The sequence below is a fragment of the Natrix helvetica genome (genome assembly GCF_964273705.1).
Source record: "Natrix helvetica genome assembly, chromosome: 9".
Taxonomy (NCBI): Eukaryota; Metazoa; Chordata; class Lepidosauria; order Squamata; family Natricidae; genus Natrix; species Natrix helvetica.
This window is the reverse complement of record NC_138560.1, coordinates 1,330,961-1,442,219: the sequence shown is the minus strand read 5'-3', so window position 1 is coordinate 1,442,219 and position 111,259 is coordinate 1,330,961. Positions and strand designations below refer to the sequence as shown.

Genomic DNA, 111,259 nt, shown 5'->3' with positions numbered 1-111,259 from the left:
CTGGAACAGCCTGGGCCGCTTACGGCAAGGAGCAAACCTGAGATTAAAAAAAACACCCATCAGCAACCGACGGCAATAATGTAGAATGCGGATGGATCATAGGGTAAAAGGCAGGATGTGGCAGAGTTCTCGATCCAGCTCCAGGTGGAAGGGAGGGTCAGGTCGGCAGCGTGTGGAAGTGTAACCCCTGAGCATGCGCAAAGTGGGCCCATAGCAGTAGTGGTGGTGGTGGTAGCAGTACTACTACTACTACTACTTCTTCCTTCTTCTCCTCCTCCTCCTTTCTTCCTCCTCTCCTCCTCCCCTTTCCCGCTTCCCTCCTCTCCTCCTCCTTCCCTTCCTCCTCTCCTCCTCCCCTTCCCCTCCCTTCCCCTCCTGCCCTCCTTCACCTCTTTTCCACTCCTCCCCCCCCTGCCCACCCCACCCCTCCCCTGCCCCTCCTCTCAACCAAGCACACTGCCCTTTTGGTCTTTTACATCCATACAGCCAAAAGCAACAAATAAATGAAAGCTCAGGAGAGGGATAATTGCCGGGGGCATTCTTCTTTTAAAAATTGTGTATATGGTAGAGAGGGCACCACTAGGAAATGCCCTTCTCTGCCCCGGAGTGCCCTCTGCAGCCCCAGAAGAGATGGCTGGGCCCCTCAGAAGAGACAGGGAAGCTGCCTCGGCTCTTCTGAGCCCCAGACCCTCCCAGAGGACAAAGAAGAGCCTTTCGCTTCCTTCTTCACTTGGACCTCACCTGGGCACCTTTCTCACCTGAGGGCATCGCTAAAGGTCAGCGCCTGGCAGAGAACAGGCTGTGCCACGTCCTCCTTGCATCACCCCACCGGCTCCTTTGCCCGCAGAAAAGGTATTTGCTACCTGAGCTTGGCCTCCAGGTGCCTCTCCCCCTCCCCCTCCCATGTTCCAGAGAGTGACCGGCTCTGGGTCAGGTTTGCAGAATGCCCGGCCAGTTGGTCAAGTGGTGTACCAGCCTCGGAACGCTCCAGACATCTGGTCCTGCAATTATCGCTTAGTGACCCACCAGTTTGGGGCAGAATGAATTGTTCGGGGTTACCACTGCATCAACTCATGACTAACGCCCCCCCCCCCTCCTTGCTGACTGGGGGGAAGTTTTGGGAGATGCTGATTCCTCCATCTGGCTCCTCCATCAGTCTTTTCGTTGCCCAAGTTGGTTGTTTTTTTAAAAATATATATATTTTTAATGAATTAAAAGCAAAGAAAAAAAGACACAAAATTCTAAAGGAAGGAGAGGAAAATTGAAAAAAAAAGAGAGGAAGGAACAGAAATATTCCGAAAGAATGCTTACAGACGAATAGAAGAGAATATTTGCAGCTCAGGATTGAACTGAGGGGTCCTTGTTGCTCTCTGAGCTTTGGTGGTTTCCTTGCAGACATTTCAGGACCCAACTAGGTAACATCATCAGTGCTAGAAGGGAGTGGGGTTTGCGGAAAGCAGGAGGAGGAGGAGGAAAGGAAATACTGTGTGATCCTCAGTGCTCTGTCAGCTGTCTTCTAGACATTTCATTACCCAACTCGGTAACGTGGTCAATGCTAGAAGGGAGTGAAGTTTGCAAGGAAGAGGGGAAATACTTTGGGTTCCTTGGTGGTCTCTGAGCTTCCTTCTAAAAAGGTTCCTGTTTGGGGCAAGCCCCTTGCGTATAAACAGAGAGCAAACCCCACACTCACCAGCACGGATGATGTTCCCTAGCTGGGTCATGAAACACCTGCAAGTTGTTTGGGGTCAGTTCCCCCTTTGCCTGCCTCCCCTTCTTGGGCTTCCAAAGACCCCTCATAACGCCCAGCCCTCAGGCTGCTGTAGGCGGTGCGGATTTAAGCAGAGGCACCCAGTGAAGCTCAGCCTTTGCTCCAGTTTGGAAGACCTTAGGATGATAAACAACATCCCAATAAAAGTTTATTGCACACATTTCATCCTTGCTTTCCTAAGTGCGGTAGAGCAAGGATGCCCAACTGTGGCAACTTTAGGACTTGGGGATTTCAACACCCAGAATTCCACAGGTCTTAAAGCGGCCAAGGTTGGACGCAATTGCTAAAGAAGAGGGGTGTCAAACTTGGTTTCATTGAGGGCTGCATCAGGGCTGTGTTTGACCTGGGGGGGGAGCATATATGTGGCCGGGGTGAATGTGGCCAGCTTGACATCACTTGTGTCGGGGGCGCCTCTGTTGGCCCGAGTGCTCTGCCGGAGAAAATGGGCTCCCGGGTTCCGTTTTCAGCTCCAACGGCCTCCTGCAACCCTCTGCTGGAGAAAATGGAGCTCCGTTTTTGCTGGCAAAGGAATGGCAGACCAGTCCTTCACTGCTTCCAGGGTGGCCTTGTAGGGCAGATCAAAGCACCCCACAGGTCATATCTGGCCCACGGGCATTGAGTTTGACACCCCTGCTGTGGAGTCACACCGCACAAAAAAGAGGCAACTCGGACAACAGCCACTATTCTCCCCCCTCCGCCAAGAAAAGGGTCTCCCCAGCGGACAGTTTTCCTTTGGGGTGCTCCCAGGAGGGGCAATGCCCAGAGCAGCTGCCAAACTTTCCCCTCAAGGAATGAACGCTCATTCAATTCCGCCCCCCCCATGGAAACTGGTTCTTAGCCATGCCCGTTAGCATGGAGGTTGTGGCTGATGGTTAGGGGCCTCCCTCCTTTTTTTTCATGATTGCACAGGTGCAGATGTGGGCTTCCCTTTTCTCTTCTGCTGCTGCGGCTGCTGTTATTTTTGTCTGTGGTTGCATCAGCCAGCGGAGGAAGCGGGAGAGCTGCTCACTCAGGGCCAACAGAGTCCTCCCTGCTTGCATCACCAGCCTGCAGAAATCGTGGCCCCAAAACAGAACACAGGATTGTCGGGCTGGAAGGGACCCTGGAGGTCTTCTAGTCCAGCCCCCTGCTCAAAGCAGGGCACCTTACATCCTTCCGGACCAGCGGATGTCCAATCTCTTCCTGAAAACCTCCAGTGATGAAGCACCTGCAACTTCTGGAGACAAACCGTTCCCCATGTTAATCATTCTCACTGTCGGCAAAAATTCTCCTTAATTCTAGGTTGACAAAATCAGAGTTGGAAGGGACCTCAGAGGTCTTCTAGTCCAACCCCCTGCTCAAGGAGGAGAACCTGTTCCAATTGGCTGGCCTGGCCCAATCACAATCATGATCTAATCCCTCAACTCTCCTGGCCGGTTATTTTAAATTTTGGGGTATTTTAATTTGGTTTTAATCACTAATTAATTTTTGCACTATTGTACAGACTTGTGTTTAATTTGCTTTTATGGGGTTTTGTAATTGTTGTATATAATGTTTTTTATTCTGTCTGTACACTGCCCCGAGTCCCCTTGGGGAGAGGGAGCGGTTGACAAATCCAATAAATGAAATGAAATGAAATGACCCTATGCCCTTTCAGACAAATGTTTGTCCAATCTCTTTTTGGAAACCCCATGACTTCCGATCTCTTCTTAAAAACTTCCAGTAGTTGATTGTCCGTCGTCGTCGTCGTCGTCGTCCTCCCCCCCCCCCCCCCCCCCGGTCAGGAAATTCCTCTTGAATTTCAGGTTGCTTTTCTCTCCTTGATTCTTTTCCATCCGTCGCTTCTTCTCTTGCCTTTGGATCACAGGTGGGTTCCTACTGGTACGGTACAGTTCAGCCGAATAGGTATTAACTCCAGTGGACACGTGACCGTACCGGTTCTATCCTCGGCGGTGCTATCTTGATTTTCTGTTCTGCACATGCGCAGAAGAACCTTCATTGAAAAAAAATGTAATTCCCCCACCCCCTTTTTAATGTTGTGCGCATGCGCAGACTGTTTTAAGTGCAAATGCATATGGGTGCGGAGTGCAAAAAATGGTGCAAATTTTTTCGGGTGCTTTGGGTGCCATCGGGGGGTTTGCAAAGTCTCCCGTGCAGTGCCTGCAAGGGTGCAGGCGTAAACGTAACGGAGCTTCGTGATCAGGAGCCCAGGACAGCAGCCTGATTGTGTTCTGCTTGGCAAGTTGTGTAAACCGGTGCAGGCAGCGAAGCAAATGTGCACCCCCAGACGGTTGTGGCTTGACCAGCCACAGTTTTGAAGGCTGGACGATTTCAAAGAGCAGTTCCATGTGTAGCATTGTCGAGGGGGGGGGTTGGGGGGGTCAGGACATGGTTTGCCCATTTCTTGGCGGCTGCCCCTGGGATCCTGGCCTGTTGTCCCACATCACCTGCTTGCTTTGCCAAGAAAAGGCCGCGTCTGTTTTCAGGTAAAACCGGCTGATCAACAAACATTGCTGCCTGCGACGTGGCCCTTGCCAAGGAACCAGGATTAAAGGGGGCAGTGCGGTCTGCCCCTCCCTTGTTAGGGGCATCCTTGGGGGAATCTTCCCTAGACGTGCGGGGAGCCTTTGAAAAAGGTGTTGAAGAAACAGGCTGGATCCCAGGCAAGGCTGAAGAAGAGTCACCCAGGTAGGCATCTGTTATCCGTCCGTCTGTCTCTGATCTATCTCCTATATCTGTTTGTCTGCCAATCATTTTACCTTTTTCTCTCGGTGCTAGGGTATCATCTATATCAGGGTTTTCCAACCTTTGAGACTTGCAGACTTCAACTCCCAGAATTCCTCAGCCAACCTTGGCAACTTGAATGTCTCAGCCAGGAATTTGGGAGTTGAAGTCCACAAGTCTTCAAGTTGCCCAGGTTGGAGAACCCCTGATCTAGATCAGTGTTTCCCAACCTTGGCGACTTTAAGTCCTGTGGACTTCAACTCCCAGAATTCCCCAGCCAGCTATGCTGGCTGGGGGATTCTGGGCGTTGAAGTCCACAGGACTTAAAGTCGCCAAGGTTGGGAAACACTGATCTAGATCACCAATTTTCCATCTCTCTCTCTCATCTGTTTCTACCTATCATCTATTTATCAATAATTTATCTCATTTTGGTGTCATCTATCCGGTGTTATCTCTCTCTCTCTCTCTCTTCCTCTCTCTCATCTATTTATACTTTAAAATTGCCCATTTCCTTCACAGAGAATAAAAATGCTGCATCTGAAGATATTTCTAAAGATAAGCATGACAGCCGGGACTGGTTCTTTAAAGTGGGCATTTCCCCCTGCTGATGAATGAAAGGCGGCCTTGTCTTCTGCCCAGCTGCCTCCTCCTAGGAAGGCACATGGCTGGCCCCAATTCGTTGGCCTTGCAGAGAGTTTGGCCTGCTGCCTGGAGAGCGGCATCACTCAGTGACTTTAAGATGCATGGACTTCCGTTCCCAGAATTCCCCAGGCAGCAGGAGACGGTGAGTTCTAGCCCTGCCTTAGGCACAAAAGCTGGCTCTGTAATTTTCAGCCAATCACGAAGAGACTGTGAGTTCTAGTCCCGCCTTAGACATGAAAGCCCACTGGGTGACTTTGGGCCAATCACCAGGAGACTGAGTTCTAGTCCCACCTTAACAAAATGATTACTTACTAATTAATAACGGCAGGATAAAAATGGAATAAATACAATAGAACAATGCACCAAACCAAGAGAAAATGCAGCTCTGCTTCACCCTGTCATTTATTTATTTTTAAAAAAGGAACTGTTATTGTTTCTAAAGTAAATGCTGAACATCGGCCCTAAATGGAAAATTATAAGCTGTTTTAACACTAGGTAAGCAGCTAACAGAGATAAAAGAGAGCTCAGGCTAGCAAAAACTAGGTTATGGTTAAACTGGTGACGTCACACAGGTGAACCGTACAAGGTGAATGTCTGTGAGAGGAAGCTGTGTCATCCCTTGTGCATAAAGGGATAAAAAGCTTTGTAAACATGTGAATACATTTTTTCCTGCTTCCAAGTTATAGTCTCGAGTAGTTCCACCTGCGAACCTCTAGTTTCTAACAGCCCTGAACTTACACCTAGCCTACTCCTGGGATGGGCAACCTATGGCACACGTGCTGGAAGTGGCATGCAGAGCCATCTCTCCGGGCACGCTAGCCGCCACCCGTTGCTCTTCGGCTTCGCATGCGCACCTGGCCTTCGCAGCCACGGGAACGCTGGAAACCGGAAAAGCAGCTCCCTGGTGCGCCCGTGCGCTGGGAAGCTGAGCCACTGGCACGCATGCGCACTGGCCACCTGGTCTTCACACGTGCATGCACACCAGAAAACGGAAGAGCAGGTGACCAGCATACGTGCGCACACCGGGAACAGGAAGACCAGCTCCCCAGCGCATGCATGCACCCCGGGGAACTGCTCGTCTTGTTTTTGCCGCTCCCGTTTCAGCATTCGGTGCCGAAAAGGTTTGCCAACACTGCCCTAGACCCTTGATAGTGAACCTATGGCACACGTGCCAGAGGTGGCACGCAGAGCACTCTCTGTGGGCACGTGTGCTGTTGCCAGCTGCTCTTCAGTGCCAGCCAGTTGGTCTTCACAGCCTGAAAACAGCCACAAAAACTGACGTTTTCCGGGAGCCTATTTCAGGCCGTTTTCAGGCTGATTTTGGGGCTATTTTTGGCCCCCAAAAACAGCCCAAAACTGCCTGAGAAACACCCCAAAATGGCCTGAAAACAGCCTGAAAACGGCCAAAAAACAAGCATGCACACACCAACCAGCTGGTCTTCGGGTTTCTGGCATTCTGGTGTGGGCACATGCACGCCCGTTCCGGTTTGGCCACATGGTGCCGGAAAGGTTCGCCATCAGTGGCCTCGTCCATCTTGGCTTGTTCAAATCCTGGGGATTGGGAGGGATGCATGAGCAGGCTCAGGAAAACTCCACCCGCAGGGTAGGCAAAGTATTAAAAAGCGCCCCCTGGTGGCCCCCAATCCTCCACCCGAGCAAACCTGGTGGCCGGTTGCAAGGTAGAAGGACGGAGCTGATCGACAGCCAGAGGACACCTTTGGTTTGCCCACCCTCCGTCCTACTGCAGGGGTAACACGGAAGGCAAGTGGCCCCCCCAGGCAGGCATTTTACAGCCGACTGAGCCTCCGGAGGAACAATTTCGGAGAGGCAAAAGTCCGGTCATTGCGACCTCGGCAGAGTTCTACGCTTGCTGCGTTGGCAGGCAGAGACGGGAGACGCCCGTCTGGTCTGTGGCACACATCATTATATTAGTATGAGCAATATAAGGATGGCAGGTTCCTCCTCAGGTGGCAGGCCGAGGCTTCTGCTATCGAGGGCGAAGGTTAATTCTATTTAGGAATTTCGAATTCATTCTATTTATTGACTCTGGGAAAAGATCACTGTCTTGCCAGGAGAAAGCCAGGTGTCTGCATGGCCCACCTAACCATGGTTAACTGGTTGGGATTTCGCCCGCCTCATTTCCTTTTCTTTTTAAAAAACATGTTTCTTATTTTCATCTTCTATAATATTCTTTTCCCCATGACAGGGTTGCATGACAGGGAGATGGGTGGAAAATCAATGTAATATTTTTATGGAACTCTTATGCTAAGAAATCAGCTGGTATTTGAAATAGACGACTTGTAGCTCTGGTTTTAGATTTTGGCCGTGGTTTTCTCTCCAAGCTTGTTTCGATTTAGTTTCCGAACATTTCGTTGCCAGCCTGGGTAATGTCATCAGCTGCCAGACCTCTAGTATCTCAGAGCAAGGGTGCCCCGCATTGCCAACTTTTAAGGCTTGTGTCCCAAAGGTGCTTTTTCAAGAGGCAACTGGACTTTATTTTTCCTTGAAGTTGTTTCACTTCTCATCCAAGAAGCTTCTTCAGTTCTTCAACTCCCAGAATTCCCCAGCCAGCTTGCCTCATGCTGGTTGGGGAATTCTGGGAGTCGAAGTCCACACATCCTCAAACATGCTATTGGGAGACTACTGGGAGCTGAAGGCCATACAGGTTAAAAGTTCCTGACATTTTGGTCCTTTATTTCCTTATTAAATTTAATTTTGGTTGAGAAACTCGGCCTTGGACTAATTTATTTTTCCCCTTTCAGGTCCAGCAAGGAGAAAGAGGCATAAAAGGAGTGGAAGACTGCCAAATTTTACAGAAAGGGTTCATAAATTTTGGCAACATGGTGCTCCCTTTTGTCTAGCAGTTCTCGGTCTGGCACATAGAAAACACCGAAACAAAAACGTAATTAATTGGATCTGTTCGATTCATGGAGGTGAACGTGGGCTGGGGAGGGGGCGCTGCATTGTCCCCCCCAGAAATAGGCCAGGATTTAAATGAGCAACTTCTCTCTTTTCAGTGTTGGATGGATGATTTATTTCAAGACACCGCTTTACTGGCAGTTGAATCGCTCAAATCCATTTATTACAGGTGCCTGTAGTCACACACAGACACACACACACACAGACAGACATGGTCCCTCTTCTGCAGATGCAGCACAACACATTGACATGGATGGCCAGAAGGGGAGGGGGCAGCAGACCAGCAACAGGGAGAGTGGAGAGCAGTGGGAGATCAAATGGCAAGGATAGGTGGGTGGGTGGCAGGGAGGATAGGAGTTCCCTCCTCTCCAAATCCTCCCCTCCCCCCCTTGACCAAAGAGGCGAGCCAGCCCCAATATGCCAGCTCTCTCTCTTCCACAGGCACCCCACTTCCCAGGCAGGGAGGGGGACCAACGGAAGAGACACCCCAACGGAGCCCCTTCCCCAAACGCTTCCTCCCTGCCAGCCTTCAGCTCTGGGTTACGGAGCGAGCAAATCTGTGATTCGGGTTGCTGGAGGGGAAGAGAGGAAGGGCTGGCAGGAAGCAGCTGGGTCGGTGGAAGAAGAGGACCCCAAAGAGGCAGCGGATGAGACACCCACCCACCCAAATCATTCCAACGACTGCAGCATCAGCAGCTGCTTCAACACCTTTGTCTGGCTCGTTTCCCGGATTTCCCCAGCAAGGAACATCTCGTCCACCACCGTGTAGACCTGCAAAGGAGCAGAGGGGGATGCTGAAATGGGGAAGGGGGCAAAGGGTCCCACGCAGAAGGCCCCCACCGAGAATGGTCGCCGGCCTGAGAGCAGCTTATCGGGAGTCTGTCCAGCTGAGTGGCCTTGAATGAGCGGCAAATAAGCAAATTTGATAAATTTGCATCTTTTGCATCCTGTTCGCTGAAGAATTTCAGCTTTTCCTGCTGTGGCCCCCGCCCTCTGGAAAACAGGCCATCCTCCACTTACAACCACAAGGGAGTCCCCAAATTCCATGCTAAGCGAGACGGATGTTGAGTTTTACCCGGCTATCCGACCTTGCTTTTCACCGTTGTTAAGTGACTCACTGCATGGATTAAGTTAGTAACAAGGTTCTTAAGCAAATCTGCTTTTCCTGCTTGTTAAAAGGTCGCAAATGGGGATCACGTGACCCTGGGATATGCCATCGCCATAAATACGAGTCAGTTTTCAAAACATCTTGCGGAGCTCTAGTTGGCTGGAAACGGACTGGTCACGGGGGTGGGGAGAAGGGATGGGGTGGGGGTGGGGGGTCAAACCTACACCTTATTTTTGTATCCACCAAGCTGGTTTGACTTTCCTGCAGCCAACATCCTTAGTAAAAGAGCCCTTTGCCTTAACCCAACGGAGTCAAGGGTTTCTCTTTGCTGAAGGATCAGATTGGGGCAGGTCTGACACCAAACGGTTGCCTTCAAAACAAGTCAAGTCATGAACTCCCACCTTGTAGAAGTTGAAGACCAGGTCGAGCTCGCAGACGTTGTGAAAGTACTCGTTCAAAACCTGAGGAGAGAGAAGAGGGAGGTTGGAGGGGATACCTCAGCCCTGCGCAAGAGATCCCACTTGAAACCCTGAGGAGGAGGAGGAAGTGGGATGCAACCCCGGTGGCCAAGAACACCTTGCCAGGTACATTGTTGGCAGGGAGAGGACATGCTGTTCCTGCGAGAGGCACCAGGAACACGGTGAGCCCGTTTTATGGACTAGTTCTTTTCTGCGGGGATCAAAGGCGAAGAGAAGATGGGGAGGAGAAACTGGTCGGGGTCACAAGTAATGGAAAAAGCTCTGCACAGTCTCAGCGTCAGAAGAGGAGCAATAGCCCTTAGACTTATATCCCGCTTCACAGGGCTTTCCAGCCCTCTAAGCAGTTTACAGAGTCAGCCTCTTTCCCCCCAACAATCTGGGTCCTCATTTGACGCACCTCGGAAGGACGGAAGGCTGAGTCAACCTTCAGCTGGTCAGGATTGAACTCTAGACTGTGGGCAGAGCTTGCCTGCAATTCTGCATTCTAACCACTGTGCAGGAAGGAAGGAAGGAAGGAAGGAAGGAAGGAAGGAAGGAAGGAAGGAAGGAAGGAAGGAAGGAAGGAAGGAAGGAAAATAGCCCTTAGACTTATATCTCACTTCATAGGGCTTTCCAGCCTTCTAAGTGGTTTACAGAGACAGCCTCTGGCCCCCAACAATCTGGGTCCTCAGTTTACCAACCTTGGAAGGACGGAAGGCTGAGTCAACCTTGAGCTGGTCAGGATCGAACTCCTGGCAGTGGGCAGAGTTAGCCTACAATCCTGCATTCTAACCTCTGTGCCACCGCAGCTCTTCTAGCAACAAGGAGTGAGAAGCTGCCACCTTATTTCTATTACTATACTATTACTATAACCCATGCCCTGTCAGGTCGTTTCAGAGATTCAAGTAGCCCTCAACTTACAACTTGAGCCCAACATTTCTGTCGCTAAGCGAAGCAGCTGTTCAATGAGTTTTATCCCCCATTTACAACCTTTCTGGTCACCATCGTTAAGTGAATCACTGCGGTTTAGTGACACGGTTATTAAGTGAATCTGGCTTCCCCGTTAACTTTGCTCGTCAGAAGGTCGCAAAAGAAGATCACGCAATCCTGGGACATTATAATCATCATAAACACGAGTCAGTCTGTCATTTTGATCACGTAACGCTGGGAATGCTGCAATGGTCATAAGTATGAAAAGCACATTCTAACTTCGAATGGTCACTAAGCAAACTGTTGTAATTTGAGGACTGCCTGCGTCATTCTTTTATCCACTCATCCAGAAGGGTAGTATTTCAGACACGGCTTCGAAGCCAAGACAGATGTTGACAGGGCTGCCGGGGTGTGTGTGTGTGTGTGACACAGGCCTGCTTTGCAGCTGGACAGGCCCACACTCACCTCCACAAAGTTGTGAATGGCCTCGAGATAAGCTAAATTGTTGTCGTTCACGTCCACGCAGATGCAGAAGTAGAGCCCCGCGTAACGTCGGTAGATGATCTTGAAGTTTCGGAACTGGAGAGAGGAAAGCAAACCACCATCAGGGGAGAGGAAACCAACATTGGCGCTCGTTTGCTGGTCAAGGATGGGGGAAGGCTGGCCTTATCTGGTGGGTCCACCATCAAACCAGGATCCCCTTCCCAACACACATACACACACAAATATCTTGATGGAATCAGCCCTTTGGTTAAATGGCTCACAGGCAACCGTGGGCTTCACCAGCCTTATCCTTCCGTCTCTCGGCTTTTATTGATGGTATGTCACATTTCATATTTCAGTGAAAAAGGAGCCCGGGAGTAAAATTCAACGCATAGAATATCGAAATCTTCACAGGAAGATTACAAATGTGTGCCTAAGCCGTAAATATAATTCTTTTTACTTCATTTATCGCAGCTGGGAAATCAGCGAAATAAATCTCCATTGTAGGCACATTTTGACACAGACACTAAGTGTTGGGGAGTGGGATTGTTGACCCCACCGTCACAATTCGGGGCTGGCATTTTGTCATGATGGAGGACATGGTGTCCACAAGTATCTGCTGGCTTGAGAAGGTTTGATGAGGTCTTCTAAAGCAGGAGTCGACAACCTTGGCAACTTTAATACTTATGGAAGTAGAACTCCCAGAATTCCTCTGGGAGTTCTACTACTTGACTTTGGCCAATGGAGGGAGGTGGGGAGTTTGAAAGGTAAAGGTTCCCCTCGCACGTATGTGCTAGTCATTCCCGACTCCAGGGGGCGCTGCTCATCTCCGTTTCGAAGCCGAAGAGCCAGCGCTGTCCGAAGACGTCTCCGTGGTCATGTGGCCGGCATGACTAAATGCCAAAGGCGCACGGAACGCTGTTCCCTTCCCACCAAAGGTGGTGCCTATTTTTCTACTCGCATTTTTTACGTGCTTTCGAACGGCTAGGTTGGCAGAAGCTGGGACAAGTCACAGAAGCTCACTCCGTTACGCGGCACTAGGGATTTGAACCACTGAACTGCTGACCTTTCTGATTGATAAGCTCAGCATTTTAGCCACTGAGCCACCACGTCCCCTTGAGTTCCAGTTTCATCTTAAGCATGAAAGCCGGATGGGGGGCTTTGGGCCAGTCATGCTCTCTCTCAGCCCAACCTACCTCACAGGGTTGTTGTTGTAGGGAAAACAGGAGGAAGGATTATGATGTATATTCATTGCCTTGAGTTATTTGGATAAACAACAAAGGCAGGATAAAAAAAAAACCTAATCAATAAATAAGGCCAGAAAGGTACTACCTCCACAAAATTTGTGTGCTTGGCATCTCGGACGGTAACCACTGCGTGCACCTCCTCAATCAGCTTTTGCTTCTCGTCATCGTCAAACTGCATGTACCACTTGGCCAGACGAGTTTTGCCGGCCCGGTTCTGAATCAGGATGAAGCGGATCTGTAAAAGAGGATCAACAAACATGCCCTGAATCCAAACATCGTTTATCTGCCAGCAGTGAGAGGCTCCCACTTGCAACACAGAACTCCTGAGGGTGCAGGGATCCTCTAGCTCACATCAGGGGTGTTTTTTCTCTCTGGTGGGAGCAGTCTATTAGGACAACCTGGTCTACCCAATAATGGGACGGAGGAGCATACGGGGCTTCAGCTTTTGCCTTTCAGCCTCAATCCAGGGGCTTTCGCGACAAAACCATTTTTTTGTGTTAAAATGTATGTTTTTAACTGACAAAAGAAATAAAGGGAGAGTAGTATAGATCTATTTCAAGCTGTTTAGCTCTCATCTTTAGCTCTCATACTTGTATTTTTAGACTTATATTGTTTTTATTTGTTTCCTAGCATGATTTGATAGCTTATTGGTAACCTTGACTATCACTAAATCTTGTGTCTTATGAGTCTTGATGAATGTGTTTTATTTTTCTTTATGTACGAGAGCATCTGCACCAAAGACAAATTCCTTGTGTGTCCAATCACACTTGGCCAATAAAGAATTCTATTCTATTCTATCCATTCTATTCTAATTCTATTTCCATTCCATTCCCTATTCTATTCTGTTATGTTCCTATTCCTATTCTAATTCTATTTCCATTCCCTATTCTATTCTATTCTATTCTATTCTATTCTATTCTATATAAAGCAGGGGTCTCCAACCTTGGCAACTTTAAGACTTGAATTCTGAGAGTTAAAGTCCACAAGTCTTAAAGTTGCTGATCTAAAGGGTGGGACTAGCTGATGAGAGCTAAATAGCTTGAAATAGATCTATGCTAGTCTCTATTTCTTTTGTCGGTAAAACCTAAATTTAACACTAACATCAGGCGCCTGCAATAAAACCATTTGTTTCCTCTTTGGTCTCCATTTAGCAGATCTAATTACTGCCTGCTTTCTTTTGCCACCTTTTGCTGCATGAATTGTATACTGGAGAAAGGGGCATTTCCCCATCCCACCCCTCAAAAGGATTGCAAAAACCTTGCTAGCCTGACCCCATTTTTTTTTGCTTAGCTCCGTTTTCCAACTGTGGAGCTTAGATAGGGAAGTGACCCACCCTAAACAAGAAAGCCAGCCCAGCACAAACAGCAAAAAGGCCAACAGTTTGTGATCTCTTACAACACCACAAAATACATGTTTTCTTTTGATTCCAGGAATAAGGCAAGCAGATTTATGTCCTGGTTAATCAGGAAACAGCCACTTTGCAAGAAAGTAGCACAGCAACGACTTCTTTGCCAAATTTTAAAAAAGGTGTTTTTTTGCAGGGATGTGGGTGTTAAGATCAAGGGAATTTTCCCAATATAGGTAGTCCTTGACTTACAACAATTCATTTAGCGACCGTTCAAAGATACAGCGGCCCGGAACAAAAGTGACCTATGAACGATTTTCACACTTACGACCATTGCAACATCCCCATAGTCATGTGATCAAGATTCAGACGCTTGGCCACTGACTCATATTTATGACGGTCGCAGTATCCCGGGGTTACATGGACCCCTCTTTTGCGACCTTCTGGCAAGCAAAACTCCACGGGGAAGCCAGATTCAATTAACAAACTAACTTAGAAACAGCATTGATTCATTTAACCACTGGGGCAAGAATGGTCGTAAAATGGAGCAAAACTCAAGCCAACAAATGTCCTGCTTAACCACAAAAATTTGGGCCGAATTGTGGTCCTAAGTCAAGGACTTCCTTTAGGTTGGATTTCACTGCTTCTACATTTTTTATCATGTTGGCTGGGGAAGAGGGGGGGACGGGACATCCCTAGCAAAATATCATTAGCCTACCTTTCAGGGCTGTTGTACAGATCCAGGACAGGAGGGGGGGTTGCCCCTAGCCCCCTTTCTGAGCCTCATTTACCCCAGGGATTCCACCCCAACCCCCAGAGTCTCTGCTGGTTGACAGATTTTGTGATAAATGGGAATAAAGTTTATTATTTTGGCTGCTGGAAACTGGGGGGGGGGGAGACGCAGGGAAGGGGGAGGATTGGGGAATCTACGCTTGGGTGGCCCCTAGAAATATGACATGGCCTGAGGGGGCTTATGGCCACGCTGAGCCCCCCCCAGTCGCTCCGCCCGACCAAAATAAAGGCATTATTAGGGTTTATTACGACCCCAAGCAAGAATCCCCCCCACGTTTCTTTCCCTCCCCCACTGCTCCAGTGACCCCCCCCGCCTCCTTTAAAGAGACTCCCGCCCCTCCTTACCATGATGGCCCCCGAGTCTCCCTCCTACCGCTGCTGCCCGCAGAGCCCCCGGGAAGCTGCTTCAGCCCCCCGACTCTATTCTGCCTTCCTACGGGATATCCGACAGGGCGGCTGCCAAGCGCTCAGCCCGCCGGGAATTGTAGTCTAAAGGAGGGAAGGAACCGGAAGAGCGCCTAGGAATGGAGGAACTCCCGTCAGGCTTTGCGCAGGCAAGGAGCCTATAGGGTTGTTTTCCCGGCCGTGCGGACCACGCGACGGCTGCGCTGCATGCCGGAAGCTGTAATTTCTTTGGTTTGTTGGGGGGAAGGTGCCGGTTGCCTCCAGTAGGGGGAGCCCGTGTTCCGCGAGGTTCACGCGAAGCCGGGGACTCGTGTGGCAGAAGAAAGCTGAGCGAATGATGCCCCTGGCGCTGCCCGGCCCGGACTTGAGCCCCAGGCTCAGTCGGGCCTTGTAGGCCCAAGGTTTCGGAGCCCTAACGCAAGAGGGTGCTGTGGTCTAGAGGGAATAAGAGAAATGTCACAGTGATGGATTTCTAGCTTGAGAACTTCATAAACTTTTAACATCCCATGCATAGGAACAAGATAACAATAAACTCAAATAATGGAGGTGGGCCGTTGTTGAGCATCTCCTGCCCCAAAGGGTATTTCTTTTGTCAGCCTCAAGAACAATTTGGTTCCCCAGGGCTTCAGCAAGTCCAAAACTGCTGTTACTTCCATTTGAATGTAGACTCCTGGTATTGTGTACTACAGGTAGTCCTTGACTTACAACTGCTTGTTTAGTGGCCGTTCAAAGCTACAACGGCACTGAAAACAGTGACTTATGACCATTTTCACACTTACGACCCTTGAAGCGTCCTCATCACAGAACTATTTGGACACTTGGCAATTGACACATATTTATGACAGTTGCAGTGCCCTGGGGTCAACCCCTTTTGTGACTTTCTGACAAGCAAAGACAATGGGGAAGCCGGATTCTGTGCGACTAACTTTGTAGGGATACACTTAACAACTGTGGCAAATAAAGTTGTAAAATGAGGCAAAACACATTTAACAACTCTCTTGCTTAGCAATGGAAATTTTGGACTCCATTGTGGCCATAAGTCGAGGATTACCTGTAGCCACTTCTGGGCACCATCCCACAATTCCCTCCTTACCTTCATTAGAGGGTGGGTTTGCAAATCATCAGGAAGGAATGGCCTATATATCTATATTAATTTGCCTTGTAATGAATATTTTAATCATAAGTAGTCCTCTGCTTATGTCTATAACGGAACCTGCCCATCATGGTTGTAAATCATCACATTTGTCACATCTATATGACTGATGCAATTTTACGATTTTTTTTAGCAACTTTAACAAATCAATGAGCTGGTTTTGCTATAAACTGGAAATGAGTGTTGGTTTCCTGCAAAACCATCGTAGAACGCAGTCATCTGAACACAGGATACTGCAAATGACTGTAAATGTAGGCCAGTGGCTGACACTTAAAACAAATGGCCATAAGTCCAGGATTGCCTGAATTAAGCATTCTGAGAAACATGGGAGTGCAGCTTCCTGAAACGTTGTGGTAAGTACGAAGCTAGGTGGATGGGAGTGGGCATCATAACCGCTTTGCCAAGATTGTGATTCTTGGCATCACCTGGGGAATTCTGGGAGATTTGGGGCCCTGTTCTGAAATGAGTTTGGAAGAGACCACACTTCATGGCAGAACACAAAGTCCTCATCATCTGCCATTAAAAAGACCAAGGAAAGACTGTGTGAAATCCCATTCCAGAGCTGAAGTCCATCTCTTTTGGAGGGCAGCTGGGAGAGGCAGAGTCTCAGGTCCCAGCCACAACTTTGTGCCATCTGGAATGTCACTTGCCCTCCATAGAATGCCCATGGGGACAACCATATTTGCTTTGCTTGTTTATTTTAAAGATTTCTGGGCAAAGCTCAGGTTTGTGACAAGGTAGGTTTCTAATCCAGCTATCTGCAAGTCGGAGTAAGAAGAATTGTTTTAAATCCTGAAAAGTCACATCTAAACCATGGACTTTGGCTGAAAAGTAGTTGATCTTTTTGGTTGATTTTTCTTTTGCTGTGGAAAACTTGTCTGTAGGTCATCCTGCATGACATGGTAGCAGTACTCCAGCATTTGAGCGGTTGCCCCAAAGAAAGGGGGGGGGTGTCAACCTATTTTCCAAAACCACAGAAGGCAGGCAAGAAACAATGGATGGAAACTATTCATGGAGAGAAGCAACCTGGAATTAAATGAGGACAATCAACTAGTGGAACAGCTTGCCACCAGAAGCTGCTCCATCCCTGGAGGTCTTTAAGAAGAGACTGGACAGCCACCTGTCTGAAATGGTAGAGGGTTGATCAGGGGTTGGACTAGAAGACCTCCAAGGCCCCTTCCAGCTCTATTCTGATCGATTGACTGATCTAACATAGATAATATATGTGAAATTGGTTGTGAGTTAACACTCTGGATCAACTCTGCTGTTATTCTTTTATTTAATCAATTCTGATTTAAGCAAACCAGTTTACCATAAAATATAAACCAGGTGTCTGGTTGTGATGGGACCCCCAAACATTGTAGATTCCCAGCCTGAATCAGGCAGGGACGAATCATGCAGCCTTCCTGTGTGTGTATGATGGGTTCCCTGTTCTATCCGACTTGGTTTTGCAAAGGTTTTTAATTAACATGAAATATGAAATGAGAAACTGGTTCACTGCAGAGCAAAGCATCGCTTCCCACCACTGTCTTAATTCATAAAAAATGCCTCTGGGCCTCATTGAAGCTTAGAGAAATTTATAGAAAATAAAAATGGTGTTGGCGAGGGTGCAGCCCAGGTTTCTATCCAGGAGGGTATCTATTTGCCCAGAAGCAGTGCCAAGTTGGCACCTTGGAAAACGGAGAACGACGACTATGATGCTCCCTGAGCTGGGTGGTTTTCTTGCGGACATTTCATGACCCAACTAGGGAACATCATCAGTGCTAAAAGAGGGGGATTGCTCTGTTTAATTACCAAGAAAAAAACATCACCCCATCCACACTTACAAGGCAAAGCTACTACTAGTATATAAACAGAGGGCAAACCCCCTCCCTTCTAACCCTGATGATGTCCCCTAGTTGGGTCATGAAACGTCTGCAAGAAAGCCGGCAAGCTCAGAGGGCAACCTACTCGTCCTCCTCCGTTTTCGGAGACACCAGGGACCCCTCCGTCCTTGCCCTTCCACAGCATCGGAGCCTCCTCCAGAGCCAGGGCTTGGCTCGGGGGTCCCAAGGCACTAGAGACCCCTGGGGCTGCCCACCAAAGGCTGGAAATCAGTCCCGGCTGGGAGGACGAATCAGCCCAGAACGGCCGGGCGGAGGAAGAGCGCCGTGGCCGGCGAGGCGCTCCCGGAACAAAAGCCCAGCGGCGGCGGCAATAATACCCCTTTTTTCTCCAGGGAGGCGCCCGGAGGACCCTCCACGGGGGTGGCGCGGTGGCTGGGCCGGGGTGCGTGGACCACTCCTTCCAGAAGATAGAGCGATCCCGCCCAGGAGCGAGCGAGCGAGCGAGAGCGCGCCACCGCCACCGCCGCGCAGCCGACTCCGGCTGCGCCCCTCCGGCCCGCGCGAGGCCACGGACAGACGGCGCGCGCATCCTTCTTCCCCGCCCCCTCCCTTCACCGCGCGCGCCTCCGTGCGCGCACTCGCCCCCTCCCCACATAGGGAGCCCCGCACCCCCCTCCCCCGGCGCAGACGGTGGGAGGCGGGGCTACCCGGGCGCAGGCGCTTTTCTCTCTGTTCCGGGGACGCGCCCGCGTCCTCGCCTGCTGCTGCTGCTGCTTGGCCCGTAGCGTCGGCCCCGCCCCCCTTTCTGCCCCGCCCCCTCCCTGCTCGCTCTCAGGCTCTGCCGGCGGCGCGAGCCGCGGCTCCTGCGCAAAGGCTCGGCCTGCTTTGGGCGCGCGTGCGCGTTAGCGTCTCGGAGCGCGCGCGGCTGCCCCCCGCCCCGCTGGAGACGCACGCGGCCCCGCGCCCTGTCGCTTCTCCCTCAGTCGATGGTGCCGCCGCCGCCGCCGCCTCCTCTCAGCCTGAGGCGCCTCCTCGGCCTCCCCCGCCGCCTCTCCCCGACGGCCTCCGCCGCCGCCCGGCCTCCCCCTTCCTCCCTCGCGGCGGCCGGTTGAAGGGAGGCAGGAAGGGCGGGCGGGCGAGCGAGGAGGGAGGGAGGGAGGGAGGAATATGGCGCCGCCTCCTCCGCCCTCGCCGCCGCCGCCGCCGCCGCTTCGGGTCCTCGTCCGCCCCGCCCCGAGAGCCCGGCCTGGCCCGGCCCCGCCGCCCACGACCCGGTGAGTCGCCTCGCCTGTCGCCGCCGCCGCCGCCTCGGCCCGGCCCCGCGCAGGAACAATGGGGGAGGGGAGGGGGAGAAGGCGGGGATCTCCGGGGGAGACCCCTCCCCACGGCGCCCCCCCCGGAGCGCTGCCAGCGGGCGGGGGTGGGGAAAGGGAGGCGCCCCTCTGCGGGAGGGGGCGCGGCGCGGGAGGGAGGAGAGCCTTCCCCGCCTTGGGGAGGGCCAGGTGGGTCGTCCCCCCCCACTTCGGGAGATGCAGCATCGAGTGAGGGAGCGGGAGGGAAGGAGGAAATGGGTCGCCCCTCCCGACCGCCCCGGGCTCTGAAGGGGGCATCCCTGCTGGGGGGGGGGCGTCCGTCTGGCTGCTCCCTCGTGGGGGGAGGAGAAGAGCCCCCCCCCCAGTCTTATACCGCCCTCCCTGCAAAGGTAGCGCCGGTGCCTGAATTCCGAGGCCGGCTTGGATGTGCTGGGCGGACCCAGACAATGAGGGGCCTGGAGTTCCCAGGGTGCTCTGACTGGAGGGAGGGGGTCGGGTGTGTGTGTCGGTTTTGGCATAATGGGGGGGAGGCTGGAGTTGAGGTAAAAGGGGAGAAGAGCCAGATAAAGTGTGAGGGACAAAAGGCCTATTAGGGGTGGGGGGGGGGCTGGGAAGGAGGGACCATTTGCTGGAAAGGGGGTGGGGGGAGGCTCGACTAACCTCTGTCAACCATCAGAAAGCAGCCAGATCCGTTTGGAGCAGCAGAGAGAGGCTGGGAAGGCTCCCACTTGTGTCCGTCTTGCTCTGGGAATGCTGGGCAGGAACTGGGAACCCGCAATTGGGGGGTTCCTGGATCCCCCAGACGGACAGCTGGAATTCCAAGTGGCCCTACTTTGGCACTGGGAAGGGGGGACTTCTCCCAGCCCTGCTCTCCAAGGGAGGTGGAAATTCCTCTCTCCTAAAGTTGAAGATGTTGGAATACAGGTAGCCTTAAATCTTACGACCGTTTGTTTTGTGATATTTCGAAGTTACGACGGTGCTGAAAAAAGTTGACTTATAACTGTTTTTCACACTTACAACCGTTGCAGGATCCCCATGTGGTCGAAATTCGGACAGTTGGCAACTGGCAAGTAGGTACGACAGTTGTCCCGTCCTGGGGTCGCCATTCGCAATCTTCCCGGCTGGTGTTCAACAAGCAAAATCAATGGGGGAAGTCAGATTTGCTTTAATGACCGCACAATTCACTTAACATCTGTAGTGTTCACTTAACAACCATGGCTAAAAGGTCCCAAAATGGGGCATGACTCGCTTAACAAATTCCTTGCTTAGCATTGAAAATGTTGGGCTTGATTGAGGTCACAAGTCAAGGAGTTTCCTGTACGTTGAGCTCGTGTTGCTGCAGAACTGAAATGAATGTTGGGATTCATGTCAGTTTCAGAACTGAGGGTGCATTTGGGGGGACAGGGTCCATACCTTTCCATTGTGAGTATGTTGTTTCCCCCACCTACATTTCCTGTTTCCAAAAATGGCCGGACCAATATTGGTTTCACACTTTTCTGCCTAGGTTTATTATAATGCTCAAAATAAGCCTTCGTTAGGGCCCACCTGTGTGTGAGCGATAAAATTGTTGGAGAAATGAGGTGCTGTTTTCTGCGTGTCTCATTTTTTGCTTCCATCTGGCTCTCCTGGGAACAACATCTCCAAACTCTCTGCAGAATAGCAACCTTTGGCTATTTGTAGTCGTCATCTCTGCAAGTCAGTAATGCTTAGGAAGCGAAAAGAGGCTTTCCTTGTGGCTGCAAATGTAAATGGGATATTTGTTCGATGCGGTAGAATTTATCAGGCTGATGTTACTTTAACAAAACACTTGGGGAAATGTCGTGACACAAGTCATGCTCAACTTCTGGTGACTTTGTGGATGTATTCATCTAATTCTTTTGGCCACACTACAGAAGCAGTTATGCTTCTCCAAAATGTTATTTTTTCAATTTCCCAATCCTGGAAAATCTGCGATACTGTGCTCCATCATCCAAGTCAAACTGGACTGGATATCCCCTTGCTTCCAAGCCTAGACAAAATGGCCCATTATTGTAATAGCCACCCAAAGCACAGCAAAAAAGAAGAAGACCTATTGCATTAAGGCACATGCTCTTTACATTCTTCTTCTAAATTCTCTTCATCTCTCTACAGTGGACTGTTGAGGTGCGTGAAGGCTCCGCTTGCCTCCTTAGGCTTATTCTTCCAGATCACACGTGCTCTCGCTATTACGTCTTCCCCAAGGATGGATCGCCTTTTTCTTTAGAATCTCTTGATTGTTCTGTTTGAATAATTTAATTGGAGGAATGTAGCCTTTGTAGTGGACATGACATGAATATTCAGGTTCCTTCTTTTGGAAAATTAGAATCACTTTTACTTTAGGAGGCTTTGAACTTATCCTAAAAGACAGGAACAGAATTTTCCAATGATGTATATCTGAGATTATAACAGTATTTCAGCAATTTTCCTTTGTTTCCCCCTTGTTGTCTTTGTCAAGAAATCATCAAAACATCATTCTTACATAGCAAATGAATTAGAATATGCAAATGACAAATAATGAGCATTCTGTTTACTCTGTCTACAAGGGCAAAGACTCTGCCACTCACTTAAAATGAATCCACATTTTCATTTATATAAATGGGTTTTTGAGAGATTAGTAATCATCAGGTGTCTTAAATAGCATTTATAGGATGGGAAATATATATTTTTATGAAAGTTGGTTCAAATGTTCATTGATATTTATAAGCTTCTAGTCTAATTTCTGAGGTTTTTGTTTTACCATGTTTGATATCAGTTCTTATTATTGATATGGATTCCAAAACCATTGTTTTTTGGGGATGGTTGCTAACCTTTTATACAAAATAATATATTTTATCAGACTATGTACAACCACAATCTAAACGATGAGTCTTTTGCAGAACTAATTCTGCCAATGATCATAATTTCTGTCACTGAGGTAGTCATGAATTTTTAATTCTAAATGATGTTGGAGAAATCATAGCTTTACTATTTGCAGAGTCTTGATACTTAAGAATGATATTTTTTTGGGGGGGGTAAAACTGATTAAATAAATAATTTTAATCCTAAAAGGCCATTGTAGATTTATTTGCATCTGAGCATATTCTCTGTCTCTCTCTCTCTCTCTCTCTCTCTCTCTCTGGTAAGGTCTGAACATACTGCCAACAGCAGATTTTCAGGATGTGGCAGTAAATAGTTTCCTTTTTTTCCATTCCTTCACACAGGATGGACTGAAGCCTTAGACCTTGCTTTTAACTACCATTCACATTCTTGCAGGGAAATGTTAGTGTGTTCTTTTGCAAGAACATTTTATATACATTAAGTAGGCAGCTTCACCCATGGCTTATTTTCCTTATGGTTCCCACGTGGTTGTAGGAACTCACTTTCCATGCTGAAAGTTGAGAGGGAGAAAATGCAAGACGAGTGATATTTTTATATGTTTTTAGTTTTTGATGGCTGTAAGATCCTTAGTGGCAAGATTTTCAAAAGTTGTTATGTATACTTGTTTCTAAGGTTCTTTGTGTATTCTGTAGAGGTGCAGATTTTTCCTTTTCTTTTTTGTTTGGTTTCTGGAGGAAAAAAATGGGGTGCTGAAGAGAGAAGGATATAAGGAAGAGACATATAACCCACTAATTTTCAGTTAAATATAGTTTAGGGTTTGAACTGAAACCTGAGGAGATTTGATCAGTTTCATGTTTGTCTTGTAAAATGAACTGTGGTATTCTGATGAAATTTCATTGCATTTTGTTCAATCAAGTTTGAGTAGTGTGAACGAGTTTATATTTTTATATTATAGCTCAGTCAATCTGTGCCTAACTTTATTTTTGTAATTGTTGCCTTATTTTTTAAATAATATATTTACTTGGAAGTAAGTGCATTTGTAAAAATATTACTAATATTTTAGGATGCAGCTTAAAACCCGTCTAAAAAGGCATACAGTGCCAGCATTTCTTATGGAGTCATTTTGACCTTGTCCTCAAATAGCAATTGAATGAATAGTTTGAATTGTGTTTCAGGAACAAACTAACACTTTGGTGTAAGTGTTTCTAACTATTTTTAACTATAGAACTGGCTACTTGCAGACTCATCATAGCAGATAAATTTTCACGTGCAGCCTAATCCCAATATTAATTTCCTACTTTTGATGGAGATGGAATGCACAACTGAGCCATTTTAATGTGGTCGAAGAATCTGCTGGGATAAGCAGCGAATTTCAAACCGAAAAAGAAAAGTCCAGTTGCCATGACTCAGATTCCAGTTATCCTAGGTCCTAGGCAATCTCCCTACCTTTCCTTTTGGTCAAATTGAATTCCTTCCTTATAAGCTTATCAAGAAACCACTTGTCTTTTAGCTGGCCTTCTCTTTTCTGAAACAACTCAGTCATTGTGTGCTGACAGATAACTTACAAAGTTTTTGTTTGGTCTTATGCATTTCAAAGCAAACCAGCTCTCTTTGTTACTGCTTCAAGTTGGTGCAATTTGCTGCTAAATATAAACATGAAGTTTAAATTGTATAATTTATATGTTCTGCAAAGGTGCTATAATTACTAAAACCTACCTTGTCCTTGGAGAAACACACACATTTAGTGTAAAAAAATGGAACGATGCTAGCAAATTGCATATCAAGTTGCATAGCATAAATGGAACAAAATAGGGATGCTGCTGTAATGAATAAGTATTTTGTAGCATATTGCCTCATTAGTCAAACCAAAAACATTGGCCCTGCGACTTCCATGCATGTGGTTTGCAGTGTAATCCACTAAATTCAAGCATCCCAATAAAGTTTTGGGTTGCTGACTAAATATTTCAAAGAAGTGAGGCTACTTTGGTTTGGTATGATGTGCCCAAGCTCCTTGGTAGTGTACAATGTAGGTTCATGCTAATTATTATTAAATTTATTTGCCACCTATCTTGTGGTTCGAGGCGACCCTAAGTGGCTTTGCACCTAGCCACAATGTGATTTGTAGGGATTTGCCCCAATATTTTAACAATTCAATAAACCATCGATAAAAGAAAAGATAGTTTAGCTTGATATGTGAATCTAGCTACTTTGTTGAAGAAACAGATATTTGTAAATTGTATTTTTAAAATCTCATTTCTGATTTAGTGAGAAATCTAATGTGCTGCGCCTTTCAGAGAGGTATACTCTATTTTGCTGTAAAACTTATCAAGTTTATATAGTAGTTCTCTGGAATTTCTGGCCAGTTCGTGCCTTAAAATGCAATAAAATCCCTTAAAGATCCAATAATAGCCACACTGGGCTGATTTTTTTTTTGTTCTGGACGAGAATAGTAATTTATAAGACAAATGCTTGAGAAAATTGCAGACTTCTAAGAATCCAATTTTTCTATTTTCAAAATATGTTTCTGCCATGCTGAGATTTTTTTTTCAAGACAAAATGATTTAAATCAAGTGTTCACTTTCCAAGTCAATTATTTTCTGAACAAATGCTGTACACTTGCCAATTAGTTGCTATATTAGTGAAACCATTTCTATTGCTGATAATTGGAGCCTATACATTTTCCAGGCATAATGCAGGAGATCTCACCATCTATCCCACATGCCTTCTGAACAACATAAATGTATATGGTTCCCAGAAGCAAGGAGCAGTTATTTCTTAATATAGCTATTTCTCCTGTTCAGCCTGCATTTTACCACTAATCATAATTGGAAGAATCTTAATTTTTTCAACAGACTAAATTTTTTTGATAGCAATTTCATGGCAATTTTTAAAAAATTAATTTACATCTGATAGGAAAATCCACATTTTTGTCTCAGTTAATTCTTGTTAAAACTAACAAAAGTGAGTAAGTTAGTGGATTTGCCTAAGATTTAGTTAGATGTCTACAGAGATTCTCGAATCAACCAGGTCAAGGTTGTCCCAAAGGTGCTTTTTCAAGAGGCAACTGGGCTTTCTGGTTTTCTTTGAAGATGTTTTGCTTACCATCCAAAAAGCTTCTTCAGCTTTGTTGAATGCGAGCATTTTGGCTTCAGTAAGGTGTACATTGATCAACCGATTGTGTGCCATCAAGTTGGCCTTAACTCTCAATGACCAGATATTTTTCCATAAGGAACTATCTTTAACCGAATCCTTCAGGTCAGTATTTCTCAACGTTGGCAACTTGAGGTGTGGACTTCAACTCCCAGAATTCTCCTGGGAATTGAAGTCCAAACATTTTCCAGTTGCCACGGTTGAAAAACACTGCTTTAGATCTTTCATCGTGTATCATTCATCACTGTAATTGAGTCCATCCAGCCTGCTGCTAGTCATCCATTTCTTTTCGTCTTCTTTTTTCGTCTTTTTCTGACATCTTTGCCAGCATTATAAATGTTCAAGGGAGCTAGGTCTTCTGCGTTAGATGTCCAAAATATAACCTGAACCTGGTCATTTGTGCCTCAAGTGAGAAGTTTGGATTGATTGATTCATTTGTTTTCTTGGCTGTTCTTGTATATTCTCCAGAGACTTCCAACACCAAAGTTCAAAAGCCTCAGTACTCTTTCAATCCTGGTTCTTCCGAATTGAACTTTAATTTCCATTGCATGTCGCAGGGGAAAACATTGTCTGAAATGATGCTGATCTTTGTAAGTATAGGCACATCACAGCGTCTCAATATCTTTCCCAAGGCTTTTCGGTGTTTTTCTACCAAATGCTAAGTCTGTGGCATATTGCTCAACTGCTGGTTCCTTAATTATTAACAATGGATTTCCACTCTGCCTAGAATACAGAATGTAATGTTAGAATTCAGTTCAAAAGCTTCTATCTGCAGCTGCCTTGCGACCCTGGGAAAAGACGCAGCTGCTTTAAAGGGTTGCCAAAAATGTTAACATTTGGTTCACCATATATTCCAATCCACATTTTTTGCAATTAAATTTGAAGGGTTGCATAGTGTTTCAGTACTGTAGCTTTAAATTTTAATACGTTTTAATATGTTTCTCTACAAAAATATATCCAAATTATTTTAAGGGGAACTTTGAAATAATCAACTTTTTTAAAAAATTAGACCTGATTATATATATATATATATAAATGCATCAATTTTTATCTCTCTTGCTTTCTCTTAAGAGTATAAAAGGAATTTTGGCAGTTTGGTGATGAAGGTTGAGAATCCAGGCACAGGAAAAGAAACTATTGCTTGTGCACTTCAATTCCCAGAATTCCCAGCCAGCATGGTTGGCTAGGGAATTCTGGGAGTTGAAGTCCACAGGTCTTAAAAGTTGCCAAGGTTGGACACCCTTGCTAAATGAATTGGGTTGTAGGTGCTGAATAGGCTGTCCAGACGCTGATGCTTTTATTTCTCGACAATGGTTTTTTTTTTTACACCCGCTCGGAGCACTGAAAATGCATTGGTGTTAATTGTCTTTCTAAACTGATGAGATAAGACTGATGCAATCAGAGGCTTCTCGTCAAAGATTACTTCTGGGTGTCATTATTACAGTTACTTAGTGGCTGAAAATGTATTGATTATCTTTTAAAATAAAATTGAAGATGCCGGTGGACTGATAAAAGCCATGTTAGCAAAAGAATATACAGAGAGTTGGTCATATTTCATAAAAGAGAGCACTCACCACATCACTGGGCAAGCACATTAGGAGAAAGAAGAGGGCCAATTGTTCACCTGACATGTATGTTGCAGAGTGTGGCAATTTAGCAATCCGTCTGCTCGTCTGCATATTCGGTATATCTTCCTTTTTTTTTCAAGAATGAACAGCTGGTTGCCTGTGAATAGCTCTCAAGTAGGGCCTGAAGGTATGTTATGGCAGGACTCGGCACTTGCAATTCAATGCGTTCTTTGTCCGTTAAGATTTCTTTTAAGTATCATTGTTAGCAGAAGTAGATTCAGATCTCTTTTGTGTCTGCTGCTTCTCTTAAAATTGTAAGAGCTGTAATTCGGGGTGTTCTGGAAAGAAAACTCAGTGTAGTTGGATTAAAAGATTGTTGGGTTATTACAGGCATTGTTCATCTTATGCCCCGAGAAACTGACAGTCTGATCTTAACTGAGTTTTGCAGGTAACAGGCACTTTGGAATAGTTCCATGTGGTAATGGACCAGGTGGTCAGCCATAGACCTTGTAAGTCATTATGGTCATAGGTTGAGTCAGTTGCCAATTCAGCAGCTGAATTTGGATCATATGACCATGGGGATGCAATGATCCTAAGTGTGAAAAACAGTCATAAGTTTTTCAGTGCCATTATAACTTTGAATGGTCACTCAACGAATGGATATAAGTCAAGGACTGCCTATAGCATCTCTTTCGGAGAATGTGGAAGTAGAAATAATGCCAGTGCATTAAACAATTGTGGCTGCTATCTTCAGAGGTTTTTTTTCCAAATAGTTTTATTTTGATGGGTTCCTTTGTCCTAAGCTCTGTAATGATTTTGCTGAGAGAGAAGAATTACAGAAGAATTTTTGTCTGCAAGACAGCCTGTTAGCAGATTGGGTCTGACTCCTGCATCTCCTGGGAATGTCTTGATTTGACATGTGAGGGAATCAAGAACGGGGGTCCTTAGTCAGCATTTATTAATTTCAGTGGGATTTCTGCAGGTAATATTCCCCAGTGGATCTATCTATCTATCTATCTCTCTCTCTCTCTCTCTCTCTCTCTCTCTCTCTCTCTCTCTCTCTCTCTCTCTCTCTCTCTCTCAATTCAGCTGTTGCTAAATTCAGCTCTCCTTGTTACTTCTTGGTTATAATTACAGATGTCTTAAATTATATTTTCAACAGCTTCGATCTCTTTTGAAAACATCTTTTTCCACTAAAAATGCCCCTACTAGACGTGCAGAAGACAGAGCTGTACTTAGTCTGTCATATATATACCATTCCATCTTATACCAGTTTTGAACGGTTTACAATCCTCCTGTGGATAAACTGGGTAAAACAATGGGACAAGAACCCAATAATAAAATTATGAACGTGTGTACAAAGCCAACGAACAGTGCAACAATGATGCATTCCCTTCTACGGGTAATCCTTGATTTATAATCGGAATCAGAAAAATTGTCATTGAGTAGTGTGGTCATTAAGCGAGGCATCGTGTGACTGCACCTGATTTTATGACCCTTTTTGCTATGGTCGTTAAGTGAGATACCATGGGATTATGATTCGCGACCTTCGCTGGTGTCTCCCCCATTTTGCTTGTGGGAAGGCCGGCTGGGAAAGCTCACAAATTGCAATCAGGTTGCCCTGGAACCATTGCAAATGCCAGCCCCTCGCCTTGTGCCCAGATTGTGACCGTACCACTGTACGGTTCTGCAACGGTTGTAGTATGAGGACTGGCTGCAAGTCACCTTTTTCAGCGCCATCGTACGTTTCAGCAGTCACTAAACCAATAGTTGTAACTTGCATCAAAGAAAAGATGCAAATAAATTTATTTCCATCTCAAAAACCTGTTGAAATAACCAGTACTGGTAGTCCTCAGCTTACAACGCTTCATTTAGTGACCAAAGTTCCAACAGCACTGAAAAAAGTGACTTATGAGACTGTTCATCAAAAGAGACGTGACTCTTCTATGACTTACGACCGTTGCAGTCTCCCCGTGGTCATGTGATCAAAATGCAAAATGACACTCTGCAACTGGTTCACGTTTATGACGGTTGCGATATCCCCGTGGTCATGGGATCCCCTTTTGCGACCATCTGACAAGCAAAGTCGGGGAAGCCAGATTCACTTAACAACATTACTAATTTAATCTCTGCAGTGATTCACTTAACAACAATGGCAAGAAAGGTCGTAAAATGTGGCAAAACTCGCTTAACAAATATCTCGCTTAACGACACGTTTTGGTCTCAGTTGGGTCGTAAGGCAAGGACTCCCTGTATGTGGGACCATCCCTATTCCAGGGAAGAGGGCCGTCAGTTGAGAAGACCCACCTCCAAGGATGAAAGGCAGAAGGAGCCCACGCCTCCTGGCACCCTTGGCTCTTGGAGGTACCCAGGCTCCCCACCAGGGAGGCTCCCTTTATCTCGGGAGCTCGAATTCCTCCTCCACTCCCATCTCCACTTAGTTAGCTTTAATGACCCAGCTGGGAAGGCGTCCAGCCTGCTTGGCGAGTCTCCAGTTCCTTCACCATCCGGGTGGCTCCATGCTTCAAAGTGTTGTGATACCACAGGGATAAGGGGGGCTTTACTACTACCGTAAGCTAATAGCCCATCCTTTTGCAGGGATTCTTGGGCACTTTTGCCTTCTCTAAGAACTTCCAAATTATGAGGCAGGTGAAAAACCGGTGTCTGAACGGTGTCTTTGAAAAGTCACTTTCTCTTTTTGACTATTGAGGACTATTGGTTTTTAAAAAAATTAGGGCTAAGTTTGATTTATAACCGCCACTTCTTTAGTGTGTCCATTAGCAGAAAACGGAGCAGGTTCTTGGGTTATTATTATTATTATTATTTTAATTCATTGGATGGTCACACCAAAAGAGAAGGAGACGACAAAGATTACTCATTCTCTCATCGGGAGTAAAAGACTTGTGGAATTGATAAGGATTGACTTGTTTGCTATGTCGATTGGAGCCGACAGGCCGTTTCTCTGTTGCTTTATGCTATGCTTTGCTGGACAGCGTTAATTGTGTAGCTGTTTGCGTTGTAACCTGCCACATTCTGCATCCTTCAGATTATGTGCCATAGAAGATTTATATGTATAAATGTTTTGTTTATTAACCACATCAAAGCCCCACATTTCCGTGGCTAAGCGAGACAGTTAAGGGAATTTTGCACCATTTTATGACCTTTCTTGCCAGGGTTGTTAAGTGAATTGCTGCAATTAATTACATGGTTGTTAAGTGAATCTGGTTTCCCCATTGACTTTGCTCACCAGGTGGTCCCAAAAGGGGATCATATAACACCCCATCCCCACCCCCGGGACACTGCAACCGTCATAAATATGAGTCGGTTGCCAAGAGTCTGAATTTTGATCGTGTGACCATGGGGATGCTGCTATGGTTGTAAGTGTGGGAAACGGTCATAAGATACTTTTTACAATGCTGTTGTAACTTTGAATGGTCATTAAGTGAGTGGTTGTAAATTAAGGATTTAGCTGTAGTTATATATTCAATAAGAACCCCTGTTTGGAACTCAAAATACTTCAAAAGCCTTAATAATGATCTCTCTTCCTACTCGGTGTACTTTTCCTTAATCCCCAATTGAAGATCAGATAGAGGAGCAGCAAAACCAGGGAGCCCAGTTCCTCCACTTGGTGTTTCCTCCCCACCCGTGTGATAGTGAATTTTCAGAGATGGGCTGACTTTGGCCTTGGTAGGGGGCCTGGTTTGAAAGCTCCTATGTGCCCTGCCTCTAAGAATAGCCCATCTGTTGCCTGAGATTAAACATTTCGGATCCAGATGGTTAAAAGCTTAAATCGGGCTTTCCAAAGATACAAATGACCCATTTCTCTACACTTCAGCCGCCACAGTGCAGTGAGAAAATTTATGGCTCTGCGTGGAGCTCCTTTGCCCATTGTCAGGCAGCGTCTTCCTCCTCTGGCGCTTGGGGTGCTTTCGGGCTCATTTGCCATTGGCTTTATTAAAAGTGATTTTTAACAGCATGTCATTTCAAACACTCGAACCACGCCAGGCCAAAAGCGAGCATTAAGTACAAATATCACAGATATTGTTTGCCAACAAGCGCCTTTAAATTAAGTTAATTTGTGGTGAGTTTCGAAACGGGCTAAGTTGGGACTTGTTTCCTTTTGGTTAAGAAGAGCATCCAGGAGACAAGAAAGCTAATTTAGTTGTGAGCTGCATGTGGTAGGGAAGCGTTACTTGTCCCTTAACCATAAAACATGATAAAATAAAACAGAGTCCTACTTCTCTAAATCAGGGTGGGATTAACTAAGATTGGCAGCCGTTCTGTGGTCCTGTTCAGCTAGCCAACTACTGTAATCTTCTGGGCTGAGGAATTTTCTCTTCTTTCCTGCAAATGAATAACTTTCACGGATATAATAAAATGCATGCATTTGTGATTGGCTGGATGTGCACATGATGCTAAGACCATGATCAGCTTTGGATTTAACCTAAGGGTAGGCAGCCAGTAGCCCTTGGAGTCCTCCCACCATCCCAAACTAATGACACATATCCCTACTTTGAGGCAGAAGGCATATGAAACTTTTATATAAGCCAGGGGTTCTCCAAACTTGGCAACTTTAAGACTTGTGGACTTCAACTCCCAGAATTCCTCAGCCCGCAAATCTTAAAGTTGCCAAGTTTGGAGACCCCTGATCTGAACCATAAATTAGGCATAGCACAATTAACAAAACAAAATCCCCCAAATTTCCTCCCAGTGGAAGTACCCTGCCCTGCTGACGTTCATAATGCAGTGTCACCCATTGGGCCCTCAACTTGTCCATCACACCTGATGATGCATTTGCATCAAAAGCTTGCCCGTTCCTGGCTTAGCCTGATCCATTATGATTTGTAAAGAATATGCTGGCTAGGGAATTCTGGGAATTGAAGTCCGTGCTTGCAGATGGAGGAATGTTGGGAGTTGAAGCACACATCTGACCAGGTTTGAAAAACACTGCTCTGAGAGAGGCGGTGTGTGTGTGTGTGTGTGTGTGTGTGTGTGTGTGTGTGTGTGTACCGGTAGGTAGGTAGGTAGATAGATGTATTTTACTCATCAGATTCTTCAGGTTGCTTATTTGCTATTTTGAGAACTTAAAAGTACTGGTTATACGGATGAAGCTCTTGATGTTGGTGGGGGCCATTCCATACTTCGGGGGTGGGGGAGAAGAAGAGAGGGACAAAAAATACCAATGGAGATAGACAGAAATCCTCAATGTACTATCATCCCCATGAATGGCTTAAGATATTACCTGTTTAATATATTTTGTACATTTGAATCCTGCTTTTCATGCCTGGATCCACAATAAGCAATTTGAATGTAAAACAATGTGTTTTACGGAGAGGCTCTCTGTATTTGCTGAATAGTAATAGAAACTTGGCATTATGCAAACCCCTGCAAGGTTGAGGAGAGCAGCAAGGATGGCAGATTGCAGACAGCAGTCAGGGAAATTCCCTGATTGCAGAGTCAAAGGAATGAGGATGGGATAAAGCAGATTTTAGCTGGTTTCATGGGTATTAGATGCTGGAACACTTGTATTACAATTTTTCCTCCATTTAAAAACTTTTCTTGGTAGGAAACTAACTGACATACTATGAACATGCTAATTTCATTTAATAGAATGCCCCTCCAAATCTTTTCTAACCCCATTCTGCCTTTTTTCTTAAGGAGAGGGGGAAATGTCTAGAACTTTCTAATTACAACAGCTTTATAGCTTTTAAAAATTCTGTAAATGGGAAGCTGGTTGCACAGAGATAGCAAAATCATAACATGATGATACCTTTTTAAAATTTGAAAATCGTGTGTGTGGATATGTGAAGAAAACCAGACTTCTAGACTCCTCAGTGGGGAATGGAGCTGGTCTAAATCAGCTATACCTTTAAGGTGTAATTGTACTTGGGATAAATCCTTGGTCAAATTCAGAGCAGGGTTGAATTTCTACTCTGCGCTGATTCCTCCTTCCCAGTTTTTTAAAGAGTTCGGAATGTTTTATCTGGTGACTCAGCTGATTTTTAAACTGCCACTTAGAAAAATTGAATGTACTTGGGATCAAATGTTCCAGGTTTCTTTTTCTAACTCAAACATACAATAGAATTAAAAACTTACAGCCACCCTTTGTCTTTCGTAATCCATTCTGTATGAAGAACTAGTTAAGCAGCATTATTTAACAGTCAGAGCAAAAGGTATTATATACTGACGGCGGATTCAAGATCTACCACCCATCGGTTATAACTCTAGACCAGAGGCCACCCTTGTTATCTTGGAGCCAATACATAAGTAACAGATTAAATCTATTTTAGAATACACCCCCGCAGATTAACATGCCTAAATATGTTTCAGAATGGTTTGAGCTGAGACAAATTGCTTACTGCTTTTTAATTAACCTATGCATTACTACCTACACTCTGGTTAACATAGCACAATAGAATAATCCACTTGGTTCCCTTTACACAAGGAGCACAAAGTGCCATTCCTGAACCTTAAAAACAAAAACCATTCAGTAAATAAGGGAGGAAGAAGCATGATATCCATGTTCCCCGATGTGGTGCTCACTCAGAAGATAAGGGCACTTATAATGAGCCGGTCCTCATGGAAGGGGCTGAGTTGGGGGATTCTTCAGATACAGGTTGACTTACAATCATTGGCTTAGTGACCTTTCAAAGTTAAAATAGCACTGAAAAAATATATAACCTATCCTCGCACTTACGTCTGCTGCATATTAAATTAAATTTCAACCATCCTGAATCATTTTTTGTTTTTCTTTTCTTTCAGGGAAAAATGCTGATCATCCAGTTGTGAGGACCGGTGACAACTGAGCCGCTGGTGGTGTGCCAAGAGTGGGGACAGTTGTCTTTGCCGGGCTAACCGTCCTTAATCTGAACTGCCGGTAGTGCCCCTTGCCGTTTTGGGGTTGCACAGGAGAACCCCGATAGCCTAGGAAGCAGCCCTGCGCAAAACAGGATGTTTGGACGATGATGATGGCAAGGAAGCAAGATGTCCGCATTCCCACCTACAACATCAGTGTGGTGGGCTTGTCCGGGACCGAGAAGGAGAAAGGCCAGTGCGGCATCGGGAAGTCCTGCCTCTGCAATCGGTTTGTGCGGCCGAGGGCAGATGACTTCCACTTGGACCACACCTCCGTTCTCAGCACCAGCGACTTTGGGGGACGGGTGGTTAACAATGACCACTTCCTGTACTGGGGAGAAGTGGTGCGCTCCCTGGAGGATTGTGTGGAATGTAAAATGCACATTGTGGAGCAGACCGAGTTCATCGACGACCAGACTTTCCAGCCGCACCGCAGCACTGCCCTGCAGCCCTATATCAAGAGGGCCGCGGCCACCAAGCTGGCCTCCGCCGAAAAGCTCATGTACTTTTGCACCGACCAGCTCGGCCTGGAGCAAGACTTCGAGCAGAAGCAGATGCCCGATGGGAAGCTGCTGGTGGATGGCTTCCTCCTCTGCATCGACGTCAGCCGTGGCATGAACAGGAACTTTGACGAGCAGCTCAAGTTTGTCTCCAACCTCTACAACCAGCTCGCCAAGACGAAGAAGCCCACCGTGGTGGTCCTGACCAAGTGCGACGAAGGCGTGGAGCGCTACATTCGGGACGCCCACACGTTCGTCTTCAGCAAAAAGAACCTTCAGGTGGTGGAGACCTCAGCCAGGTCTAACGTGAACGTCGACTTGGCCTTCAGCACTTTGGTGCAGCTGATCGACAAAAGCCGGGGGAAGACTAAAATCATCCCCTACTTCGAGGCTTTGAAACAGCAGAGCCAGCAGATAGCTGCCGCCAAGGACAAATACGAGTGGCTGGTGAGCCGAATTGTTAAAAACCACAACGAAACCTGGTCCAACGTCTCGCGAAAGATGCAATCCTCTCCGGAATATCAGGATTATGTCTACCTGGAAGGGACTCAGAAAGCAAAGAAGCTTTTCTTACAGCACATCTTTCGCCTGAAGCAAGAGCATATAGAGCGCAGGAAAAAGATGTACCTGGCCATGTTGCCTCTTGCCTTCGACGCCCTGATCCCAAACCTGGATGAAATCAACCATCTGAGTTGCATCAAAGTGGAGAAGCTGCTGGAGACCAAGCCGGACTTCTTAAAGTGGTTCGTCGTGCTTGAGGAGACGCCCTGGGACGCCACCAACCACATCGACAACATGGAGAACGACCGCATCCCCTTCGATGTGATGGACACCTTGCCTGCCCAGCAGCTCTACGAGACCCACCTGGAGAAGCTGAGGAACGAGAGGAAGAGGGCAGAAATGAGGAGGGCTTTCAAGGAGAATCTGGAGACGTCTCCTTTCATCACCCCGGGAAAGCCTTGGGAGGAAGCTCGCAGTTTCATCATGAACGAGGATTTTTACATGTGGCTAGAAGAATCGGTGTACATGGACATTTATGGTCGGCATCAGAAGCAGATCATCGAGAAGGCCAAGGAGGACTTCCAGGAGCTGCTCCTGGAGTATTCGGAACTCTTTTACGAGTTGGAGCTTGATGCCAAACCCAGCAAAGAAAAAATGGGGGTCATCCAGGACGTCTTGGGGGAAGAGCAGAGATTTAAAGCGTTGCAAAAGCTGCAGGCCGAACGAGACGCCCTGATCTTGAAACACATCCATTTTGTCTACCATCCCACCAAGGACACCTGTCCAAGCTGCCCGGCTTGCGTAGATGCTAAGATAGAGCACTTAATAAGTTCCAGGTTTATCAGGCCCTCGGATCGCAATCAGAAAAACCTGCTTTCCGATTCCAACATTGACCGCATCAACTTAGTCATCCTCGGGAAAGATGGACTCGCCCGTGAGCTAGCCAACGAGATCCGAGCTCTTTGCACGAACGACGACAAGTACGTGATAGACGGGAAAATGTATGAGCTCTCCTTGAGACCCATTGAAGGGAACGTCCGGCTCCCGGTTAACTCTTTCCAGACGCCCACCTTTCAGCCCCATGGCTGCCTCTGCCTTTATAACTCTAAGGAGTCCCTGTCTTACGTAGTGGAGAGCATCGAGAAGAGTCGAGAGTCCACCCTCAGCCGAAGGGACAACCACCTCGCTCACCTTCCTCTCACTCTGATTCTGGTGAACAAGAGAGGGGACACCAGTGGAGAAACCTTGCACAGCTTAATACAGCAAGGCCAGCAGATTGCGAGTAAATTGCAGTGCGTGTTCCTCGACCCGGCTTCCACCGGCATAGGATACGGACGCAACATTAACGAAAAGCAAATCAGCCAAGTCCTGAAAGGCTTACTGGATTCGAAGCGCAACTTAAACCTGATGAGCTCAACCGCAAGCCTTAAAGATCTGGCCGACATCGACCTTCGGATCGTCATGTGCTTGTTGTGCGGAGACCCTTTCAACGCTGATGATATCCTTCTCCCTGTTCTTCAGTCCCAAACCTGCCGGCCTTCCCCTTCTGGAAGTAGCAATTCAGTGTTACTTGAGTACCCCATCGGACCCCACAAGAGACGCATCGAGCTCTCCTTGCTCTCTTTCCACTCCGCCTTCAGCATCCGCAAAAGCTGGCTGGTCCACGGCTACATTTTGTTTTACTCTGCCAGGCGCAAGGCATCTTTGGCTATGTTGCGTGCCTTTCTTTGCGAAGTGCAGGACATCATCCCCGTTCAGATTGTGGCGCTCACGGAGGGCTCCCTTGACGTCCTGGACAACGACCTGAGCCGGGAGCAGCTGACGGAGGGGGAGGAGATCGCCCAGGACATCGAAGGGAAATTCACGAGCATCCCCTGCAGCCAGCCTCAGCACAAGCTGGAAGTCTTCCACCTGTTCTTCAAGGATGTGGTGGAGAGGAAGAACATCATCGAGGCGACCCACATGTACGACAATGCGGCGGAAGCCTGCAGCACCACGGAGGAAGTCTTCAACTCTCCCCGGGCGGGCTCCCCTCTCTGCAATTCCAACCTGCAGGATTCCGAAGAGGACATCGAGCCCCCCAGCTACAGCCCTTTCCGTGATGACAGCTCCATGCCCGCCTTGTCCAAGGACCTGTCCAAGCTCTCCATGGAGCTGGAGAGCAACGATGGAATTTCGGTCTTCTCTGTGATGAGCACTTTCGAAAGCAAGCTGAACAACAAAGTACCTCCGCCGGTGAAACCAAAGCCTGCTGTCCACTTTGATATTACCAAGGGGGATCTCTCTTACTTGGAGCAAGGACACCGAGAGGGGCAACGGAAACCCATCTCCTCCAGCAGCTGGCCACCTACCGATGGCTTCGACCCTTCGGATTACGCCGAGCCGATGGATGCCGTGGTCAAACCCAGGAACGAGGAGGAGAACATCTACTCTGTGCCTCACGACAGCACCCAGGGCAAAATCATCACCATTCGGAACATCAACAAAACCCAGTCCAACGGGAGTGGCAACGGGTCAGACAGCGAGATGGACACGGGGTCGTTGGAGCGGGGGCGCAAGGTGTCGCTGACCAGCAAGCCGGTGCTGTATCGGACCCGATGCACGAGACTTGGGCGCTTTGCCAGTTTCAGGACCAGTTTCAGCATAGGGAGCGATGATGAGCTGGGGCCCATCAGGAAGAAAGAGGAAGACCAGACGTCCCAAGGCTACAAAGGAGATAATGCTGTCATTCCCTACGAGACAACCGACGAAGACCCCAGGAAAAGAAATATCTTACGTAGCTTGAGGAGGACCACCAAGGTAATGTGTGTGTGTGTACGTCTGGGAGTGTCTTTAACTCCAAATCGTGGGGTGTGGCAGCCATTAGAGCAGAGGTGGGAGAACCATATTCCTTTTATGACTTGTGGACTTCAACTCCCAGAATTCCTGAGCCAGCTATGCTGGCTCTGGAATTCTGGGAGTCGAAGTCCACAAGTCCTAAAAGGGCCATGGTTTCCCACCCCTGCATTAATCCCACTGAACCATAATTAGGAGTGGTTTGCCATGTTTAAACAGAGGGGTACCTGTATTTATGGAATAGAGGGCTGCATGTCTGTGTAAGACTTGGACAATTTATTTGCTATTCGGAAGCATCTATCTATATTTGAGAAGCATTGGGGACAGATAAAAAGGACGCAACAAACACTTCCCGCATTGATTTAAAGATAACATTTTGGTTTCAGAAATTCAGGTGCTGGATTAGAACTCAGAAGACACCGGGTGACCTTGGATCGGTCACTCTTTTTCTCAGCCCAACTCGTGGTGGTTGTGTGGGAACCCATAAGGAAGGAGTTCTATTTACACGGCCTTGAGTTGCACAGAAATAAGGGAGGCTAATCTGATAGGCAAATTCTCAAGAGACCCTGTCCCTTTGCATTGCGAGAAGGTAGCCAGCAGTAATGCTGCAATAATGTCTGATCAGAGGTTTAGAGGGTCTGTTCAATAATTGTAAGAAAAGCATTTTAATCAGATATTAGTACAATATTCCCCCCCCCCCCCCATGTAAGATTTCATATCTGCCTTTTAAATCCAGCTTCAGAAAGCAATTTTCAAATAAGCAGCTGGCCCTTTTGAAAAGAATGAATTTTGAAGAGCCTGGTTGTCAAGTGTACAATATGGACTTTGTGTTTCCACTTATTTTCTGGGAACATCATTACTGTTTCTGGTTTGTAGTAAGACATCAAAATTACGCCTCAAAGGACAGATTGCAACGTCAGTAGGAAGTGGCGGATAATACGTTTTCATTTCTCGTGTGATTCCACCCCCCCCCCTCCTTAATCTACAGTTTTGACATCTGAAAGGACTCCTTTTCTTTCACGGAAGGACCTGGTCTCTTTAAACAAGGCTGTGTGGCTGCTTTACAAAACGGTGGTGATTTCATTCTTGCTGCAGTTGTCCCTCTGCCAGCAGGATGGACTTCTCCGCATTGGCAGGAGAGCTCTGTTACTGGAAGGGGGTGGGGGGGTGGGGATACAAACGCAAGCCAGATCAGTTTTTTTTTTAATGCCCTCTGTTTGGAAAAGCTTCGATAATGACTCACAGCTTGCTACTTCAAAAAAAAAAACCCTACTATATTTTATTTTTAAAATTACATGACGGCTGCATGCATTGCAAGCCGAAAGCAGGAATAAAAGCTAACCCTTTTTCCTCCTGATCTACAATGGCATCTTACATCTCCTAATTGAAAAGCAACCCTTGATTAGAAAGGGTATGAATATTATTAACTCTTCCATTCCTTTATGGGGCAGGGGGGAAAAAACCCTCGAGGCTCCTTTTTGTACCAGGCCATCTGTTAGAACTGTTAGTGTAAAGGAAAGAGTAACATTGGGCGTCGACAGAGAGAGTCAATGGCCAAGAGATCCCTTCCAGCAATTTGCAGAAATTCAAACTCGCCATCCAGACATGAACAAAACCTGCTCCCTGGAAAATTCAGGGTGGGGAGATGGAATTATTGCTGAGCTGCCTCTTAATCAGTAGAGGGAGCTCAGACAGGCCACGAAGCTCAGTTTCAAAGATGGCGCAAGGGAAAGTTTAAATAACCGGAAAGATTTTTCTACGTATTGCTCTTCTGGAAGTTCAGGCATAGGCAGTCCTTGACTAATGACCACAATTGAGCCCAGCATTTCTGTTGCTAAATGAGGTGATTGTTAAATGAGCTTTGCCCCATTTTGTGACCTTTTTTTGCCACCGTTGTTAAGTGAGCCACTGCAGCTAAGTGAATCATGAGGCCGTTAAATGAATCTGGCTTCCAGTTGTCAGATGCCAGCTGCCCAAATTTTGATCCTGTGGCCATGGGGATGATATGCATGAAAATCAGCCGTGAGTCACTTTTTCCTGTGCTGTTGTAACTCTGAACGGTCACTGAACCAATGGTTGTAAGTCAAGGACTACCTAATGAACATGTCGGTTGTTAAACAGTCTCCACAGTTGTAAAGCAGCCACTGTGATTGTCAAGAGATGCCATGATTCCTATGGGTGCGCTTTGGCCAAACTGGGAGAAATCGCTGGTTTTCAGCAAAACTGTCGTAAAATGCGATTGTGTGTCTACGGGATGCTGTAGGTGGCTGTGAATGCAGTCACATGAGGGACATGATCATCAGAACTTTAAATCAGGTGGTAGGTAGCCCCAAGGTAGGTCTATCAAAAATTTGGACACTTGCTAAGCAACTGGTCGTAAGTCGAGGACCAACTGTATTGCAAGTGGGTTTCAGAGTGGAGGGTATTCATTGCCATGTTGTGCCTTCTCTAAAATGCAGGGCTAGTCTTCATTTATTGTTCAGCCACTGTACATCTTTCAGCCAGGGATGGGGAAGCCTCTTTGCGGCTCAATTTTGGGCTTATTTCCCCGATAGATAGAAATGTGTTATAAAAGGGGTGGGACTTCACAGTTTATTAATAGGTAAAAGAGGCCTTTGTGTCCATCTTTTTATTTCTATGTGCATACAGGCAGCTTGCCAAGATTGCAAAGTTAATATGGCTCAGGCATTTAAACCAGGACTGCCTTTGCTGCTTCATTAGCCTCTTCTCCACAGACTGTGTGTCATCGTGGATTTCTAGCTGCTTCTGTCACATTGATTTTTTCCATGATAAATCAACTTTGCTTTTTAGTTCAAGAGCTGACTCAGCATATGCTGGAAGTCACTTCTGAAACATGAAAACAATGACTGAATCCGCTAAATACTTTCCCCATTTAAATATAGTAGGAGAATCCTAACACGTTTTGGACTCAAAAAAATGAAGACCGGGTCGATCCCATCTGTAGAAAAGAATTAAAGTTTATGCAGTTCATCATCCCCAAGTATTATTGGGGCTAGAACTCACCGTCTCCTGGTTTCTAGCCTGGTGCCTTTACCACTGGACCAAGGTGCCTCTCTCAATTGTCATTCACTAACTATGCCTCAAAGCAGAAATCTGCGGGCTGAAAGGTATTAGGACGCTCAGTGGGAATGGACGCATCTTGCAGTTTTTCAGAATATGTTCCTTTAAATGTGTTTCCATTCTTCTCTTGCAGGCCTAGAATGTCTGTTTTTGTGCAGTTCTTCAGGGTTATGAATGAGACAGTGGGAAAACCACCCTGGAGCACGTTAGACTCTCTCTCAGGTGTTCTAGCTTTTAGGTTGTCCCAGAGCTCTCTGATCAGGAAAAGTAGTGTTATCTCCAAAATCCTCATTTCGCCTATTTCCATACTTGAAATAATATCCACAAATAGCATAAAAATGAGAGCATCAAGGTTTACATCTAGCATCCCTTTCCCTGTGAAAGCTTTTCAACTGATTGAGACCTAATCATACTTTGCTCTTTTAGTTTGTGTAGCTGAAGTGCTGGTTGTAAATCACCTGCGCTTTTTAAAAGCTGGCTCCTTTTCTCGCTTACGGTCAGGAACAATATATATATATATGGCTGCTTCTGTTACCTTTTGGATTTATTCCTCAATAAATCACTGTCTGGTAAGCAGTGTAGGATAGCAGAAGTTACAAGCATCTTCCTCCGAGGTGAATCGGTGCACCTTGTGTAATCTTGAAATATAATCTGCTAGGGTGAGTGGACAAGGAAAAAAGACACACTCAGCCCTCATATACATTTATCAGAGGACTTTGGCGTATTATTTTGTTCGCTGACGTCAGCCACAATAGTAAATATCCCTTGAATTTCTCATTTCTTGTTAAAGTATCTGCTTATCTACGTACAGAAATGTTCTTTCTCTTTGGTCTGAAAATAAATTCTCTCTCTCTCTCTCTCTCTCTCTCACACACACACACACACACCTTGTTGTTACAAGCAAGTATTGTTCAAAATATCCTTCTGTCACCAGAACCTTAGAAGAGGAAGTTGTATGGAAATAGACTAAACAGGAAATAGACAATGGAGAGGGTGAGAAGTTTCCTGGGGCCACATGGTTCAGGAGATGTCCTCAAGGATTGGTATTTCATCCAGGCCACCGATTTTCTTTCTTTCTTTCTTTCTTTTCCTTTTTTGAGCTCAAAATAACAAAACATCTGTCCTTGTATGCTGGGACCCTCATTGTAATTGAGTCACACCCCACTTATTGTTTTTTTTAAAATTATTGCAGTGTGTCCATCTTCTCAGGTTTCCTGCCAACTTCCTCATCTTGGAAAAAAAAAGTAAATTACTATTTTTATGATGAAAAGTAATCGTACATTTCTTTCTTTTTTTGCTGGTTGATTGTGTGTGTGTGTATATGGGGGAGACGGGGGGGGGCTGCAAAACTACATCTGATGCCAACTGGCTCTTGTCGCTCAGTGATTTGAGATTTGCAAAAGTAGTTATATAGGGCAAATTTTAGGATTGAAGAGCTATTTATGAGAAGCCGGTTCCCTTGTGACTGGTGGCTGATTGTTTCAACCATATTTCCTTACCTAAACAGAGAAGCAGAATGACCACAGGTGGGCAAAAAAGCAGTGGGAGCAACTTCCGACTTCCCCGTTGACTTTCCCTGCATAAAGCTAGTTGGGAACTTTCCAAGTCAAAAAGTGACTGTAACAGTTTGGGAGCACTGAAGCACATCAACTTTGCAAAATTTGCATCCCATGGGAGTCATGGGCCTTGAATTTGGGGTGCATTCTGTAAGCTCATTTGAGGTACATTGATAAAAAAAATTCTTCCTGTATGATGTATCGTTTCGCCCAATTGAAGGTTACAAATTATCAGACATGAAAAATTATTGAAATGAAAGACATGAAAGAATAGTATAGTATATATATGATGTCTGTTAATTCTGCTTCCTCATCTTTTTACATCCAAATATTGTGGATCAAATCTGTGTTTGATTTGGAAGATCCAGGATTGTCTCAGCCAGTCATCCATCCATCCATCCATCCATCCATCCATCCATCCATCCATCCATCCATCCATCCATCCATCCTTGCTCTCTGTCTCTCTCTATGTCTCTCTCTCTGTCTCTCTGTCTCTCTTCTTTCTTGTATATTTGAAAGAGAGGCTTGGTTCAGGATTCTGATTTGGGGATTTAATCCTTCTCTTACGCAATCCCTGATCGGTGATTGTTTTCATTTGTCTTCTTTTCTATACAGGCAGTCCTCGACTTACGACCACAATCGAGCCAACAGTTTCCTTTACTAAGTGAGATGTTTGTTAACTAAATTTTGCTCCATTTTGTGACCTTTCTTGCCACAATTGTTAAGGGAATCACTGCAGTTGTTAAGTAACTAAGACTGCTGTTAAGTGAACCTGGCTTCCCCCTTGACTTTACTCATCAGAAGGTCGCAAAAGGGGATCAGTGACCCCGGGACACTGCAACCACCATAAATATGAACCAGGTTGCTAAACATCCAAATTTTGATCACGTGACCATGAGGCTGCTGCAACAATCGTGAATAATGGTCATAGGTCACTTTTTTCAGTGCCATTGTAACTTCGGACAGTCACTACATGAACGGTCGTAAGTCGAGGACCAATTGTAGTTTGTGGTTCAGTGTTTAATGATCCTCTGCTGTTCTTCTTTATCCTGTGTGAATCTACTGGCTCTTCTCGTAGCTGTTCTAAGCCAGTCTTGGCATGTTGTTTCAGCCTCAGCCAACCCCATTTAAGCCACAAAACACCTTTCACAGCATTGTTTTCGAAACAAAGTGGTGTGTGATCTGCATTGTAGTGCCTTAATCTGGGGGAAGCAGAACAGATTTTTCCTCGTCCCCTTTTGCCGTCTTTGATGCCTGCTGCTATTTTGAATTCTCTGCCACTCAGTGTATAAATATGCTCATCCTTATTTTGGTTGCGCTGAGCCTATTTTTCTCGTGGCTTGTGTTGTGACATATCCCTTGAATGGCTTTCTGCTTTTTTATATAACGTTTTCCAACTGGTATTATTTATTGGTTAGCTTCCTGCCTGCAGAAGCTTATGGTGGCATAGTCACAGCTCCCCCCCCCCCCCAATTTCCCCACCATCACAGGCCTGCTGGGGCTTGTGGATGGGCAGAGAGTGGCTGACCCAAAGATACCAGAGAGACTCCGTGGCTAAGGATGGCTTGGAATCTTGGTGGCCCTGTGCTGAGCCTGGTATCTGCTATACAGTGGCTCTCATGTCACATTTATTTATTATTTCTTTCTTTATTAGATTTTTATGCCACTTTTACTACTTTATAAGTAACTCAAGGTGACGAGTGTACATAATACTCCTTTCTCTTCCTGTTTTCCCCATAACAGCAATCTTGTAAGGTAGGTTGGGCTGAGAGACAGTAACTGGCCCAAAGTCACCTAGCTGCTCTCGTACCTAAGGTGTGATTAGAACTCAGAGTGTCCTGGACATTGACCTAAAGACATCCAGTCAGATTCATGCCTAAAGTGGGACTAGAACTCACCACCTCCTGATTTCTAGACCAGCACTTTAACCATTACACAGAACTGAATATTGCGGGCATAATTAAACAAATATGATTTACTAGCAATTTGTGCTTTCAGATATATAGATCCCATTTGTCTAATGAGACATAAGGTTTTTCAAGTGAAATGTCAGGCTATCATCTTTAGACAATAAAACAGCCTCCTTCACTCCCTCCCTCCCTTCCTTCGTGACTGTACATTCCTGGCCATACTAACTTTGATTAATTGTTTTCTACAGAAACCAAAGCCGAAGCCTCGACCATCTATCACAAAGACTACATGGGAGAGCAACTATTTTGGGGTGCCTTTGACCTCTGTAGTGACCCCAGAGAAGCCCATCCCCATTTTTATTGAGAGATGCATTGAATACATTGAAGCAACAGGTAAGCAGGAAGGCCACGTTTTAATGGTTAAAGTTGGTGCTTTAGGAGAGCGGTGGCCACAGAGTGGCAGGGCCACATTGCTTAGCTGGACACAGCTGGGTCTGTCAAAATGTGGGGTTCTCACCCCCCCCCTTTTTAAAAAAAGTGTGATATACCTATTTTAATGACAGGTTAAAATGAGGTATATCATATTTTATGTGATGTACTATCACATAAAGGTATATGTCAGGGGTGTCCAAACTTGGGAACTTTAAGACTTGTGGACTTCAACTCCCAGAATTCCCCAGCCAGCATAGCTGGCTGGGGAATTCTGGGAGTTGAAGTCCACAAGTCTTAAAGTTCCCAAGTTTGGACATCCCTGGTATATGTGATACCCAAACTAGGTAATATCATCAGTCCGACTAGTTTGGGTAGTGAAACGTCTGCAAGAAACCAACCAAGCTCAGAGAGCATCAAGGATGCCGCATTTCGATACATTACAAATATTCTCAGTTATTGATACCTGTTTTAAGACATGCATCCCAGTTTTCATCTATTTCCTTCACTATAATGAAGGGAATCCACTGTTGTTTTTTGTAATCTTAGACAGGGGTGCTCTGAGGGGTACAAAGTGGGGACTCAGGGCCACCTATGGCTCTGGAACCATGGGTTGCCCACTTCGGGTTGGAGATACCTGGCACTGTTTTGGAGATGGTTGATTTAGGATTATTATTCTGAGGTTTACAGTCCTGGGTAATACAGAGGAAATCTCAGATTCTTGTTCTCTATCAATTTCTCATGCTTTCAGAGTGACTTTGTAATTTTTCGTTGCTAGAAATTGTAGAGTGTGCTCCCCCTCTGCTAAATTGTGATAATGCTTGCACAGTGAAGGACGAAGTCAGAAGCTCCTAATTGGCGTGGGTTTTTTCCTCCGTTTCGGCCTCACTTCGGGTTCTCACAGCCTGCAATGATGGAGCAAAATAAAGGGGGTTTTATCATGCTTTGTCTTGTGAGCAAATAACACATTATTAAACAAAAACCATGGGGACATCCACTGCCTGCCTAAGCAGAAGAAATAAAAAATGAATTCGGGAATGGGAATAAATCCAAACGTTTCAGCATGCTGGTTAGGAAACGGAAATGATTTGTCCACGTAACTATTGAACGCAGTTTAAACTCAAACTGCTTGGAAGGCATGATGTATTCTGGTAGGATTTGAACTTGGACTTCAAAGTGTTGTGTGGATGTTGCTGCCATCTGTCTTTCCCCTTGCTTAATTATGTAGAGATAACCTTTGAACTGCCAGAAGAATTGTAGGCAACTGTGTCTTGCATCACAACTACGCCTGCTCTTTGCTGATTCTTCCTGGTGTGTCACGCAGGTAGAAAGCTGTCTTGATGTTATCCCAAAAGCTGCAAAACTCTGTGGAGAAGGGTGTATGTGTATCATTCAGCTCTGTCTAGTACATCAAATAAGTAGACTTATACTATATAAACATATGTGCAATTCAAATAATTATTATAGTTAAATCATTTGCACTCGGCTCTCGAACCCCATGAATAAAAATGGAGAGGCTGCTTTTCGGTGAAGGCTTAAACCAATTTTTAAGGGTCTCTCCCCTCTAAGTGATAAGTCTTCCAAACTTCTTCCCTTATCAGCTCTCCTCTTTACTGCATCAATAATTGACAGTAATGTCTAACCGTGGAGGTTCAAACAGAATATGAATCTTTTTATCCCTTGCAGCTACAGTAGGTGAAATTGGATAACATCTGCCGGCTGCTTAATTATTTAACTATTAGCCAGGTTGATCTGGAAGCCTTAAAAGACATCTTTGCATTGTATATACATGTCCCCATAGGATAAATCCTCGGCAAACCTCAGGGTAAAATTGCAAAGCTGACTTTCGGCTGCGGAATATTTGCCCTTATTTCTAGCGAAAATAAGAATTTCAGGTTAGTTATTTCTATTGAAACGTTTCTCCTTATGAAGATAGATTTTGTCAGCCTTCATTTTGGGGCATGGGTAGCATTTGCTGGTGGTTTGGAGGAGCTTATTTTTTGAAATCACTCATTCAATCCCAGATGAAGTTCTGGTTTGCTAATCTGCCACCTTAAAAGCAAGGTGGTAGACACTCTTGGTGCTGCTAATAACTTGGATGTTCTTGGGGGAAACTTCTTGAGAGTTATTGTCAAACAGTATCCTACAGAGAGTGTATCCTGCACAGGTCAACCCTCTCTGCAATTTATCCTATACTTGACATGCTTCCTGTTAAATCTATTCTCCATGTTCACTATTCCTCTTCTATCTTTTTACCTGCCTGGTCACCCCGAGAGGCACATCTGTTTCTCCTGTGCTCGAAAGCATGTCAGAGCAATAAGCCTCTTAGCAGTTATAATTGGGAGAAAAGCAGAAAATAATAAGTTGGCTTGTATTGAATGCTGCATTGGGAGATGGGAACTCTTTATTAGTGTGGACTTTGGCACAGAACTGCACATTGTGTCTGTGTTAGCAATGCCAGATGCTATGGATGCTGCAGAATAATAAGAATTTTGATTACTTTTATTTATTTATCTGTTCTCTCTCTCTCTCCCACCCCCCCACCCCCCCTCTCTCTCACACACACACACAGACACACACACGTCTCATCAGCTGTTCAAACACTTTTGTGTTTGAAAATGGCCACTTTCATAAAAGCTCATCCCTTGTATGAAACTAATACTACACAATTTAAATAGTCAATTCACACAGAATGGATTGAAAACCAATACAATGGTGACCCACGATGTTATTTCCTTAATGCTAATAAACCCCCAGATTACAGTACGGTATAATTTAACACAGAATATTTTTGGAAAGAACAAAAGAGATTCAGATATGTATGTAATACAGATATGTAATATTAGTGGAACTCAGTCTGGATTATGGGATATTGAAAAACTGTCTTTAAAGAGACAGAATAGGAAGTAGGAAATGAAAAAAAGTAAAAAATGTATTGTTCGTGGAATTAATCTAGTGGGGTGTGTGTCTTTTTCCCCCCAAAATAAAGGAAGGAATTTTACTAGAGTGGTTGGCTCCATCAAGCATTACTTAGTATGATGGCCATGACTCAACATGGTGAGTTTGGGCTTAGTTAAACAAAGGAAACATTGAGGTATTTTCAAAGCAATCTTCCAGAGTTCACATGGTTACCATCTGCAAATGTCCTGGAGAACTTGGCAACCTAATCGGAATTCAGTCTTCTACAGTGCCATAGAAAGATTGGGCTGCAATAAAGAATGGCACGGAGAAAATTTTAACAGGTGACTTTCAAGCCCTGGTTTATAAACATGCATGGGGTGGCAAACTCTGTTTTGCTCTCTCCCTAAACTTGTCTGTAGTTTTGACTTACCCGTAGTTTGGCATTTCGTGAACTTTGGCACAACGATTGTTGGAGGACAGGCTTCTGGATCAGAGCTGTCTGGTCTAGCCTCTTACCCCCACCCTAGTCTTTGGTATCCACAAGAGGGCATGAATATAGGGCACCAACTTTCCCAATCGGCTTTGAGTAGCAGTAACAGTATAACAGAGTTGGAAGGGACCTCGGAGGTCTTCTAGTCCAACCCTCTGCTCAAGGAAGAAACCCTATATCACTTCTGATGAATGGCTAGCCAACATAATCTTAAAGACTTCCAATGATGGGGCATTCACAACTTCTGGAGGCAACTTCTGTTCCACTGATTAATTGTTCCAACTGTCAGGAAATTTCTCCTCAGTTCTAAGTTGCTTCTCTCCTTGGTGAGTTTCCATCCATTGCTTCTTGTCTGCTCTTCAGGTGCTTTGGAGAACAGGCTGACCCTCTCCTCTCTATGGCTGCCTCATATATTTTAGATGATAGCTAGGATTGCTCTCAACACCAAGCAACCTTGGGTGTGTGTGTGTGTGTGTGTGTCCCAAATTCAATCCAATCAGTTTATTGCTGCTGCCATCCTCAAAGGCGGTCTGCCACAGGCCAGCTCCTTCAAGCCTCACCAACTCCATCCTTGCGCACCAGCTGTCTCAGGATTATTTTCAATTTTCCCAAAGTGGCCCATTTCCCTTTACAAGTTGCACAGTTGCTCCAAACCATGGTTTGGATTTTTAAGGCATGGTTATGAAAATGTTCTTGTCCCACCTGTTATATTAAGCCAGTGTTTATCAACTTCGGCACGTTAAGACGTGTGGACGTCAACTCCCAATTCTGGGAGTTGACATCCACAAGTCTTAACGTTGCCATGGTTGAGAATCATTGTTCTAGAAATTGCTGTAACATTCATTCAGCCAGTCGCACACGCAGAATTCTAAGCCTCTGTCATTAATCATAATGCCAAAATAATGAAACTCGCAACTGAAGTTCCACCCTTTCACCTGTGGCATGCACACCTGTAAAAGACCGACAGGCCTAGCTCTTTGGGAACTGGTTTCCACTGAGAAACGATGCAGATTTAAAGCAGCAGCATCTCTTCACTGTCTTGGAGCTGATCCGATTCTTAACTTGGCGGGAGATCGGTTCAGTTGTCACCTATTGTGTTTGACAACTGCCCTTGGCGATGCCACAAACACATTGCAAAACAGATGCGTGTGCAGCTTTCTCTGGTGTAAACGTCAACCTCAAGGAAGTTTTTTGCTACTGATAGCAAAACCCAGAGGATAAACAATTGGATTGCCAGGCCCGGGGACGTCGTGGCAGGTCTCTTTTTCCCCAGTCCCCAATAATTGTCCCATTTGGATCTGTTTGGATTGAAATAAAAGAACAATAGCTCTAAGGGTAGAAGGATTGCGCCACATCGGCCCCAAAACCAGCAGGATCTGTTGACATCTGAAAAGGAGCTGGCATTTTTATGAAGGCCCCGTCAGAATTTCAGCCCACTGATGTCATGGACTCGGAATGTGGTAAGGCAAGAATAGATACCAGGGCGCAGATTAAAAAAATAATAATAATCAGGAAATTTGCAAACTTTTAAGAATTGCTTTAACTTGGTTGTTTTCGGTTAAGAAATTGCAGACTTGGAAGGAAAGCTAAATCCAGGTGTTTCTGTGGAAGGATTGCTTTAGAATTTAACCGTCTCTTTGAGAGTGGCATCGGCTATCGAACAAATGGTGCCGTTGTATTGTAGAGGTTATGTAAAATCTCTCTAATACCCAGGAAAATTTTGCCTTCTAGGGTCGTTTTTCTCAATGTTGACAGCTTTAAGACAAGTGGACTCCAACTCCCAGAATGGCTGGGGAATTCTGGGAGTTGAAGTCCACAACTCATAAAATAGAGTTGAGAAACACTCTTGTAGTTGACAATGCAGGCCAAGGGTTTTTAACCAGGGTTAGATTTCAAGAAATCTATGAACTTCAGTGGGAAAGAAAAATAGCTTCATTTTCCACGACCTCTAACTGAACAGTTAGCTTGTCTTGTTACTGATTTAATGGATTAGGGGGGAAAAAGCCACCTTGATAGCACAAACTATGACATATTTAATGCATTTAAATTATCCCCCCCACCCCCGGTGATAATATGATTTGATGTCGGCTAAATGCATTTCTGCTAGTTTCACTGAAACTGAAGCTACCTACATTCATATTAATCACATTTTTCACACACATTTGAGGAAAAATAAATTCTGTTTGTGCTGACAGATCTTTGATAGCAAATGGCACCTTAAAATGTTTCTAATTTGGTTATAGGCTTGGATCAATTAGACATTTGGATTTTTTTTGCAGGAATATTTTTAATATTTTCTAACACTGCAAGAAGAACACTAAATATAGGACAGCCATCAAACAGTGTTGAAAGGCTGATTATCTGTTTTCAAAGATGAAATGTTTACAGAAAAACACAGATTTGTGGTGCAGTTCATTGCCATATTTAGGCTAAAGTTCCTTGAAAGACACGATGCGGTAAAAAGGAGGCTATAAATGTATACTTTGGAAATAAGCTCCTTCGCATCCTGGAGTTTTTGCTAGCTGAGAATTTTGTCTGTTGAGATGGAGTCCACCTACTTCAATTGGTGTTGTTCCCATTTTATGAAATGATAAACGAAGAGCTGAGCAGCAACTGAGATCAGATTTGAACAGAAACGTGCAGATTTGTTACGATATTTTTAAAAATGAGGATTACTATGTGTTTGCTTTTGAATATTTTCTGCTGTTCACATTATAATGGAATAACAGATTTCGAAAGTACCTTGGAGGTCTTCTAGTCCAACCCCCTGCTCATAAGTGGCTGTCCAATCTCTTCTTAAAAGCCTCCAGTGATGGAGCACCCACAACTTTTGGTGGCAAGGTGTTCCACTGGTTAATTGTTCTCACAAAATCCTCCTTAGCTCTAGGTTGCTTCTGTCTTCAATCAGCTCCGTCCATTGTTTCTTGCTCTGCGTTCAGGTGCTTTCAACCCACGTTGAGAACCCCCTATTCCTACCTCTTTCCCCCAATTTAAACTTTATTCCCCTCTGTCGATCATTAACCGGGGCAAATAACCCTGGCCGTTAATTTGCATATACAGTAAAACAATTGTCCTCCCGTCATCCAGCAGCAGCTATATTTGGAGACTGTTTGCTGCCTGCAGGAAGGACAGGGAGGCGTGGCTGCATAACGTCCAGCTTCTGACAATTGTCCCATTCTGGAAAGGGCCGTGTCCGATGGAGTAACTCGATGGGACACTGTGGGCTTCTCTGTTGAATGAAAGGGCAGTGGGGAAAAAGCAAGGCCTCCGTTCCAAGAGGCGTTATTATATTCCTCTCTTCCACCGGCGGAAGCCCAGGAGCTGCCCTGGGACAGCTTTGCTCTGGGCATGACTCCGATGAATGGAGCGTGTGGGCTGGTTACAGGAAGCCGCCAGGGATCGGAAGAGGGCCTCCCTGCCATCCGTCGGTCCTCTGAGTTCATAGAATCCCATTCTGTTTGCCTGGCCAAAAACCGAACGGTTGCAGGAACTGGGCCTGCCTAGTCTAGTGAAGAGAAGGACCAGGGGAGACAGGATAGCGGTCTTCTAATATTTGAGGGGCTGCCACAGGGAGGAAGGGGTCAAGCTATTTTCCAAAGCACCCGAAGGCCAGAGAAGGAATAATGGACGGAAACTGACCAAGGAGAGATTCAACTTGGAAATGAGGAGAGAAATCCTCTGACAGTGAGAGCAATCCACCCACGGAACAGAAGTTGCCTTGAGAAGTTGTGGGAAGCTTTCAAGAAGAGACAGGACTGCCATCGGTCAGAAATGGTGTAGGTCTCCTGCTTGGGCGGGGAGTTGGACTAGATGACCTATGAGATCCCTTCCAACTCTGTTAATCTGAACAAATAGCCTACGCAAACATTACCTAAGCAAGGTGTAAACTTCAAAGGACGTGGCCTTAAAAATCATCCGTGAGGCCAAGTGGGCTCTCAGGTGGACGTGGACAGAGATGTTAGGGAAGGAAAGGGAGGGATTTCTCTCCTCTCTTACCCCAATGCTGCTTTGTCTCTTTGCAAGCGGTCTTGGACTTACAACCATTCGTTTAGTGACCATTCAGAGTTACAACAGCACTAAAAAAAAAGTGGCTTATGACCATTTTTCACACTTAAGACCGTTGCAGCATCCCTGTAGCCACGTGATCAAAACTCGGACGCTTGGCTCCTGATTCATATCTACGGCAGTTGCAGTGTCCAGCGGTCACATGGTCCCCTTTTACGACCTTCTGACCAGCAGATTCACTTAACAACCGTGTTAACAACTGCAGGGATTCACTCAAGCACTGAGCCAAGAAAAATGGGGAGAACCTCACTTAGTAACTGTCTTGCTTAGCAACAGAAATTTTGGGCTCAATTGGGGTCGGACTAATTGTAGTGTAAAGGGACAATTTACAGCCCATAATTTTATACCCTGGGAAGTTGCATTCCCGGTTTCTTGTATAATTACTATTTTGGATGGCCCCTGAATGGCTCAGTTGCCTACATTTTGCCTGCTTGTGAATGAGGTGTGCATCTATCAACAAAGAGGCTTGTTTTTGGCACAGAAATGGGCCTATTGTGATAGCTCACCTACTGTTCTCAGTACACAACGCCTGCCTAGTTTTGTGTGTGACAAGGATTGGGTGTAAAACAGGATTTGATAACATAAACATGGAAGTGGATTGCAGGAAATATGGCTAAACATTAGTTTTTTGCCCCAGCAAAGTTGAGAGTCGCGTTTGCCATTGATGGTACGATTGGGAAGCTGCTGCTGCTGGCTTGGATTGGATGGGCATTTGTGTTCTTCCTGGGGGTCCCTAAGCCCCGTGTAGGCTCCACGCTTTACTTGCTGGCTCCGGGGAAGCCCCTAACAAGTAGAAGGGCCCCCAAAGCGGCTTGTTTCGCTGTCTGCAGTGCGCTCAGCCTGGCCTTTCACAAAGCCCCCGCCTTGTTTTAATTCCTTACGTGGGGGGCAGATACGGGTTTCTGCAGGTTCGACCAAACCGGTAGTAACTTGGTGGCCTGGGTGGCTGGAACCGGCAGTGAGCCAGGCCTGCCACGTCCCCGAACTGCTTCTCCTATGGCGCTGCCATCTTGGCGGCGCAGAACAATTTTCATTGCAGAAATGTAATTCCCCCCCCCTTTTTTTTAACGTTTTGCGCATGTGCAGAGCTTTTTAGGTGGAAATGCGCACGGAGCAAACATTTTTGCGGGCCAAAGCAGCAGTAATGCCAGCAGCAATCCACCCCTGGTGGGTGGGTGGGTGGGCATCTTTGCATGCCAACCAGGGATCAAGTGCATAGTTGCAATTGGCAGTTTTTAAAGCCGTGCCATTGGTGATCTCTGCCCTCTGAATAAACCTTGGGGACGCCCCTGTTTTTAACCTACCTTCCTGAATGGGAGGGGGGCAACCCTTTGCTTTCTCCCGAGTAGACCTCTCGGAAAGCAGCCATCCAAATTTGAAGATGCTGAGATGCTGAACTGCTTGCCAAGATGTAGATTCATGAGGAGCTTCCTGCAGCTGCCAAGAAGGATCGTTTGTCGTCTTCTACTGGTTCCTTAGCTTTCGGGTGGCTTCCAGACTTCCACCCTGGCTCTCTTTCCACTCAGTGGCTTCTCGTTTAAAAGAAAAAAGCAACCATTAAAGTAAGCAGGCACGCCAAGATTTATGTGTCAAGCTTTCTCATAGGAGCTTGCAATCTTTATTTCAGCCTAGTAGGATAAACGAAAACAGAAAAAGCTGGAGGGGAAAGAAGGAGCCTGTTTGCAAAACACCAGATGAGATTCTGGCACAGGCCAGATTTAAACCAGAGTCAGCTTGTTTGGTTGCTTCCTTTGGGAGGACAATGCTCCCATATTGAAGTATATCAGGCAGTCCTCAACGTACGACCAATGAGCCCCAAACTTCTGTTGCAAAGCAAGGCCATTGTTAAGTGAGTTTTGCCCATTTTATGACCCTTTTTTGACACGATTGTTAAGCGAATCACTACAGTTGTTAGAGAATCAGGTGGTCATTAAGTGAATCGGGCTTCCTCCGTTGATTTTACTGTCGGAAGCCAGCTGGAAAGGTTACAAATGGTGATCACATGACTGTCATAAAAACGAGTCAGATACCAAGCACCTGAATTTTGATTGCGTGACCACGGGTAAGCTGCAGTGGTCATAAGTGTGAAAACCGGTCTTTGGTCACTTTTTTCAGTGCCGTTGTAACTTGGAACAGTCACTAAACGGACTGTTGTAAGTCAAGGACTACCTGTAATCACGGAGGCACTGTCAAGGAATTGGTGGACTTCTAGCATTTGTGCTGTGGATGATCTCGTTTTGGATACCTGCACTGATCAGGTCGTTGATTTATACCACCCTCTCCCCCTCCTCAAATGGCAAAGAAACTGCCTTAGCCATTCATCGCAGGTCATTTATAGCTCTTTGTAATTAGGAAATATAATTTCTGCAGGGGCGTGAGGTTAGCGCAGGGTTCTAGTAATTATACTTTTAGCTATCATTATCTCCCCACAGCATCTCGGAGCAATTAAAATCCACCACAAAGGTGTAATATAAACTGTTCCAGCCACATGGATATGGATGCGATGCAGAAAGCACAAGGGTATTCATCACCTCAGTTTCTGCCTCCGTTTGTTTCTTTGCTGCTGGTATATTTGCTCTGGAGCTCTTTCTGCCTTTTTAGCAATTTAAAAAAGCTTTAGGAGTTGGAAGGAACTAAGTTAGGACACTAACGGCCACTCATTTCCCTTGACACTTTGAAAGTGGAATGCAGTGCAAATTCAATGCAAAATCACCCTTTCCTCCGTATTGTGACTTGTGGAGTCCTTGGTGCTCTCTGAACTGTGCTGTTTTCTTGCAGACCTTTCATTACCCGACTAAGTAACCTCATCAGTGCTAGGCGGGAGGAAGAGGAGGACTGTGGGGTCCTTGGTGCTGTGTGAGTTTAGTTGTTTTCTTGCAGATGTTTTATGACCCAAGTATGTAACATCATCAGTTCTAGAAGATGGAGGGACGCTGACAAAAACAACAATGGTAAATTGTCTGTGTGGTCTTCGATGCTTTTTAAACTCGGTTGCTTTCTTGCAGACGTTTCATTACCAAACTAGGTAACCTCATCAGGGCCAGAAGGAGTGAAATCCTGGCTCGCATCTCTGTGCCCCCATTTTCTGGGCAGAAGGCTGCTATGCTCAGTCTTCCATAAAGTATTTCTTGCCTGGCAACGTCCTCTTCATATCTGCACTTTTCCTCTGCTCTAATCTCTTTCTCTCCCCACCAGGGTTGAGTACCGAAGGGATTTACCGAGTGAGTGGAAACAAGTCTGAGATGGAAAGTTTGCAGCGGCAATTTGACCAAGGTAGGACTCCCAGCCTCCCTGCTTTTACTTGAGGTGGGGGAAGCAGTTGAGGAATGCGGTCATGCTTTGCGGGGAGACAGGGGGGTGGGGTGGGGGTGGGGGCTCTTGCTTTTAGCTTTTTCTGGAAGGCCAACCAAGTTGGAGACAGATGCACCTCTAACTGGGAGGCCGTTCCAGACGGCCAGTTTTTCCCTTATGGAGAAACAGTGCTCCTGGGCTCCACCCCCCCCAACCTCCCAGCTGCTTTTCCCAGCAGGATCCTGGCACAGGTAGTCCTTGACTTACAACCACACTTGAACCCACAATTTCTGTTGCTAAGTGAGCTTTGCCCCCTATTTTACAGCCTTGGTGTTGCAGTTGTTAAGTGAATCACTGCAGCTGTTGAGTTAGCCACGCCGTTGTTAAGTGAATCCGGCTTCCCCGTTGACTTTGCTCGTCAGGAGGTCGCAAAAGGCAATCATGTGACCCTGGGAGCCCCTGCAATGGTCATAAACACGAGCCAGTCGCCCAATTTTGATGACATGACCGAGGGGACGTAAATGTGAAGAATAATCATTTTTTTCCAGTGAGGTAACTGAACAGCCACTAAGTGAAGCCTTTGTAAGCCGGGGACTACCTGTAATTGGAGAGATTCTGGTCCGGAGATGCCTTCCTGCCGATAAATCTTTGTCTAGTTTCCATCCACAACCCCACAAGTCACAAGACTGAGGAAAATGCGATTTTGTATTAAATTTGCGCTGCATTCCACCTTTCCGCCTGCCAAGGGAAATGGGTGGCCATTGCCTTCGTTCCTCCCAGCTACTAAAACTCTTTTAAATCGATCGACATTTGAAGGACAGCCAAAGTTTTTAGCTGGGGCTCTTCCTCCCCTCCCCACTCGGTTGGTCTTTCCTTTGCAGTTCTTGGGTAGGCAGGCCTAACCCTTCAATCCTCTCCTCGCAGATCATAACCTGGACTTTGCCGAGAAGGATTTCACTGTGAACGCCGTAGCCGGAGCCATGAAGAGCTTCTTCTCCGAGCTGCCGGATCCCCTGGTGCCCTACAACATGCAGATCGAGCTGGTGGAGGCCCACAGTGAGTATGTGCCCGGCGGCCTCCCTTAGGATGCCCAAGGGAGAATCCATCGTGCTTGGGAAGCCTTTGCTTAGACTCACCTTTGAAGCTGAAGCCACAAAGAGCTTGTGAGCTGTTGAGCGTCCAGATGGCGTGTCAGGCAGTGTTGTTGCTGTAGAGCGATGGGATTCCGTGGCTCCACCTGGAGTTAGAAACAAAAACAGAAGAGGAAAGTGTCTCCTTGGGTGTGGACTGCTGAAGCAGCATCTTCTAAGCTTTTATTGTCTTGGTTAATCCACTCAGATCACCTCAGCACAGGTTTTGCTAGGGAAAAGTTTGCTGGTAGGGAACGAAGGCGCATGGAAGACGGAGGCAGAGTTTGGGCTGTGGGGCTGGAGACCAATGAAAACTGAGCCAGAGAAATTCCCTAGGCCAGCAGCTTTCCCAATCTTTGGGGCACAGCGACCGGGTCCGTGGACAGAGGTTTTTCCATGGATCAGAGGGGGGCTGGTTTCGTGGGCTGCCTGCCTCCCACGGATGGGGCTTGGCTTGTTTGCAAGGACCGGTTTCTCAGATGCCACAGACACCCTGGGGTTGGTACCCCCCCCCCCCGCCCTAGACTACTTCGTAGAAATGAAGAGGAGACTCATAAAAACCCCTCAAATGAAAAGAAGGACTAGGGGAGACATGATAGCAGTCTTCCAATATTTGAGGGGCTTCCACAAAGAAGAGGGAGTCAAGCTATTCTCCAAGGCACCAGAAGGCAGGACAAGAAGCTATGGGTGGAAACTAATCAAGGGGAGAAAACCTGGAACTAGGGAGAAATTTCCTGACAGTGAGAACAATGAATCAGTGGAACAACTTGCCTCCAGGAGTTGTAGGTGCTCGGTTGCTACAGGTTTTCCAGAAGAAATTGGACAACTATTTGTCCAGAATGGCATAGAAGCAGGGGTGCCCAACTTTGGCAACTATGAGACCTATGGACTCCAACTCCCAGAATTCCCAAGCCAGCCATGCTGGGAGTTGAAGTCCACAGGTCTTAAAGTTGCCAGAGTTGGAGATCCCTGGCATAATAGGGCCTCCTGCCTCAAGCAGGGGGTTGGACTAGAAGACCTTCGAGCTCCCTTTCAATTCTGTTGTTCTATGTTCTCCAACAACTCAGGTCATTCATACATTTCTACCTAATTGAAACAGATCCAAAATCCTTTTCTGCCCAGAACATGATCTTCCGAGATGACTTCTTCAGAAGTCCTGCCAGGTTATTTTGGCACATCCAGAAGCTGTAAGGCCCTCTTCAGCCACCAAAGTGAAAAATAGGGCAGGAACGGTGCCTTGTGGCCACTGCCTTGATGAAGTGGCAGGGGTGCAGCCAACCTGTGCCCATGCAAGGCCAGTTGCCATTTTTTAAGTAGAGCAAGATAAAATTAATTGTCTGAACTGTATCTCAAAAGAGCCGAAGACAAACGACAACATATTTTTAACTAGCGGTTGTTTGTCTGGAGCCTGGCTCGGCCTGCAGCAGCTCCTTCATTGAGTTGCTTCCAGCTTCCCTCACCGTAAAATCCAAGCAGGAGCCTGAAGTCATTTTATCTCCTCTCGTTTTCTATTTTTAAATTAATTGATTTGGGTTCCGATTTGTTTTGGTGACTTGGCTTTCTAATTCTATCCACTGCCAGTTATTAGATTGGTTTTTAACCATGATTATTTGAGTTGTGTACAGTGGTTTCAAATAAGATTAGAGAATGCTAGAACATGCTAGTCATTTTCCTGATTTATTTATTTATTTTTGCATACAGCCAGCCTTGGGGCAGGCAAAATACCTGCAACCCTGGGGCTGTTTAATTCAGACAAACCCATAGGTCTGTTTTCTTCGGTTTTCCTTAGGCTGGGGCAAATGGTGCAGTTTCCACATCCAATTGCAGAATTATACAAAATAAAATTGGTATTGCAGTAGTGCCCCCTGGCTGGTTCAAATAAGGGGTAAATGAATAGCCAGGGAACACCAGTTTCTCAAAATATATGAAAAACTTCCAAGGTTTGAGGCAGTAAAAAGAGCTTATTCATTCATTCATTCATTCATTTGCTTTCCTTCATGTAACACCCCTTTTTTGAAAGAAGTGAAGAGATTCAGTGCCCAAATTTAGCTGAGCTTTGTCTACTACAGTATGTCTCAAATTTGGTCATTTTAAGATGGTTGGGACTTCAACTCAGCTGGCTGGGGAATTCTGGGAGTTGAAGTCCCACCCATCTTAAAGAGGCCCAGATTGAGAATCCCTGGTCTGGCGACTCTGTTTTGGGAAGCCTCTCTTCCCTTTTCCAGCTGCCCTGACGATGCTGAAGTCCAGACACTTTTTTTCCCTCCCGAGCCAGCAATGCTGCTGTTGACAGTCCTGAATTTCACTGCAGATGCACTTAAAACTGCCGGAGCTCCGCAAGGCACTGAGAGCTCTTTAAATATTTAACTGTGTGGTCTGTCTAAGTGGCGTTTGGCGTCTCTGCTTCAGAAGCCGTCTCCGAGGGACTCCTGACAAAAGATGCCTTTGCTTTTGTTGCTCTAAAAGAGAACTTTTCTGAAATTAACAAATGAAGCTCAGAACGCTACCCTCTCCAGTGACGGATTCACTCGGGTGACGTCGGTGCATTTTTTTTTAAAAGCTGCAAAATAGAAGAAAAGGCTGCGGTTGACTTAAGGAGTTGACTCCGGTAGTGTCTATGGTGGCTGCCGCCGCCACTGATGTCTTTAATGCAACCCTTTCAAACAAAAATGGGGGTTTGTGGTTTAACTTGATTACTGTCAGGATCTTAGGCTGTTATTGTAAGGTGTTAGCAAGTACGAATTAAAAAGCACAGATGTGATAAGTGGAAGAATTCACTATCGTGCTATCATGCAGATAATAAAATACCAAGGAACCTAACTATTAAAACTAATTAACAGGGTCGTAAAGACTTGGTAAATAAAAATGCAGATTCTTATGGAGTAATACTAGGCTGTGGCTGTGTTTTGTGTGTCTTCCATTCAATTGTGCCTTGATTCTGGAGGCTGCCTGGGCTAGTCCCTTCGGTTTTCTTGGCAAGGTTTTCCAGAAAAGGGTTGCCATTGCCTATTCTTTAGGGCTGAGAGAAAATGACTGGCCAAGATCACCCAGCTGGTTTTGTGCTGAAGGCCAGACTGTGTCCGTCTCTGAGCATTATATTACTAAAAACAAAACAACTGGCCTCCAGAGGTTGTGAATTCTCCAACACTGGACATTTTTAAGAAGAGATTGGGCAACCATTTGTCTGAAATGGTGAGAGGGTTTCCTGCCTGAGCAGGGGGTTGGACTAGAAGATCTCTGAGGTCCCTGTTGTTCTATATTCTAGCCTGCATTATACCTGGATTTTTTCTGTGATCACTTGGGAAGACTAGATTATTCCCGAGGACTGCTGAAAAACGATTTCTCCCTTCCTGGTTTAAATAGAACGGATTTCATGAAATGTGAGGCTTTGAACTAGGCGGGCCCAGCTTCCTGCTAGTTCAGCTAGGCCAGCAGTTTGAGGTTCTTCGGCCTTGGGGAAGAAAAATGCAAAGAGAGTTGTCCGATAAATTTATATAGTTTATAGTATCTGGTACCTCTTACAGTAGGGTTTTTTTGGGGGGGGGGGGGAAGGAAACTAATTTTAATGGCCACATATTCCTTGTAATATTCATATAAGACAGATTTGGCTGAATAAAATTCTGGGATGTTTTGATTGCCGTTTGTAAGTCGTTTGTATCAACTGCCTTATTAGCTCATCTCCTTCCTTAGGACAACTTTGCAGGGGCAGCCTCTGCTGATATTGGGGGGCGATGGGGGGGGGGAAGTCCGTGGTAAATAGGTTTATGCCTTAATCGGGATCTGCTGCTGATGGTTCCATTTGGAAGACCTCAGAGGGCGGAGAAGAACCTCCAATCCTCTTCCTTTTCTCCTCCCCAACAGAGATCAACGACCGAGAGCAGAAGCTGCAGGCGCTGAAGGAGGTGCTGAGGAAGTTCCCCAGGGAGAATTACGAGGTCTTCAAATACGTTATCTCTCATCTGAACAAGTAAGTCTCCTCCCCCCGGTTCCCGTTCCGTCCCTCTGCAGTGAGCTGGAACCCTCGCCTGCGAATCCCTTCCCCGTTTCTCCCAGTTAAACGAGGACCTGAGCCACTTTTTTTCCAGTCCCGTGGTAACTTCGAACGATCACTAAACGAGCGGTCGTAAGTCGAGAATCGCCTGCGATTCGGCTTCCGCATTCCCAGCTTGTCCCCTTCACAGAGCAGGGAGTGCTGGTTGCTCTGGGAAAGCGGCAGGGTCCTCTCTGGGAGGGGAGGGGGTGAGGGACCGTGCCTGACTCCCCCCCCCCCCCCGCCCTTTGTCCTTGCAGAGTGAGCCACAACAACCGCACCAACCTGATGACCAGCGAGAACCTCTCCATCTGCTTCTGGCCCACCCTGATGCGCCCCGACTTCAGCACCATGGACGCCCTGACCGCCACCCGCATCTACCAGACAATCATCGAACTCTTCATCCAGCAGTGCTCTTTCTTCTTCTACAGCCGGCCCATCGTCGAGCCCCCCGGCGCCACCCCCAACTCCCCCTCGGCCCTGCCCATCAGCGCCCCTTTCCTCTCCTCCACGCCCATCATCGCCCAGCCCTCCCCCCCCCAGACGCCGCCCCCCTCGCCCCAGTCCCCCCTCCAGTCCCTGCTCCCGCCGCAGCTCCAGGCCGAGCAGCACACACTGTGAACCCAGGCCGGGTCAGGAAGAAAGGCCTCCGTCGTGACGCAGAGGCCGAGATGATCCACCCTGGCGCCTCTTGGTCCGCCTTCGCCTCCGCCATTCAGTTCCAGACTTCTGTGGGGCTGAGCCACGGTGGGCTGGCTGGCGCCTCGGACCCCTGTGGAGCCCAGTTCGGCCTGGGGGCTGGCACGGGAGGGCACCCCTGGGCTTACAAGCAGGAGGATAAGGTTGGAGAGCCTCCAGGCAATCCTCCTTCCCATCGGGATCTACTCGGACCCAAGCAAGAGAGGCACGTTTAGCCCGGTCGGGGCGTTGGACCCCTCCCTCCTTCGGCCTCAAATCTGTGCGGACAGAGAGGACTGTGAAGCAAGGGGGGGGCATCCTTCCCTCTCCTCCCCCCCTCCCCCAAGCACATTCCAGGAACGATGGAGGCCTATCCTGCAGTGCTGGACATCTCACCTCGGTCCCTTTCTTTCAGACCCGTTGGCTGCATCCCCAGCAGTGGCTCAGACGAGCTGGATCCACTCGGCTCAAGCGAAGGCTGGAAGGTCACGTCCTCCTGGCCGGAACGTTGGAGAGGAAGAGGGTTGGTGGCTGGCAATGTTTCTTGGGCAGGGTAGGGCCATCTTACTGGCCGTGTTGTCTCCCTGGGACAAATCACGGCATCTCTCTCATCCCCCTCTTCCCCTCCCCCTCCCCTCCTCTCCTCCCTTGCCCGCCCTGGAAGGATCTTGGTGTTAGCACTTAGCAGAGGAGAGAAAGAGGGGAGGGGAGGGGAGGGGAGGCACATGTCCATTTGGAAGAAGGTTGGCTGTTTGGCAGTTGGGCCTGGGGTTGGACTCCTTTGGAACACTACGTTGGCAGAAACACTCTTGTTCGTTGTGTGTGTGCGTGTGCCTGTCTGTTTGGGAGGACGTGGGGAGAAGCATTGCTGGCGAAGAGAGAGCAGGGCAAACCTGCAGACGTCCCTTTCTTTCCATTGGGGAAACTAAGGCAAGTTATGAGCGTGGTATATTTCGGATGGCTCTTTCGCTGGAGTCTCTCGGAGGAGCCGAATCAAAGGGGGCCCTGGAAGAAAAGAGGGGTGAAAAAGAGGGGGGGAAGAGGGGCATGGGGCTGAAGCAGGGAGCCCTGAGCCAGCTCCAGCTCAGGGGTTGCTGCCCCACCAGGAAGGGGGCAGCCCTGCCATGAGAAAGAGAGGCTGATGGGAAACGCTTAAAACCCCTGGGCAGAGCCTCCTGCCATTGTGCCCCCTTCAGGGCCGTCACATTCCTTGGCCCCTTCCCAAGCGGCGGCTGTTGTGTGGGTAGTGGACACACTTCTGTGGAGGAAGAGGTTGGTGGCCCTGGACGGCCTTCCCCCTGGGGGGCACCCCCCTCTTCCCAGCCCAAGGTTGACCCAGCTTCTTGGTTTGGGAGAAGCTGCCAATGAAGGGGGTTGTGTATCAGCAGTGCCTGGTAAACTGCCCTGTTTGTGTCCCTGTGTGTGTGTTTGGGTGTGTGCGAGAGCGTGCAAGGGGTATAGTTGTTCTCATCAACAGGGCAGTTTGAACTGGAGTTTCCACGGTACCACTGGGGTGGACGGGGGAGCAATCCCTCGGCCACCCACACTGTCTTTTCGCACTTTAAAATGAAACCTGTGGTTTAATGCTGTTTTTAAGCCTTTCAAGAATACTTGTGTTACATTCATTGGGTGGGAGTGAAATTCCGGTCCTTCTCCCACCCCACCCATCCCCCCTCAGCCCCCACCCCCAACTTCTTTTCCACTTCCATTCTGCTTCCTGGTATCCAGAGCCCCCCCCCTCCTCCTCTTCCTCCTCCTTCCGCAATCTCTCTCTCTCTTTCTCTCTCTTATAAATAAGCTGAATTATGTACTCCTTATTTTAGAACCACATTTAAAAGTTGTATCTGTGTCAGAATTGTGTGCTTTGAAAGCCCCTCTTTGCAAGCATTCCTCCTCCCTCCTTTTTATAACTCTCACCGCCTTTTGTGTAAATAATGGAAACGGTTTGTTTTCGACTCCTGACAAGGAACACGGCATCAGCCCACCTCCCCTCCATTATGCATGCGCCATGTGAAACGAACACGCAAACAGGGGAAGAAAGCTTGTAGGGAGGAGGCTGAGAAGGCCGGGAAAAATTCCCCTCTGGCTTTTCTCCGGGGTGGGAAAAATATGTGGAAATCCCACCCGAGCTGCAGTCTTTGGGCTGCTGACCCAAAGGGAGGGCTGACGTGGGCGGGGGACGCCTGTTTCCCACCTGGGATGGGCCTTCCCTTACGCCCGCGTCCAGTGCCGCTGTGCCTTCTTTGTGAGTGTGCTAAAAAATTTCTCCCTTAACAATTGCTAGCAGCTCTTGAAATTAGGGAAGGCGGGGGAAACCGGAAGCATCGCGGCGAGACCAGTTGGAAAAATAGCGGGCTCCAATGGGCGCCGCAAAAATCCAACCGGACAAGCTGCTGTCAGGGGGGTCTTTGGACTGGAAACATCTTGTAGGGATGCCCCTGACTTCAACACTGAGCCCAGAGCTGGAAATGGGCAGGAGAGAGGAAGGACCGGAGTTGCTCTGCCCATTGCACAGGTCAGCCTGTGACCTTAAGATCGGAGGAGGGGGGCAGTTTTGCAGGTGCCTGAGCCAAGATCGGTGCCTCCCTGCAGCGTGGCCGTTGCTTCCTTGGCCCACCGCCATTCCCTCTTCTGGGACCAGTTGGCATTGGCTGCCCCTTAAACTGAGCCAGGTGCCTCCAGACAACCTGCCTACCTTTTCAATTTCTGGGGCCTTTCTTTTTGGCAGCACCTCCTCCCTCTCCCGTCCAGAGGCGATGCCCGTTCATCGTCCAGCGGGCTTTTCTCAATCCAGACAATGGGTTACCATACAGTGGAGCCCTGGGCTGCCTTTTCTTTGTCTAAAACCAGCCTCTTCCGCTGGCGGCTGCCGTGGGGTGGCTTCTTTCATCCCACTCCCGTCACCAAGACTGCGGCAGCGTCTGCGCCTTTGGTCCTGCGCGCTGAACAATTCCCTGTGCGCTTTTATGGACCCGCCTCGTCCCGCCACTGCGGCCTTGCCCCTTTCGAGCGCACTGCTGGCCTCGGTTCTTGGCAGCGAGGTGCCCAGCCGTTTGGTGGTTCTCCACCTCTTACTAAGGCCCATCCGTTTCCCCCTCCCCCTGCCCAGTGAAAAACCAGAAGCGTCTTGAGGCTGTCCAGCTCTGGTTGGGTCACCCCACTCAGGCTCTCTGTGGTCCACTTTGAAATCCTGGCCTCTGAAAAGGAAATTTCTGAATTGCTCGTCTGAATCATTTGTCCTTCGGTGACTTAGCAGCAGCGTTCAACATCTGGCTTAGCTTTTCTTTTAATTTTCCTAGAAGTGGATCACTTCTGGCTTTGGCTCCCCCCCCCCCCCCATTGGTTCTCTAACCAGCCAGTGGCTTCCCCTAACGCAGAAGGTCAGTTTGGCCCCAACTCACCTGGTCAGTATTCTTCAGAGGTCCCATTGTGGGGGTTTGTTGCCCCTTTTGATCAGCCCTAGTCTAACCATTAGGTTAAATCCCCTCCCTCCCCTTTCGGTAAAACGGACATACAATAGAGACATATTGTATTCCAAAATGTAGTTGAAAACAGGGCATAAGTTATTGTTTTAAAATAATCTTGATTTTTTTTCTGTGTATATTAAAAAAAAATTTAAAGCCACATTCATTTCTCAAATTGTATGGGAATAAAACTTCTGAAAAGTTGGATTTAGTTCTGCACTCAGCTCTTGGTTTCTGTTTTTGTTTTGTTTTTTTCCTGGTACTTGTATTTCCACATTGTAAAATTATCTCTATATATGTTGGATTAACATTTCAATTGAAGAAGACAATGATGAATGGTGATAAAACGTGGTAGTAGTTCCAGCTAAACCTGTGCCCCCAAAAAACACTCTTCAGAAAAAGCAAGCAAGAATTACCGAAAAGACCTGTATGTAAAAAAGAAAAAGGAAAAAAAAGTATAATGGTTATTTCTCTGTATTTTTAGGAGCCTAACGACATCCTTTAGTTATTGGTGATAGACTATATTTCCTTTTTATGCTTCTATTAAGGACGTTTTTAACTCTTTGTGGTTCTTTCTCTTCCCCTCCTCTCTCAGCCCATCCAATTAGTGCATGAAATTGTTGAAATCTCTGGGCAAACAAAAGAAAAGCTCCCCCTTTTTTGCTGAATTTAAACAGGAAAAAAAATCATGTTATTTGCTACAGAGTATTGTATGTGTCTCAATGGGAATGGTGTAAAAACTTAAAGGCCTTATGTGATATGTATCATAGTTAATAAATCAATCTTGTTAAAAAAAACCTGGCTTTTTCCCCCCTGCTCGTCCTGCATGTTTTGGTGGGCTTCTGTTCAGTCTTTCTCAGCCTGGGCTCTGGATGATGGGTGGCAACGCAGGTTGGGGGATTCTGGGAATTGAAGTCCACCCATCTTCAAGAGGCCAAGCTTGAGAAACGCTGCTCTAAAGAATCTGACTTCCGACTTGGTGCTCCAGCAATGTGGAATTGCCAATCCTGCGCCATCCCCAGCGGGGGCTCCCTGGGGAATTCTGGGAGTTGGAAGTCCGTCTGTCTCAAAGTGGCTGAAGTGGAGAAACACTGACCTGCCTCGTAAGGATGGTGTGCAAGAGGCCTCCGTGCATCCTGCCCGCTTTCAAGCCGGATCTATGAAAGACCACAGGCAGCTTTAGAATTCATCCCCCGTGCTTGTCCAGAAGGTCCAACTGGACCCTGCGGTTTGGCTGCCAGGTTCCCAGTTGGGACCCCTGAGGTGGGATGCCTCCTGGCCTCTGAGCCCTCTGAAGTTTGTGTGTATGGAAATTCTCAAGGCCCCCAGATCAAGATGCTTTTTTCCCCAAAGGCCCCTGGATTTTGTTTTTGCCTGAAGACGTTTCGCTTCTCATCCAAGAAGCTCCTTCAGTTCTACCAAAACTTCTACCAGAACTGAAGAAGCTTCTTGGATGAGAAGCGAAACGTCTTCAGTGGTCTTTTGAAAAAGCAATCTTTGGGACTTCTGCATTTGCAGGCGATTTATTCAGATTTCGAGGCAGATACTTGTGAGGATCTGGATCTTGCGGTCCTAAGATTGGGAGAGCTCCTTGAGGTCTCTGTCTGGATTCCCAAAGAAAGCATCTCCCTCCGGCTTCTGCCTGTGGGGCCACCCTGCCTGCCTTGTCTCCGTCATTATTCCTACAAACTCCGTTGTGCTTCTCCATCAGGAGGTTCAGTGAGGAGGAGTTTTAAAAAATAACCAACCGGTAAGCATTCCGCAATGTAGCTGCTGCCCTCTAGTGTTGAGTGCTTGCATTTTTAGCTTAAAGCCCTCTACCTCACCTTTACCTTGATTTTATTTTTATTAAGAATTATTTATGGCTGCCCCATTTAGACTCTGCAGCTGTGGTCAGTGTGGAACACATTAAAATAAACCCCAAAGCAAGAAGTAAAAAACCCAAAATATCACCATCCTACTGCTCTCCTGTGGAGAGACCCCAATCGGGTGCAAAGCTCCAAAAAGGCTCATTTTTTACTGCCTTTCCAAAGGTCCAAAGAGAACTTAAGTGTGAAAGCCTCAACCGGCAGCAACTTTAAGCTTAGGATGCCTCACCTGGTTTAGTCTTGTTTATGAGAGTTTTTGCACTTCTTTGGACTGCCGGTAAATTCTTGGGATTAATATGCACAGGTGAACCCAAAGTCAACCCTGTGACTTGGGAAGCTGCAGAATTTCAGGGAGAGGAAAGGAAATAAGGGGGAGGGGAATAATCTTTGGCCAGGACCCTCCCATATTGAAGCAGGGACGCTGGAAAGGGCCTGCGTTTGCCAACGGTCCTTTCTCTGCTTTTAAACTCCTTGCCAGGGCATTGAATTAATTGTGGGGCATTTGTGGGGGGCTCTCTGATCTTGGCTGTTTTCTTGCAGATGGTTTGCATTACCCAAACTATCATCCAAACGAGCCCCACTCATTACTAGCACTGATGATGTTCCCTAGTTGGGTCATGAAAGATTTGCAAGAAAAGCACCCAACTTGGAGAACACCAAGGAGCCCTCATTTCAACCCTGAGTGATAAATATTCTCCCTTATGGATTGTATTGATTAGAAGGAAGCCGGAGCAAGGGAGGAGTGGCAATATAAAAAGGCGAGGTTTCAATACGATGGGTGCAACCATCATGCGAACGTTTTTTGGGAAGAAAGTCAGAGGTGATCTCTCCATTCGTGGCTGCCATCAAAACTCAACACGGTCTGGGAGCAGACGCCTGCCTCTTTTGGATCCGTCAGGAGGGTGAAATGAGGAAGAGCAAACTACAAATTCAGTCAAATGCCTTAGGATTAGCGGATGACTTTCTGCTGCTTTTAATGAGCCTCTCAACCACCACTTAAAGAGTGGCTAAATCTAAATTTTTTTACTACTGGTTCTGTGGGCGTGGCTTGGTGGGGGTCATGTGACTGGGTGGGCGTGGCTATGTAGTCATGTAACTGGGAGATTAAAAGACAGAAGCTCACTTTAACAGTGTCCTGTTGGAGCAGGGTTGACTAGATGACCTCCGGGTCCCTTTCAGCCCTGGATTATCCTCTGATGCTGCGCCTAGTGCCAGGTTTGTAGTCCTTCCTTCCTCTCCTTTTTCCCTCCCTCCCTCCCTTCTCTTTCTTTGTTTCTTCCTTCCTTTCTTCCTCAGCACGCTCCCACCCCCTGTTTTTGGCCTAGCAGGGCCTGCTAGGGAAGCCTGCTGCAAGCAAAAACGGACACACACACACACACATCCCGCTGCGTTTCCAGACAACCTGTAGTAAAAAAAAATGCTTAAAAAGTAAAAGAAAAAAAAAAGGTCCAAAGACCAGCTGTGCGACCTGCGATCGTCGGAACATGTTTTTAAAAACTTTTTAAAAATATTTTTTACTACCGGTTCTACAAACCAGTAGCATTTTTTGCTACCGGTTTGAGTGAACTGGCCCGAACCGGTAGCATTTCACCCCTGCTCTTAACCCCTGCTGAACCTTTGCCAAACACGCTCTTTTGCTGGTTGCCCCTCCCCCACTCTCTTATGCTCCCTCTCTCTGGTCCCAACATCCCCTGCTTATTAATCTCAGCCAGTCCCAGTAATTTTGAGTGACTGGCTTTTTAGTTCACTAAATATTTTGCCTTGTAGAATTGCACCCAGCAATTCGGAAGCTTATATCCCTCTTTCCTCACCCTCCCCACCACCACCACCACCCCGCCCCCAGTCAATGGAGCCGGCCAGGATCCTTTTGCTTCAGTGCACCAGAAAAGGATGTGGTCACACATTAAGCAGCTGCAATCCTATGATTAATATACGGCTCTGCCCACAAAAATCATGGGGAGCAAAGTGGTTTGTTTAAGGGCAGGTAGCTAATTGCTTCATTGATTGCACATCCTGCCCATTTGTCTAACACGGCAGAGGGGACCCTTCACCGCGAGTGCAAGCAGGCTGCATTTCTACCACCTGGTGCAAACGAAAAGCAAACTACACTGCAAAAGTTGGATAATTTTAGACGTTGCTTTGCTCCATTTCAGTGGGATTCTCCTATCTGTTAGTGACAATCAAATGCAAAATAATTGTTCTGGAAGGTAAATGTGATGTCTTGGGTGGGACAAGGGCTTTTAAAGCCCCTACTTAATACAAGTTTTTGTTTCTTTTAAACATGACTCACTCGTCTTTCCAAGTTCCTTAATTTTCTTAATTTCAGGGTTTAAATCTTCAAGAGGAAAATGGGAATTGCCTGTGAATTACATGCATGCAAAAGGTGAATATTCAAATCGATGTTTATATGCTGCCATTAATTCAGTGAAATGAGGTAACAATAGTCTTAATTCCCTCCAGTTAAATTGCTTTTAAATTACTTGGAACCAGAAGTGTGCCATGTAGTTGCTTCCACGGCCAGCAGATGGTGCTATTGTTCAATTTTGATACCTGCTGTATGCAGGTAACCTCATCTCTCTCTTTATTCCCAAAGTGGAATAAGAGAATACAGGAAGTCCTCGATTTACGACCACAACTGAGCCCAAAATTTACGTTGTTAAGTGAGTTTTGCCCCATGTTATGACCTATCTTGCCACCGTTGCTAAGTGAATCACTGCAGTTTTTAAGTCAGTGACAGGGTTGTTAAGTGAATCCAACTTCCCCATTGACTAAAGGTTGCAAAACAGGATCACGTGACCCTGGGACACTGTGACTGTCATAAGTATGAGTCAATTGCCAAGTTTCATCATGTGACCATGGGGATGCTGCAATGGTCGTAAGTGTGAAAAATGGCCATCAATCCCTTTTTTCAGTGCTGTTATAACTTTGAACGTCACTAAATGAACTGTTGTAAGTTGAGGACTACCCCCCAAAATAATAAGATTAAAAATAAATAAAAATAAAAATGAAGTGAAATGCAATAAAAGAAATAAAATGAATAAAAAATAAATAAAAAGAAATAAATTAAATAAACTAAAATAAATCAATGAAATGAAATGAAATAAGAAAATAAAAAAATGAAATATGAAATGAAAAGATAAATAAAATAATAAATAAAATGAATAAAATAAAATAAATAAACAAAATAAAACAAAATAATAAAATAAAAAAGCTTGTAACACCTTTTCCAACTACAGTTAATTCCTTGCGGAAGGGCACTGGCTTTTTTCACCTGTAACTCACAAAAATCAGGCCCCTTTAAGAAAAATGGTTAGTTGGAAAAAGGTGTTACAAGCCCCCACACTAACGTCTTGGTTCCCACACACCAACACGGGCTCCCTCCCTGGTCTATCCTGCGCTACAGAAACCCGGCTGAGGATGGACCAGGATGCAGCCAGCATCCTTGCAAAGGTAAGTCGTTGGCGCAGCAAATTCCTGTTGCCATCGGCCGCGGCCCCCCTCCCCGCTCTCCTGCCAGCCAAGCCCACCCAGCAGCGCAAGAGTTAATGGGGGTCAAGCACATGTCAGCAGCTGGCAGTGTCTGGAAACCGAGGAGCCCCCCAAGAGATCCCCCTGGCACGGACGGGAAGCTGCTGACTGACAGCTGTGGCTCAGCCGGTGTCAAAGGCCTCCCCAGCTGAGCCATAGGTCATGTTTGGGCCGGGTCCCTTCAGGCAGGATGGGGAGGGGGCCTCCTGACACCCAGCCTGCCCCCCACTCCCCCGTGCATCACCGGACGCTCCCCTCTCTGGTTGGGCATGCATGCCATCGCTTGGAGGAGGACTCTGCCAAGAGGGGGGGAGGAGGGGGGTAAGGCTGTGCCACTTGCACAAAAACGCTCCCGAAGCCGCATCGGAATACCCCCCCCCCCGTCCCCATCTCTACCGCAGCCAAAAGGTAGATGCAAAACTTGGAGGTGGATACCAGGGGGCTGTGGCCCCCTCCTATTGGGGGGGGAGGAATCCAGGTCCTAACATGGAAGCAATGGGGGGTGGGAGCTAATGGGGGTGGGCGTTTTCCCTCCCCACCCCATTTGGGTGTCTGAGACCTGCTTGGAGGAAGGGAATATCACCCCCTCCCCCCCAAAAAACTACAGGTAGTCCTGGAATTACGGCCACAATTGGGACAGGAACTCCCATTGCTAAGCGACAGCATTGCTAAGTGAATCCTGTTTCATTTTCTAACCTCTCCCGCCGTGGTTGTTAAGTGAATCACTGCAGCTGCTAAGTGAATCCGGCTTCCCTGATGGATTTTCCTTCTCACAAATGGTCACAAATGGCGATCACCCCCCCACACACACACACACACTGGCAGGCTGCAACCGTCATAAGTATCGGCCAGTTTCCAAGCACCCAAATTTTGATCATTTGAGCATGGAGATGCTGCGACGGTCGTAAGTGCAAGAACCAGCCATAAGTCCCTTTTTCAGTAGTTTGGTGATTTTGAACTGTTAAATGAATAAGGAAGGAAAGAAAGAAAGAAAAAGAAAGAAAAAGAAGGAGGGAGAGAGAGAGGGGGGAAGGAACAGAAAGAAAAGGGGAGGAAGGAGGAAGGAAGGAAGGAAGGAAGGAAGGAAGGAAGAAAGGATAGAAAGAAAAAGAAAGAAAGAAAGAAATTGTCCCCTATAACCTGACCGAAGGCAGCTTTGCCAATTCAATTTTATTTCCCGCGTCTGTTTGCAACCAAAGGGAGAAACTTTTCCATTTTGTGCCGCACATCAAGGAAAGACGGATTCTTTTTAAAAAACAATAACACCTTGGGATTGACAGCTGCCATGCCTGACAAGCTGATTTGTCAAAGTGGGAGAAGAACAGGATGGAGGAGATCAGCCAGCTGGCTGCCGTTGGAGGGACTTGCCCCCTCCCCCCTCGCTCTGCCCACCTCCATGGGCCGGGGAACACAATGCGTCCTGCCCAGCCCCATGGGGGTGCCGGTGATCTTTGCCCTCCAGCAGCCCCAACCTGTCAATCAAGCGCCAGGTGACATGACGGGCTGACAGAATGTCCATTATCTGCTCATCTCCCAGCATTCCTATGACATGGGCTGCCAATCACTCCCTGCTGGAAAAGAGAGGGGCTTACCTACATGCACCAGGCGCAATTATGGGGGGGGAGATAAATGTAGGGCACCCCTTCCTCTGCTTTCCCTCTGCTCTTCATGTTTCTGGGGGAGCCTGAATCCGACCGCATCCTGGCTCCAGCTGCTTCCAGCTCACCGGCCTCCGTGCAGGAGGGTGGCACCCCTGGCGAGACCATTGACTGGGTTTATCTAACAGAATCACAGCGGGAAGGGACCCTGGAGGTCTTCTAGTCCAGCGGTTCTCAACCTTTCACAGGGGTCGCCTAGGACCATCGGAAAACACATATTTTCAATGGTCTTAGGAACCACGACACCAATTTTATGGTTGGGGGGTCACCACCACGAGGACCTGTATTAAAGGGTTGCGGCATTGGGAAGGTTGAGAACGACTGTTCTAGTCCACACACACACACCCCCCGCACAAGCAAGAGACCCTTTACCATTTCATACAAATGGTAGTCCAATCTCTGCTTGAAAACCTCCAGGGATGGAGCACCCACAACTTCTGGTGGCAAGTAGTTCCACGGGTTAATTGTTCCAACTATCAGGAAATTTCTCCTCAGTTCTAAGCTGCTTCTCTCCTTGATTAGTTTCCACCCATTGCTTCTTATCCTGCCCTCAGGTGCTTTGGAGAATAGTTTGACTCCCTCTTTTTCTTTGTGGCAACCCCTGAGATATTGGATGTCTGCTATCGTGTCACCTCTGGTTCTTCTTTTCATTAAACTAGACATCCCCAGTTCCTGTAGCTGTTCTTCCTTCCTTCCTTTCCTTCCTTCCTTCCTTTCTTCCCTTCCTTCCTTTCTTCCCTTCCTTCCTTTCCTTCCTTCCCTCCCTCCTTCCTTTGTTTATTTGCATTCTGCCTTTATTATTTTTTACAAATAACACAAGGCGACAAATATCATATCCAACACATCTTCCTCCCCCTATATTCCCCAATCACAACAACCCTGCAAGGCGGGCTGAGTTGAGAGAAAGAGAAGGACTGGCCCGAGGTCGTTTTTTATGGCTAAGGCAGCCCTTGAACTGACTCCCAGTTTCTAGCCTGGTGCCTGAAGCCACGAGACCAAGCAAGCTCGTCTTTCTTTTTTGCTTGTAAATATTAATTTGTTTTTAACATTGGTTCTCTGCTATGTTTTGATGCCTGCATTTCTAGGGTTGTCTTATTAATTAAACTGAATTAATAAAATTAAATGTATTCGCTGCCCATCTCTCCTTGGGGCTAATCTAGGCACTTTAACGTAGTAATTGGGCTGTTATAAACAGCACATTATTATGCAATTATTGTGCCTCTGCAAAGCGCCTACTTAGGTGACATGGAAGGGGCAGAAATTAAGCAAACAAACAAATTTATTTTCCAAAGCTCCCAAGGGGGAGGGGGAGAAGCTAGGAAGGAAAAGGACAATTTGAGCTCAAAATAAGGAGGGGGTTTCCTGACCTGAGAACTTCCAGGGGTCAAAGGGGCTCCATCTCTGAGCAGAGGGGGGTGGGCTAGATGACCTCTAAGATCCCTTGCAAACCCAGGCTTCTATGCTACTTCCGATATATTTGTTAGTGCAAATTTGGACAGAGGCTGATCTTCTCTTCCATGCCGTCTATTTATTGAAGCTAGCTCCCAACGGCTTTCCTTGACCCTGCTGTTTAGCCACGCTGGCATCCTCTCCGTTGCCTCGGTTTCTATTTTTTTAAAAATCCCTCCCTCCCAGGAAGAGGCTATCGGACTTTTGGGGAATCTCCAAGTTCCTCTCTGAACTTTCAGGCGGAGACCCGTGAGCCTCCATGGGCTGACCTCTTGGCCGCTCAGAAAAGGCGTTTGGGTTGGAGGGAAATAAACAGGGGACAACTGCAAGGAGATAAAAGGAAGAAAAAAAGCCATGAATGTTTTATCTTCCCTTTGAACGATGGCCAACGCATGAGAATCTGAAGAACAGCGCATAAAACTGAAAATGAAATTATTTTGTTCTGCTGACTGTGGAAAAATCTGTCCCTTCTCAAATCCGGATGGACATTCGCCTGAGAATCCTTGGAAAAAATCAAATGTGACAAGATTCTAACAAATGTTAACTTTCTTCCCCAGACCATAAGGACTGGAAAAATGCCAGGGACATACCAGCCTTTTTAAATACATATATACATATACATACATACATACATACATACATACACACACACACACACACACACACACACACACATATATATCAGGGTCTCCAAACTTGCCAACTTTAAGATTTGTGGATTTCAACTCCCAGAATTCTCCAGCCAGCTCTGAAGAATCCACAAGTCTTAAACTTGCCAAGTTTGAACCCTAGAAGGTGGGACCTGGGTTCAAGAAGTAAGCGTGGCCAACTTGTAAAATGTGGTGAAACTCACTTAACAATGCTCTTGTATAGCAAACTTTCTTCTTTCTTTCTTTCTTCCTTCCTTCCTTCCTTGTATGTCTCTCCCACTTTTTTTCTTTCTTTCTTTCCTTTCTTCCTTCCCTTCTCTTTCCTTTTCTCTTTCTTTCTCTCTTTCTCTTTCTCTCTTTGTCTCTCTCTCTTTTCTCTCTGTCCCTTCCTTCCTTCCTTTCTCTTTCTCTCTTACTCTTTCTTTCTGTCTCCACCCCTTCTCTCTCTCTCTCTCACACACACACACATAATACATCCCTTCCAGTTATATTCGTAGATATGACATGGTCAGCCGTTTCCTACCTGATCACCCTTCCCCACCACTTTGGGGGCCCACCCATAAACCACGGCTTAAGAGACCCACGGAAGGTGTCAAGCTGACTCAGTCACCTGTGCAGGTGGGGGTCCTGGATCTCCCTCCATATGTCCCCTCCACCCCATCTCCCACCTCCCCACCTTCTGCAGAGTCTCCTCTTTGAAAGTTGGTCCCCTGAGATTAAACTTGGGGGGGGGGGGGCTGGCTGCCTCTACACCCCCACTTCCAAGACTCGGGTCGGTTTCGAAGCCGCCCGTTTCCTGCTGTCCGGCCACCTGGGCTGGCTTCCTAACCCCCCTCGCCGCCGTTCACACGTGCATCGCTCTCTTGCGTGCAGGATGCCGGCGAGGGTCTCGGCCGCTGTTGGGCTGCCTCCACACACACACCCCTCCGCCTCGTCAAGCCGCTCGGCCTGCCTCTGCCCCCACCTCCCGCCCCCTCCTCCTGCAGGCTGCCCACCGGCGGCTGGAGGCGCAACGTGGCGCCCGTTGCTCCTCGCCCCGGGAAAAGCGCCAGGCGGGCGGCAGTGGGGAGGGGGCTGCTGCCGAGCCCGACCGACCCATGACGGAGGAGCCCCGGAGGCAGCGGTGGGCGGCCAGCCCCAGGCGGGGGTCGCGCCGGCTGCCGGTGACTCTCGCCCGGAGGCGCCCCCGAGCACGTGGCTGCCCGCCGGGCGGTAAGGGCGGAATTGGGGGCTGGGGGCGCCGTCGGGAGAGTCGGGGGTCCCGGGCGGAGCTGGGGGGCGTGCGGTGGGGAGGAGGAGGAGCCGGTTGGGAGGAAGAGTTAACCTCCCCGGGGGAAGGGAAGGGGGGCGCCTCGCCAGCCCTTTCTCCGGCAGCCTTTGTGGGGAGGGGGCTGGCGCTGGGGAAGGGACGGGGGGAGAACCCCGGGCGTGGGGGGGGGGGGTTTGGCGCGCCTGCAATGGGCTGCGGGAGGCGGCTGGAGAGCCCCGGGCTGGCGGGGGAAGTTTTCCGGGGAGGCGGCGGGGGTCGGGCCAAGCCGCGGCGACCCCCGGAGGCGCTTCCTGCCCTGATGCGGCGCCCGCTCCGGCGGTTGTAAGAGATGAGCAGGGCGCCGATCTGGGTGGGGGGGCTTCGGGTCTGCCCTCCGCCCATGGGGTCAGTCCGGGTGAGGGAGACCCTGGGCCGCGGGAGGGAAGGAAGGAAAGAAGGAAGGAGAGAGAAAAAAAGAAAGAAGAAAAGGAAGGAAGGAGAGAGAGAAAAAGGAAAAGGAAGGAAGGAGAAAGAAGAGAAGGAAGGAGAAAGAAGGAAGGAAGAAAAGGAGAGAGAGAAAGAAAAGGAAGAAAGGAGAGAGAGAAAGCAGAAAAGGAAGGAAGGAAGGAGAGAGAGAGAGAAGAAAAGGGAAAGAAGGAAGGAAGGAAGGAAGGAGAGAGAAAGCGGCCGAAGGGTCTCCGCGATGCCCGGGGATCCAGCGCTGGGGTCGGGAGGGCTGGCGGGCGCCCGGTTGGGGAGGCCAGTCCTTGGGAGGCAAGGTGGCGCCCCCAGCGGCCGAGAGGCTTCCCCGCGGCTTGCGCGACTCTCGGGCGGCTCTTCGGCGGAGGAGGACGGTGAGTTGAAGCGGGGCTCGGCGGCGCCTGGGGTGCCTGGCGTGGCTCTTTTTGTGCCGCGTGCGTGACAGGAAACTTGCGGGCTCTTGGCTGAGATGCCGCCACCCGCACTGCCTACACGAGCCCCATGCTGATTCCAGCTGGGGAAGGGGAGGGGCCGTCTGCTCGCCTCACCTGCCTCCGTGCCAGGCTGCCAATTGGGCAATGGGTGGAACACGGGGGAGGGGGGGTCGGGCGGCATCCAACACAACCTGCCCATACTAGAAATCTCCGTTTCCCTGGGCGAAGAATGCTAGAACTCTCTTTCTCTCTCTGCTGGAGCCAGGCGCTTCCCACGCCTCTCTCGGTGCCCTCCGCTGTGCCAAGGGGTCAGTTGTTGGCTCTGTGGCCAAATTTGGGAGCTGCCAGCCTTGACTGGGCGATTTGGGGGAGTTCGATTAGACTGGTTGAGCGGTCAGGGAAAGGCACTCTGCGTGCCCTCAGAGGCACTCTCTACCTTGCTGGAAATTCCCCCCTTCAAGCTTGGGCCGGAGGCAACAGGTGCCAACGTGCTTTCGACTGCCGTCTTTCACCCAACTGCTGGATGCCAAGGGAGGGGGGAAACTGAGGCAGTGGCTGCCCCCACGGCTGCTCTGGATGACAAGCCCCTTTTCCACCATCCCTGCCGGGAGTTGTCAAGGCATGAATGAAGAAGCCAAAACTTGGAGTTCCGCAGCCCCCTCCCTGATCCAAGAACGTTTCTTCTGGCAAAGACCCCAGACCCCCCACCAGCCTTGGGGAAGGGCAGGTCGGGACACCTGAAGCTAAAGCAGGTCAGACAAAGGTGAATCAGACCCCCTCCCCCAATCCAAGGGCCCGCATTCTGGAAGATCCAGGGGTGAGTTGGGGAGGGGGCTGTCTGTCGGGGGGGGGGGTGCTTGTCTGGAGGAGGGGAGGGGCACAGCTTGGTCAAAGAAATAGCCTTAAAACGGTTTTTAAGGTTGGTATCTTTTTTTAAAAAGAGAGTTTGCAGACTCAGTTCCAAGTTTTTTGAACTGATGCCTTGTTGGCAGAAATGGGTCCCAGAAATGGTTATGTGGTTTTTGGTGGCTCTTTGGTGACAACTGGAGGGGGCTCGAAATAGGGAATCCTTGAGATCACCAAAACGGTGGGTGCTTTTATTGACACCCCCCTCCCCCAACGATTGGTGGAAATGGTCACGGTTGGATGATCAGGTCCCACTTGCTCCCACCTTTCGTGGCTCTCCTTGGGAGCTGCTGCCTATCAGTGCCGTTTCTGGAAAATGCACATTTCTATTGGGGAGGATATCCTGAAACGGAATTGGCAGGTTGCATGCATTAAATTCCTCTTTTTTTTCTCTTTTGGAAAAAATTGCTGTGGCATTTCAGCTTCCTTAAACACCTGGGCAGCCGGTGGAGGTATCCCGAAAAAAACTTGTGTTTGTTTGTCCAATGTGGGCAGAAGGTTGGGTTTGCAGGCGGTTTCATTGAAAAAAGGGCCCTTTGGAAGCCCCCTCCCCCCCCAGGGAGAATGGTTCAAGTGGGTGTTAGGGGCTTGGGGCCCCCCATGACTGGAATAGGACCTTGGAAGGGCTGTATATTAGTTCCAACTGCTGTTTCTTTCCCCCAAATTGTCCAGTTCAACGACATTGGCTGGTTTTTGAAATTCCACAAGATCAATATCCCACCCAAAGGATTGGTTTGGGATTGGTTTGGTTCTTTGTATTTGATTTCGAGAGGGAAGGGGGCCTCCATCCGGGCACTACCAAGCCCCACTGAAAATGGGTTTGGGGTCTCGCTTGGCTGTGGGGGTGCCTCCTGCATCCGAACGGTTTCAGAGGGCAAAAAACCCCAGCGGGGATTGGCACGAGTAAGTCTGTCCGCAGTGAAACATTTTCCTCCGGTTCTCCAGCCCCCCCCCCACCCCACCCAGTTCACTTCCAGACAGGGAAGAGCCAGAAGGAAGCCTGCTTGCTCCCCCCTGCCCCACTCGATCCCTGTGGGGGTCAGGGGGCTTGGGCTGCAGACCTAGAAGGGACCCCACCTTCTGCCATGGCTGCAGCATCTGTGCCCCCCCCCCCCGTATTTGTGGGGTAGAGCTGATGAGTAAGGAATTTGGTGCTGTCCAGGAGACAGGAGTGAGATGGACAGGAGAGACTCGGAGAGGTCAGCCTTGAGCCATGCTAACCAAGCTGCCCGCCACCAGGGCTCAGGAATTCTGCAGAGGGGAGCCGGCGTGGTCACACGCTCCGTCCCTCTTCTGCCCCTTCCAATGCTCTGGACTGAGGATGGACGTGGGGGGGGGGAGAAGAGAGCACGGAAGGAGGTATCCTTCAAAATGGCAGGCAGGCTGGCTGGGGGTGGTAGCAGCAGGAATGCTTCAGAGCCCCTCACTCACTTGGCGACCAGCTCTGTAAGTAAGCTTTAGTGGCTACTTTGCTCTTTGCACAACCATGCAAAGGGGGGGGGGTGTCATTTCAAAGGCTGCTCGCCTTGGGGTCTAGATGGCCTGGGTTCGAATCCTCCTTGCCGGGGGTTGGCACGATCTCAGCTGGAAGCAGGAGTGCTCCTGTGAACCCCACGGCTGGGAGTGAGTGAGTGAGTGGGGGGTGTCTTGACAGCTCGGCTTCAGAGCGTAGTAGCAGACATGCGGGTCAGGTCTGCCTGTAGTTGCCCGGTGCGTGTTGGGGGGCACCCCCTTGCTTCTTTCTCCCCCCCCCTCACCTCCCTGTGAAAATCTGGGGACCACGAGGAGATGAATTTGCTGGGAGAAAGTTCTGGCCTGTGGAAACATGGTATTTCTGTGCTGTTTGGAAGGTAATCTGGATGCTTCAGAAGAGCTTTGACCCAACCCCTTCTTCTCCTTAAGCCGAGGATCAGGGAAAAAAAACTGGTTTTTTGTCAGACTGGCACTTTTTATTCAAAGGCTGAATTGACTTTGGGAAGATGCAACCAGATTCTTTCAGATTCGGGGTACCCTGGACCCAAGGTGGCCCTCCTGCAATCCTGCCAGCTGCAGTTAAGTTTAAACCGCTTCCTGGTTGCCACCCTCTGAAAGGCAGGTCTGCCTGTGCCCCCCCCATCGCTTTCCCTTTGCCCCCTTCCAAATTGGGGGCCGAGAGACTCTCTTTACAATCCCTCGTTTTGCCCCTGCACCCCTGCTGCTCCCCTGCCTCCCCCCAAGCCAGCCTTTGCAAAGTTTCAGGACTCGGGAGGGCCTTCACCCCCTGCCCCCTTTTGCCCTGCCCGAGCTTGCAAAGGTGGCTAGCCAAACTCCGGAGGCTGCCCATTGGTATGCGCCAGGCGGTGTGTCTATTGATGATCTCCATTTTATATGCGCAAGAGGCGTGGGTTTTGTATTGGTATGGGAGACGGGGTGCGAGTGCAGTTGTGCGTGCCTCCGGATCGGTATGCGTGGGCGCTCGCGCGTTGGATGCGTGGGGAAGGGGACGGAGGGAGGATGGGTGGCCCCCGGCGGGATCGTTGGCTGGCAGAAGGCGCTGCTCCCGGGCTTGTCCAGCGTGCCGGGCTGAGACAGGTGCGTGTTGCAAGCATGTAGCCATCCGTGGCAAACAGGCTTTCCATCTTCCTGGCTCGGTGTCAGGATGTTGAACAGTTTTCCTACGGCCTCCTCGCTCCGTTAGGTAACGCTCGTCCCGGGAATGTCATTCCTCCCCCCCCCTCTCTCTCCCTCCCTCCCTCCCTCTCTCTCTCTCTCTCTCTCAGTTGAGAAGTAAGTTACAGGCGCTTCCTGCCTTGATAGATTTGCGGTTGAAGCGATGGAGAAGCAGGAAGGGCCGAGGGTCTGTGGCAATTCTGCAGCCACCTCTGGCCCGAAAGTCTGGGTCGGCCACCCGCCTGGTGCTAACAGGGGGCAAAGACTCCCTTAACCAGGGAGGCCGCCCCTCCCACCTTAGCACTCGCTGGGGAAGGGAGTAAGCCCCTGGTTACCAGACCCTCACCATAAATAGGGGCCCCATATCTGTGTCATCCTTCTTTTTCGGAAAGCAAGGAGCTGCTCCGATGGGGGCTACAAATTCTGGCTCTTTAAAACACGTTGATTCTGATTCTGTTGATCTCACATTTGGGGCAAGTTAGGAACTTGAGAAGAGCAACTTGGTGGGGTTAGGACTAGGGTGGGTTGCTTTCGTTGGGGGTCTCTCTTTGCCTCCAGAAGTTGTGGGTGCTCCCAACACTGGAGGTTTTTAAGAAGAGATTGGACAACCATTTGTGTGAAATGCAACGAGCAGCCATCGACAAACCAAGCCTCCAGGGTCAGAAGCAGTCTATCTGAACCCTTTGTGGGTTTTGATTGCCAGCTTAAAAGGGCTGCAGGCGGATCTTCGCGGAATCGTTTAATCTGAGCTTTTAAGTCGCCTTTCGATCTTGTTCTTGCTAACTTTGAGACCTGCCTGAACAGAGGTTGGGCTAGAAGACCTCAAGGGTCCCTTCCAGCTCCTGTTATTCTGTAACCAGGAAGGGTGAGAGAAATGGGCCTTCCCAGCTGAGAGTCACGTCCGTGCATTTAACCGTTGAGGGATGCAGCCTCGTTGTCGCTTTGGGGAAATTGGCCGACTGACCACGCTCCCTTCTCCACCGGCTGCAAACTCTCGTTTGTTTATTTTAGTGCCCCCGTTGCATCTCTCTTCCCTTGACGTTTGCTTGCCACTCGAAGGGCCGTTCTCTGGGTTCCTCCTCTGATTGTTCGGGGAAAGCCTGGGATGAAGCGTGAATCCATAGTCCAGATTTCTGGAGCTTTGAGTGTCCAGATTCAGGATTGACAGGTAGTTCTCGACTTACGACCATAAACAGGGACCGGCATCTCCATTGCTAAGCAAGGTGGCTGTTAATCAAGCAGCATCCCCCATTTTACGATATTTTTTTGCCATGGTCGTTAAGCGGGTGCTGTGGTTGTTAAATGGATTGGGCGGTCGTTAAGCAAATCCAGCTTCCCGTGGTGAGTTTGCTTGTGGGAAGCCGGCTGCGAAGCTCACCAAGGGTGATCAGGCAACTCTGCCACCATCATAAAGGCATGCCGGTTGCCCAAATTTTGATCACAGGACGGTGGGGAATGCTGTGATGGTCATAAGTGTAAAAATATTTCTCTTTCTGCCCCTCCCTCACAAAGGATAATAATTAATGCAGCTAAAAAAAACAACCCATCTTCTAAACACCTGGCTCTTCCTCTCCTCCCCCTCCAAGCATAAGGACTAGAAACTTGAGGGTTTTTCCCCTCCCTTGGATCAGGAACTCAGGACCCCTGCATGCTAGCTGGGGAATTCTGGGACTTGAAGTCCACAAAGTTTCCAGTTTAGTGACTGTTCAAAGTTACAGCACCAAAATTGAATTATGACGATTTTTCAAAGTTACGACCTTTGCAACACGCCCCCCTCCCCCCGGTCACACATGATCAAGATTCGGATTGGCAACGGACTCATATTTACAACAGTTGTAGCCTCCCGGGGTCACGTGGTCCCCTTCGGAAACCTTCTGTCAAGCCAGATTCACTTAACAACCAGTGACTAACTTATCAACGGCAATGTTTCACTTAACCACTGGGTCAAGAATGGTCGTAAAACTGGAGCAAAACTCACAACAGGTGTCTCGCTTAGCAACGGAAATGTTGGGCTCAATTGGGTTCGTAAGTCGAGGACGGCCTGTATTAAGAGAAAGGGATGTGACAGGGACTTCCACCCCCCCCCCATGTCTTTCAGACGGCTGCCTCCGTGAAGGGCATCGCTGACCGGAGAACGTCCTGAGCGGCTGGAGAGCCTGGTCTGTCCAGCGCTAGCTGGATGGTCCCTGCTGGGCGCCATGGCCTCCCTCTACGGCAGCGAGCTCAAGTGCGTCAGTGTGGAGTGGGATTTCCTGCAGGGCCTGTTGGTCAAGAACCAGCCGGTGCCCTGGTAAGTTGGCATCCAACGGTGGGCATTGGGCAAGGGGGCCAGGGGTCGCTCCGATGGCCGAGAGCGTTTGTTCTCCTTATGCCCTGACATGCTCTCTCAGCCTCCCTCGAGGGGCTGTTTGGAAGGTCGGAGGGGTGCTGGGACCCTCCTTCCTTGTGGGCATGGACCCCTTGGGAGAACGATGGGGGGTGGGAGATGGGCAACTTTGGAGGGGCCGGAGCGCCCAACTCCCCTATCTTTCCATTTGTCAAGGCAGTCCATTTGGTTGGCTGTTTGGTAGAAAACGTTGAACAATTAATGATACCCGTGTTTAAATTCCCAGGACTGGTACATGGGTTTTGGACTACAGCTCCCATTATCCCTGACCATGCTGGCTGGGGTGCATGGGAGTTGGAGGACCACACTGGCCCATTATCCCTCAGCTCAACTCATTTTCCTTCCTTCCTTCCTTCCTTCCTTCCTTCCTTCCTTCCTTCCTTCCTTCCTTCCCTTTCTTTCCCTATCTCTTCTTCCTGTCTTCCTTCCCTTCCTTCTCTCCCACCCTCCCTCCCACTTCCTTTTTTCTCCTCCTCCCTTCTCTCTTCCTCCTTCCTCCCTCCCTCTGCCTTTCTCCTTCCTTCTTTCTCTTCCTCCCTTCTATATTTCTGCTTCCTCCCTCCTACTCTTTCTCCCTTTTCTTTTTCTCCTTCCTTCTTTCCTTTCTTTCCTCCCTCCCTTCCTTCTCTCTCCCTTTTCTCTTTCTCCTCCTTCCTTCCCTCCCTCTTCCTTTTCCCTTTCCTTCTATCTCTTCCACCCTTCTCTATTTCTCCTTCCTTCCTTCTTTCCTTCCCCAGCCTGCAGGCTCTACGCAAGGAAAAGTCCCGCAATGCAGCTCGTTCCCGCCGAGGCAAGGAGAATTTCGAGTTTTACGAACTGGCCAAGCTCCTGCCGCTGCCCGGTGCCATCACCAGCCAGCTGGACAAGGCCTCCATCGTCCGGCTGACCATCACCTACCTGAAGATGCGCACCTTCGCCCTCCAGGGCGACCCACCCTGGACCCTGCGGGCAGAGGGCCCCGCCCCAGCGGGCAACGGTGGGTGCAGGGGACTGGGGCGGGAGGGGGCAGGGAGGAGTACTGACCACGTGGGGGCTTGGACGGTGGGCAACCGGAGCTGCAGAGCCACCGGAGGGCATCTGGCTGGGGCCGGGTGAAAACCCGAATTTTATTGCAAGTAAAACGAAAAAGAGAGCCAGGTTGGTGAATGAGTTCTAATCCTCCTTTGGGCCTGAGCCAGTCACTCATTCACAGCCCGAGGAAGATGGCAATGGCAAATGACAGGAAGTCCTCAACCCAGGACCCCAATTGAGCCCCAAATTTCCATTCTTAAGCGAAACGTTTGTTCAGTGAGTTGTGCCCCGTTTTACGACCTTTCTTGATGCCGTTGTTCAGTGAATTGTGGCCTTGGTTAAGTTGGCAGCACGGTTGTTAAGTGAATCTGGCTTCCCCGTTGACTTGGCTGTCTGAAGGTCGCAAAAGGTGACCCCGGGAGACTGTGACCGTCATAAGTAGGAGTCGGTCATCAATCATCTGAATTTTGATCCTGTGGCCAAGGGATGCTGCCACGGTCATAAGTGTGGGAAATGGTCCCAGGTCCCTTTTTTCCAGCGCCGTCATAACTTCAAACGGTCACTAACTGAAAAAGTCGAGGGCTCCCTGCAAAGTTCCTTTCTTTCCATTGTGTAGATTTTGCAAGGAGAGAACGCACAAAACGGAAGGCTTGTTGGGGCCCCTGGAGTCCATCTAGTCCAGCCCCCTGCCCAGCCCCCTCAGGCCCAGGCCAATGGAAGTCTCCATTCCAGCACACAGCCAGCCCCCGGCCCCTTACCCAGGCAAAGTGGCATTGATTAGCCAGGCAATAAATCGCCATTTAAATAATGGGGCTTCAAAATCTGTAATTAAATAAATTAACTGCCTGGGAAGAATACGGCTTGCGGGATTTTCTGATTACTATCATTAGCTGTGGGGTAATTACCAGCCACATAACGAGGGTGCTGAGCATTAGGGATAACATCTGTCTGTTGTTTTGGGGGAGATGGGTGGGGGGGGGGGCTATCCTTTCTACCCCCTCCCCTCCTGCAACAGCGGATTCCAGCACTAAGGAGAGAGGGCTGGGGGAGATGGGGGGTGGATTTTGGTCCTCTTCTACTCTCTCCTTCCTCCCCAGCTCATGGGGGGGGGGCTTGGGGGGACATCCCAAATCTGCAGGGAACTCATCTTCCTCATAGTTGCCAAATGGAGACCGAAAATAACTTTTTAAAACCTGTCGCTCGCTGCATCTGGGCATCCCTGTTTTCTTTAAAAAGGTCGGGGGCCTGAAATGGCTCAGGAGTTTTGCCCTTGGTTGAGGGAGGGTGCCTGGCGCTTCATGAGTTTGTGTTTTGCAATGAGGACTAGAAACCTGTACAGAATGGGGCCTGGAGAAAAAGGCTTGGAATGGTTGAGTGGTGGAAAGGAAATATGCCAGGCGCGATGACTCATTATCCCAAGAGGAGGTGGGCAGGGGGTTTGGAAGTATTTTGGGGGAGGGCAGGGGCTGGTTAGCCGCCATTATGCCAAGATTCTGAGAATGTTGGTAGTATTTATGGATAATATCCTAGCTCTATCAGCACATGCTGGCTGTTTTCCTTTCTTCCCTCCTTTTTTTGCTTCCTTCCGTTTTTCTTTTCTTTCCTTCCTCTTTCTTTTTTCCTTCAGTTTTTCTTTCTTCCCTTTTTTCTAACTTCCCTTTTTTGTTTTCCTTCCATCCTTCTTTCCTTCCTTCCTTTTTTGCTTCCTTCCCTTTTTTCTTTTTTTCCTTCTTTCCTTCCTTTTTTCTTTTTTCATTCAATTTTTATTTCTTCCTTCCTTCCTTCCCTTTTTGTTTTCCCTCCTTCCTTTCTCCCTCCCTCCCTGGAACCAAAGAAACATCATTTTATACCTCGCATAACTGTAGTCCTCAACACAACACACACCGACTGCAAAGAATCCCCTCCCAATTCCCCTCTCCGCCTTGGGGTGGGGGGAGGCCCTAATCAATTGCATTAGCACAATTAGCAGCAGGTTTTTGTTGGGGGGGGGTCAGTCTCTTCCTGGGACTTTGTAAGGGGGCAGAACCCCAATGAAAGTCCTGCTGATAAATCAGTCGCTGCCTTACGAAACCTCTGGAGGGAGACCAATTCTTCAAATTGCCCCTAATTTGACAAGGAAAATGTAACCTGCTTTGTGTTTTTTAATTTCACTCCCCCCCCTCCCCGAGTCACTTCATGAATTGGGGTGGGGGAGTGAAAAGCAAAGGCTTAGGAAAGGGGGGTGGGGGGCTGAAATGGTCATTTTAGGGACCTGGCGAAGGGCCGCACAGCAGAGGCATTCCCCAGGACAGTCAAAAAAGTCAAAATGGCGTCCACAGCCCCACAGTAATCCAAGTCCCTTTGATCTTAAAAAAATCCCCCCCCCCAATAACAAAGTCCACAGGGCTCCTAGTTCAACTTTTGACCGACGGTCGTAAATACATGTCAAACTAATAAAGGCAGGGTACAAGTAAATAAATGTAGGCAAGTTAATAAAATATATGTAAATACAAGTCGGTGTACGATGTCTCTCGCAACCGTGTGGGCGAAGGAAGGCGAGGGGGAACAGGGCAGGCAGAGGGGGCTCAAGGGCCCAAGGAACCTGGAACCAAGTTTGGCCAAGGGGTTGGGTGAAAAGGGGGCTGGTTCCCATGCCCCATGGCATCGCTGGCCTGGCTGTGCCAAGGGGGAAGCATGCCTTGCCACACTGTGCCACACCTTCCTCTCCCTCCTGCCCTTCTCCTCCCTCACTCCCAGCACTGAGGATGTTCCCTAGTTTGGTAATGAAACGTCTGCAAGAAAACAAGTCAAGCTCAAAAAGCACCAAGGACCCCACAGCCGCCCTCCTCCTCCTCCTCCTCTTCTTCTTCCTCCTCCTCCTCCTCCTCCTCCTCCCCCTCCCCCACCCACAACCCCCTCCCTTCTAGCACTGACAATGGGACCGTGTGGGGTAATGAAACCAAGGCTCAAAGAGCACCAAGTACCCACAGTCTCCTCCTCCTCCTCCTCTCCACAAACCCCCCTCCCTTCCAGCACTGAAGATGTTCCCTAGGTGGGTCATGAAACGTCTACAAGGAAACCACCAAGCTGAGATGCCACCACGACCCTAAAGAGATTATTTGCATAACTACAGATACTGTATATCCTGGAAGCCGTTGAACCCCCTTCCTTCCTTCCTTCCTTCCTCCCTAGCTGTCATTCCAAGCCCCGTTGCCACTTAGCCCTCCGGGAAGCAGCCCCTCCCTCCTGGGAATCCAGGCCCCATTCCACCACAGGGCTCTTAAACAGCATCGCAAGGATGGCGAATGCAACAAGCAGCCTCTGAGTAGCCAGCAGGAGTAGCCAACACCGTACCTAGGATCCCTGGGACAGAGACCGTTATCCTGCTCCCTTCTCCCCACCTCAGTCCCATTTCCCATCTCCTCCTTCGGCAGCTGGTTGGACTAGAAGACCTCCAAGGTCTCTTCCAGCTCTGATTCCCACAAACTCCGCCAACCCCAAGGGAGACGGGCAAACTCTTTGGCCTCTCAGCTGCAGCTAATTCCGTCACAGGCCGGCCGAGAAGAATGGGCTGCAGCTGTGAACCCATCATCCCCGGTGTTCCTGGCAGCTTTAGTCTCCCACATAATTACGCTTTCGGCGAAAGAATTCGGTGATTAGGCCGAGCCGGCCGCGTGCCGGGTTGCAGCTCCAATAATCTCAGCAAAATTGTGACGTTAACGCTCATTCAGAGCCCACAACTCTTAAAGAGGCCAGGTTTGGAGACCTCGACCCCCCCCACTGGCCCCCACCGGTTTCAAATAAAGCCCACCCACTCTCAGGAGATTCTCCTTTGGCCGTTTTGTGTCTCGTTGCAACAGGGATAAAAGTTGCATTTCATTGACGCACAAATTCATTGGCTTTGCACCCCAGTCATAAGAGGGGCAAAGGGGTGTTGACCCCCACCTGTAAGTCCCATGTATCCCGATGATGTCATGCAGATCTGCAATCTTTCCAAGATGACGTCATCAGGCAGGGTTAACATCCCAGGTGATTCCTCCCCTGGTTTTCCTTCCCTCTTGGCTTTTTTTTAGGGCTTCCTTGGCTGAAAAAAAAATGAGGAAAAAAAACAATAGGAAAGAAAAAAATCTCCTATTTTCCAAGTTAATTTTCCCCCTCTCTTCCTTCTTTCTTTCTGTCCTTCCTTCCTTTTTTCCTTCTCTTTTCCTCCTTTCCTCCCTTCCCCTCCTTTCTTTCTTCTTCTCTTTCCATTCTTTCCTCTCTTCCCCTTTCTTCCTTCCTTCCTTCCTTCCTTCCCTCCCTTTCTTCCTTTTTTTCTTCTTTCTTTCCTTTGCTTCCTTTCTTTTCTTTCCTTCTCTCCTCCCCTTTCTTTCTTCTTTTCTCTTTTCCTTCCTTCTTCTCTTCCCTTTGCTTCCTTTTCTCTCTCTCTTCTTCTTTCTTTTTTTTGGGTGGGGTGGGGTGAAATGCTGTTTTAGGGCTTTGAAAAGTTGGCAAGTTGCAAATCTGAAAAGAGGGTGGGTGGGGGGGCTAACAATACCCCCCCCCAGCTTCTGTCCCCTTCCCTTCCCCATAATGTGAGCAGCTTTCTAATTCTTGCATTAAATGCTTTTAATTATAGGAGCATTCTGTCTGACCTGTGGGGTTATTTTGAGAGAGGAAAAATGAAAGAATTAAAGAAAATGACAGAGGAAATTGCTGCAATTAGCGGAGCTCATATTGTTCCCGATTGTCTGTCAAGTCGGTCTCTGTTTGTTAGTTACAAGTAAATTTGTACAGATAACCGAGGCAGCCGTTGTGCACGGAGCCTCTGAAGCTGCCGCAACGATTTGAAAAAAGAGAGAGAGAGAAAGAAGAAAGAGGAAAAGGGGGAAAACATGATTTTTTATTTTTTCTTGCTTTTCTCCTTGGAAAATCAGTTTCCCAAAAGGACTGGGGTTCCTTCTACCCCATGTCTGTCCAATCAATTTTGCGGCCTAAAGCAAACAAGCCGTCTTCCCCATTTTTTTTTGGGGGGGTGGGGTGTTAGCCTCTGGGTCTGGTAACAGGTAGTTCTTGACTTAGGACCCCCGATTCAGCCCAAAATTTCCACTGCTAAGCGAGACAGTTGGGAAGCGAGTCTGGGGAAGCTTTTGTGCAAGGGAGCCTCATGTTTACGCCCTTTGGGGCCCCCGTTCTTAAGTGAGTCAATGAAGTTTGTTAAGAGCACCCACAAGTTCTGGAGGCAAGGAGTTCCCCTGATGAATTGTTCTCACAATTAAAGACGTTTTTCCTCCTTAGTTCCAGGTTGCTTCTCTCCTCGATTAGTTTCCATCCATTGTTTCTTGTTCGGGGGCTTTGGAGAATAGGGGGACCCCCCCCCTTCTTTTTTTCTCCTGGGACAGCCCCTCAAATATCGCTAGATGCTGTCGTGCCCCCTTAGTTTTTATCTTTGCGAGACCAGTTTCCTCAATTTTTCATTGTATGGTTTAGTTTCCAGCCCCTTCAATCACAGGACTGCCCAATCTTGGCAACTTTAGGACTTGTGGACTTCAACTCCCAGAAAGCTGGGGAAATCTGGGAGTTGAAGTCCACTAGTCTTAAAGTTGCCAAGATTGGACGTATCTGCTTTATCATTTTTGTCTCTCTTCTCTAACCTTTTCCAAAATCTTAACATCTTTTTGGTAGCCTGGCGACCAAAACCGGAGGCAGGATTTCAAGTGTGGACTCAACCACATAAAGACAAATGATTAATAAACAAAAAAAAAGAGAGAAATAAGAATTGAAACAGCCCACAGACTCTCTGCAACCTCTGAAGAAGAGGTGGTCGGGCTGTGGAAAAGTTTGGGAAGGCCGTTAGGAAAGCGCTGGGGGTGCCACCGTGGACCCCCCCCCCTGCAGCCCATTCAGCATTCCCCACACGTGTGGGTCCCTTCCAGCCCACCTTCCTTCCCCTTCTCGGTCCCCAGCCAGTTGGGGGGAGGGGGGCAGTGGGGCTGGAGGAAAGGTTAACCTAGGGGCTGGCCAGCTTTTCAGCTTGGCCGGAGCTCTTGTGAATGCTGGGCCTGATCAGTATTCTCCTCTCGTCTGGCAGGAATGCGCAGGACACAATGGCGCGTCCTGTCCCCCCCCCTTCCTCCCCCCTCCTGCTCTATCCTTGACTTCACCCAAATTCAGCGCCTTCCTTCGCCTCTGCCCCCCTCACACCCCCCCCCCGTGCTAAGTGAAGGTCCTGGCCAGAGACCCTCCCCTGTGGACACCAGCCAAAAGCACTGCTTATCTATCTATCTATCTATCTATCTATCTATCTATCTATCTATCTATCTATCTATCCATCCATCCATCCATCCATCCATCCATCCATCCATCCATCTATCTCTCTATTTAATCTATTCTATCTATCTATCCATTCCTCTCTCCCTCCTCCCTACCTCCCTCTCTCTCTCTCTCTAGCTCTCTATTTATCTATTTCTATTATCTATCCATCTATCTATCCATCCATCCATCCATCTATTGGCCTCCATTATCTATCTTGTTCAGCACCTCAGGGCAGAAGAAGAAACAATGGGTGGAAACTAATCAAGGAGAGAAGCAACTTAAAACTGAGGAGAAATTTCCTGACAGAACAATTAATCAGTGGAACAAACTTGCCTCCGGAACGCTCCAACATGGAGGTTTTAAAGAAGAGATTAGATAATGATTTGTCTGAAATAGTGTAGGTTTCCTGCCTAAACAGGGGTTGGACTAGAAGACCTCCAAGGCCCCTTCCAATTCTGCTATTGTATTGTATTGTATCTTTCTATCTATTCATCCACCCACCCACCCCCTACCTACCTACCTACCTACCTACCTCTAAAGTTGAAGTCTATCCATCTTAAAAGGGCAAAGATTAACAAACATTTGGTCTAGATCTAGATCCAGATCTGGGATCCCTGGGGGAGTCTGTGATCTGTTCTTTAAGATCCCCCAAAGCCTCTGAGCTGAGTTTGGAATCTCAGGGCTAATAATAAATAATAATAAATATTTATTTCTTAGCCGCACCGAAGGACTCGGGGCTACATTGGAGAATAAAAGCAGAGTAGAAATATAAATTGAAGGAATGAATGGACAGATATCAGAGGACCTTTGATTCCTCTTAGCCAGATCCTGCCTGAAGCACGGATGTCTCATGACCCCAAGAAGCCCACCGGGGGTGGGGGGGTTGCCACACTGGATCCTCCCGGCTAACCTTTTGATCTTGGTTTCTCTCCAGCGTCTGGTCGGAGGCTGCTAACGGAGCTCTTTGAAAAGCACTTAGGGGGCCACATCCTGCAGGTAAGCCCACGTTGTGTCGTCCACCTGGAGTTCACCAAGGTGCTTCCTACCACAACTTCCTTCCTTCCTTCCTTCCTTCCCCCTCCCTCCCTCCCTCTCTCCGTTTCTTCCTTCTCCTTCTTTCCTTCCCTCCAGCCCTCCCTCTGTCAAGAGTCTGACACCATCTTTAACCAATCAGTCATAACTGTGCAAATTGAGTTAAAAAATAAATTTAACTATAGGCAGGAATGGGAGTCTCCAGACCTTCTGCCTCTGTGCATGTCAAGTGTGCAAATTGTGAAGGCATGGCAGGAAAGCAAAGCAGTGGATCTGAGGCCTTGCTTCCCTCGTCTTCTGGTCCATTTCTGTGCCCCCCCCCCTGCCCCTCTCCAACCCAGCTTCCTCCGCCCACGGGCAACCAAGGCTGCCCTCCGGTCCCTCCCTCCCCATGAGCCCCCCCCCACCTCCTCCTCTCTCAAGACCCAGAAATTCTGCATTCAGGTGTTGCTCTGGGCTGGTTCAGCCATGGTGGGTTTGGGGTACCCCTCCCACCCTCGGAAGGAACCTAATTAGCCAGCGCTGGATGCAGCTGTGAGAGAGCGAGGAGGGGGTGGCAGGCGAGGGGACCAATTGAGTTAGGGGCCTCGACACAGAGGGAAACCGAGGCCTTAACCTGGTTTGGCTGCTTGGCCAGGTGGGAGCCCCTTCAGAAATACATTTCTTCCCAGGCTCCTGGTGTTGCCGGCCGCCTCCCCCAGCCCCTTTTCAGGAGCTAATGCAGATTTATGGGGAAGGAATTTGATTTGTCCCTCGGTGTGTGTCACCTGTGTGTAGGGGAAGATTGAGGGGGAACAGATGGTGGGCAGGAAACATTTGCCTTTCTCTTCCCACAAAAGACCCCTCCCCAATTATTACCAAAGGGGCTGGAAGCTCTTTGGGGTTTCTTTTCGCACTGCCGTTTTTCTGTTGGATCCTGGGGAGTGTGTGTGTGTGTGTGTGTGTGTGTGTGTGTGTCTTTTGCCAGCCCCTGAATTCGAACCCATTGCCAAGCCTTTGGAATGTAAATCATGTGACAGGGGGAACGCTGCGACGGTCGAAAGTGTGAAAAACGGCCATCAGTCACTTTTTCCAGTGCCGTTGTAAGTTCGGACGGTCACAAAAATGAACGGTTGTAAGTTGGAGGACTTAACCTGTGTTCTCGAACTGGTTTGGGGTGGACGAGACATTTTTTCTGGGTGTCTCTGCCAATTCTTGATTCCCAGAATTTTCTTTTAAAAAGGATATTGGAGGTTTTTCTGGGTACTTTTATCTGCCAGGCTTTGAAAGTAGGTTTCACGGACGTCTGTCTGTCCAGGGCCACGAGGGGGTCCTTTGCTTTATCACCCACCACCCAGTTTCTAGGGCAGGGGTCTCCAACTTTGGCAACTTTAAGCCTGGAGGACTTCAACTCCCAGAATTCCCCAGCCAGCTTTGAAGTCCGCCAGGCTTAAAGTTGCCAAAGTTGGGGACCCCTGCCCTAGGCAACGGGAGGGGGGGACCCCGACTCCCGGGCAACAGGTGCCATTGAGGAAAAGCTTTGGCACAGCCCCAGTGGAGTCGGGGAAGAGGAACGGCGGGGAAATTAATGTGCAGACGTGTTAATTACCGCTGACAGATAAAATTCTTCTCCCCTTTATCAAGTCAGCTCGGAGGTCACTGCTGCAGCAATTAAATGGTTGGCACTAAAGGACGTCGGGCACGTCTCGGGGGGGGGGGTTGTTGAGGAGAACAGAAAAGGGGGTGGGATCCCCAGGCTTCCCCCTCCCCTCCCATTTTATTAGGAGGGGATTGGGGGCTGCCCCACTGAAATGGGCCAGAGATGAGGAAGCAGGAGGGGGCTTGGTCTAGTCACGATTAAGGTACCAGCCTAGAAAGTGGGTGACCGGGAGTTCTAGTCCTGTCGTAGCCATGAAGGCTGGCTGGGTGATTTTGGGCCAACCCTTCCCTCTCAACAAAATCCACCTCACAGGGTTGTTGTTGTGGGAAAAATAGAAGAAGGAAGGTGCTTGGGATATGTTTGCTGCCTTAACTCACTTGCGAAAACAGCAAAGGCGAGAAATAATCAGATGATGATAGATGATAGATGATAGATAGATAGATAGATAGATAGATAGATAGATAGATAGATAGATAGATAGATAGATGATAGATAGATAGATGATAGATAGATTGATTTAGAGAGAGAGAGAGAAGATGGATGGATGGATGGATGGGTAGATAGGTAGGGTAGGTAGATAAGAGATAGATGATAGATAGGTAGGTAGGTAGGTAGGTAGGTAGGTAGGTAGATAGATAGATAGATAGATAGATAGATAGATAGATAGATAGATAGATTGATTGATTTAGAGAGAGAGAGAGAAGATGGATAAATGGATGGATGGATGGATGGGATAAGTAGATAGGTAGGAGAGAGAGAGAAGATGGATGGGTAGATAGGTAGGGTAGGTAGATAAGAGATTGATGATAGATGATAGATAGATAGATAGATAGATAGATAGATAGATAGATAGATAGATAGATAGATAGATGATAGATAGATAGATAGATTTAGAGAGAGAGAAGATGGATGGATGGATGGATGGATGGATGGATGGGATAGGTAGATAGGTAGGATAGGTAGATTATTTATACATATATATGTGCAGGTCTTGGTGTATTTGGGTCTTTTCCCATGTAAGATTGAGAGTACACGGGAAAAGACCCAAATACGCCAAGACCTGCATACCTGTACACGTGAAAATCTACAAAAACATAGATAGATAGATAGATGATAGATAGATAGATAGATAGATAGATGATAGATAGATAGATAGATAGATAGATAGATAGATAGATAGATAGATAGATAGATAGATAGATAGATAGATAGATAATCAACTGATTTTATTGCGTCAAAGACCCTTGCGAGATTATTTCCCCAAGAAAGTGATTGGTAGAAAAACTACCTTCTTCTGATCTCTCTGAAGTTTTGAACTCAGATCCCAGAGAATTGAATGAGCAATGCCCTCTGGTTCTGTGGTTATAGGTGACCCTTCAAAGCCAAGACACACCCCCACCCCATGTGTCGGGAGGGGTTTGTCTCTAAACTTGGAAAACCTCAGGCTCCGAGTTCAGGATGTCCCTCTTTCCTGCGCTGGGGCTGATTTTGTAACTTCCCCAACATACCTTGAGAAGAGGGGGGGAGGGGCGCTTTGCCTTGGGAGGGGGTGGCTCAGCTTCGGAGGGTTGATGAAGAACAGCCACATTTCCTGGCGTGGGGCATGAGTTGCCATGGTTAGATTCAAAGGCCCGTTTCAGGCTTCCTCCTTGGGCGCCCAAGAGAGCAGTTTCCTGCTTTCCGGAACAATTTTGGAAAGGTGTGTGTGTGTGTGTGTGATTATTCCTCCCCCTCCCCCATCTTCTCCCTTTGCAGTTTCTCTGGAAGTCTCCTTTCTAGAGGATCCCCAAGAAATTATTTTTATTTGAATCCAGCTTTATTGGCTTTCTCAAAGGGATCAAACACAGTCATGGGGAAAAGGAAAGAAAAGCAAGAGGAAAAAGAAGAATTAGAAGTGCAACGATGCTGTAACGGCCATAAAGGAAGATGTGCAGGTCCCAAGAGAAATGTGGCAGGAGTTTCAGACTCTTGCTGTATCCCATCTTCAAGGAACGTCTCTCTGCGCTTTGGGCTGTTTTGTGTGTGGCGTTTAGCCAGCCAACAACATCCAAAAAAACGTCTAAAAAGCCACACACAACTAGGCACAAATATAAAAAGCCACACACACACACACACAAAAGCCCAAAGCCCATTAAAGAGAGGGGGTGCCTGAAGGTGGAATCCATTAGAGTCTGCTAGGGAGAAGGAGGGAGTTGCATTGTCAGGGAGATTGTTTGTGTGTCCCCCCCCCACACACACACAACTACAGTTGAATTGTGTTCCTTTTCTCCCCTGCAGTCCCTGGATGGCTTCGTCTTCGCACTGAACCAAGAGGGGAAATTCCTCTACATCTCCGAGACGGTCTCTATTTACCTGGGCCTTTCACAGGTGGGTGTCGTGTGCGAGGGCAGGTCAGGCATTCCCCACCTCTTCTATAACCCCTCGAACGCTTCTGATCTGATATCTTCTCGCGCCCCTTACGAAAGTAAATAATTCAAAGAGGAGGGGAAGAAGAAAGGAGGAAGGAGAGGAGGAAAGGAGAAGGCAGAGAAGGGAGGCTGAGAAGATGGAAGGAGCAAGGTTGTTGCAAAATAAGAGCGAGGCATGGGGTGGGAAGAAAGTGACCCAAACTGTAGTCTATATATTTGTAAGAAAATAATAATAAAGATTAACGTTGAATAGATAAATGTTAAAAGGAATTATAAGAGTGTATATTTGTGAATGAATTTGAAAGACAAAAAAAAAAACTAAAAAAAAAAAACCCAAAAGTAAATAATTATAGGCACATCATTAGGTATATACACCATAATTGTGAAACTTCTAAACTCTCTCTCTCTCTCTCTCTCTCTCTCTCTCACACACACACACACACACACACACACACACACACACACTATTGTCTCGCACCCCCGGTTGGGGACCCCTGCCCTGCGCTAAATCATTTTCTCTAAGGCCGTCGTAACTTTGAACCGTTGTGCAATGAACAAGACCATGCTGCCCGTAGAAACCTTTGGCGAAGGCTGCTATGAGCTTGGTAGTTCCGGAGAACCTTTCCCGGAAAATGTTCCCGCGTGGCCACTCTCTCTCTCTCTCTCTTGACGCCCTTTCCGTGTCCTCGCTGGCCTCACCTGCTGAGCGCCCAGAACATCCGCCGTCTGGGTTTTTTTTCGGCGCGCCAGCCGCTCTGCCACATACATAATGAGCCACCGCAATTATCTCCCCTGGAAAAAGGACGCCAGTCAGGCAGCTTCGTCTGATAATTGATGATCAACGATCAGCCAGCTCCTTCCGAGCAGGAATGGATTGATCACCGGGGGGGGGACTGGGGGGATGGACGGACGACATTTGCTAAGGTTTATCCCCCCCTTTTTTTTTCTTGTGGGAGAAATTGAGGCAGAAAGACAGGGGGAGGGGAGAAAATTGTAGAAGTTCCCAACGCTCAGGAGAAACTCCCCCTCCTCAAATAAAAAAATATCTGCCTTGCAAATCAGTCCAGTGCCGGCAGTCGAGGTGGGGGGGGGGGTTGTCTGTTTGTGAGCCAGGCCCCCTCACCCATAAATCACCCTCTAGGCTGACTTTCAGATTTTAATCCCAGATTACGTCCAAATTCTGGGAAGGGGGCATTGTCTCCTCTCACATCTTCCCTGCTTCTTTTCATTCCTGCCCTTTCTTTCTTGTGCCTGTTTGAGCTTCAAAAGTCCCTCTTGTTTAAAAGGGCTGTTACAACTTCAGATGGTCGCTAAACGGAAGGACGGTCTGTGGTGCCACTCCTAACAGGCTGTCCTCGGTTTACAATAGCAACGGTACCCAAAATTTCTGCGGCTAAGTGAGAGGTTTGTTACGTGAGTTTCTCCTCATCGCGCAACCTTTCTCGCCAGGGTTGTTCAGTGAATCCCTGCCATTGTCATGTTAGTGACATGGTCGTTAAGTGAATCCGCTTTCTCCGCTGACTTGGCTTGTCAGAAAGTCGCCAAAGGGGATCACGTGCCCACAGGACACGGCAACTGGCATACGTACAAGGCAGTTGCCAAGCGTCTGATCACGCAACCCTGGGGAATGCCGCAATGGTTCCTGAGCGTGAAAAACGCGCACAACTCCCCTTTTCCAGTCCTGCTGTAACTTCAAATGGTCACTAAGTGAACTGTTGTAAGTCGAGGACTATCTGTGATTTTGGGGGGACATACAGATTACAGAAGAACAGAGTTGGAAGGGGCCTTAGAGGTCTTCTAGTCCAACCTCCTGCTCGATTAGGAGACCCAAGACCCGTGATGGTGAACCTATGGCACAGGTGGCACAGGTGGCACTTAGAGCAATATTTGCTGGCACGTCAGCCGTCAGCTCCAGTATGAATGCATGCAGCAGCCAGCTGATTTTCGGCCTTCCGGGGGGCCAGGGGCGGCTGTTTTTGCCCTCCCCAGGCTTCAGGAAAGCCTCCGGAACCTGGGGAGAGGCTGTGCGTCCTTGCGCGACGGTGGGGAGGATTGAATTGACGTGGGCACGCTGCCTGCACAATAATGCACGTGGGGACAATTTTGGCCCGCCATAAGAAAAAGTTTCGCCCTCCCTCCCCTGGGGAGTTCCACAGTGTGGACCCGTTAGGAGGGAAGCTGTGTTTATTCTGCAGGAATCAAAAATCAGGAATTTCGCATGTGACAATTTTTACTCGAAGCAGAAGGTTTCAGGATCTGCAGTTTCCGCTGTTGAAGAAACCGTTGAGGGTCCCAAAAGATCTTACCAGAAACCCCCTCCTCCCTTTTCTGCATCAAGTCATTTAGCTGCCCTTCCAATGTGCCAGTTCCTTTTCTTCCCAGCTTCTTTCTTTCCGTTCTATTCTTTCCTTTTCACCTTGAGAACAAGGCAAGAATGGGGGGCCGACGGGGCTGGGATTTGAATCTCGGCAGAAGAGGGGCCCACGTTGTTGGCGCCGACCAATCGCCGAAGGTGCCAGCTTCTCCGTCTGCGGGGAGACCCCCGGGGGGGGTGTCTTTCAACTCACCCACTTGCCTTAAGCAATTAGAGGGGGATGAAAAGGAGGACAGGGAGGGGCGGGGGGGGAAGGACGTGGGTTGTTTTTTCCCCCAGAAGCTGAGCTGCCTGCCTGGGCTGGCCCCCGGCCCAGATATGGCGCCTGACGTGTGAGTGACAGCTGTCTGCTTCCACAGGGCGCCTGGCAGAATATGCAGGGCACGAAGGAGGTGGCCGGAACTGTGGGTGAGTCACCAGGAGGATGTCTGGAGGACACACTGTCACTGGTCAAGGCCATCCGAATTCGTGACGTCCTCCCAGGGCTGCCTTGTTGGTGCTTCTCGGTTGGGGCGTTTCCAGCCCTTCCTTCAGGCTCAGCCATGAAACCGCGCCAGGATTCAGAGCTTCGGGTTGCCCCGTGCCCGCCGCAAGTGGCCCATGTTGCTTTTCCTCTGGGACACAGCCAGGGGAGGAAACATTTCCCATGTTTTCTTTGTGCGCTGCCTGAAGTTGCGCTGAGAGCGAGAGGGGCGGCCTCAAAATTGGATATAGGAACACATTTATGAAGTATAAATAAAAGGCAGCTTGGCCTAGCAGTTGAGGCATCAGGCCAGAAGGTGGGAGGCCGGGAGTTCAAGTGCCACCGTAGCCATGAAAGCCAGCTGGGTGACTTTGGGCCAATCCCCAGGAAGTGATTTCTAATCCCACCATAACTCTTAAAACCGGCTGCAAATTTACCTTTATCTCATCTCCAGGCGCCTTGCAACTGAGGTAGGGGGGAAATCAGGGTTCCTGCGCCTGGCCTGAGCAGCTCAGCCTGGCAGGCACCTCTCTCTTGCTGGAGCCCCCAGGGTGAGCGCCCACACTGGCCTTTTCAACTGCTTGTCTGCCAAGGCTTGCACGCCCGGAGCGAACCTCTGGCAAGGAGACGGCAGCCTTTGATCCCCGCCTTGAGTCGGGGAGGGGACGGGCCTTGCCTGGGTCCCTGGGAGGAAGGCAGAGGCGCCTGGTTTGTGTGGAGGGAGGGTGCAGAGGAGCCGGACACAGCTGAATGCCAGGGAAATAAAGGGCATTCTGCAATCCATGTCTTCCTGGCTGCCAGGCAACCTCACAATGCCAGGCTGGAGCCCGGCCATCTGGCCAACGGGCTCTTCCGTTTCCCCGCGCCCACCTTGCCAGGCGCCCTGGAGATGTCCTTTCCTCCAGCTCCCCTTTCTTCAGGCTTCCTGGCCGTTGGCATCCCCTCCCCGTCTTTCCCCTCCTTCCCAAAACTGCACTTCAAATTAAGACGTTTCAATTCCCCCTCCACCCCCCCCCCCCGGTTCTGATGCTTTCCGTTGTGTTAACGTGTTTCTTATGTTAAGCATATATGAAATCTCTAGCATACATACCTAGTGCTGCTTGAGCAGGGTCTGCAGGATTGGCTGGAGGCTGCCCAGCCTGTAACCTCCTGGGAGGGGGCTTCAGGGTACCCAAAGCAGAATTTGCAGTTTTCTTCCATGTATCATCAACCTTGTGATCTCTCCTCTGTCTGCTACGTATTCAAAACGGACAGTGATGGATAAATACTCTGTGTGTGTGTGCGCGTGTGCGTGTCTGTAGCATGTGAATGTGTTAGGTGTGGGTCGGTATATACCGTAATTTTTGGATTATAAGACGCACCTAAATTTAGGGGGGGGAAGGGTTTTGGCCTCTGCGCACCTCATTTTCAGCCCTTTTGGGGGGCCTTCTTTCTACCTGTTAAGTCTTCGATTTGTGACCGGTCCTAGGTCCTCGACTTACGACTAGCCGCAACTTACGTCTGACAGCCTGCAACTACCTATTTTCAAGGCTTTTCTCAGCCCGTTTTGAGGCTTTTTATGGCCATTTTTGGGGGGTTTTGTGGGCCGTTTTTGAGGTTTTTCTCAGCCTGTTTTCAAGGGTTTTCTTGGCCTTTTTTTAAGGCTTTTTTCGAGCCGTTTTTGAGGCTTTTTTGGGCTTTTTTGGGGGGGGGGAAAGGCTGAAAAAGGCATCAAAAACGGCCCGGAAAAAGCCTTGGAAATGGGCTGAAAAAAGCCCCCAAAACATGCCGTGCGAAGGCCAAAAACTGTCCGTTGCGTGGACGGGGCTTCAGCAATACTCGGTCTATAAGATGCACAGAAAACCTCACCCCCCTTTTGGGAGACCAAAAAGTGCGTCTGATAGTTTGACAAATAGAGTATTCTCTTTGGAGGTCAGGCAGCAGAATTTCATTTTTAATGTGGGCCTGTGAGCTCCCAGTTAAAAAAACACGACAGTGAAGGTTATCTTATCCATTTTATCTTTACGTTTTAATTGTGACACAGTTAGCCCTCCACTGACAAAGATTCACTTACTGACCGTTCAAAGTTACAATGGCACTTTGAAAAGGGACTTATGACCATTTCCCACACAAGCGTTGCGAACGTGAGCAAAATTTGGACGCTTGGCAACGGACTCAGATTTACGACGGTTGCAGAATGCCGTGTGTGTGTGTGTGTGTCACGCAATCCCCTTCTGACCAGTAAGAGGGGAAGCCGGATTCACTTAACAACCATGTGACTAACTTAACAACGGCAGGGATTTTGCTTAGCAACGGTGGCAAGAAACCTTGTAAAACGGGGCAAAACGGGGCAAAACGCACTTCACAAGAAAGATTTGGGGCTTGAATGTGGTCGTAAGTCGAGGACTACCTGTGCCTGTTTTGAATTGTGAGCTGCCCGGAATTGTTTGCTGAAATAGGTGGCTATAGAAACCAAACAAATAAATAAAGTAAATAAATATATAAATACATATTTTTGCAAATAAAATATGAATAAATCTTCTTGGCCCTTTGCTCTTTTCCCCAGCTGCAATTTTTCTTTTGCTCACCCAAAGGCTCTCACTCACGGTTTGCACCCGGGCTTCTTGCACTCGGATCTGTGCAGCTGGGAGGCCGATGCAGCGCCAGGCGCTGTGTGAAGTAGCCCCCTCCCTCCCTCCCTCCCTCCCCAGTTGTGTTTGTGGAGGTCACAATGGAAGTTGGGCAGGAAGACACAGCTGCCCTGCATTGAAAACCCTGCCAGCTGTTAGAAGCAGCCATGTCGGTTCTCCCCACCCAGAAACAAACCTCCCCCCCCCAGATGCTCCCCCTCTCACCCTTCTGACTTCTCCCTTTCTCTGGCTTTCTCAGTTCTCCTGGATGAGGAGTAGCTGGCGCATCTTTAATGAGGACTAGCTCCTTTGAATGCATGCGACCCTCAGCAGGGAAAGCCAATACTTCTGCATTATGATTTATCGATTCCCGTGCCCTGCCTTCATTGCCATGCAGGGGACGTGAGCCTGAGGCACTGGCCGTCTGGGAATCTGGGCCAGGGGTCTGCATCAAGGACCCGGCAGGGTCTCAAAGAAGGGGGGCGGGGCGGGAGGTTCCACACACACCACCAGGACTAACTTTGAATGTGACTTCCTTGTGCGGGGGAGTGGGGTGGCCTGGGAGCAGGACAGGACAGAGAAATGGGGCTGGGGGCGTTCTTTGCACCCCCTGGCAAGAGAGGGCCTCCTGAGATAAGGGGGACGAGGGGGATTGTGGGATACTGGCCGCACAGATGGGATGAGGAGCGTAATGGGGGGGGGGATTGCTTTGGTCTCGTAGATCATGGGATCCACCCCACCCCCAAGTAAATGATGGGCAGGGAGAAATTCCGAGAGAAGAATTTAATATTTCATTTAATTTGTTTTCCCAAGACTTATACACTTCCTTTTCTTTTTCTCTCCTTCCTTCCTTCCCTTCCTTCCTTCTTTACTTCCCTTCCTTTCCTTCTTTTCTTCCTCCCTTCCTTCTCCTTCCCTTCCCTTCCCTCCCTGCTTTAGATATTATGGGTTTACAGGTGGGAGGGGGAACCCATCCAGAGATCCAGAGCAACTGAAGGCCTGCTGACCGTCCCCCAGTTGACCTTTGAACCTCTCCTTGCTCTTCCAGGTGGAGCTGACTGGCAGCAGCATCTTTGACTACGTCCACCCCGGAGACCACCTAGAAGTGGCCGGTCAGCTGGGGCTGAAGGCTCCCCTGGGTCCCGGTCACCCCCACCGCCCCAAAGCCCCCCTCCTGGGCTCCTCTGCCTCGTCCGAGGGTCCTCAGTCAGGTACAGCCACTCTCGGATGGCTCAAGCAGGTTTGGAGGCCGTCCAGTTCATCTGTTGAGTCAGGAACACATGCTCAGAGATACCCTCTTCCTCCACTCCGGTCTGGAGAGGGCGCGGTTTATAAATTAAATAAAAGTAAAGTAAAGTAAAGTGGAGCTTCCTTAACAGAATTCCGATGAGCCTCGGCTGGCAGATCCCAAACGCTCCTTTTCCAGACCTCGTAACCTGGTTTGAGGGATGTATGCCACTCCTGCGTGGCTCAACCCAGCCGTGGCGACTTCCTTAAAACGCAGCTTGAATAAATCATGGTTTCCTTCTGGAGGGTTGTGGGCGCCCTTACTCCAGAGTAAGCCCCTTTGCGATGGTCTGAGGAGGAGTTGGGGGGCTCCCTGGGGTGCAGGAGCTGAGCCAGGCCTGGCCTTTCATTGTACCTGGGCTGGGGAGGGGGTCTCAGCTTCACCTCCCCGTCTTCCTAGCCCCCAGTGAAGGACGGGTAGGGGGAAAGAGAGGAAAACCTCTTGGGCCGCCTGCTCTCCTCCCCCGGATTGTTGCCGGCTGAGCTTTTATCCAGGGAACTTGTTAAAGATTTATACCAAGACGGCAACTGAAAGAGAATAGCAGATCAGGCAGCTGTCAAGGCTCAGTCTTCTAAAGGGGAAGGGGTCCTCCAGGAGATGGGCGAGGGTCTATCGCGTCTTGGTCCTTGGCCTGAATTGGGCAGCTTTGCCCCTCGGCCTGGAAGCATCTATGAGGCAGGAAGGAAAAGACATGTTTTCTCTCTCCCTAGTAGATCCAAGGAGAAGCCACGGAATCTAAATATTAGGTCTTCTCCTTCTCCTCCTCCTCCTATCTCTTTGTCTTGCTTCTTGTCCTCCTTTTCCTCCTTCTCCCTCTCCTCCTCCTTCTCCCTCTTCTTGTTCCTCTTCTCCTTGTCCTTCTTTTCCTTCTCCTCCTCTCTCTTCGTCTTCCTTCTCCTCCTCTTCCTCCTTCTCCCTCTTCGTCTTCCTCCTCCTCCTCCTCCTTATTCCTTATTAGCCAGCAACCTTAGTGCCATGTCGTTAGCGTGCAATGTTAAATTAAACTTAAAGTGGCCAAGTTTAGCCTACAGAAAAATAAATACAACTTTTATTGGTGTTTCTCTTTTCCTTGGTGGAGGGGGAGGAGGAGACAGTGAGGGAGATTCCTCTGAGGCTTTTCTCCCTGGTGACTCTTGGGGCACACATAGAAACTGTGATGCTCTTAACACACCCAAACACCCAGCCTTGCGCTTTAGATCTTCCTAGTTCCCGCGTTGCCGAAGGAGACGAAGGCCTGGAACGTTCCTTCTTTGTCCGTCTGAAGTCCACGTTGACCAAGAGAGGACTTCACATCAAGACTTCAGGCTATAAGGTAAAAGGTTACGGTTAGGGTTAAATGAACGCCGTTAAATGAATGGTCGTAAGTCGAGGACTACTTGGAGCGCCCTTTGGGGCAGGGCGTCTCTCCGCGGCCCCTGATCCTCTCTCTGCCCCTCTTTTGCCCTCCAGGTGATTCACGTCACAGGCCGCCTCCGTTCCCGACGTCCATCCTATCCCCACGCCCACTCGGTGCTGGGACGGGTGCTGGGACTTGTAGCGCTGGCCCACACCCTGCCCCCCTCCACCCTCAGCGAGGTGCGCATCGAGTGTCACATGTTCGTCTTCCGGGTCAACATGGACCTCCAGATCGTGTACTGTGAGAGCAGGTGGGTGAAAGGGACGGCCGGACGGTGGCCTGTCCAGTCTGAGAGGGCTGGACACTTGCAGGGACGACTTAAAGACTGGACGCAGAAGTGAAGCCCAGCAGAGCGCATGGCGTGTCCGGAACCCGACACGTTTGGGGATGGGTGCTAGCTGTGAATTGCAGGCTGACTCATACCTGGACTGGAACTGGCCCCCTAAGCCATGTTTTGTAGTCCATGACCAAGTTTGGTGACACCTGAGGAGCACATTTCCTCTCATGAGGGCGTGCTCTGCACATCATCAGGTAGACCTCACTGGCTTTGAGAGGGAGGGGAAGAACCTCAACCTCTCGTGGACCATGAAAGCTAGGAAGCAGAAGAGCCACCTTGTCTCCTGGAGTTGTGAGGGCTTCATCACCAGATGTTTTCAAATAAAGGTTGGGCGTCCATTTGTCTGGGCTGATGTGAGGACTCCTGACCCCTTCCGATCCTAAGACCCTCTGCCTGTCCACATACCCACCATCGGGTAGAAACCTTGCAGAACCTCAACTAGCTTGAGGTCAGTCCTCCTAGCCTTGGTGGACCCAAGATCTACCTTAACCGTAGATGGTGTCCTGCCGTTCCAAGAAGCCTGGAAGTCCTAGCTTTCCTTAGACGCCCCGTGGAGAAGACCACCACGTGGGTCATCTCCCCTTCGAGACCACCTGCAAGAGTTTCCACTCCCAACCAAAGGCCGTCTCCTTCTCCTTCTCTTCTCCAGGATCACCGACTACATGGACTTCTGTCCCTCGGAACTCGTGGGGAAGAGCTGCTATCGATTCATCCACGGAGAAGACGTGGAAGGCATCCAGCAAAGCCACCTGGACTGTACGTGGCCCCAAGAAGGGTGGGGGGGGAGTAGTGGAGAAGAAGAGGAGGAGGAGGAGGAGGAGGAGGAGAATTGTGGGGTCCTTTGTGCTCTCTAAGCTTCGTTGTTTTCTTGGGGACATTTCATTACCCAACTAGGGAACATCATCAGTGCTGATGAGGATGGGAGAATCCATCCTCTCCAGCAGCCAAATCCTAGATAAGCAGGGATTAACCCCAGACAAACAATCAAGCAGAAAGCAATACCCGAATGAAGGCACCACCAAGGGGGAAACCACAAGGACATTGACAGGACAATCTCACTGTATATATAAACAGGGCACAAGTTCTACCTTCCCTCGCGCCACTGACGTTCCCCAGTTGGGTCACGAAACGTCTGCAAGCCAACAGCCTGGCAGTTAAACACCTGCAGAAGTTTGAACCGAGCATGTGGCTGTTTTGAGTCTTGGCCAAGATGGACGCGGTTCTTTCTGTACCCCACTTTAGTGTTGAACAAGGGGCAGGTGGTCACCCGCTATTATCGCTGGCTGCAGAAGAACGGGGGCTTCGTCTGGGTCCAGTCCTGTGCCACCATCTCGGTCAACGTCAAGAATCCCTCCGAAAGGAACATGGTGTGGGTGAACTACATCCTCAGGTGAGTGTAAGAATTCGGATAGACCGGGGCCACTTTAAGACTTGTGGACTTCAACTCCCAGAATTCCCCGGCTGGGGAATTCTGGGAGTTGAAGTCCACAAGTCTTAAAGTCTTAAAGCTCAGCTGGCTGGGGAATTCTGGGAGTTGAAGTCCACAAGTCTTAAAGTCTTAAAGCTCAGCTGGCTGGGGAATTCTGGGAGTTGAAGTCCACAAGTCTTAAAGTCTTAAAGCTCAGCTGGCTGGGGAATTCTGGGAGTTGAAGTCCACAAGTCTTAAAGTGGCCGCAGTCCACTTTATCCACTGCCCAGGGAATAGCTGAAGCATTGGGTTGAGGAAGGTCTGTTCCTCATTGGGGCGGGGGGGGGGGGGGAGTATGTTTCCCTGACATTGCCTCCCTGGTCTACAGGCAATCCTCAACTTACAACTGTTCGTTTAGTGACCATTCAAAGTTACAACGGCACTAAAAAAGAGGGACATAACCGATTTTTCACAGCATCCCCCTAGCCAGGTGATCAAAATTCGGACGCTCGACAACTGACTCATACTTATGACCGTCGCAGTCTCTCCAGGTCAGGTGATCCCCCTTTAGGATCTTCCGACAATCAAATTTGACAGGAAAGCCAGATTCAGTTAGTGGCCATGTCGGTAACTTAAGAACTGACGGGATTACCTTCCCCCGCGGTGGCAAGAAAGGTCGCAAAACGTGGCAAAGCAACCCTTAATGACTGTCTTGCTTAGTAAAAGAAATGTGGGGCTCGATATTACAGTCGTCAGCCGAGGACTTCCTGTATTCCGTTGTTCTCCAGCGGGACAGAGGCAAAATTTGCTCCCCTATCTTTTTGCTTTTCCACCCGAAATTCCCTTCAAGCAGAAACTTAGCTCTGCAGGTATCCTCCCTGCTGGGCTAGATTTCTCCATTTGGGGATTTTGTTTAAAAAAGAAATACATACCATCACAATTCTGGATTCCCTCCACCTTTGGGGCTCTGGATCCTGCTCTGTCCTCACCCCAATTTTGCGCCCCCCCCCTCTCGGGCCCTCCCCACCCAGCTGGGCCCTTTAAACTGCCGATTCTCTCGATTCTGCTGAGCCTTTTTTTGCAGGGATAAAAGCCGGGCCATTCGGCCCAGATGGTTATTAATGGCTGCATTCTCTTTCTCCCCTCCGCATAAAGCCAGAGGAAGCATTCTTATGCTAATCCGGCAGGCAATTGCCGATACTAATGTATGATTTGTCAGGGTGATTAGTATTTTAGTTAATTAGAGCTGTAATTAGAGCCTAATTAACTTTCTTGCAGCAGCCCCCCTGCCTGCAAGCTCACTTGCCACCCTCTCCCCACAGCTGCCCCTAAAACTTTGCACAGGAGGGGGTGGGTGGGTGGGTGGGATTGTTGGGGGTCCCGTAGCCGTCCATGGGGGGGGGCTGCAGGAAGAGAGGGGCTTTCTTTGAGGAGGGTCCAAGATTTGGGGGTATAATACTAGCAAACAGGGCTGAGTGACAAATCCAAGCTGGTGGCCCCTCTGCTGGGGGCTTTGTAAATTCTCAGAATTCCCTTCCTCTTTCTTTCTTTCTTTCTTTCTTTCTTTCTTTCTTTCTTTCTTTCTTTCTTTCTTTCTTTCTTTCTCTTCCTTCCTTCTGTTTTTCTTCCTTCCTTCCTTCCCTCCCTTTTTTCCTTCCTTCCCTCCCTCCCTCCCTCCCTCCCTCCCTCCCTCTCTTTCTTTCTTTCTTTCTTCTTTCTTTCTTTCTTTCTTTCTTTCTTTCTTTCTCTTCCTTCTGTTTCTTTTTTCCTTCCTTTCTTCCCTCCCTCCCTTCCTCCCACTTTCTTTCTTATTCTTCCTCCCTCCCTCCGCTTCCCTTTTTCCTTTCTTCCTTCCTCTTCCTTCCTTCCTTCTGTTTCTTTCTTACTTCTTTCCTTCCTTCCCTCACTCACTTTTTCTTTCTCTTTCTTTTTTCCTTCCTTCCTTCCCTCCCCTTTTCACTTCCCTCCTTTTTCATTCATTCCTCCCTTTCTTTCTCTCTCTCTCTCTCTCTCTCTCTTTCTTTCTTTCTTTCTTTCTTTCTTTCTTTCTTTCCAAAGAGTTTGCGATTTTAATCTGTCTCTGTTTGTTCTTGGACAATGGAGCAACTGTGGCCCTCCACCACCCTTCCTGTCCCTTCCTTCTCCCGCTTCCGGCTGCAGCTGGCTGGCTGTCTCAGTCTCATTCAAGTGGGCTTTGCGTTGATCTTTTCTGATTCACAGGCGGGTGGAATGAGCGGTTATTTTAATCCTTTGCCTCTTGCTTTTGCAAATCAGGAGGCAATTTGCATTTCTTCCAGCCTGGGGCTGGGGGGGGGGGGCTGAAGGGGCTGTGCTGCCTCCAGTGGTGGACCGACCTTGGCAATGCAAGCAGGATCCCACAGGTCAATCCACATTGATTAGGTCAATGACCAGCAAGACTGACAAGAAGAAAATCACCCTGATGCCAATAAATACAATAATCACCCCCTGATGTTTATGTTTTTTGAAATGTTTTCCAGCAAGCCAGAATGCAAGAACGTCCCTCTGGATGTTTTCCAGGTTCCTGGCATCCCCGCCAGACAGACGGAAGCGCCCAGCGCAGGGACGGACTTCAAAGGTGAACCTCCTGGAAGGGGGGGCTGGGGGGGCTGCCACCTTTTGAGGGGGCCCTGCTGGGGGAAGAAGACTTCCAGTGGGGGGGGGAGACCAGTGATGGGAAACCATTTTGGCACCGAGTGCTCAAAACGGAAGATGCGTGCAGGAACATACATGTGCGCATGCCACAGTGCTGGAAACCTGAGGACCGGATGGCCGGTGCACACATGGCCATTTTTCAGGCTGTTTTCAGGCTGTTTTTCACGTCATTTTTAGGCCTTTTTTAAGACTGTTTTTGGCCTGAAAATGACCCGGAAAAGGGCCAGTTTGGGGGGCCGTTTTGAGGCCGTTTCCCAGTGCTCCAGCATCTGGGAAGACCAGCTGTGCATGTGCATGCTGGAATCAAGAAGAGCAGCTGGCAACGGCGCACGTGCCCACAGAGAGGGCTCTGCGTGCCACCTCTGGCAAGCGTGCCATGGGTTTGCCCTCACAGGTCTAGACGTAACCCAGTTCCTGCAACCATTCGTCCTGTGGTTTAGTTCCCAGCCCCTTCAATCACAGGAGTGTCCAATCTTGGCAATGACCTGTGGACTTCAACTCCCAGAATTCCCCAACTTTAAGACCTGTGGATTTCAACTTTCAAAGCAGGCTGGGGAATTCTGGGAGTTGAAGTCCACCAGTCTTAAAGTTGCCAAGACTGGATGGAAATTAAATCACCTAGTTTCTAGTTTCTGACTCCAAATCAGGAGTGTTTAAGCCTAGCAATGTTAAGATGGATGGACTTCAATTCCCAGAATTCCCCAGCCAGCCCCAGGGGAATTCTGGGAGTTGAAGTCCACCAGTCTTAAAGTTGCCATGATTGGACACCTCTGCTTTATTTTTGCTGATCTTCTCTGCACTCTAGAGTCTCAACATCTTTTTTGTGTCCTGGTCACCAAAACGGGACACCGGATACCAAGTGTGGTCTTACCAAAGTCCATACTTCCCTCTGGTTAACATCTGGTGCCAGGTAGATGGCTGGTTGGGACCTTCCTTATCTGGCTGACCCTCCCTGTGTTCCCCCTTTTCAGAGAGTGACCGGGGGAAGCCCTCGTGCCCAGCTGCCAAACCCCCAGGGACCCTGGCCCAGTCCTACCCCAGGAACGTGGCCGAAATGGGGCGGCACTGCCACCTGGTGGAGAGCAAGCCCAGTGGGCCTGAAACGAAATACCCAGAAGAGGAAGCATCGGAGGACGGCGCCAGCAGCGACGCAGAGACCCCTCCGAGGAAGAGGATCAAGCTGGAGTTCCCTCCGGAGAGCCCCCCGTCCAAGGGGAGGGAGCAGACCTCGCTGGCCAGCTCCGAGGACACCGACAGCAGCAGCGATTCAGAGCTGGAGATGGTCCCCCAGCAGTCGGGGACCTTGGCCAGGAAGGTGAACGGCTGCAAGACCGGCGGACGGAAGACCGTGGTCCCCGGCCGTCCCTGCACGTCAGAGTTCACCTCCGTCATCCAGACCCAAAAGGGCGCCTCCCTCAGAGCCAGCCCGGCCCTCAGCATCAAATCGGAGCAGGGGCTCCAGCCCAAAGCGGGGCTCTGGACCTGTCCGGGGGCGAAGGGCAGCCCTTTCCCTGTGAACAAAGCCCTCCGGCTGGAAAAGCCCCTAGTGAGACAGGCCTCCTCCTCCCACTTGTACGTCTCCATCCCCGACTCGGTGCTCACCCCGCCCGAGATGGACAGCGGCCTGGCCAAGGGGCCCTTCAGCGCCTCTCCCCGGGCGGCACCGTCTTCCTCGGGGGACACGCTCTCGCCTCCGCTCTCGGGCTCCCCCTGCGAGGACCGGGGCAGCGCCACACCTTTCACCCCGCTGATCTACCCGGCGGAGATGGACGTCCTGCAGAGGTTTCACACGAGCAACGTGGTCGTCCCTTTGATGCATCAGCTCGGCAATCCGCACCCCGGCTCCCCGGCCGGCTCCACGGGACTCTACACCACGAGCACCATTCGCTACGCCCCCGCGGACGTGACCCTGGCCATGCCCAGCAACATGCTGCCGCCTTCACACCACCCGCTCAGCCTGATGGACATCAGCAGTGCCGAGGCCAAGAGCTCCCGGGAGATCATGTACCATCACCTGCAGAGGCTCAACATGGTGGCCCCCTTTGGGAACTCGGCTAGCTTGGCCCAGATTTCCGGGGGAGCCTTTGCGGCCACTGACTCTTTGTTTTCCGCCCTGCCCTTCTCCGTGGCCAGTGGGGGGATCCACAGTGGGTCAGCTCTGGAACGCAAGGAGGATTAACGGCCATCGATGGTCCCTGATCAAATCGGTGTCCTCTTTGCCCACAGAACCGCGGTTGAGTCCTGCCTGGAGGAGAACGATCAGATCTCGAGATTGCTCGGTTTGGTGCTGGGGGGCTCACCGGCCTTCTCGAAGGGGGAAGAAACATTTAGTCCTGCAAGAAGCCGCTACCTACCTACGGACCTGCTCATCGCATCCCTTTCCCCGTTCTCGGCACGAAGGAGAGTGGGTGGTGGCCCATCGCCGTCTTCTGAAGATGGGTGCTTGAGCGAAATGGGGTGTCCGGTGGAGGATTTTGCTTGGAGAAACGTGGAGAATCTATCCAGGAAAAAAGACCCACGGACGTATTGAGGGGCACCTCCCACCCCCTTCTGTAGCTGTGCTCCTGCTGCTAGAACTTGAACTGATTTTAAAAACTCGGGGAAGGGGTTTGTCGGTGGTCAAATATAATCTGCATTTATGTGCCAATGAGAAGATGCCCACCGTTGCCCGCCATGCCCCTCCTCGATGTGCTTATTCCAGCCTATCACACCAGCAGTCCACTTCTTTTGCTCCCGTCGAATTAATCCTTGAAATATGCAATAGGGACAAATCCATATTAGGACCCTGCGGGGATCAATCAAAGCCACGAGATGGAAACTTGTGCGAATTGATGCTTGTAGGAACGTGGCCTCGTGGTCTTGCTGTGCACATCGGCAAACCTTTTCCAACTTGGATTTTGCGGATACGCTGACCTTGATCTTTGGGGGATGTGGGAATTTATCCCTGAAGGAAGAGGTGGGGAACTACGATCCTTGGATGACTTGTGGACTTCAACTCCCGGAATTCCTGAGCCAGCCACGCTGGGAGTTGAAGTCTGCAAGTCTAAAGGAGTCGCCGTTCCCCATCTTTGCTTTCAGGGTATTAGTTGGATGCCTTTGGGAGGTAGCCGATGGCGTGGCTCGACTCCTTACCTTCAGTTGTGATGGAAAGAGGCGCGCTCGTTCCTGCCAGGAATCTGGAGTGAGTGGTGAAATCACTTCTGAACCCATCTTAAGATGGAGTGAGCCAGGGGTGGGTGGGGGTGGCAGAGTCAAACATGCAGAACATGCCGTGTTCTCCGTGGTCAGCCACGAAGAAGCGGGACCAAAGGTCACGTTCCCGTGAAGCTGATTTATTCCTCATGCCTGTACCGAAGTAAATCGGAGCAGTAAATCGGAGCCAGATCAGGGTGACCAGAATTGAAAGGAGGATTTGGACCTGGATCATTTGTGAGGCTGTCAAGGATTCCAGGCTGATTCCTTTCTTGACTCCACCTCCAGGCTCTGCCTCTCTTTCTCCTACACCAGGGATGTCCAACCTAGGCAACGTTAAGACCTGTGGACTCCAACTCCCAGAATTCCCCAGGCGGCACACTTTAAGACTTGTGGAATGGCTGGCTGGGGAATTCTGGGAGTTGGAGTCCACAGGTCTTAACGTTACCCATTTAGGCACCCCTATTGTACACCCATCACCCAATGCGTGGGTGATGGATGTAGAGATGGTTTTCCCAGTGATATCAAATTAATCCTGAGCTATTAAAGTGTTCTTTTTAATTGTTTAATAACCGTTTGTTATTGGAATTGTTGTCCTAGCTATCCAGCAATTGAACGGGTGCAAAAATGCCACCTCTTTATTAAGAGCCCTCTTGAGGCCATCCGTTGGCACTTAGGTTGCCTTTTGGATCTGCCCATCCCCCAATTAAGGTACTTTTGTTCCCCTTTTTATGCAAAACCCCTCTTCAATCCTTTCCCCAATTCCTACGTTAAAGACCCAGCAGCAGATAAGAAGGGCTGGACCCCGTTCAAGCTGGCTTAGAAAAGGGGGTGAGTCAGGGCAAAGAGGGTGAAGATGGCACTGGAGCATCAGTTAAGAAAGAAAATGCTGTAATTTTAAGCACTTATTCAAAATAAACTGTGCCGGCAGTCCTCGACTTACGACCTTAGTGACTTTCGAAGTGGAAAAAGTGACTTTTTTTTTTGTACGTTTTTCACACTTACGACCATTGCAGCCTCCCCGTGGTCACGTGATCCAAATTCAGACCCTTGGCAACTGGCTCGTATTTATGATGGTTGCAGTGTCCCATTTTGTGACCTTCGGACAAACAAAGCCAGTGGGGAAGCCAGATTCGTTTTAACGACCATTTTACTAACTTAACCGCTGCAGTGATTCCCTTAACGATGGTGGCAAGGAAGTCGTAAAATGAGGCAAAGCTCACTCAACGCCTCGCTTAGCAACCAAAATTTCAGGCTGAATTGTGGTCGTAAGTTGAGGACTACCTGTTTGTGTCAGTGGGAAAGCCCACCGAAGATTGTAGCACTTGAATAATGTGAATTTTATCCCCCTCCTCCTATAACTCGTTGCTAAAGAACTTTGTGTGTCTGTGTTTTTTGTTTTCTTTCATTAATCTACTGTTCGCATCGGGAAGCTGAAGGGAGCTATAATTTCTTGTCGACATTTTGCAGCTTCTTTTGGCAATCCGGGACTCGAGAGAACATTACAAATAAACAAGAATTCTTTTCCTGCCTTCTAA

General features: G+C 48.5%; 3 protein-coding genes across 3 annotated transcripts; 2 read left to right on the top strand and 1 right to left on the bottom strand.

Annotated features, from left to right (window-relative positions):
• Positions 1 to 8,116: 8,116 nt before the first annotated feature.
• AP2S1 (adaptor related protein complex 2 subunit sigma 1) lies at positions 8,117 to 14,902 on the bottom strand. The gene is made up of 5 exons (XM_081961593.1): positions 14,741 to 14,902; positions 12,344 to 12,493; positions 10,994 to 11,107; positions 9,542 to 9,601; positions 8,117 to 8,803 (listed from the first exon to the last, which is right to left on the bottom strand). Exons 1-5 carry the CDS (start codon positions 14,741 to 14,743, stop codon positions 8,702 to 8,704), a joined length of 429 nt encoding a protein of 142 aa, XP_081817719.1. The 5' UTR covers positions 14,744 to 14,902; the 3' UTR covers positions 8,117 to 8,701.
• Positions 14,903 to 18,677: 3,775 nt separating this feature from the next.
• ARHGAP35 (Rho GTPase activating protein 35) lies at positions 18,678 to 65,158 on the top strand. Its single transcript, XM_081962231.1, has 7 exons — positions 18,678 to 19,053; positions 33,408 to 37,300; positions 44,132 to 44,276; positions 54,964 to 55,041; positions 55,984 to 56,115; positions 60,051 to 60,156; positions 60,480 to 65,158. Exons 2-7 carry the CDS (start codon positions 33,608 to 33,610, stop codon positions 60,838 to 60,840), a joined length of 4,515 nt encoding a protein of 1,504 aa, XP_081818357.1. The 5' UTR covers positions 18,678 to 19,053; positions 33,408 to 33,607; the 3' UTR covers positions 60,841 to 65,158.
• A 16,260-nt stretch (positions 65,159 to 81,418) lies between these two features.
• On the top strand, positions 81,419 to 110,132 carry NPAS1 (neuronal PAS domain protein 1). Its single transcript, XM_081961504.1, has 11 exons — positions 81,419 to 81,522; positions 82,356 to 82,594; positions 89,837 to 89,898; positions 93,851 to 93,940; positions 100,476 to 100,638; positions 101,912 to 102,027; positions 102,165 to 102,361; positions 103,098 to 103,204; positions 103,691 to 103,838; positions 106,355 to 106,452; positions 107,501 to 110,132. Exons 1-11 carry the CDS (start codon positions 81,431 to 81,433, stop codon positions 108,706 to 108,708), a joined length of 2,520 nt encoding a protein of 839 aa, XP_081817630.1. The 5' UTR covers positions 81,419 to 81,430; the 3' UTR covers positions 108,709 to 110,132.
• The last annotated feature ends 1,127 nt before the right edge of the window (positions 110,133 to 111,259 follow it).

Bases quoted from the DNA above. Each gene is read 5' to 3' on its own strand.
- NPAS1 (XM_081961504.1), top strand. From the start codon at position 81,431: ATGGCCTCCCTCTACGGCAGCGAGCTCAAGTGCGTCAGTGTGGAGTGG. The intron at 82,595-89,836 runs GTGGGTGCAGGG...GTTTCTCTCCAG, and splicing joins CCCCGCCCCAGCGGGCAACG to CGTCTGGTCGGAGGCTGCTA. The intron at 102,362-103,097 runs GTGGGTGAAAGG...TCTCTTCTCCAG, and splicing joins ATCGTGTACTGTGAGAGCAG to GATCACCGACTACATGGACT.
- ARHGAP35 (XM_081962231.1), top strand. From the start codon at position 33,608: ATGATGATGGCAAGGAAGCAAGATGTCCGCATTCCCACCTACAACATC. The intron at 37,301-44,131 runs GTAATGTGTGTG...TGTTTTCTACAG, and splicing joins GCTTGAGGAGGACCACCAAG to AAACCAAAGCCGAAGCCTCG. The intron at 56,116-60,050 runs GTGAGTATGTGC...CCTCCCCAACAG, and splicing joins CGAGCTGGTGGAGGCCCACA to AGATCAACGACCGAGAGCAG.
- AP2S1 (XM_081961593.1), bottom strand. The intron at 11,108-12,343 runs GTAGTACCTTTC...TCCTCTCTCCAG, and splicing joins AGCACACAAATTTTGTGGAG to TTCCGAAACTTCAAGATCAT. The intron at 9,602-10,993 runs GTGAGTGTGGGC...CTCTCTCCTCAG, and splicing joins CCATTCACAACTTTGTGGAG to GTTTTGAACGAGTACTTTCA.